Source organism: Patella vulgata, chromosome 2, assembly GCF_932274485.2.
Source record: "Patella vulgata chromosome 2, xgPatVulg1.2, whole genome shotgun sequence".
NCBI lineage: Eukaryota > Metazoa > Mollusca > Gastropoda > Patellidae > Patella > Patella vulgata.
In genome coordinates, this window is record NC_065880.2 from 54,235,102 (window position 1) to 54,379,280 (window position 144,179).

Here is a 144,179-nt window from a genome sequence, read left to right on the forward strand (position 1 = left end):
ATAATTGAATATTTCCTTTAACTATGTCATTAAATATCAATGAAACCTAGTGGGATATAACCGACATTGGGTTTAAATAAAGATTCTGATCTTTATAAATTTATTTCTAATTAACAGGGCCCGTATTCAAAGGAAATCTTAAGTCTAATAGATTTCACTTATATATACACAACTGCCTGTAAGTTAAAGGTTAGCGGTATCCATCCTCGTGGGTTTTCTCCGAGTCTTCCGGTTTCCTCCCACCGCTAAAGACCCCTACGCTCAAGTGAATTATTGAAATAAAATTGAACCATATATCCCGAAATCACCTATACTATGGCCAGTATTACTTACTGCATTTGTATTAATATTGTAGAATATTTTTGCTCTTGAAATTAATTGTGGCATTATATTTCATTAATTAATATCTTTGGCAAGTTAGTAGATTCACATATATGTAGGATGTACTTAAATCAACTTAGTGATTAAGTGACAGGTTGACACATAAAAGAGTTATAAAACCAAAACATAGCTAGTTCTGTGTGTCAATAAAATACCACGAGATTACACGTGCTTGGAAATTTACTAATTGCATCATTTGGCTAAAGTAACCAATCATAATCAGTAATTGCACAGGTTCAGGTCATGAGTAGCTTATTCTGTGCGTGATATCCACGAGTCCTATAAAAAAAATCATGGTAAACTTTTAAGATAGACTTTTATTTGAGTTCCTAGACAACAGAAGGGGAAAGATGTAACAGTTTCTCTATCAGCAGACTCGCCCAGTCTGCCTGGCTAGTGTTTGAGAATGATTTTATTATTGTAATATATACTATGCTTGTATCCATGTGTAATATAAAACGTAAAAATGAACTGTTGCAATGTTATAACTACTGAGAAGACAAACGTCCTAAGGAAAACAGTAAGAAGTAAATACACAACTTGAAGCAGAAGCAAAAACAGCTAGAGACAAATTCTAGACGATCACAAGGCTACTAAGGTATGTAGTAAGAAAAGATGCATGGGTCGTACGTAGGATGTGGCGACCAGTTTTCCCGCGTCCGCTCTTCACGTCTGATAAAAGACCCATGGTGCTACACATTTTAATAGGTAGTATTTATTCAGAAGTAAAAAATTATGCCACGTGTATCTTTCGTCGTTATTTAGTACACATAATGTACAGTCAATGCCGGCAATTGAGATTCTACAATGTAGATAGGCACTGGAAGAATTTCTATGAACTTCACAAATAATAGATTGATTTACAGTAAATGGTTCAATGATTCCCTTTTAACATTAAAACACCAGTTTCAGAGTGCCGAAACCAACTGGCAAAGGTCAGGTTAAGAAGTACACCGTCAAATACAAGTGCAAACGTAACCAGTACTCATCTCAGTTAAGATCAACTAAGATAAAATATCTCCAAGATCTCATAACCAGCCCAGTAACTCTAAAACACTGTTTCAAACATTCAATAACCTTACAAAAGACTCTTCCGGAGATAAGTACCCATCATGCTCCGACAAGGATACTCTACCAGAGGTTTTCTCTGACTTTCCTAAGTAAGATAAACAAAATCCGTGATCTGTTTCCTGATGTGGCCAAACAACCTATCTCCTCACTTGACAGTGTAGATGCTTCATACCGACATGGCCTTTAAAGATATGTTTACCACATCTGCTTCAGATATTATTCACACTAATTAATTATTGCATCTCTAGCTGCCAGTTTCTGACCGCATTCAAAACGGCCAATGTCAGACCAATACGAATGAAGCTAAACCTTGATTCAGATTGTCTTAAAAATTACCGACCAGTATCAAATTTATCGTTTGTTTCTAAAGTCATCGAGAAAGTTATTGCTAAACAACTTAAAGAGCATCTAACTCATGAGAATATTTCAGAACCATTTCAGTCCGCATATCAGACAATCATAGTTGTGAAACTGCGCTAATCAGAGTGAGTAATGACTTATTGCGTGGTATGGACATATTGTTTGTTTTGCTTGGTCTATCTGCAGCATTGGACACTATTGATCATATTCTAATTCACAGATTCAAATATAGGTTAAAATTATCTGACTCTGCTATAAAACTTATTCAATCATATTTATCTAATCGTAATCAGATTGTATGTGTAGACAATGCTAAATCAAATCCAGTCCAAGTAAAATTTGATGTTCCCCAAGGATCGGTCTTGAGACCAATTCTGTTTACTATCTATACCCCCCCCCCCTTGGTAAAATCATCTGCAAACACTGTGTAGACTACCATCTGTATGCAGACGACACTCAACTCTATCTAATAGGAAAACCATGTGATATTCCAGACAAGCAACAGCAATTGGAATGCTGCATTGAGAGTATTAGAGTATTGATGACTGCAAACTTTCTTAAACTGAATTTTGACAAAACAGAGTACATGACCATTGACTCAAAATCATGTGTTTCATCATTAGATAGGCACCCCATTCGTGTTGAAAGTGATCAAATCAACCTCGTTCAATCTGCTAGAAATTTGGGTGTTATGTTTAACATCATGGATATGTCCAAACAATTGCGGTGTACGGAAATACTTAAATAGTATATACAGATTCAGCAAAACTGTTAGTGAACTCTTTGATCACATCTAGACTGGACTATTGCATTTCGTTACTTTACGGACTTCTAGCTTCCTCCCTTCGCTCATTACAAAGATGCACGTGTAATCACCAGAACAAAACTGTGCTTAAATCCCTTCACTGGTTGCCCATAAATAGGCGTATTCAATATAAAATAACCCTCCTCACTTACAAGCTCCTGAAACCTGAGTAATCTTCTAAACATCAAACGTGGAGAAAGAACAACTCGATCAACATCAAAACACGACCTTGTCGTTCCAAGAACTTTGAAAGTGTCCTGTGGTGATAGGGCTTTTTCAGTGGCAGCACTCATCCAATGGAATAAACCCCCAGCAACATTAAACGAAGCCAGAACATTAGAGTCCTTTAAATCATCCTTGAAGACTCGCCTATTTAATTGTGAACACCAAACGTGACAGTGCAGCTCAGGGCCATCGAGTAGAACTGTTCTGGATGAGATACGCTATATAAATTCATTATTATTATTTGTTCAGTCTAACTTAAGTGCCAAAACTCTTGGTGTGTTGGTAGAAAAATGTTATTTTCTATTCGATATACATTGTTAGAATAATAAAATTTTAAAATATCCGGCATTATACAGCGCAATTCAATTGAAATCTATTAAATTTGACACAGAAGCAAAACTCTCCCAAAACAACTGTTTATAAAAAGGTTGCACAATATAATTTATAGTCATACTATACCCATGTGTTACCATATATATTTCGACAAACATTTTTCCTATTAGTGACAACTAAGAATCCAATAGAGTGGCGGGGCTCTTAAGGAGGCAAAACTTGCCTTCGAAGTTGAAAATTCGCAATTTGTGGCAGTTGCGGATATTCCAGAATTATACACAGAATAAAGTCAGGTGTATAATGAGAACTACAAGCGAATGATAATAATAATGGAATGAGGTATCAACATCATTGTAGGCACACAAAGTTCCGCAGTTATCCCTCTACTACAAAATTAACGGTATTAGATTATTATTATTAATAATATTGTTCGATTTATATAGCGCTTCATTACACATGAGTGTTTCTAAGCGCATTCACAACAAAACAGTTCAAAAAGAGATCTTGAAAGATCATTCCACACTTTAGCTGCTCTGACAGAGAAAGCCTATTCACCAGAACGTTTGTTATATTTAGGAATCCTCAATATGCTACGAAAGATGGATCACCGGGGAGAATAGAAATCAAAGAGTTCTTTTAAATAACTGGGTGCAGTGACAGAATACATTGATTTAAACACATTCACAAAAGCTTTAAATTGAACCCTCGCTCGAACGGGAAGCCAATGGAGTTTCTGTAACTTAGCTGATATATGATCAAATTTTCGTGTTCTAGTTATGAGACAGGCAGCATTGTTTTGCGCTATTTGTAGTCTGTTTAAAGTTGTTTCTGATGCTCCTAATAGAAGACAATTTACATAGTCCATATGCGATGTTACTAATGCTCTAACAACACTCTGGCAAGCATCAGTATTAAGCGTATTCTCGAAATAGCTCTCATTTGAAGATGCATTTTCCGTAAGATACTATTGATTTGGGGAACTGAGGACATAAATTCATCGGTCACATAGCCAAGATTTTTAGCCTGCTTCTTGGGAGATATATAGCAATCACCGATCTGAATGGAATCCGCTTTAAACAATTTACTAGATTGTGATTTTGATGATTCGGATTTGTCATTGTTAAGTTTTAGCCTATTTCTGGTCATCCATCCTCGAATGTCTTTAAGACAAGACTCTAGTCTACTGATAGAATCATTGGAAGCAAGATAGTTGTTGTGTTGAAAGTAGTAATATATTTGGGTGTCATCAGCAAAGTTGTGGTTTTGTACCCCATGTCTTTTTATGATTTGACCAGTTGGAAGAACGTATAGAAGAAAAAGTAGAGGCCCCAATACAGATCCTTGTGGAACACCTATCCTAACAGCACATGGTTGAGACACAGACCTGTTTATTTGCACCTGTTGTGTTCTGTCTTGAAGATATGACTTTATCCATGAGAGTACAGCACCACAGATCCCAACCAAACATCCCAGCCCTTGAAATAGAATACTATATCAAAAGCAGCACTGAGATACAAAAGAAATAGGTGCACAGCTAGATTCTTATCCAGTGCCAGGTCAATATCGTTTCTTATTTTAAGTAGAGCCGTCTCTGTGCTGTGACCTCGTTTGTAAGCAGATTGAAGCGATTCGTGTAAATCATTTTCAAGCAGATAATTTGAAATTTAAGAAGCAATCACTTTCAGAAGCCAGGTTGGAATTATATGTAGCAGATTTACTCTTAGTCTTAAGTATAATCTTCTTGACCTGCTCTTCAGAAACAGTTACAAATAAATTTAGATTGCACTCTAACGACGGAAGTGGTTCCCCATCTTCCGTATCGGAGTCAACCAGACTATCTTGTCCTTTCCTAATATCAGATGCTTTAGTTTGGAAAAAAGAACAAAATCTCTCGGCAAGCCCAAGTTTATCAGTTGATGATGGAAGCCGTCGAGTTGTATCGGATGTAAGCGACAATTTTAAATAAATCACGTGGTTGTGTAGATGATAATTTATTATTATAGTAACTATTCTTGGCAGATCTGATCATAGATATGACCTTTGCAGACTGTGCTCTGTATATCTGATTGGGATTTTATACTTAATCTTATAATCTTATACACCCACAATTCAATGTGGACGTATTATGCCACCGTCTGTCTGTCAGCCAACAATTAACATGTGATGGTCACAATTTTTAACGAATTGTTATACGTTACGGGTCTGTCGGTACATTCGTCCGTCATCAATTGTTTTTTGTTTCAGATTAGGTATGAAGCCTCGATGTCATGAGGACTCTATCGATTTATGTCACTCTGCTACCTTCCGTTCCAGAGTTACCCCCGCCCCCATCTTACCGAAAACCCTGTTAACGTGATATAGGCTAACACTGGGGTCGAACCCTGTCGATATTAAGCCCCCCCCCCCCCCGCAACTCTCGCATCCCTTGCCTAAAGCCTTCTGAACGCCACAGAAGCTACAGTTTTTAACATAATTTTGAAAAGTTTGATTTGGAGCCAAGCATATCGATGGTCAGCTCGGAAGTTACCTCCCATTTGTAGAAAACCTTGTTAAGGCGATAGAAAATACAGATTTTAACGGATTTGTTTCAAAGGACGAACTCTATTGACCATCCGTTCCGATCCGGAATTACTTTCCCTTTTTTAAAGTCATGAGATGTCGAACCCTATTGATTTTCAGAGTTACCACGCCTACCCTATTGATATTCATTGTTCCGCGAGCTACCATTGCGGAGTTACTTCCCCCTTTCCGAACAACTTGTTAACGGGATAGCTGTTACAGTATATAACATATAACATGGAGTCATAAGAGAAAGAACCCTATAGATATTCAGTATTGAGGTCATGTCTTTGAGAGAGAGAGAGAGAGATCATTTCGGGACTAACATATGGTTCAATTTTATTTCAATAATTCACTTGCGCGTAGGCGTCTTTAGCAGTGGGAGGAAACCGGGGGACCCAGTTAAAAATCCACGAGGTTTGACAGGCGACCCTATTCCTTGTCACGTACAACAGGGGAATCGAAACCCCGCCAGTTGACTCAATGACAACCCATATGATACAGCGCGCACGTGCTAACCATTCGCCCATCCAACCCCCCAGGTCGTATCTCTATAGACACGCTTTTAAATTATAAGAAACGGGCATCTTTCTAGCAAACGTTCTTATGTAGTCATATTGACCTTGCTGATATCTACAATACGTCATCGGGGGGTTGGATGGCTGAATGGTTAGCGTGCGCGCGCTGTATCATAAAGTCTGTCATTGAGTCGACTGGCGTGGTTTCGAATCCCCGGTTGTACGTGGCAAGGAGTAGGGTCGCCTGTCCAGCCTCGTGGGTTTTCTCCGGGTCCTCCGGTTTCCTCCCACTGCTAAAGACCCCTACGCGCAAGCGAATTATGTAAATAAAATTAAACCATATGTTAGTCCCGAAATGACCTAGTTTGTGTCGAGTGGACGTTAAACCCCATTTCCCCCTCCCCTCACAATACGTCATATTTATCTCATTTCGGTTTACAGAAATAATGGATAGAATTGTATTACTGAAAATTTTCTAAAATCTATATAATGTGAGTTTTACTAATTTTTTCCGCTAGAGTTATACCAAGGGGTGGGGGTGGGGTAACTACGGGTTACATCCCATTCAGTGGCTTTTGGGATGGTCGCAACAAAGGTGTGTGTGTGTGTGGTTGTGTGTGAGCGGGTGGGTGGGTGTATGGAAGGGAGGAGGGGGTAGTAGCTGACGCTGGAAGCTCCAAAGCAAGGTTTGAATATTGCGAATAAACCGGCTGTTTGATAGTTTGAACCCATGAAACTTGACGTACATAGATTTAAAACTGAACATTACACTCCAAACTAATCACCCCCTGAAAATTGTACATCCATAGACCCCGAAAATGTGATTTTTTCGCACATTTTGCTTTCAAAAATATTTATAAATCTGGCCGTTGTTAATTTTATCGTAGAAGAATCCGTACCGGTGCAGTTTTGACCGCACTTTTTTCTACACATTGCTTAAATTCTATTTCCCTTGTAAAGCTTCTTAAAGCACCAAATATTATCTATCGTAACGCATCGCACGACAGTGGGAACCTAGCAGGAAATGCCGGTTTACCCCTTGATCTATCTCTCCTAAATCATGACTATGTAGTAAACTACTTAATAGATCTAAAACTCAACAAAAATTGGTATGCAAAACGGGAGAAAAAGAGAAAGAATTGTCAATTAATAAGGGAAACTAGAGTCGTGAACAAGGGGAAATAAGTGCGGTATATTTAATGGAAGGAGACCACTGTTGTTTTGTTAACTATAACGTGAGTCAACAATTGCATTAAATTTCACTTTTGTCAGACCGTTTCTTACTGTTATGCTGCTGTTTTATCCAAATCGAAACATGGGGTAGATTGGTCTAACTTGGTATAGATGTCAATTAGGTAAACTGATTGATACTGATGAAATCTCATGTATAGGTTCAATGAACCAATACCATGACCACGTTCGATAATATCTATATACTCCGGTAAATCAGAGTGATAAGCAATTTGATTGAGCGATGTTATATAAAACGATAAATATGCAAGGAATTAAAGAGTGCTATAGGAGATCACAGAGATTGGGGGGGGGGGGGTAACATCCATTAGACACAAACTAGGTCATTTCGGGAGTAAAATATGGTTCAATTTATTTCAACAATTCGTTTGCGCGTAGGGGTATTTAGCTGTGGGAGGAACCAGAGGAGCCGGAGAAAACTCATGGGGTTTGGTAGGCAACCTTATTCTGTGTGGGCTCGACATGTTAGAATTAACAACCCCCATTATATGAGACGAAAGTGGGTGGATAGTCTGGATGGTAATGTTCAGTTTTAAAACTATGTACGTCAAGTCAGCTTTCCAAATTGTACGATAATCTTTTCATTGTAAACAGCATACAAGTGAATAAGTATTTCATTCATAATATCGTTATATACACCTTGACCTATTCCTTATTAGGAGCAAATTAACTCAATGATAGTCCAAGTATCTTAAGAAAGTTAATATCCAAGTAGACAATTATTGTTTCCTCAAAATCATATTAACCCTATATCTGCTGTACACCGACCAAATGGGCATCCGTTAATCAGTTATGAATGTATAGTTAGGTCACTTAGCCGCAGTAGCAAATTAATTCTTTAGCATACCTCTAGATTGGTGTAGAAACCTATGGAAGGGTATCGCTGCCAATATTAAATGCTCTGCGACAATGTCGTTTCCATTGATTATATGTAAAAAGTACAATGTACAAAGTCCTAATACCGATATTGATAAAGTCAAAATACCTCTAAGGCAAGAGTTAAATGTAAAACGTCAAATGTTAAGTGTTAAATGACAAATTTTTTGTGGGAAAATGCTGTTTTTGACGTGTCTACATTTTACATTTCTCTCATTACATTTTACATTTGCGCTCTGCCACATCCCATTTGTCATTCACGATTTCTACATAGCAACTTTCGCACAGCATCAACTTGCATATGCAAATGTAGGATATCACGTGACTTATTAACATATATGGAAACCCGGCACAAGCACACTATAAGGATATTCACCGCACGACAAAAGAAATCAAGCTGGCACACCATAAGAAACTATCTAGACGACCGTGCGTAATTTTGAATGTGCCAGGAAATAATTGATAAGCAGCCAAAGAAACATACTTTCCAGTAATTTACATGTATAACACAACAATTGGAATTTCGTATTAATGCCCGTATTTTTATATTTTAAACACCCCCACTCTTTCCGGTCTCTCTATAAACAGAGTTGAGTAGCCTACTTTGATCCATTAAAAAAAAACAATATATAAGCATTGTGCCAAAAAAATAAATAATATATTTAAAAAGAGGAATGACTATACATCTTTTAGTATGGACATAGTGAATTTTTGATTAAGCCCTGTATCTTTATTTTAGTTTAGTTTAGCCCCCCCCCCCCCTTCCTTCACTTCAACTTTAATCTTATTTTGTAAAGTTAAGCAAATATGAATGCGCTAGAAAATTATTTGCATATTTGAAAAAAGCAATCACTGATACTTAACATAGTATCTGGCTTTTCGTATTTAGACCAGTATTTTTACTTGAATACCCCTTTAATAGTGTGATATTTATTGGGTTTAAATTATTCAAAAAAAAGCATTTTCCCACAAAACATTTGTAATTTAACACTTAACATTTGACGTTTTACATTTAACTCTTGCCTTAGAGGTATTTTGACTTTATCATTACCGGTATTATGACTTTGTACATTGTACTTTTTACACATAATCAATAGAAAAGACATTGGAGCAGAGCATTTAATATTGGCAGCGATACCCTTCCATAGAAACCCGACCCAGCTGAAGATAATTTTTAAGTGTAACAGTTATTGAACTGATAATGTTTTTAACCCTTTCATCAGGAATATGAACCGTTTTGTTTCGTCGACCTATGGTTCAATTAAACGGTGTGCTCAAGATAAGCCACCATGTTAAAAGTAATAAAGCAGTAAATTATCCAAACGAAATATTCATACTAGTTGCAGTATGCATTTGTTATGTAACTTTATCCATTGTTTATTGATGTACCGACCTTATATTTGTATGCTGTAAATCAATGTCAATTATTACTTCGTGTCTATTTTTCTTTTTCGTTAATTGAATTGACGTGTAAAATTTCAAAATAAAATCGAAAATTAATATTTGATCAATTAGCACTTAGATTAGAAACATCAGATAACTAACAACTAAAAGAAAGAAAGAAATTTTGAAACTAGACTAAGTGCTACTTTCTATAGGAACCCATATTTAACTGACTGTCCGAGCCACGGTTTCCGTTCCGTATGAATGAACTACCTATTTATTTGAAGAAAAAAAACACAAAAAATAAAACACAAAAAAACACAAAAAACAAAGAAAGACTCCACCAACTTACCCATATGTTTGAAATCACCTCCTGTAAAATAAAATCAATATTTAACTAACTGCTCGAGTCACGTTTTAGTTCCGTATGAATGAACTACCTATTTATTTTAAGAAAAAAAAATCCAACATACCCATATGTTTGAAATCACCTCCTGTAAAATAAAATCCATTGTGAATTTAAAAACTCAAACGCATAAGTTATTTATCAAAATAATCAACTGGTTTCCTTGCAATCCACCCGTCACGTCTCGAACCAAACCAACAAAAGTTGGTGGGTGGGGTTCGGCTGGGGTAAAGTTTGATAGATTTTTACAACCACGTGTTGCAATAAAAAACAAACCACGATCATTTGGACATCTTGAAAATTCCAACATAATAGATTTATATTGAAACTACTGATCATTAGTCTACAATGACTATATCACTCGGGGGGCTGGATGGCCGAATGGTTAGCACGTGCGCGTTGCGCTGTATCATGCGGTCTGTCATTGAGTCAACTGGCGGGGTTTCGATTCCCCGGTTGTACGTGAAAAGGAGTAGGGTCGCCTGTCCAACCTCGTGGGTTTTCTCCGGGTCCTCCGGTTTCCTCCCACTGCTAAAGACTCCTACGCGCAAGCGAATTATTGAAATAAAATTGAACCATGTGTTAGTCTCGAAATGACCTAGTTTGTGTCGAGTGGACGTTAAACCCCATTTCTCTCTCTCTCTCTCTCCCTCTCTCTATCACTCGGATACTAGATCAACGCAAACTTTAAAACCAATATTACAATAAAAATAAAGTTCACGACAGTAAGGAGTGTATTTTAAACTTGCGTTCGTTGTTACACAATAGGGGATATTATGGAAACGGTCATCATTGCCAACTTTGACACATGAAAGTGGCATTTATTAAATATCCTTATCATGTCAGCAATGACATATGGAGGGGTTATCAAATCAATATATCACTCATACCCAGGTTGCCGGCCCATTACCATATGGTCTTATTTAATGTCCATTGACGTGTAAAGAAAGCTAATCTGGCATTAGGCAATAATCAGCTGTGTAATCGTTGTGACTCCCTTTAGTCAGTATTATCACACCCCAACACCTATCGGTAGCTGATTGACTAACGTTTCTAGCAAGTCGGGTCATAGTACTTTTTGGGGTTGGGCATCTACAAGTTCAAAGGGTTAAAAGCTGGGATCAAAACGGGTGTTGTAATTTAAGCTGGGACCAGGGCCCCAAGGAAGAGTTACACCGCCCTGCCATTCAACCCGACAAATCGACCGACGAAAACGACCTAAATATATATATATATATATATATATATATATATATGTACATACTATGTCTAAATGTTCGTCCAAATTTATGTCTGTTTTGTCAAATGTCCGTATTGCATGCCTGTCTGTTTATGCTTGTCTAAATGTTCGTCCATATTCATGTCTGTTTTGTCACCAATTCGTCTGTTTGTCAATCTCTACTGTCACCCCTTAATACTTTGCACCTGTTATCTCACGTCTCGTCCTGCTATCTATCTATTCTGCATATATATATAAAAACCTAATTATCCTTTTTTCCACTTATCACATTGTAAATATTTAACTATGTATATATAACATGTAATTGTCTGCGATATCACCTCGGTGGAAGCGGGCGTTAAATAAAGCTATTTCACACACACCCTGTTTCACAAAAACTTAAATCTCATTAAAATCGTCTTATTAAAAAAACAAAACTAAAATTCCACCCTAACTTAAGATAGAAGCGTTTCAAAAAACGATTTTAAGCATTTTAGATAAAATCCACTAAAATAATATTACAAGTTAAAATTGTACCTTAACTTAAAATAGTGGCGTTTCACAAAACCATTTTAGGGAAAATTTTAACTAACATCAATTTTAACTTAGGACAGCCGTCACCCTCTCCTAACTTAAAATCACATTAACAAACATTGATTTTAGCTACGTTGTGAGATCTATTGCGACATATAGATATATTTGGAATAATGATAATATTGCCAATGGCCCGGGTTATATAAGTTAAACATACTAATATATTATATCATTTACAAAAATAATTTTCATTTAATTTATTTTCATTACATGGGAAATATAGCTGCGGCCCACCCGTTTATTTTAATGTGTGGCAATATAAGCAATTAGATGACGCCCCAAATTAAAACCCCAAGAAAAAAAAACAACCTCAAAACCCCAGTAAACAAAACTCTTTGTTTTTTATTTTATATATTACCATATGATTGAAGTATAAATTATACTATTTTCACATAATTAATAGACAAAAAAAAAACCCTTAAAAAATCTAAACTCACTTCATATCTAATATCTATAAAATAAAAGTAGTTTTGTAGGCCTACAATTGTTTAAAATGAGAGAGAGAGATGAGAGATAGATAGATGGGGTTTAACGTCCACTAGACACAAACTAGGTAATTTCGGGACTAACACATGGTTCAATTTTATTTGAATAATTCGCTTGCGCGTAGGGGTCTTTAGTAGTGGGAGAAAACCGGAGGACCCAGAGAAATCCCACGAGGTTGGAGGGCGACCCTTCTCCCTGTCACGAACAACCGGGGAATATAAACCCAGTCGGTCCTATAATACTAGACACGCCATATGCAAAGTATTTATGGTTTTGGGGTTATGATGATTTATATAGGAGCCAAGGGTATTTTATATTGGGAAAAAATCATTTTTATTTAGTAAGATAGATATACATTATCCAATAAGGTGTGTGGCACTTCGGCATTTTCAAAGTATTATTCAAAGGGTCCGTGAGACTGACATTTCAAATCTAGACATCGGAACATTAGCTATTTCGTGTATTAGTTTAAAAGTTGTTAATTACTTTTAAAATTCTACAATACGTTAGTCTAGATTAATCGTTTGAGTCAGAAATATCACATGTTTGTGACAATTCTCAATAGTTTCTGTTATCCAAAATACCATAAAACTACGAAATTCAAGCGATTTAGTTTATCGATGCACATTATTTCCATTGAAGCCTGCGAGTAAATCAAATGCCAAGATCACGAAAGCGACATGCAAGTTCAAGGCCAACCAACTGATACATTTCAAAACGAATAATACGCAAAAAAAATTTGTTTATTTCATCTCTCTACGACTGTCTGACCATGTGTAGACATTGTTACAACGTATGAAACTCTCCTCATTGGTATTGTAAAGGTTAATTCCATCTGGCAACAATTTTCAGTTCCCTCGCCGGAATTGTGAACTGCGCGGGAGCAAGCAATTTTAACTAAAATCTATTGAAATTGCATTTTAAGTTACAATCGATGTTCGTGAAACGCATAAAATTTAAAATTGCATTTTGATTTTAGTTAAAATCTATTTTAGTGATTTTAGTTTAAGTTTTTGTGAAACAGGGCCCAGGTCACAAGTCAAGACCAGAACTCCGACAACATGAGTTACTTGAGACTAGGTCCTGAGTCCAGCCCAGAGCCGAAAGATAGCACCAGGGCTCCCTCAAGCCAAGCTAACTAAGAAGTTATTAAATAAGGAGTCATGTACATTATATGTTTGGAAGAATAATAAAAGTGGAGTTAAAAAGAGTTGTGTCTTGAATAAGCTGAAGAACGTATAGTGCAACATTGTTCTTCCGCGGCAAATAATCCAGCAGAAGTGCATTTTGTGGTAAAAGCATCAAATTTGGCACGGTGATCGGTTATGGTATAGTGAACAATACTAGGTGTGTACCCCTCTAAGATATATCTTACAATTCTGACTAGAGCAGATCAGATTTTTACCATCTGAATCCCAACATCAACTACCTGTACGAATATAAAGCAGTCAAACTCCTAACAAAATGTAAAGCAATGCAAATATACTAGTTGGGTTAACACAGGTCACGAGTCTGAATAAACATCATTAATTCACGCTGAATAAATGCGACTGTGAAAAATCACTTCGGAAAACAACTTACTTAAATAGTCTAGATACAGTTTTTCATAAAAGGAATAAACATCATTAATTAACGCTGAAGAAATGCGATTGTAAGAAGGTGAAAAATCACTTCGGAAAACAACTTAAAAGTAAATATTATTTAATTAAACGGCCAGAAACAAACGGGTCATTACAAAATTTTACAATGAAGGCACAAGGTTCAATGTACTGAAACGGCAAATATTGAATAGAAGCTGCTGAGGGTGTTACGTTCAGTCACCTGACAACCCATGTTTTTTTATTATCACCTTTTCCACTAGGAAAACAAACTCTTTTCTTAATAATTAAACGGCCAGAAACGGATAGGTCATTCAAAGGTCGCATCTTACCCATACCTTTTAATAGTTCTTTGAAGGACAATAACTCCTAACACAATGTTATAATATTGGATAGGATGACGATCTAAACCGTAGCCTACTTCAAAATTAAGTGTATGAATTCAATAATAAGACACGGAAATGAATATAATGAAGAGGTTTTTTTCTTTGAAGTTACTGTAGTAATTCTAGAATACATATCGACCCAGAAATTAAGGAAACTGAAGTTCCTTCCGTGTATCGATTGGAATTTTTGCTCCTATATATAAGGTATCATATCAAATTATTCGATTAAAGCACTGACTATATAAACATGTTAATAAACGGAATATTTCGCACAATAAAACTAATGTTTTATTTATGAGAAAAAAAATCAAGATTGAAAATATTATTGTGATGGGGTTTTTCTGAATTACGCTCTAATAGGGTTATTTTATTTTTCGTTGCAGTAAGTGGAATAAATAGAATCAATGCAGCATCCAGAAAGAAGATTTACTTTAAAATCGATTGTAAAATCGGTACTCAGTTACCATGTTTGTAGTTCCAGTCCAAACTATTGAGTCGTTTAAAGTTCTTCGGCAAATAGTTTATTGAGATTCCTTAACATTGTTAGGGAGCTAGACTCGAATTTTTCGTCGTGTGGTCCTTTAATGCAACTACTATTTGTAAATTTAAGTCATTGGTAAACATTGGTAACATGAACGTAACATTCACATCAGCTTCTGTTGAGAGTCGCTGTTTCCCACATTTAGCTTTGTGCCGTTCAGAGACATGACCAACGGCAAATACTACAAGCAAGGATAATTAAAACAAAAACAAAGGAATTCGTCACTTGCGGGTAGGTCTAAGCAGACACACTTTGATTGATAGCAAAAGGCACGTCTCAACATTACTGGACAACTGAATATCAGTATCTCTTCGAAAATATATCACAGAGCTTCTTGGTAAAGGAATAAGGAGTCCTAAGGACTTTACACACACAATAAACCCGTTTTCACCCACTAAATTATATATGGGACACGTCCTTGTAGTCAATATCTGGCGTTACAGTCGATTTATCACTTACTAAAATGAATATGTGTAATTTTGTTTAATTACATACCACATTCGCAATAACCATAGAGCTACCTAATATCGAAAATCCCAGACCTAAGCTACAGAAAGAGTAAGGCATTTTCAACGACATTATATCTCACCGATAAAATGACCTGTTTGTCTGAATTTTTGCTACTTGCAAAGCACATAGCTGTACCGGACTGAATATGTGGATTCGATACTACCCACATTCAGCTGAGGGAACTATGAACACACATAAATCGACTAATATTTTAAATAATTCCGAAGAATCCGATCGCATGACATCCGTAGAGCCCATCTGAACGAGCAGTGGTTGAGGTAGAAAGGGGTACGGATTCCTTACACATAAGTTGTTTTTATACCTACAGAAGATTAATTAGAAAAGGTAAGTGAAAAAGAATACCGCTTTAGCAAGACTTAAAAAGCCAAAACAAAGCCGGATATGAAATAATTAAGATAATCTCGGGTATCAGAGTTAGACCACTTTACCCCACCCCCTACTAAAACCGAGGTGGAAAGAAACGCATATTCAAGGACCCATCTCACAGATATCGAGGAATTTCCCAATATAATTCCAGGTAACGGCCCAGAATGGCTTCGAATACGTACACATTAATAATTCTACCATATGGAACAGATCACCAATAAATTCCTACTTTACGAAACAAGTCCCAATCTAAAAATAGACTAACTTTCTCTTATTTTTTTCTCCCTTTTTCAAACGTTTTTGTGTTGTTGTTTTTTAAGATGTGGAATTGTTGTGAAGGTTTTGAATTTTGAATATTTTGCCAGTTTTGGTGGGAAAAGAGGATATTTGTGCGGAAGAATAACATGGGTAAAAGGGCTTGAAAGACGTCTCACATTGAACCGGAAGTACAGAATTGACCTCAATCTACTTTAACTTTTCCTGATTTGAGATTTCCATGATGAACCTCATACATGCTTCGGAGATGACTGCCAGGTGTTATAGTTTATGCCTTATGAAGGAATTAGCTCAACGAATATTGTGGAAAGAGTTACAGCTTATGACACGAGCTTGAAATAACATTGAAGTCAATGAGGCAATCTTTGGATGATCTGTATCCATTTCAGTGAAATGTAAAATAAGACAATCGGATGGCATATAGTTTATTAGGAACGAATCCTGTGAATTCGCCTTCAGTATCTACAAGGAAATCTAATCAACTCAGCTGAATTAGCGGACAATATGAGTACCCAGCCGGGATTGAAGCGTTATCCAAATCCCGACAGACATAGAGGTAGAAATCAGCAAACTAAAAAGACACTCAAAAATCCATGGCTGCGACGATTTCACTCGAGGAAACGTTGGATTTTTTTAGCAGACATCAAGCGAAATTATGTTCGTACATATGGCGGGTCCCCTGTATCACGATATCTTTTAAATGCGTCGATACATTCTCAGGTGGACATATGTTATCTCGAGGTGAACAGATATAGCGACAAAACTAAAAAGTTAAAAAAGACCCCAGTTACTCTTAATATCGATGCAGTCGATCTTGAAGAGTTTGGTTAATTTGAAAATCGAATTAACGCGTTAAAGCTTCAATGTGTCCTGAACTCACAGCTTTACTCTTATCCTCTAAGTCTAACACACAGTTTCCCGCCAAGTGAAACAATGGCGATTCCTCTTGCTGGTTCAAATCCAATTCCAGTACACCCGAAATACTGAGCTGCTCTTTCTCATCTCCTTGTTGCTCTTGAAAATCACGTTGCATGTAATCGGCAAAAAATGTCCTGTAGTCTTCCAAGTAAGATCCGGGGTTAGGGCACTTCATATACTGAGCAACTGAAACTATTTTGAGCGCTTGTCTAAATGCTAAGGCATCGGCCGAAGGCTCACCCGTCAGGTCATTGACCAAAGCCCACACAAGTACACGCCGACGGCGCGTGAGCGTCTCAGGGAGGTTCTCCAGGAAAATTTGAAAACTGACAACCGCAAACCCATTTTCCAAACATTTCAGACCAAAGCAAACCTAATTTCAGACCTAATTGCAATAACTTTGGAAGCAAAAACTGGTGGGGCCTTGTCAACTCATTTCTGAAAAAGAACCGTGCTGGCACTAGCAATGAACTACCTCCTCTATCAGTAAACGACACTACATATCACACACCATCCGACAAATGCAACTGCCTTAATGATTTCTTTATAAACCAATCCAACATAGACAGCAACATTGCACCACTTCCTGCACTAGAAAGAATACCCAATTCTCTAACTAACATTACCCTCAGCCAGAAGGAAGTTGAAGACATTATTACTACAATTGATTCCTCGAAAGCCAGCGGACCCGATAACATCAGCGGAAAACTATTAAAACTAATATCCAACGAAATTCTGTTTTAACTAACCTCCAAAGTGGCTTTTTGCATGGGGATTCTAGTGTTTATCAACTTACCGATACCGCACACTACTTTTGTCAAGCCATTGACCAGGGATTCTACACGAGAGCAGTGTTCTGTGACATCAGTAAAGCTTTCGACAGGGTCTGGCATGCTGGACTCTGCCACAAGCTTGAAGCTGCGGGGATGCGGGGAGACATCCTTCAATGGTTTCACAACTATTTAGAGGGAAGAAAACAGTCTGTTGTTACTGGGGGTGTCTCCTCCTCCCCCAAAACCATTCCCTCGGGTGTGCCACAGGGCTCTGTTCTCGGTCCACTCCTTTTTCTCATTTATATCAATGATATTGTAAGTGATATCACATCAAATCTTCGCTGACAACACTTCCCTTTATCTGAAAATTGATGATCGTACTAGATAAAATTAACTCATGGGCTAAATCATGGCTGGTATCCTTCAACCCACTAAAGACCGAAACACTAGCACTGACAACCAAACAAAATCCTATTTTACCTACGCTTACACTAAATAGTATTCCTATCAAGGAGGTCCCACATCACAAACATTAAGGCTTTACTTTTCAACAAAATTGTAAATGGAATAAACATATTAACGATATTATCGAAAAAAACCAGCAAATCTGTCAATTGTTTAAGATCCCTTAAATACAGACTTAACCGTAAATCGTTACAAACCATCTATACCTCTTTCATCCTACCTCATTTTGGTTAGTGTGACGTCATTTGGGACAACTGCACAGACCAACTAGCTAACAAATTAGAGCACCTACAACTGGATGCACTTAGGTCCATATGTGGTGCTGTAAGGGGTACCAGCCATAGACTGTTATATAAAGAAACCGTTTTATTACGCTAAAAGAGAGACGCAGAAGACATAAACTCAAATTCATTTATAAAATTATAAACGGCCTTTCTCCATCTTATCTTCATGAGTTGATCTTGACATAAAGCGCACATTATAATCTCCGAAACACATGTTTACCTGAATATAAATGTAAAACAAATATTTTCTATAATTCTTTCATACCATCGTCAATTAGAGAATGGAACAAACTAAGTGCGGACACAAAAAAATCCACATCTCTAAATATTTTCAATTCGAAACTTATGGCTCAAGATTCAACACCACCAAATTTTTTTTCGTTTGGATCCCGCACAAACCAAATTATTCATTGTAAACTGCGTCTCTCTTGCAGCAATCTAAACCGACATAAATTTTTACGTCATATTTCTGATAATCCATGCTGCAAATGTGGTCATCACTTCGAAGATACTGCTCCTTATATTCAGATGCCCGAAATAATACAATTAATAACTTACCGACTATCGATCAAAACACTACTGTCTTACTGCACGGAATTGGCGACATAGAAACCTCACTCAATATTTTTAAAATTGTCCACTCGTTTTTCGAAATCACCAGACGCTTCAAGGGACAACTATAACGCACCTATTGTAATTACATTTTCACTTGTACATTATTCGCCTATTTCTAAAATCCAAATCCATTCCATAGACAGCTGTAACACAACCACGGTAATCATATTTTCACGTGTACATTGATTATTTATTTCTAAAATGTAAATACATGTATCTATATCTGACAGGGAGAGGGGTTTAATATAGGCTATGCCTGTTCCCCAATCCCTATTCAGATACAAATCTGAATAAAAAATATTGCTTAAAAAAAAAATAGAACATGGCAAATTTTTGATTTCCTGTTACAATTAGATAACAGAATGACCTAAGAGCACTATCATTAGATGAATTTGAGAATTCTCTTCAGTGTCAAAAACAAAAGATGAATTACACGGTTCTCGGTATAATGAGGTCAAACTCATAAAGTTCTTTCCCTGTAGTACACTTCTTTTTTTGTGTTTGTCAGTCATTTTTTTCCTATATTTTCTTTCTCCTGTCCTGTGTCCTGTCCTCTCCTTCCTTCTTTCCCCCCCCCCCCTTTCTTTCTCTTTTCCTTTTTTTTCTTTTTCTTTTTTCTTTATAGGCTTAGGCCCACTTTTTTTTAATGAGCTTAGGACAGGTGGGCATGAGGGCCCAGTCCGGCACTGATCGGGCGTGGGATTGTTATAGCGAATGCACCCAAACAAATTCTCAGGACAATCCTTTAGTGAGCATTTCCGTGAGAAGGAACGTATGACTTCTCTGCAAATAATCTGCTTGAGGATCAAAACAAAAACTGTTGTCGTTAATAAAATCACACCTGTCTGCCATGGTTTCCAGTTGTTACCAGCTTTCAATCCTTTGAAAATAGTAATAGTTTCAAACAAATGATTGATAGCACTGTTGTGTGCCTCTGGGTTATTGAAGCTGAGAGTCATAACTGGGTGACGACTTGACATTAAGTCAAACCAGTGATCCATCCATTCATCAAACCAATCTATGATTAGAAGACAGTCGCTTAAACCTGCAAATTCTACAAGGTACCGTAGACCGACCGCCACATATTTGCTAAAAAAAGTTTATTGCTAAAAAAAAGTTTAGTGCCGTAGAAACCTTCATTTTATCAAAATGAGACCCCATCAGTTTCTCCGTCTGCAGATTTCATGTGATTTTCAAGTCATCACTGAGCTGACATTCCACCAATTGCGTATGACATTAAGACTGACAATGTTAGACTTCAGTCCGTATTTTGCGACAGTTTCATCGGACAATCTGAATTCCTTGCCGTTCACCAATGTGCATTTTATATTTTTCGTTAGATGAGGAACATCAAATATAAAGTACAAATAACGGTTCGGGTCACATGGGTGGGTTATTCGATGTGTACCGCTTTTGACGCTAGTTTCAATGCCGAATGCGTTCTGCATTGCTGTGTTGAAACTGCCTATGTCACTGGTTACACAACTGACATGTAGACCAATTTCACGCGCGTTTTTAATTATTTCCAAGAAGTGAAATGAAATGAAATGGGGTTTAACGTCCTACTGTTCTGCTCCTAACCTGGGCTAATGAAGACGGGCATACGCCATACAGTGTGCTATGAGGGAAATTTTGCCCCGGCAGCGGCGCTACGGCCTACTCTTATATCGAATTCCAACTGCCAAGGGATCTTTTACGTGAACGCCAATGTGTACACGGGACCTCGGTTTTTCGTCCCATCCGAACGACTAGACAGCTGTCCTTGACAGGCCCTCCATCCTGCATCACTGACAAGGGGAAACCACGCCGGAAAATCTGAATGAACTTTCTCGGCCAATGCAGGGATCGAACACCCGACCTCCAGGCTAGCGAGCCAGCGCCTTACCCACTTAGCCACATGATCCCCCAATTATTTCCAAGACGATAAATGAACCCTATCACCAGTGAAGTGGTAAGCGATAACTTGTTTCCACCTTGTTGAAATACCGCCCAACATGAACACCAAGCCGTGTGTGGCGACAACGGAATGTCCAGGTAAGGTAACACTGCCACGAATACAACTGCCTGATTTATCGTACTGATACCCTGCCTTCAGAGCAGTTTCATCCAAAGTTAGTACACAGTTTCGGTCTTTCTCACTGGTAACACTGCCACGAATACAACTGCCTGATTTATCGTACTGATATCCTACCTTCAGAGCAGTTTCATCCAAAGTTAGTACACAGTTTCGGTCTTTCTTAGAAAATGATTCAACTGCAGTTTCAGTAGTTCAAAAGTTTCATTACACCTGGTTCCGTCTTCACATCATGTAGTTTGCGCCTTAGTGAACGCAAACATGGCAAAGGTTGAGACTGGCACAAAGGTTCTTCATACCCAGTAGTTCCGCAGGTGAATCTGAACTGAAATGTGAGTCTTTAATTCAAATTTGCTTTTTCCCGTGCCATTTTTCACTTTTCACGAAAAGATTCGCGTAATTTGTCCCGTTAAACACTGTACTGTCGGAGAAGTTTCTGCGCAAAAGTTTCTTTTCGTGATGTTCCTTTCTTTCGGCTAATATTGAGAAAAATGCTTCTGAAAATAGAAAATTAACAAAAATAAATAAAACAAATTTAAATCAATAGATAATAATAAATGATGCGTAATATTGAGCCTAGTTTTAGGTCCATTCAGTGTGCTATGAGAGAAAGTTTGCACGGCCAGTGGCGCTACGGCCTGCTGAGTACTCTTATTTTAAATTCCATCTGTCAAGGATTCTTTTATCTGCACGTCAATATGTACACGGTAACTCGGTTTATCGTACCTTTCAAAGAAATAGACACTGTTCCTTGCTCTGGTTTTAATTAATCAAAATATAAACGTTTCCACTCTACTACCCTTGTTCCGCTTCTCTGTTTCCTTGGGGTACTTATGTACGAATAAGTGTAGTGGGAAGTGTGGGTATGTTCGATGTTTTTCGAATTCGCGGAACATCTTTTTAGTCACACTATGGTCGAAAACATTAGGAACTGCGTTATGTTTTAGTGGTTTGGTTCCATCTACTCGTCCCACCTCCTTTTGGGTGTCGTCAAAATGTTTCTGTAAAACACAAGCATTAGCGAACATTAACGATCCAATGTCATATAATCCTATATTGAATGAAATTTAAAATACCAATTACCATAATAATATAGTACCGGTATGTCGAATCCGACACTTTGCCAAAACAGTAACATGCCGCATAACTGCATACCATATCGACGAAATTTGAATAGAAAAACACCTAGGCCTACACTGTGTCTCGAGCTTATAACAAACTGTTGAAAATTCACTCCTGCATGAAGTTGAAGTCATCAAATATAATCACTTATATAAAAAAGTAAAATGACCTTATCGATGAAGTTTAAATCGAAAAACATCTAGTACCTGGCTAGGCCTATACATAGGCCTACACTGTATGAAGCTCAAAAGTGTCATTCTCAAGTTCATAATAAATTTTCGAAAATTCACTCATAGATGAAGTCATTACACATTATATATGTATAAAAAATGACCAAAACCGCAAAACTTTATGTCTTACAGACGAAATTTAAATCGAAAAAAACATCTACTATTAGGCTAAGCCTATACATAGGCTGTTTAGTCTACACTGTCAAATGTGTTATTCTCAATAACTAATCTTCCAAAATTCATTTATCAAAACCAAAAACTAACCAATCACGTGAATGTCATTAGGTTAAGAACTTCTTCGAATTACAAGAACAATCAACGGTCGCCTGAAATCGTTAAAAAAAAAAGAAAGATAGGCTACTCCATCACACAAGAAAGAATGTTTACCAGGCTTCCAACCGCTTCTTTTTACCTTAACCTCCCACAAACTGCGTTTTTTGGAAAGCTGTGCATGGCAATGCCTTGCCCATCTCTTGTGTGTAAGTTTGTGTAGACGGCTTGTTTGTATTCGTCGATTGGATTGTCTGTCAGCATCATCATGATATCCAATTTTAAGTTTATGTCAGCATTAGCATCTATTATCGCCTTTATCCTTTCTAATCCCAACCAAAATTCAGCATGCCCTTCACATAATCATCATACGTTCGATTAAAATTAATTGGCAAGCAAGCAGCGTTTCGATTCTGAAAGAATGTTGACTCGTTTGTAAAATCACAGAACACTTGGAATAGTTCCATAGTTGAACTTGGCTGTATGAATGATAAACCACATTGATTTCCATGAATGCAGTCTGAATGTAAAAATATAAAAAAAACAATATTAATGCGCATTTGATTGAATAGTTTGCGAATAATGTGTAATTTAAGGAGCTAGGTAAAATGACTATAGAGTACAGTAATGGTCTTCATTAAACTATGTCGAGGTATTGATGTAGTGAAACTATACACCAACTTTAATCCCTCTCAGTCAATTAGAATCAATTAATATCTCTGTGCTTGAACTTAACCGGAAAATAATCACAGTCAAGACATTCACCTTATAATCATTTACCCTAAGTTTGAAAATTAATTAGAGGCAGTATCGAGTTTTAAAAAGGTTTATTTTAAAAAAAGTTATTCCAGAAAATAATAAAAGACAGAAAAAATTATGGTTTGTCATATGCCATAAATCTGAAAAAGTTTAATAAAAATAAAATAAACACCAGAGCTGTACTTATGAACGGTACATGTACACTTTTTGTTGGTAGGGTAGATAGCTGATTAAATTGAATGTTATATATTGGTCCAGATGTGAGCCACAAATCACTCCGATTTTTTCAAACTTGGTGGGAGGATGACCCCCTATCTCCCCACTGAACAAATATCCCGTATCCGACAATGACAACGTTGTAGGCAAAATCCAGCAGTGAGTGAGGTCTATACGGCCTACTCACACTACGACGGGTGATTGATAAGTAGTGAGCCTCGATTGGAAAACCCTGCAACACAATGATACCACGTTTTGCACGTGCACTATTATGTTCCTCGGGCTCTGTCACAAACCTTCATCTCATTCGGTTAAACTGTTTGGTTGTGACAGGTCATAACAATCAAGTAGGGTCTGTTGTTATCAGAAAATGGACCATATCGAGGCGAGAGCTGTGATTAAGTATCTGCATAAAAAGGGTCTAACGCCGAAAGCCATACATGATGATATGGTTGAGACAAATGCCACGATTAAAAGGTGGCCAGCTGAATTCAAGCGTGGCCGAGACAGCATTGAAGACGAACCACGCCCTGGTCGACCAAAAACTGTCAACACCTGAAATGGTACAAAAATCCATGATCTGATAATGAATGACCGGCGAGTTACTGAACGATTTATAGCTGGGGTAGTTGTTATTAGCCAGGAGAGAGTTCATTCTATTATCACTGAGAAGGCAAAGACTGTTTTATCGGCAGGAAAGGTGATCGCCTCAGTATTCTGGGATTCTCAGGGTGTTCTCATGGTGGATTACCTCCAAAAGGGTCAAACAATTAACGGTAGATACTATGCAGCACTTATAAGGCAGTTGAGGCAAGAAATTAAGACCAAAAGACAAGGAAAGCTGACCAAAGGTGTCATTTGTCACCAGGACAATGTGCCAGTGCACTAATCAGCTGTTGTCATGTCAGCAATCCATGACTGTGGTTTTCAACTTCTTCAGCATCCACCCTACTCTCTTGATTTAGCCCCCTCAGACTTCTATCTTGTTTCCTGCTCTGAAGAAATGTCTTTCCGGTACGCATTTCCCGTCTGACGATAACGTCATTGCCACTGTGGATGATTTTCTACACACCCAAGACAAAGACTTCTACAGAAATGGAATAAAGGCTCTGCAACACCGATGGCAGAAGTGTATTACATAGAAGGGGGACTATGTTCAAAAATAAATGCATTTGATTTGAATTTCTTGTTTCTTTCTGTGTTAGACTCACTACTTATCAATCACCCCTCGTAAGTAGTTTATGTGCTCATAAATCATATAGGACCACGTTACTGCCAAACTTTTACTCTTTTGGGATACATTTTTAGAAGATATTTGCAAATCTGTGTTTTTTTTATTATTGGATTGTATACAAAAGTTACAAATTATCCCTTCAACTTATCAATTGTACTCACTAACAACCTTGTATTTTTCATTACTTACTGTCATACATATTGAGGCATAAGCAAATTCTTAATTATTTGCTGTCAACTTCTTTTTCCGCCGTTTAATTGTAGTCTTTTGTACGTGGACACCCCTCTATGTTCCCCAAACCGCCTAAATATTTGATCAAGAAATAACAACCGCTTCCTCAGTCAAGCTGGCAGACAACAGTCAGATTGCAAGTTAGTGATACCCTGAAATTTTTATCCAGTGCTTGCCCCATGAGTGTCTTTCGGGTAACAAATTTATAATAACCAACCATAAAAGCAGAAAAAGTCAATATAAGTATAAGGAGAAGAGGATGTTGTTGTCTCGAATCATCTGAATACTTCACACAATATCGATTTTACTTCGTGAATCGATAATGATAGTTATAAAACTGTTACATTTAAATTGACATACGATTCAAATGTGCTAATGTCAAATTCCCAGAAGAATCGATCACACTGTGCAAGTTATATTTGGACATATGCAGTTTACTCACTGATCACACTGTACAAGTTGTATTTGGACATTAGCAGATCACCCACTGACTTTCAGCATCATGAGGCAATTTTGTCTTGGTCTCTGGATAATTTTATTTGTATCTCCATTTGGAAAATGTCTCGTAATCAAAAAGACATCCTCTTATCTTAAAACCAAGATAATTGAGGATAACTGTCCGAACGATGCTGGGAGTCAATCGGCTGTTTTCAACTTTAAAATGGATTGTTCTGTACGGTGTTCAGAACTCCCAGATTGTAGGAGATACATGACATGCATTGATTCTACTACTAACCGTTTCAACTGTAAATTATACAATAGTGGAGAAGATTGCTTAGTGCGTGAGGGAACTGGACAAGGGTGTGACTGTTACAGGAAGGTAAATTCTATACAAAAACTTGACGTTTGTTATCTTTTTATTGGGAAATCATAAGCATAAATCTTTTTAATTGTTTTTGCTTGAATTTGTCTTGTCTATGGAAATGTCTTGCAGCATAGAAATGATTACCTATCAACATGTGTAATCTGATAAAAGCCACAAAACCGAGCAAAAAATACAGTTTATCGACCCCCCCCCCCCCCAAAAAAAAACAAACAAAAAACACAGTCCTATGTGTTTTCGGTTGGGACTAACACGTGTCTAAATTGGTTCAGAGTAGCGGTCTTTGGAAGTGCGAGCAAAAAAGAGTAACCAAAGCAATATCAACAAGGTTAGGCAGGCAGTCTTATTCCTTCTCGGGAGCCACGGTCGCCCCTTGGAGGTCCCATGTTCGATCCCTCGGTTGGCCGCGAAAGCTCATTGGGATTTTCCGGCGCGATTCCACCTTTGTCAGTGGTGTAGGACGGCAGGCCTGGCAAGGAACAACGTATGGTCGTTCGGATGGGACGACAAACCGGGGTTCCGTGTACACATTGACGTGGACGTAGAATGACCCTTGGCATATAAGAGTAGACAGTTAGCCTCGCTGTCCGGACAGAATTACCATCATAGCACACTGCATGGCGTCACTTGACATACATGCCAATATCGGTTTCTTTCGACATTGGCATGTATCGGACGGTAACTTCATGGATTATGACCACTGGTTGTACAAAAAATCGCGTTTTTATCTTGTGGACACTCTAGAGGTCACAATGTTTTTCGATTTTCATTAAACTTAAAATATGTTTATAAGCCAATGATCAACGTTTTTGTCGATATCGGCCCATAACTTCCTGGATTATTGTCCCTGATTGTACGAAAAATCGCGCTGTGCCCCCTCTAGATGTCACACTTTTTATTTGATTTTAAAAACCGTTCAAGTATTATCACCGTTACACCATAATTACCGTTGGGTTCGAATTTCGTGAAAATCGGATGGAAACTTCCCGACAAAATGACTACGCCCTGTCCGCAAATAGTGTAAACGTATGTAATACCAAGGTTGTAGACCCCCTGGAGGCCACAATGTCGGTCCAATTTAGATGAAACATAAAACATGCCCCCTTGCCTTAAATGCAAAATGTGAAATATGTACATGTATAAAGTTTGTAGACCTTCCAAAGGCCACAATTGTTGTCTGATTCAGATGAAACTTAACAAATATGTTAAGGATCAAAAGATATTGAATGTGTTCGATTTCAGTGCGCATCAAAACTCAACGTCTTATTTAATACAGTCTAGGTTGTTAATTAACCGTGACGTATTTTAGAAATACACTTGTATTACAGGGGCCTCTTTCACGAAATTTTAACTAAGATAAAATCCAAATTTTAGTAAATTGATTGGATAATATTAGTCTGATTTAAGTGCTTACCCAATCAAGATTGAAGTATCTACTAAAATTTGGATTTTATCTTTAGTTAAGATTTCGAGAAACAGGGCCCTGAACAAACACATTTATATATATTAATAAATTAATGCATCTTAATTTCAGGAATACACATGTGAAGAGGCGGGGTCATGTAACTGTCCAATAGGTTATTATGGATCTAACTGCAGTTCTATTATTAAAGGTATGTTTTGTTTTAAAATTGAATATGATGAAATTATAATGTTGTTGAAGCCATCCCAGCCGCAAAGCGTCCTTGATAATGAATTAAAATCTAGCTCTTTCAGATTTAGTACATGAAACCAAACGACCTTTACAATATTGAATCCAAATACTAGGTAAAATGGATATAAATAAGTAGTAGCACTATATTTTGTAGTATTTTGTAACTGATAGCGATATAACTTAAATGTGTGAGCGGATGTTAAATAAAACTGTTGTACATACAACATCTTACAGATAGATTTCCCTACAAATATAAAATCGGCATTATGTGTGACATAATCACAGTATCAGAGAGATTTTTATACTATTTTTATGTTAGAAAATCGTGTCCCCCGATATTCTGCATAGTTGGTATATCCCATTCATAAGAAACTCGTACCTAATTTACAACTTAATCGTTAGATATCGGTAGAATGAGAACTATACAATGTGGCCTGGAAATAATGCTACTACAACTTGGAAGATCTCAACTATCTCGTGATCCTAGAATATTCTTGAATTCAGAGGCTGTTACAATTGTCAACTCCAGATCATTCTCGCCTCTATTAACCGATCCTGAAAACCCCATGCCCCTTCCAGCAGCGAACGTTTAAACTATTAAATAACCCATATCACTTGTTACCGTTGCTGAACCCGATTTGTATAGTCGTCAATATTTGGTTGGAGCGAATGTCTGCAGAAACAGCAACGCATGATCGATACCATCCTCTTTGATACACGACAAAGATTCTGTCGGGGGGGTCTTTGGCTAAAATTACGAGTTACTATAGGTGATTCCAGTGCTGATGGTATTGTACGTCAAGTCGGTTAGGGGTGATTATTTTTTAAACTTCAGTCTTTTGAATATAATATCTCTAAATATACTCTTCAAAAAAAGTAGGGGATATTCAGAAGCAAAACACAACTGCGGAAATGCACTGCTGTTTTTATTGGAGGTAACCAGTGTATGTTAATAAAAGGCCAATTGCCTACACATGAACATAAACAGTTCATATGGGCGGCTTATCTGACGGTCCCATTTCACTCGCAAAGAAATGCACCGTCAAAAGTGACCAGCGGCTGCCAGGTAGGATACGCCTACATTTTGCAAGAGATGGACAGAGAACAAGCTAAAAACAAACGGGATTTTTGTACAATCAGGGGCAATAATCCAGAAAGTTATGGTCTGAAATGCGCAAATATCAAAAGGGACTGAGATCTTTGGGATATAAAGATATGTTTTAAGTTTTATCAAAATCGGATACAAATTGTGACCTCTAGAGGGTCCACAACCTTCTTAGCATACTTTTACACAATTTGCGTACAACGTGCGGCCATTTTGTGGGGCGGTTTCATTTCTATTTCCCCGAAATTCGAATTCAACCTTCATTATAGTGGAATGGTGATATATTTAAACGGTTTTCTAGCGAATCCGCATGCTAAAAATGCGATTTTTCGAACAATCGGGAGCCATAATCCAAGAAGTTACGTTCGGATATACGCGATTATCAAAAGGAATCAAGATCTTAGTTTGTAATGGTGATATATTCACAAGATTTTTTTTTAAATCAGATAGAAATTGTGACCTCTACATGGACCGCAAGCTAAAAACGTGATTTTTTGTACATTCAAGGGCCATAATTCAGGAAGATACAATCCGATACGCGCGAATATCGAAAGGAACCAAGATCTTTTGGTTATAAACATGTATTTCAACTTTCATCAAATTCAGAAAACATTGTGACCTCTAGAGGGTCCACAGCCTTGATTTACAAGATGTTTACACTTTGCGTACGTGGGGCGGTCATTTTGTCCAGCAGTTTTGGCCCGATTTTCATGAAATTCGAAGTCAACATAAATTACATGGTGTAACGGTGATATATTTGAACGTTTTGTTAAATCGAATAATGATTGTGACCTCTAGAGGGACCACGAGCTCAAAACGCGATTATTTGTACATTCAAGGGCCATAATTCATGAAGATACAATCCGATAGGCGCGAATATCGAAAGTAACCAAGATGTTTGGGTTATAAACATGTATTTCAACTTTCATCAAAATCTGATCAAAATTGTGATCCCTAGAGGGTCCACAACCTTGATTTACCAGATGTTTACACTATTTGCATACGAGGAGCGGCCATTTCGTCCAGCGGTTTTGGCCCGATATTCACGAAATTCAAAGTCAACAAACATTATGGTGTAACGGTGATATATGCGAACGTTTTTTTTAAATCGAAAGATAATTGTGACGTCTAGAGGGAGCACAAGCTAAAATCGCGATTTTTCGTACAACCAGAGGTCATAATTCGGGAAGTTACGATTCGATATGCGCGAATATTGACAGGAACCAAGATCTTTGGTTTCATTAAAATCGGATCAAAATTGTGGCCTCTAGAACCGAGATCTTATGGTGATAAACCTATATTTCAAGTTGCATTGAAATGGGATAAACGTTGTGACCTGTAGAGTGTTCACAAACAATTGTCCAGACGGACAGGGGCGTTGGCAATATACGTCCACATAAAAATGAACGTTTTTGATTTTTGTCTTAATAATGAGTAATTGCTCCACCAATCCTAAGACATTCAGCAATTCGTCGTGGCATGCTCCTAATCAACCGTCCAATCACGATTTGGGGCAATCTGACCCACTCCTCTTGCAGTGCCATGTCCAATTCTTGCAGTGTCGTCGGTTGACATTGACGTCGACGAACACGTCTCCCGATCAAATTAAACGTAACACACTAAAGCAAAAATACGCTAAACAGTAAATCTTATGCAAGAACCGACAGGAAAGCAAACATGGATAGATAAACCAGCACGCGGCAGATTTCATCAACCCTTCCTTGAAGTTAGTGTCAAATTTGACAATGAACCCCTCCCACATGTATGGCGCTATTACGTGTCGCATGTGCAGCTCAGTGGTTCTGTTGGGGCGATAAGTTCTTCATCTGTGAACATACTCTAATAGCATGTCAAATGTCCATGACTATTTATCATATCGCAACCGGCATAGCTATTTGCATTTCAATATCCCCTACTTTTTTTGAAGAGTATATTTTCAATTCGAAACATATGGCTCAAGATTCAACACCACCAAAAACTTTTTCGATTGGATCCAGCGCAAACCAAATCATTCATTCTAAACCGTGCCTCTGTTGCAGCAATCTAAACTGACATAAATTTCGACGTTACATTTCTGACAATCCATGCTGTAAATGTGGTCATCACTTTGAAGATATTGGACATTTTTTTATTGAACTGTTCCTTATATTCAGATGCCCGAAATAATACAATAAATAATCTACCTACTATCCATCGAAACACTACTGTCGTATTGCACGAAACTGACGACATTGAAAACTCACTCAATATTTATAAAACTGTCCACTCGTTTTTCCAAATCACCAGAGGACAACTATAACGCACTCATTATAATTATATTTTCAATTTTATTTTCTAAAATGTAAATCCATTCCAGAGACAACTATAATAACACAATCATAATTTCATGTGTACGTTGATTATTTATTTCTAAAATGTAAATACATGTATCTATATCTTGACAGGGAGAGGGGTTTAATATAGGCTATGCCTGTTCCCCAAGCCCTATTCAGATACAAATCTAAATAAAAATATTGCTTATAAAAGAAGCCTATGTTTACCTGCATGCAGTACATGCGTTATCTGGTTGTGACAGCACAAGTTCATTATACGGAATTGGCAAATAGAATTTTTTTTACAAAAATATGTTAATAGCTTAGCCCTACTTTCGGAGAGAGCCCTGAATTAACTTATGGTATAAGAAGAAGAAGAAGAAATTTCTGGGAGGAGAGAGAACGGGGTCGTTCCTCAATCCGAAGCGGCGTTCGCCTTAGCGCCGACCAGAGTAGACAGGCGCAACCCCTCGAAAAACGCGCCCGTCGCCTGACTACAGCCGAGAAGTAGCACACCAAGCCGGCCGCGACTAGCTACACACCAGAAGATACGTCGACGGGGACGAACCCTTTCGCACGACTGAGCGCGTCCCCCGAGAAGAACAAATCATGAATGAGTCAGGCCTTGTTCTTCATCGACACCGTAAATGTTATGCCGGACATTATATCAAATGATGATATTTAAAACCTATTTGTTGGTTACATTTACTCATTTGAATATCATTGTAGTATTTAAAACATTTGGAATTTCGTAAAATAACAAAAACACTATGATTTTAAGTTCGGGAACTTAATCCGTTGCTACAGATTATTCAAACTTGAAACTATTACATCACAATTGCGTCATATATGCAAATTTAGAAGTTTTGAACAGAAATATGCACTGGTCACCCTTTACTCTTTCAGATGATAGTAAATTATGTTCAAGTTTTTTCAGCATCAAAGAACAAGAACCAAAACGATATCCCTACCCCCATCAAATATACTATTCAAAAAAAGTAGGGGATATTTATTTGGGGGGCATAATACTAAAATATGCAAATGACTACGAAAAAAGTCACTATAGAACCTAACAGAAGAAACATTGCCAGTTACATGTGACGCCCAAACGCACCAATAGCTACCGCATGGAATGCAGGTGATGCTTGGGATCATCATGGGGGTCCAACCCAAGATTTGCACGACTCTGACTTTGAATGTTACAGTCATTGTGGCATTGAATTCCAGGGTGGAAACATCAGTTTAATTGTTTTAGTGACCAGAAAACAAATTTTGATATGCGTCGGCTTACCCAAAATGAAAGGTTACGTGCCCTTGGCATGCTACAGATCGGCACAACACAGGCGGTTGTGGCGCGGACGATGAATGTTTCTCAGTCTGTCATAAGCAGGCTATGGTCCAGATACCGTGATACACAATCTGTACAGGACAGACCACGCTCAGGTCGACCAAGGGCGACAACTCAAGCCCAGGATCGATTTATCCGTACCTTGGCCTTGAGAAATCGTGTCATCACAGCAAATCAGATCAGCGCTCGTCTTCAAACAGACACTGGTGTGAGAGTGAGTGGCCAGACGATTCGGAATCGACTGCATAGGGGTCACCTTCGCGCCGGACGTCCTCGCGTGATCCCTTGTTTGAGAGATCATCACATTCAGGCAAGACGTCGTTGGTGTAGGGATCGTCAACACTGGGATAATCGACGCTGGAGCAATGTGATGTTTTCAGATGAGTCAAGGTTCACTGTTGATTTTTTGGACAGACGTAGGAGGGTGTGGCGTCGTCGAAACGACATGATCGATTTGGGGGTGGTTCTGTTATGGTGTGGGGAGGCATCACTGTTGCTGGAAGAACGGCTTTACATGTTGTTGCAGGGCGTGTTACAGGCCAGTACTACCGGGACAACATCTTGGCAGTCCATGTTGTGCCGTTCGCACGACGTCATGGCCGCCGTTTCATCTTCCAGGATGACAACGCAAGATGTCACAGGGCCAGGATCGTTACAGGTTACCTCCAACAACAGAACATCACCACATTACCTTGGCCAGCACTGAGTCCCGACCTCTCCCCCATCGAGCATGTCTGGGACACGCTTGGACAGAGGTTACGTCAACGTCAACAACGTCCTGCCAATGTCCAAGAACTTGCTGCTGTGTTGCAACAGAAATGGGACAATCTGGACCAAAATGACCTTAGACGTCTCATTAGGAGTATGCCACGTCGGATCAATGCTTGTTTGGCAAACAGAGGAGGATTTACCCGTTACTGACTTGGTTGTGATGCTGTGGTAACTTTGCTGTTTGACCCCGGGTATCATTTTACCATTATAATGGTCAGTCTGTGCCTTACTTAGTCTAACGATCATTTGGAATAAATCGATGAATGTGAACTTCATTTCATTTTGTCATTTGTTTCTTCGTCAGTTTCATTAGGTGACTTTAATAACTCTTAAAAATCAAATATCCCCTACTTTTTTTGAATAGTATATATTACCGTTAAAGAAACACTGACCATTGTTAAAGTGCAAAAAAAATAAATAAATAAAATATATTGGGCCATGTTGAAAATTTGCCCAAGAACCAGTTTTGAGTTCTGCTGATGTGACTCTATCAGAAAAAATCCAAAGTGTTTTGTTCTATCTCGGGTAGGGGTGTCTCTCAATTTAACGCCCTTTTGGGTCCTTTGCCGCTAGCCTATTAGCTTCGAGGGCCTTGTAGCGGAATTGTGTTTCTAAGCAAGATATAAATTTTGTTTGCAGGCCTATGTCCCAAACTTCCTAAGATAAATTTGTTGAGACTACCATACTCACCGGCTCATTCTCAGCCAACTTCTGTTTTGAAGACTATAATTATAATTGTGGTCTGAACCTTGTCCGACACAAAGGCATTTATTTTCAAGCGCGATTAAATTAGCTCAGGTCTACTCCCCAAAGCAGAACAGTTTACATCACTGTTCGATTAAAAGGGTTGCATTACCATCATGCCATTGGACTGTATCTTATCCGACAACCCCATGTCGCAAGACTTTTAAATTGGGTTTGTTTCGCAAGTGAGGTAAGTCGGAATCGTTTGGCTTATAAAATAGTTGTTTACGACCATGTTGGATTAAACGTTGTGCGTGCATCATGTGTATATTGATCTTATAATTAATGATGGCATTATATTGTATTAATTAATGTCTGGCTAATTGTATAGAAGCCCTGTCTCATATGCACTGAAAATATGAGTGACAAGTTGGCACATAAAAAAAGAGTTATAGAACCCAAACATAGCTGGTGCTGTGTTAACAACATATCACCAGATCACATGTGATTGTAAATTTACTAATTCCATTATTTGGCTTAAATAACCAATCATATCAGTAATTGCACAGGTTCAGGGTATGGCCTGTGCGTGATGTCCATGAGGGTCCTATAAAAGAAATCCTTGCAAACCTTTATGGCAGATTTGATTAGATTCCGGAGAGATTACCATCTGAGTTCCTAGACCATATAATGTAGCAATTTCTATCAGCATACTCTCCCGGACGAACTGTTGCATTGTTATTCCTGGTAAGACAAACGTCTTATACTACCGAGATAGATAAGAAGAAGAGAATACACAATGTGAAGTGGAAGCAAAGGTGAAAATACTAGGCGATCACAAGGCTACTGAGATATGTAGTAAGAAAAGATGTATGCGTCATACGTAGGATGTGGCGACCGGTTTGTCGGAGGTCCACTCTCCACGTCTGACAGACAACAGACGACCCATGGTGCAACACATGATACTGGTACGATCTTATGTACGGGTGCTGGTAGTTACCGCTTCTTAAGAACTAAAACTACGTTCTAGTATGTCTGAGGACTCCATCTACCAAGAATGAATTTCCTGCCAAATCAGCGATGCTTCAAGGGTAAACTGCAGAAATGAACAACTTAAGTACATACCAACAGGCTATCCAAACGTAGTTTACGCAAGTTTGAGATGAAACTATTTGAGTAATCGCCTACTTTAGGGAGCATTAATTTTAATTGGGTTGATAAATATTGAAATGTTAACAGCTTGTCAAAATACAATTACAATGTATTGTAGCACAAATTAGAAATTTCCTCGATTCTGATTGGTCGAAAAAGTGTGGTCGAATGGACAATAAACCCCCTCTAAATTTTCAAGGCGAATTACTGCGTATAAATATAACAGTGTACTTTTTTTCATTTTTGTGCCAACATAGATAATACCGTATGATTGCTGACTCATGAATTCTCGACGTTATGTTGCGAAACGCGTGAAACGGCGAGAAAGGTGGTTGATCACTTCCGGTCTTCTGTTCTCGCTGTTTGTTTACTATAGGCCCAGTAGCGATATTTTTATTTAGCGCTTTCTTGTAGTTTAAATGTGGCATCATCTGGTTAAATGGATACGAGAAATAGAAGGAATGTTCGAGGTAAGAATAAAAATGAATATCTTATAATTTTGATATTATATTGTATTATAAATAAGTATTACATTTCAATTTCATGAAAATCTCGACACGTGTGTTGCCCAGTTAAGGCAAAGTTTGACAGCTTTGACCTACTTTTAAAAATCGGCAAAATAGAGTTTTCAATTCATTAATTTGTCAAATAATACTTGCAGATCATTAATAAATCGTAAATACATAAAATACAGTTTGGTATGAATAATAACATTGGTGTGCTGGCTATATATAAGCTTTTAATTACACAATTTTTTAAAAATCTTTTGTATTTTCAGCAGAACTGTACTGCCTGGTAGCCTACCTATCTTTTGTTTGCTACCTAGGGGCCTAGGGGAGTGCCAGCTTGTGAAGCAAATATATTTCATGTTGATTTATTGTGATACTGATAAATAATTGTATGTTTTATTTATGTTATTTACTTCTTTTCATATTGTGTGTGTGTGTGTGTGGGGGGGGGGGGGGGGTATAAATATTGAGACACTAGACACTAATATATTGATAAAGTATTTTATTTTATGTATCTATTTATTTATATTTTTATTTATCTTTTTATTTCATTTTTTTTGGGGGGGAGGGGGGGGGGGGGTATTATTATTTTCATTTGTTTTATTTTAATACTCAACAAGGGATTTGGTTTAAATTGTTTGATTGTATTATATCATTATTGATTTTAATTTTGTATAGTTGAATTAAGCATAATTATTTAATTTTATGTATTTCAAACATCAGAAAATAAACCATTCAAGCTATGTGTAATGTGTTTGTGTGGTTATGTTGATGGTTAAATAGGTTGAGAATTGAGGCCAAATGACCAATTTTTGCGAAAAAGGGATCTGCCAGTTGGTGTTACAGAATTCAGTCAATTTTGCTCCGATATTGATAAGGTTGGTTTTGTTACAATGCTGAGATGTATGGCTTTTCAGGAAATAACACGGTTCTGGAGAAAAATTAATATTTAAAAATAGCTGCCGGTCGATATTTAAGGATATGGGTTTACTGTTCCATGTAATTAAATTAATCATTAAAAATAGAACCTACAATTTTTGTTTCAATTAAATAAGTTAATCTTAACAATAATATAAGGCTGTTGCATTTTTTGATTTAAATAACTTAATCTTATCAGTTGAGGAAGAAAGCGTTGGTATTTCAATCTAATAAGGTGCCTATAAATTATATAATTATTCATCCAATTATGTAACATTAACATTGTCTGATCGCTTATTTAATAATACATTTATTAATTTATCATAAAAGTATTGTTAATTAAAGATGCGTTTTTAAATGTTAAACAGGCATTATGTAAGAGCTAAATCTGCTTATTGCAGGTCTTTCTTTGGGCCTTAAATGTAATGTAAATTACCAATTAGACATTTATTAACATGAAAAGACCATAATCAACTCTCGATGCCATCTGATTGCTCAGATTTTAAATAGATTAGAACGGTAAGGTGGTAAATTTTCAATATATTCAATTTGCATTATCTATTTTTGAAATGTTATAGTTAATAGCGAGAACGACCAGCTCTTTATCTAAATCTTACATAATTCCCCTTCAAATTTATGTCTATTGTTATTGTATTATTTTAATTTAGGACATAAAGAAATATATTTTGGTTCTCGCTTGGATGACGTGTTTTAATAATTTTTTTTTTTTAAAAAAAACCCTAACAAAACAGTCTTGTTAATTACTGAATGTAAATATTTTACCCCCGGTTACACGAAGTAATTCTGTAATTTTTTTTATTTTTTTTTTGGTGGGGGGGGGGGGGGTGCTGCATTTATAAAATTAAATGACAGAGGGACTTACAATAAATAGATGGCCATTTTCTTAAATTATTAATTAGGCCTAGATTGGAAAAGAATTTTGTAGGGATATTTACATCTTTATCAACTAAAGTATACAAACAAAACTGAATTTATTTTTAAAAAAATGCACATTTGAATATAAACTAGATTTTTAAAACTGTTCTAATATACCATGCAATTGATCATAAAATGCAACATCTAATTTTATTAATCATACTAATTACTATAGTCATAGATCTAAGATAGGCCTAGGCGTGTGTGGCACAGAGGTGCGGGTTAGTTAGCTCGCAATATAACCTTTTTCCTTTTGCAAATTAAATTGTAGAACATTTTATTTGAAGTATTAGAAAAATAAAAATAAAGGTGTTTGAAGTATTATCTCTATATCAAAAATATTTCCTAATTTTAGTGTAAATTGGTACGGTACATGAATGAAGAAAGGCATTTTTTGCCCATTTGTAACCTTTTTTCAACTTAACGTCACACAGTAGCTATTTAATCTTTTGCAATAATCTAAAAATATTTTGGAAGGAGATATCTTGTTCTTTTTTTTCATATAATTTTTATATACGTGTTCATTTTATTAATTTCATAAACGTAAGTTTCAAAAACGTCAATTTCGCGTGTCACTGTGCGTACGTACTGTCGAAAGCTAGACCGGAAGTAAACAACCCCTTCCCCTGCGCAAAAAATATGCGCACGAACCAGACGCAACATCACGTAAAGGGCTAAAGACGAGTCGGCAATCATACGGTATTATCTATGGTGCCAATGATCTTCCTCAACTCAAATCTTTATTGGCAAATATCTTCAAGGAATTCTGCACACATGACTATCACACCAGTTTCAAACATCATCTTTTATGAAATCACATTTCTGAAATACATAAAACAGTAGAAAATCAGTCATAAATTAATTTAAACCGTTTTCAGGTATCCAAATATATTCGTAACTAGGCAGTGACAGTGTCAGTAGCCTATGTTTTCTTTTTTGGTAGGCTAGCTTCACTCACCAATTTGTATTAATCAGGTGGATTTTTAAAAAAAAAAATCATGCTTTCAAAATCTGACTAGCATGATCTACCTAATAAAAAGTCATTAGTCACAAGGAATCGCTTGAAAATACAATGAGGGAGTCGAATACAGCAGCTGAAATATAGGCCTAATCATTATCATTTATGCCAAAATTGTCATTTGTTGACAACACGTCAGAACAGCTACATACAGGCATAGATATTTCCGCGCACATGCGCACGGCGTGCGCAGACACAATTGCTTTAAAAAAAAAATTTGCAGGCACATTTTTAAAGATGTAGCCACCCCGGCGGCGCCTGCGCCCGGCACTATTTTTTGCCGCCCAGCACAAAGAAAAAATCGAAGAAAGCCGCCCAGTCGTATTTAAACCCCTTCGTCCTTCTCTGTACACAAACTCGGCGCTCAAAATTTACCACGGCAATTAAACGGCAAAGCCATGGTAAAAGCCGATGTACGCAAACCATGTCTGTCACGGCATAATTTATTTTTGTGTGCCGTAGTAGACCCTATCATCCCAAATTAGTTTAAAGAAAGATGTATTGGTATTTTGTTTATTTATACTTAGAAGATGTGTAGGCCTAGGTATATTCATTTTACAATTATTCTACGGTCTTTATATTTGTTTATTTGCCGTAAATAGGTCACCCAGACCAATTTACGGCACTCCAATGATACAGGTTTGAATGTCGTAATTGTCCAACACGTGCCTGCAAATTTTCATGAGGTTTCTTATTTTATTTCTTACCTGTGTTGACCGTGGATTTGCTACGGCCCGAGAGTAGGACTAGGAGGACGATGAGAGCTTTCTCAGTTTCTGCCTGACCTGATTCTCATTCCACCGTAATAATAATATTCGTGAGACACGTACAACAACTTTACAAACAAGTCAAATAATACAACGTGTTTTAATTATCAATATCTACCTGTTGTCATAATTCGTTGCAGTACTCAAATAAAACACAAACACCGTTTTAAGAATCATTTTAATTTTTAATCTCAAAGTAATAAAGTAATATTTGAAAAAAAAATCCAACAAAACAACAAATACCGAAAGGTCCTCAACTATCCAGAGAAACAGAGTAGGGTGGGACAATTTTATGCTTGGTCGGGTGGTGTCAAAAAGTTTTTAGATCCCTGTATCATTGATGAAAATTAAGTGAATTTGGTCAAATTTGAATATATAAATGGAAATTTGATTTGCACTGAACCAAATACAAAAGGCAGCAGATGCTCTGAAAATACACCAAGAAGGGTTTATTTTCATAAAAGACCACGCTCCCCTCCCAAAAAATTTTTGGACTCGCTCCGCTCGACAAATATATATTTATACCCCACTCATCAAATCATGGCTACATCCCTGTGTTTCAGTATGACCCTGCAGGCACATTTTCAAGTGTGTGCGCAGGCACACTCAACTTTTATAGAGCCCTGCATAGCAACCACTGGCATCTTAAGACTAGACATCATTGTCATGGTTTATACGGTATTTTAGAGGATGTAAGTATGAACTGCAATTGTGTAAAGAGGAACTAGCTACAACATTGTGATAACAGTCTGCAAAATAAAATAATAAATGCTGGAAACTTACATGAAACTCCCGAAGCGAAGTCATTTTTGTTGCCAAGAGTTATTCCTCTTTTAGTCTCGGATAGCAGGGCGGAATTATTTCAATCACGCTGACACTCGTCTCGAAATACCGCAATAAAAAATACTAATTTCTCGTTCTTTTAAAGATCTTCAAACGTTAAAAATATTTTGTTGTTTTCGATATCCGAATAACATTTTCTTTCATAATTCATTTACCAGCAACTCGAGACTCAAAAATTTTAGATTTGCAGGTAAGCAAGAGACCGTCTATTGAAAATATTTTGAAAAATGAACGCAAGCGCGTGACCAAATAACGACTTTTTAAAATGGGTGTAAAAATGTTTTCTAAATAGTTCCGAAGAAAATCTCCAAATATTTGTGCTACAATATCGATAAACACATTCCTGTTACGTATTTATCGGGAGTTTATTGTCCATTTAACCATGCTTGAATTATCCATTAGAACAACTCGACGCTATCGCGTCTCGTGTTCTAATGATTCAAGCATGGTTAAATGGACAATAAACCCCCTCTAAATACGTAACAGGAAGTGTTTATCTCCTAAATATAGATAAAACAAACGCTATCTGGATGGGTCGATATGCAGGTTCAAAAACAAAAATATGTAATGAATTTAAATTCAATTGGCCTGAAAACAAGTTTACTTCTCTTGGTATCAATTTTAGTACAAATTTAGAAGAAATTTCGGATCTTAACTTTAATGCAAAATTGGAGTATCTCGAGAAACTAACATATATTTGGACCAAACGGAAACTGACTTTAATTGGAAGAGTCACCATTCTTAAGAGTTTAATCCTACCGAAAATAAATCACTTGTTCTCGGCATTGCCCAACCCAGAATGTTCTGTTCTCAAAAAGCTTGAAAAAATATGTTTCAAATTTATATGGAATCATGGGAATGACCAAATTAAATGCTCAAGAGTTATTAAATCAGTTGAAAACGGAGGTCTAGATTTTACTTATGTCAACGCATTCAATAAGAGTATGAAAATATCTTGGATCAGAAGATTACATAGTCAAAACAGTAATTGGAGTCCTTTTATAGACCATTATTTGAAAATACCCCCCTTTGAAATTTCCGCAGTAGGATCTAATCTAAACTCCAAAATACTTGAAGTGATAGAAAATCCATTCTGGGGGGACACCTATAAAGCATGGGTTGAGTTTGTTGAGAATATTCTATTACAACCCATCTGGTATAATAAAATAATCAGATTTAGATTTATCAAAGACTGGTTCTAAAAGGGAGATAGAACTATTAATGACCTCCTAAATGATAGAGGCATGATAAAAACATTTGACAACATAAAGGACGAATTTGGACTGAAAGGTTCATTTCTTCACTACAACGGGTTGATAACATCTCTCCCTAAAAAGTGGAAAAATATGATATTTGACCACGTACATTCCCATTTACAAAAACCGTGCTTCTCGAGACCTATCCAGATCGTACTTAGTAAAGCTAAGGGCTGTAAACATATATATAAATTCTTAAACAATAAGGATCCAAAGGAAAAAGAATGCAAAAATGAAATAAAATGGATGAATATCCTTAACCTAAATCTGTCTCGAGGACAGTGGAGAAAACTATATGCTCTACCAAAAAAAGTGACATTGGATACAAAGTTGCTAGAGTTTCAACTCAAATTTCTACACAGAATTGTTACCACAAAAAAATATCTTTACACCATCAATTTAAGCAATGAGAAACAGTGCTCAATCTGTGGGGGAAAATATGAAACTCTTGAACACTTATATTATGAATGCTCTGAAACTCAAAATATTTGGACAAAGATGTCTAATGCTCTTGAAAAATATGGATTTCTTGATGTCCATTTCACATGTAACGATATAATGCTTGGTAAACAGGAGACACCTCCGGTTGTCAATTTTATTATCATATGTAACAAATATTACATCTTCCGAAGTAGTATAACAGGCAACTCCCTTAATTTCCAAGCTTTATTGAAGTTTATCCATTTATATTACAGAATTGAAAAATATATATATAGGAAAAATGAAAACATGCATTTTTTAATAGAAAATGGAATATGATTGCTAAGTTGTTTGATAATATGTAAGATTATTTTGAAAACTGCATACTGTAGCTTGATGAAAAGAGATATTTGTGATAAATGTACATTTGTGTGGAACAATAAAAAATATTTAACAAAAAAAATGTAGATGTATGTTATAAAACATTGGTTCAAGCGTAACACTTCTAAAACATTGGTTCAAGCATACATGTATTATTTATTAGCATATGTGTCAGAAGACTCGTATATAAAGTATTTTAACAACTGGTTAACAGAAATAAATAAATTAAAAGTAGAATAAAAAAGTTCAATGAGTGTCGGTCACAGGATGTAACAATAAGGCCCAGTGGGTTTCCTCCAGTTCAGCCATAGACTTCTTAAAACTAGTACATTCATCCACATAATGAAGTTTACAGGAATTGTTTAATTATAATATTGATGTTAATTATTTGTTGGTTTTTTTTCAGACTGTAATGAGGGAAAAACCAGAAATTCGTATCCCAGCAACATACCAATAGCATCCTTCATACAGCCATCTCCAAATATGGTACCATTTCAAGCCTTCTGTAATTTCAAGAGCGGACTTACATATATACAAAGGCGCAGTTCGGCTTGTTCAGCCATCAGTTTCAATCGAACATTTGATGAATATGTAAATGGTTTCGGTAACAGTGAAGCGGAGGTTTGGTTGGGTTTAGACAAAATTAGAGCCATCCAGGAAGCGAATGTTGGGAATATTCTAGGATTAGAAATAATGCTATTACTACAGAACAACCCCAGTGATCCTTATAAAAATGCTTTGTACAGATCTTTTACTGTTGGTAATTCTAGCACTAACTATGCGTTCCAGGCACAATATTTAAACTATGGCGACGCTGGTAATGCTCTTCTTGATTTCCCAAATATCTACAACAGCCAGTTTTCAACCTATGACAGAGATGTTACTAGTTTTGACTGTCCGGCATCGTTTGGGGGAGGATGGTGGTATGCAAATGAATCGGCTTGCTGCCAAGCTAATATGAATGGCCCGCAGGTTAAATGGCTCGATAATTTTGGAGGCAAATTCATATATTATTCCTTTTTGGGTATTCGTGTAATGTAATGTAACCGTGGTAATATAACTGATGAAATTACAACTACCTTTTTAATGTTTTGATTACTTTTAAACCGTTTTTTACATCTTAGTAAAGTGACTCTTAATATGAAGAACATATAACGTATGCATGCCATAGTATATGGATTGTATTATTATTTTTTTAGTAAAACAAAGAATAACGTTCATTGCTTATACTGTAGCACAAAATGGAAATTTCTTGGATTTATGATAGGCCGAAAAGCGGTGTCGTGGGGCGACTCACTGCTAGTCCGACAACGGTTGTATGAACAATTTAAGCCTCCTAAAGCCACTCTGACACTTGCACGATCTTCGTTCCCCCATTTCGGCGTGTCAATGATTAAAGTTTTCGGTAACGAGCGCGAGGAGTGTGTTTGGAGAGTGCAGGCGTGCGCGCCATGTCGTAGAAAGAATTTTGAGATTTTCAAAAATTCGACACGCATCACTGTTCGATGCCATGTGCGTGCCACTTGCATTAACCATGTGTGAACACTGCGAAATCGACGCGAACAGTGCGTGTCATAGGAATCCACTACAAGCGCTGACAAACAAATCTCAACACTATAAATTACGCAATGCCACTACTTGTTTATGCATAGGTTAAAGGACAATATTTGTGCCAGTCATTATCACATATGTGATAGATCTGGTTAAACACATTCCAAATATAATTTTAACACAGAGATCATTGTTACGATAGCTGAGTAATACAGGGTTCCTGAATCGGAAGTGACGAACGCCAAAGGAAAACACGAGTCATACCTCTATATAACTGACTGATGTGACGAGTGATAACAGATACACGGTCGAATTTCTGCTCACTTATAATTCCTCCGAAGACCAAAAGTTGTTGTGTGAGACTGTGAGAGGATATCTGTCAATTCATAAAAAGAATTAACTGCCACTAGATAAGAGAACACGAAAGAAAAACAGAAAAAGTCCGTGCATTACCATGTTTTTATGAGGTATAGAATGAATATAAACAAGGGAATGTACGGACTATTTCTATTTTTCTCGTGTTTTCTTATCTAATGACATTCAATTACTTTATTGAATTGTCAGATATCCTCTTACAGTCCCATATAGCAACTTTTGGTCTTGGAATGAATTATTAGTGAGCAGAAATTCGGCCGTGTATCTGTTATCACTCGTCACATCAGTCAGTTATACAGAGGGATTACTCGTATTTTCCTTTGGCGTTCGTCATTTCTGATTCAGGAAACCTGTATTACTCAGCTATCGTAGCAATGATCTGTGTTAAAATTATACATTGTATTTGGAATGTGTTTAACCAGCTCTATCACATATGTGATAATGACTGGCACCAATTTTGTCCTTTAAGTATTGTTAGCACATTGCCATGCAGTGTCACGCACACCACGCATAGTGCTTGGCGGCACGCTTATCCTTTTAATTTTCCAAAATTCGGCACGCATCAATGTTCGTGCCCATGCGTAGCACGACGTGTCAGCGCTTGTAGTGGATTCCCATGACACGCAGTGCTTGGGCAGATTTCGCACAGTTTTCACGCTATATAAGAAACCTCATCTCTCAACCCTCCGTTGAACGGGAAAACCATCGAGTTTAAAGACCAAACCAAGTTCCTTGGCGTAATCTTTGACCGAAGGCTGACCTGGAAACCGCACATCGACTGGACTGTAGATAGATGCACCAAAATCCTAAACTTAATGAGAAAAAAACCGGGCAAATCGTGGTGAGCCAATAGAGTTACATTAATGATGGTGTATCGTGCTCAATACGCTCTGTATTAGATTACGGCTCTATGGCCTTCATGAACTGTGCGCCAACATTCTTAATTAAGCTTGACACCATCCAATACAAAGCTCTGTGTATTGCGACTGGCGTAGGGCCTGGGAATAGGAGAGAGGCATTGCTACAGGAAGCCGGGGAGTTGCCTCTATCCCTAAGAAGAAAAGAACTAGCGACAAGATATTGGGCTAAGATCTCGCAACTGGGCGAAAGATTCCCAACCTTTGTCAGTCTAAAAAGACAAGATATGTGAGAGATTCTAAAAAGAAAAGCTTTGGCCAGGGTATCAAGGAAACAGCCAAGGAGCTGCGACTGGAGGAGCTCGCGATAAATGAACGCGACCCTCCAGCAATCGCCCCTTGGACACTCCCAGTACCCCCAGTCAATCTAGATCTACTACAGAAAACTGACAAGAAAAATAACCCTATTGCTGCACGAGCTTTCTCTCTAGAATACGGACGGCTCACACAATCCTGAAAGGGGCACCAGCTCGTTTGGAATATACCTGCCAAACGGGGAACAGGGAATAAGCAGGAAACTGTCCAATAACACTGCAGAGATTGTGGCCATCTGTGATGCTATATCATGGATCTCCCATCGAAAGACTAGTAAGTTCGTCATTCCGATCGACTATTTCAACCCAAAACGACAACTCGGACTCACGTCCAGAAGTCGTTTTGGAAATCAGGCAGCTGTACCAGAGGGTCCTAGACAAGGGAAGCAAATTAGAGCTCGTGTGGATTCCATCACATGTGGACATCAGAGGAAATGAGGAGGCAGATCGACTCGCCAGCGAAGGTCTCAAAGACACAGCACCACTCCGCACTATAGAATACAGCACCACGGAAATCTACAGTATGGTAAAATGACAGGCCAATTCAATCTGAGAACTAAAGCTCGTTGAACTTGACACATACAGATTCCGGCTGGAAGACAAGATCTACACGAAAACAGCGATCAATCACCCTAGAAGAGATATATGCAAACTTATATCGAAACTAAGGGTGAAAGAGCAGCTGCGAGACTTCAAACACCAAGCCATCGTCTGTGAGTGCGGAGAAGAATGTACCACCAACCATGTCCTAGTAGACTGTGAGGTATACAAGGAGGAGAGAAGGGGACTAATGGGGATGATGGAGAACAACAACATACCGCTCAACACTAAGAACCTACTCTTTCCGAGACCAGATCTGAAGCTGCAAATCTTCGAACTAATCCACGATCTAATGACCACGGTTGGATTAAGTAGAATAGTGAAGAAAGAGAGGGTCACGATTAGACGGGCTCGGCATCTAAACACTAAACTACACAGGGGAGATAAACCAAATTAGCAGGATAGTGGAGTAAGGGAGGGTCACGGTCAGACGGACTCGGCATCTAAACACTAATCCGCTAAAAAAAAAAACCCCCACCAAAACCGGCAGAGTGGGACAGTGGAGTAAGGGGGGGGGGCACGATAAGACGGGTCTGGCACCTAAACACTACGTTCTCGTAGCTAGTTTCACGCAAGTGGCACGCACATGGCACAAACATTGATGCATGCCGAATTTTGAAATTTTCAAAACTCTCTCTACGACATAGCAAGCACGCCCACACCCTTAGCACACTCCACGCGCTCGTTTTCGAAGAATTTAATCATTGACACGCCGAACGACATTGCGGAAAGAAAATCGTGCAAGTGCCAGGATGGAATAATGGTAATAATCATGAAAAATAGTCGCAAATTTGATACATAAATAACGGGGGTATCTTTAAATAAATCGTTGTTGATGGGTGTAAAAAGTTATTCATCTTTTTAATCTAGAGTGCCCCACTATTTTGGCGGATTACACTGGGGTTGGCTAAAACCATTACTCTCAAAGGAGTAAGGATGTTATAGTTTAATCATTTCTTTAATTGATAGTTTAATCATTTCTTTAATTGATAGTTAAATCATTTCTTTATTTGTCAAGTTCAGTCTGCTAGATTTGTTCTGTATAATTCTTATGGCTGTTTTAGAATTTAAAAGGTTTATTATCATGGTTTAGTTTTTAAAAGACATTCATTTCTCATTTTTGATCTACACGTGGAGAGGTAAACAAGTCTTGATCCGTGGCTAATATTGAAGAGAAATGTTGTTCCAATTCGCTACAGGAAATATTTGAATCTTCATTAGAATGGTTTATATTTCCAAATATTTTATTTACAAGCTACCAATAACCCCGTGTATTGTTGGTTTCTAATGCAGTAAATCCATACAGCTAGTGCAAAATGTTTTAGTTCCATAAATGATCATCCCATATGTTATGTTATAATTGTAAAACTTTTGCTTAAATTGTAAACTTTGTATAAATATACTGCCCATGATGGTTGTAGTGATACAATAAATCTTATATTATCTCATCAAATGAACAAGTAATCTGTTTATTTTGTCTGTAAACTCTTGTCTGTAAACCCTTATCTGTAAACTTAATCATGAAATGAAGTCCAGATATTGAGCACAATGTTTTCATGTTTATGTTGGTGTCCACGCAAACTTAAAAATGCAACAAGTAATTTATTATCTCAATAATTACTTAATTGTATTAATGTTTAAGCCTGTCCATGAAAAACTGGTAAGCGTTAAACACTCGCATCTAGGTGACATTTCTACCAAAAGTGACATTAATTTAATTGGGGTGGGGTAATAGTAACACAAGAAGTAAGACATAATTCAAGTGGTATTGGGGTTTGCATAAATAGCTTGAGCAGTTGGAACGCAATTCTTTTAATTTTTTTAGAAAGGATTTTCAGCAAATTTTGAATAAAAATTCATTGCTACAGTCACTAGTTAGACAAGAACTTGACGTTTATCTTTGAATTAAGAAATCAACGCTATAAAACTTTTAGGGAGGGCTGGGTGACCCCCCAAAAATGCCACTCATGAAAACGTCAATTACATGCAAAGTCCTTTTTGCATTTTATTCATATTTGGTACAAATAAACTTTAGTCTATGCCTGACATTTCTACCCAGTTTCAAAGATTTTGGTTTGATCATCATTTTTTTATGTCCGTTCCAAGATATGCTCTAAATGTCCACCTCTGCGCTCCAAGCAGACCTGAATCCGACGTGCAAAATTGTCAATTACTCTCACACACTCCTCCCTAGGGATTCTCCTGCTTTTGGCAGTGATGGCTGTCTTCAGTTCAGGGATAGTCTGGGGATTGTCCTGGTACACATTATCTTTGAGATAGCCCCACAGATAAAAATCTGGGGGGTTAAGGTCAGGCGAGTGTGAGGCCCATCAAGGATCACACCTTCTACTGATGAGATGGTCAGCAAAGCGCTCCCGAAGCCATTCCAGTGATTCATTTGAAGTGTGGGGCGTTGCCCCATCCTGCTGGAACCATTGTTCATCTCTCTGAAAACCTCTCCTGTTCAGGTTTGTCCAAAACTTCCTAAGGACTTGCAGATAGCGTTCGGTATTGACTGTGACTGCGCGTTCATTTTCATCCTCCAACCAGAAAGGTCCGATTATCCCATGTTTCGATATTGCACCCCATGCTGTGCATTTTATGGAGTGCAGAGGCCTTTGCAGACAGTCCTCAGGAGGTGTTGTTCCCCAGAAAATGTTGTTCTTTGAATTCACATGTCCAGACAAAAGGAAGTGAGCCTCATCAGAGAACCACAGAGGTGGACATTTAGAGCATATCTTGGAACGGACATAAAAAAAATGATGATCAAACCAAAATCTTTGAAATGGGTAGAAATGTCAGGCATAGACAAAAGTTTATTTGTACCAAATATGAATAAAATGCAAAAAGGACTTTGCATGTAATTGACGTTTTCATGAGTGGCATTTTTTTGGGTCACCCTGTATATTCAAATATGTCTAGTTTATGTAAATGTCCGGAAACCTGGAAATGAATACTTGTTACCTATCAACATGTAATCTGATAAAAGCTAAGTAAGACGTTAAACCCCATTCCATTTCATTTCTGATAAAAGCCACAAAATGGGAGAGAAATGCGGTTTATCGTCCACGTGGTCAATTTGTATCCGCCCACATTTTTATGTGGAATTGTTATGTAGTCGCCTCTGTCCGTCCGTCCGTAATTCATGGATTATGGGCCCTGATTGTACGAAATATCGTATCTTAAGCTTATGGACGCTTTAGAGATCACAATTTTTATCCGATTTTGATGAACTTAAAATATATGTTTATATGCCAAAGATCTCGGTTCCTTTCGATATTGGCTCGTAAATTCCTGGATTATGACCCCTCGGTGTATGGAAATTCGCGATTCATTTTGCGGACCCTCTGGAGATTACAATTTTTATTTGATTTTAAAAACCGTTCATATATACCACCTTTGCACCATAATTCAGGTTCATGAAATTCGGACCAACATCTCCCGTCAAAATGGTCGCTCCCCTTTGCACAAATAGTGTAAAAGCATGTAATACCAATGTTGTGGACCCTCTAGATCTCACAAATGTTATATGGTTTTGGTGAAGCTTCAAATATATGATCATATTCCAAAGATCGTGGTTCCTGTCGACATTGGCCCTTAACATCAGACATCATGATGAGACCGTAGAGATCACATAATCGGTGAGTTCCTAGGGGAACGTCATACCCAGAGCCGCCTCGGCTGAGAGGCTGGGATAGAGACCAAATGTAGTATTTAAACCGTTTGGTCTGAGCTGTGAAGGATGCTAAACTCAGACCGTAGATATTTTAATAAACCACAACAGTTTTCAAGAGTCAGTTAATTGATGATTGAAATAATTAATCCAGCAACGTGAAGTTAAAGAAAGTCCTAGACAATAGTGTCACAGCTAATTCCTTATTTAGTGCCGTGACGAAGGATAGTCACGGTCGACGTAACCCTACCTGTAGTGTCACACTCTAATATAATGCTATTATTAATAATACAGAGCAAAAATTTTACTAATCTTATTACACTGCCAAATAGGTTATTCTGGATCTAACTGCATTTATATTATTATATGTATGTTTCGTTTTACAAATTCGATCAAATTAGATTGTTATTGAAGCCATGCCGAAAAAGCGTTTTTTTTCCAGTACACAAGATTGGATCCATATGTCTGGAAATATAGGTATATTGTGTAAGAATTTAAACAATTTGGAGAGGGGTGGCTTAATGATATAACACATTGCTTCAAAAATGAACTCTGTCGGATCCACTGGCTTTATTTGCCGAAGGTGAGATTAACTGATCGCGTAACTCAGCTTTTATGTAATTAGGGAACATAACTGGTGAGTGTGTGTCAATGTTAGACATTATGGGTTAACGGTGGCTGCGGCATTTCATAATACCGAAGTCTTACTAGACGAAACATAACCACTATAAGACCAGATACTCTCTTCTTTTCTTTCTTTTCGGGTGCTGGATTCTTCTTTCGGCGAACAAATAAACAAAAGGAACGAATAACAAACTAAAGACGAAATCAACCACTATATCGGACAATAAAACCAAATGGAAGGAAGAATGGACCAGGCCATACACTCACCAACAAAACCCAAGGAAGAGTTGCACTGCCATGCCATTCAACCGGACAAATCGACGAAAACGACCCAAAGAAATATATATATATATATATATATATATATATATATATATACATACTATGTCACTATGTTTAAATGTTCGTCCACATTCATGTCTGTTTTGTCAAAATGTCCGTATGTAAATGTCTATGCTTGTCTAAATGTTCGTCCATATTCATGTCTGTTTTATCACAAATTCGTCTGTCAGTGTCTGTGATCTGATCGTCTCTACTGGCACTTCTTTATTTTTGCACCTGTTATATCACGTCCCGTTCTGTTATTTATTGTCTTCTGTAATATATACTTTTCAAAAAAGAAAGTAGGGGATATTGAAATGCAAATACCTATGCAGGTTGCGATATGATATATAGCCATGGACATTTGACATGCTTTCAGAGTATGTTCACAGATGAAGAACTTGTCGCCCCAACAGAACCACTGAGCTGCACATGCGACACGCAATAGCGCCATACACGTGGGAGAGTTTCATTGTCAAATTTGACACTACAAGAAAGGGTTGATGAAAACTGCCGCGTGCTGGTTTATCTATCCATGTTTGCTTTCCTATCGGTTCTTTCATAAGAGTTACTGTTTAGCGTATCTTTGCTTTAGTGTGTTACGTTTAATTTAATCGGGAAACGTGTTCGTCGACGCCAACGTCAACACTGTCAAGATAATAATGCGCGCTCGTGTCGTGAATGACTACCTGCAGCGTCACCATATTATTCATATGCTTTCGCCAGCCATGAGTCCTGACCTTTCCCCTATAGAGCATGTCTGCAACATGATAGAGAGACGTGTTCGTCGACGTTAACGTCAACCGACAAGACTGCAAGAATTGGCCGTGACACTGCAAGAGGAGTGGGTCAGATTGCCCCAAATCGTGATTGGAGCATGCCACGACGAATTGCTGATTGTCTGAGGATTGGTGGAGCAATTACTCATTATTAAGACAAAAATCAAAAACGTCTATTTTCACTTTTGACGGTGTATCTCTTTGCGAGTGAAATGGGACCGTCAGATAAGCCGCCCATATGAACTGTTTATGTTCATGTGTAGGCAATTGGCCTGTTATTAACATACACTGGTTACCTCTAATAAAAACAGCAGTGCATTTCCGCAGTTTTGTATTGTTTCTGAATATCCCCTACTTTTTTTGAAGAATATATAAACCTAAATATCCTTTTTTCCACTAATCACATTGTAAATATTTTCACCTTGTATATATAACATGTAACTGTCTGTGATATCACTTTGGTGGAAGCGGACGTTAAATAAAGCTATTTCACACACACACTAAATGTCATTGTGCTTGATAACGATAGGAGGATACTTGTCGAAACGTCGTGCTTTTAGAATAAAACTATTGATTGTATCCCATAAAAACTGTGTTCCGTTATATATAGTGGTATATTAAAGTGGGCCAGTGGGGTTTTCTCATGTTTAAAATTTTAAATAATTCTATGCTTGATAAAAACTAACTATTTTAATAGTTGTCCTATTTATACTAATAATAATAATCATAATAATAATATGTATTGACATACAATTAAGTAAGTACGATTTTAAAGTTCCAGTTTATGCTAATAATAATAATAATAATAATCATAATAATAATATGTATTGACATACAATTAAGTAAGTACGATTTTAAAGTTCCATCGTCAAGATATTTAAATAAGAATCTTCACCTGTCTGTGGATCTGTAGTAACATCGTCTACTTTTGTAAACCTCAATTTTATCTTTGATGCCTCACAAACTGCGATTTTTTATGAAGGTGATCTTTTCCTTTAATAGTTGACGGGCTTTGAAAGCCAAAGTAGATCTACGTTTTGTCAGATCATCATTGATAAAGATGTTATTCTTTTTCATTACAACTGGTATGAGAGACAAATCAGGGTCTTTAATGATGCCCTTGGTCGTACATCTTTTAGGCCGTGTTGAATTGATTCCTTGTTTCTCCTGCCACCACTCTGGCAATCATGTGCGGTAGTGCGGTAAACACAACACAAAGTGGGTTTCAAAACACAAAGTGGTCTGGCATAATACCTATATAGTCTGAGGGTTGTGTACCATTTTTAATAATATTATAAATAATCTAGTTATATTATTGGTTAGAATAAAAACACAGATAATATTTATTTAATTAAATAAATTTAATAACAAACTAAAATTTGGTAACAAGTGGCTTCTTTGTTTAACTTTTTAAAAAATGAAATAACCATATTTTGATATAAATTTTCCGTATTCTTGTGTTACAATACAATGGAAATAAGTAATTTATTGATGTTCAAGGAAATAATAGTGGTCCCGTTCGTTCGTTAATTTATTGATGTTCAAGGAAATAATAGTGGTCCTGTTCGTTCGTTCGTTCGTTCGTTCGTTAAACTCCAGAAACGAACGAACGAACGGGACCACTATTATTTCCTTGAACATCAATAAATTAGGCCGACCGGTGTACGCGAATTTACCTATGTCCCGGCATAGCTCACCATTTTGTAAGGCGTGCGTTATTTATTACACAAGATATGATTGGGTAATACTTGAATAATAATGACATGTGTTATAATTTTAGCCAATGAAAAAATTGATTATTCAGGTTCCCGGTTGAATATTAGCGACTGTCTTACAGTTAATAATATGCTTTCTCATTAGCCGAAATGACTGCTACACGCGCCATTTTGCGGAATTCATCCAATCATATACAGTGTAACTTATTCCATAGTATGCGGGCCCCTACATGTGTATTATCAACCGGATCCATTCACTTGATTTGATATTTGTTTATTCGGTGCAATGCCTATTTTCTGTCTTGTCCGCAGGTTTATCTTGTAGATTTTTGTTTTGCGTGTAGTGCGGCCCTCTGCACTTACTTATTTAGTTCGTAACGAGGAATAAACAACGAGAATTGACTTCTGATGTTTGGTAGAATTTTTTTTAGATGTTATTATTAACGTAATTTTTTGAATATTTTTTTTTGTGTTAAAAACGTAAGCGCACGATTTTCGGGGTCCTCGACCTAAGCGCGCGGGCGAGGAGAAACAAGGAATCAATTCAACACGGCCTTAGCCTTTTGGCGTTTTTCATGAATGCTTGTTTGGTATAGTAAGCCTTGAATCTCGCTATAATAGATCTTGGTTTCGACACAGGATAATATGTACGGAGCCCCTTAAGTGCACGATTCCACTCTTATATAATATTTTCTACGGAGCCCCTTAAGTGCACGATTCCACTTTTATATAATTATTTCTTACACGATTCCACTCTTATATAATTATTTCGTTTAAACGAAATATTAATTCGTTATAACAAAATGTTAGTTTAAACGAAATAATTATATAAGAGTGGAATCGTGTTAGAAATAATTATATAAGAGTGGAATCGTGCACTTAAGGGGCTCCGTAAATATGCTCCAAGAGGGCCTACATTAACTATCATTTTTGGTAATTCGTATATTAATGATTTTATCTACTTCGATCACTAACTGGTCTGTGTCTTCGTCTTGCTTTTCAATGATTCCTGATATAAGCACCCCTACTCTCCTACCATACTGTTCCAATGCGTCACTCTTGTTGTATATTTCTCTAATTTGGGCGTTCGTCTCTTAAACCTCTTTCTCCAATCGATTTAACTTTACCACAGCATCGGCAATCTTGTGTCACTTTAAAGTATATTATATATTACAGGGTGTAAATATAAGTCTTAAATCAAACTGACAAGACATGAGTCGAACATAATGAACTACGTCAATAATACAGTAACTAAAACAACAATTCTTTTACTCGTAGACAGTGCAAAAAATATCAAGAAGTTGATTATCGACCGAATAGACACATTTCCTGTTGCACCCAAATGAATAAATGTTTCATTTGATTTAGCGGTTCTTAATGGCAATCAATTCCGGAAAATAAATATAAAACAAACCAGCCACACTGTTTATTGTGGAAAAACCCTACAATCCAACTATTACAAGCTTGTCCAAATCGAAATTCAAATAAGAGTAGGAGACTGCATTGTGTATGCTCGTATTCATTAGTCCGGATTTTGCAGAAAAATAACTCTATGTTAATGATAAAATCAACGACATTAAGTTTATAAACGGTCCCGTTTATCCTACAGTTTGGATCCCCATTTAACAGCAAATCCATATAGAGTGTCGAGCTCTTATTTTCTGGAAAAACATGGACGTAAGAGAACCCCTTGGCAGCTGTAATTCAACGACGGGTCGGTGTTTGGGCAAAATTTCCCGGTAGCATAATGCGTGGGGGTTGCTCACCTTCATTAGCGGTATCCCGGTTGACGCGGAACAGTAAGGTATTAAACCCCATTTCATTTATTTTCTCTTCATTACAATTGTCATTTCCAACATGATAGTTTCTAGTCACTGCCATATTATCTATTTTAGATTGAAACTTTCATTTTATAGATGCTTTGTTTCAAATCCTATCTGAAATAAAAGGTTTACAGTTATGCTAGTAGAAATACTGTCCTCAATAATTGTGAACATTTGGCATAAAGGGCGATAAATCCTCTTGTACCGTTAATGGATTTCTAAAATTCCTTGTGTACGTAATGTCCTTTATGTTTTGGGTATCATCCTGGCTGATTGAGATGTCGATACTATTTTATACGAAACATTACTGAAGCTGGGAAGATAACTAGCTAGGCAAGCCAACGAATGGTATAAAAAAAATCGTAAAAGCAAAAGGAAAATGCGACTATCATACAAGTATTCTATGCGAATGACGCTCATAACGGATTAGTTCAGTAAAATCACTGAATAAATCTTATTCGAACCAATTTTGGCTCGGGAATCCGGTCACTGGTTGGAGCCTACTCAAGAATTACATACATGTAAATCGAACATGGCACTTTTAAACTCTTTATGCCGTACTACGTTAAGGTAATATTTTGTTGTCTATGTATTTGTGATTAAAGCTGAACTCCGGTTACAAAAATACCGAAATAATGAAATAAAAAAAATTAACGCCCCCAAGCTGACATACTTGTTTCCAATTTATGAAATAAATATGGCGGACATGGAGGCTTATGACCTGGAAAGGTTAGCCGATCTCACTTCCAGTTTGTTTCTTGTCAGCCAGTTGTACACATCCGGGTTTATTCTCTACACACGCTTCACCAATTCGGCAATTGCTCTATTTTTCCCAACAGTATACCAAATTATTGAAGATTGCAAAATGTCTCATCAGGTAAGCCTGTAAATAATTATATGAACTGTGTCTACTACAATATAGCCTAAGCTTTACTCTAAAACAAAAGATGCAAAAAGATGGCTTACCCCAACCAGAAATTTTTAACCAAAACAAATCACCTACACACACTATTGTCTTCTTCATATTATTATTATTATTGCCACGTCTTCTTGTGAATATCTTACACATGTAAATCACCAAAATAGTTATCGCAGCATAATGTCCAGTGTAATTATAACTAATACTATGTTGTATTATTGTTCACGAAAACACGAAAACGATCAAGGGATATAACTACATTTTTGGGGCGGCTCTCATTGGGGAGTTTTTTCGTGAACAATAATACAACATCGAACATGGCGACCTGTGAAAATCTAATCTAAACTATCTGTTTATTGCATAGTATTAATTATAATTACACTGGACATTATGCTGCGATAACTCTTTTGGTGATTTACATGTGTAAGATATTCACAAGAAGACGTGGCAATAATAATAATAATAATATTAATAATACTGTTGGGAAAAATAGAGCAATCGGTGAAGCGTGTGTAGAAGAATAAACCCGGATGTGTACAACTGGCTGACAAGAAACAAACTGGAATAGAGATCGGCTAACCTTTCCAGGTCATAAGCCTCCATGTCCGCCATATTTATTTCATAAATTGGAAACAAGTATGGCGGCTTGGGGCGTTAACTTTTTTTTATTTAATTATTTCGGTATTTTTGTAACCGGAGTTCAGCTTTAAGGAGGAAGCGTACGAGGATGATTGTCAGTGTTTATAACCATTTGGAATACAATTCCCGGATATAAATGTTACTCTTTCTAACAGAACATCGTGATGATAGCAAGCTAGCAAGATCACAAACTGATTGTATATACCAGGGAAGAAATAAAATAAACGTGATTGTAATTTATTTTTTAATTAGGTTGAAAGTTTGCAGAATTTACTTGTTCGCTATGTTAAACGATCTCTGGACAAAACCACAAAAAAAGATAGAAGTAAGCAAATATTGGCGAAAGACTTTAAACATTCAAGTTAAAAATATTAAATACGTCCACTTGGCCTATTTATACCGCATAATTGGATTATGACCTTGTAAAATCAAATGTGTTATGTATTGTTTTTTTTAATCCGCTTATTTTAGAGATACCAGTAAGACAACCCAAAGGCTTATATAAATCGGCTTCCCAAAAGCAAGATACAATGATATCTATATATATTTGTGACTGTTGTTTGGCTGTCTGTCTGTCTGTCTGTTCGGGGTTGGTGGCTACACTAGGTCTGCCCCGAGTCTGAAATTTGGGGTATTGGGGTAGCTCGGACCGGGGAGTAACATAGGCCAGGTGGCGTTAGTCCACCACTTCCGGTTTCGGAGTTATGACCCCCGAGCGAAGCCGGTCTGTTCGGGGTTGGCGGCTACACTAGGTCTGCCCCGAATCTGAAATTTGGGGTATAGGGGTAGCTCGGACCGGGGAGTAACATAGGCCAGGTGGCCTTAGTCTACCACTTCCGGTTTCAGAGTTATGACCCACGAGCGAAACCGGGTATCTGTCTGTCTGTCTGTTCGGAGTTGGCGGCTACACTAGGTCTGCCCCGAGTCTGAAATTTGGGTATAGGGGTAGCTCGGACCGGGGAGTAACATAAGCCAGGTGGCGTTAGTCCACCACTTCCGGTTTCGGAGTTATGACCCCCGAGCGAAGCCGGTCTGTTCGGGGTTGGCGGCTACACTAGGTCTGCCCCGAGTCTGAAATTTGGGGTATAGGGGTAGCTCGGACCGGAGAGTAACATAGGCCAGGTGGCGTTATGACCCCCGAGCGAAGCCGGGTATCCTGCTAGTAAACATATAATTTTCAATATATATCGAGTATTAAAGTGCACATATAACAAGATTACAGGAAGAATATAATCAAGTTTTAGCTAGCACCAGGACCAAGAAAGGGTCGATAATCGACTGCTGAGTTTTAGTTCGTTACCTCAAAATCGTGGGCGGCTATTGAAACGTGTAACCGACGTTGGTGGGCGGAAGGGGCGGGGCGGGGCGGAGATTTAATGTACAAAGGTCTTCAATAAGACTGTGTAACATCCATGTATAATGAAACTATTCGACAGGGTGCAGTTATTTGAGTTGATAATTATTAATTTAATAAAATCATGAACAGCACAATTAAAATACAAATATTTTCGTTAGTTGATTTGTCTGAACTCGAGTCACCATATAGTAAGATGCGAATATCTTGTTTATCGGGTGGGAGAGATTTTATAGTTGTTTGTCATTCATTAAGATAATTTTGGACACTGTAGAAGGAAGTGGTAACTATCTTCATTGTTATGGCCGCATCTACATGATGGATTATTTGATACATGCATTAAGTGAATAATTTGTTCTTTCCTGCTGCCATAGTAGAAATGTGGTGGTACTCTCGGGTCTGAGGATGATAATTTACTTTTGAAACTTTGAAGTGTCGGAGAGGCCTTAATGTGATCTGATAAATTATTTCAATATCTGATCACAGAAGGCAAGAACGAATTACTGTAATGAGTACTATTACATTGTATAGTGCGATACAGATTCTCATTTCTAACATGATACGGATTAATATTGAGTGTTTTAGGAGGTACAAGTATACTTAAGTATTGGGGAACGAGCTTATTGATCATTTTGTAAAGCACAACCAATTTGTGTCTGTATCGCCTAGTTTCTAAGGAGGTGCTGGTTAATTCCTGATTTATCACCGTTTCCCTATATCTTTGCGACCAAAAATGCCCTTGCCATCTGTAGTGACACTTTTGATTCGCAGGGAGGAATCATACTACCATTGATGCCCTTTTCAGTTTCTCCAGAAGAGTTTTACATCTTGCCTAAGACCCATTACGTCTTCTCAAACACGGTGAAGCGATGCCTGTTGAGTGAGGAGATTGCTTGTCGCTTGGCCCCATACATCTGCACGGTGAATGATATCGCTACATCGTGTTTGAGAAGATGCAATGGGCCAAAGGCAAAATGTAAAAATCTTCTGGGGAAACTAAAGAGCGTGGATGACGAGTGGGTAATTCGGGTCGGTTCTGTGACCAACTGTTTTAAGTTAAATCGATTTAAGATATCATGAATTTTACCCGAGTTGATGTTTAGGAGATTAAAATTAAAATCCCCAAGTATAATAATATTTTTGTTTTCATCCTAGACCAAATTCACATTCCCTTTAATTAGGCTCCAATATGAAACATGCGAATTTGGTTTTCTATAGAAGGGCCCGATTGAAAAAGTCTTGTTATTATTATCTTTTATTTCTACCCAGACACATTCAAGACCGGGTGTTGCTAAGTCCGGGCGTGGTTTGACAAAGATTGCACCTCCGCCGCCAATAACAATGTTTCTATTACATGTGCTGGGTGGATGAAAACCTATGGACGTGCTTGAATTAGAATTATCATTCAGCCACGTTTCAGAGAAGGTAAGAACTTCGATATCCGTAAATTCTGCACTTATTTGGTTGAGTTTATTTTCCAAACTTCTGACGTTCAGATGTAAGATTTTCAGTTTATCGATCTTACCTATTCTGGAGCCATAGTCAGCTGAGTTTACGATATTAGCTAGAGGTCCTGGGTTTGGATGTACATCGCCGGACAGTAATATTAGGGTTATAATAAATATGAGAAGTGCGCAGTTGTAGATATAGTTGTAGATCGAGTATCATTTTATACATAAAACATATACTAAGTATCGAAAGATAGTCCCGATGTTAGCTAAAATGTTTGTATATATTATTTGAATTTTGTTTTTATGTACATTGTTAGTACATGTATAAAATAACATAAATAAATTGATTGTTATGTACGTAATCATTGGTATTAAAAAGCAAACAGTATGTACACTTATGTAGGCAAGTTACAAAACATATAAACAGCCATTGTATATCTGTATAGTAATTGATAATGGAAGGGAAGTACATATTTACAAATAATCGCTTGGATTAGTTATCAATTTAATTGATGGTAACACGTGAAAGTTTTTGGCCCAGTTAATTAGGTTTAAGATTATGCGTGAACGTGTATCAGTCTTGGTATAAATTGTCGGATATAGTCCATCAGATTCAATACAAGGTATGCGGAAATGGTGCAAATAAATACTTCTAATTCTAAATATTTCGTAAATTTAACTTATGTTTTTGAGGAAGGTTCCCTTTAAGTCGAAGTATACACTGCACATAGTCAGATGTCGGACTGACCTGTATTTGACCTATAGTGTAGAATATTAAAAAGGGACGTTGCTCTCTTATGAACATCGATATTTAACAGTCATGATAGTTATAATTGTTAGCTTTACGGCAACGATCTTTGTCGACAATATTTCACGTGGACCTTTCTGGTCTAATCAATTCAAAGTGATTATCGTTCTGAAAAGAATCCACGTTCGATTAAATTAAAGTTACTATTATTATATACGTAAAGCATGTTGGTTTTTACGGGAAAGTTCGATGTATCATAATCGTCATATAATGTCAACATCCATTTCAAATTTAAAAGAAAAGACTAAGTTTAGGTTCGCTTGAATAAGTTTTGCATATCAGTAATAATACAAATATTAAGAGCAGAGTATAATGTTTAATTATTTGGTTTATCTCCATCAACAATCATAGATCCTTCACATTCTGTTTGTAGTGTCTGTGAGTGGATCACCATTTTTAGTCTTGTGCTATCAAGTACACTTTCTAGCTCCCTTTTAGCTTTTATAACTTTGATACTATCGTCTTTGAGTTTTAGGAAGATGTTTCCATCACGTGTCCATGTGGAGTTTATTTTCTTCTCCTTGGCCATTTTTCTTGTTTCGAACGCTAACATGGCCCTAACACGACTAAGAGCTTCGTTGATAAAAATTCTATGCTTGTTTAGATGAGGAGGGAGGTCGACCCGTTTTAAATTTTTAAGCTTTTTAGCGTTTGTAATAAAGTGACATTTTGTGGAGTATCTTTGAAACGGACTATGATAGGTCTGGGATTTTCAAATTTACCGTAGCGGCCGTGTGGCCCAACTCTGTGACTTCTATTTATATCAGATTTAGATATTTTAACGCCAAGAATTTTACCAACATCTACAATATCATCTGTTGATTCCTTGTCTACTTCATTAACCCCGCTATTCTAATACTCTCCCGTCTTCCATACTGTTCAAGATCATCCACCTTGTCATTTAACTTAATGATTTCTTCATTCTTCTCAGTAACTTTACTCTCTAGTTCTTGAAATGCATTTTGAAGTTCCGCCACTCGTTCGACAGGGTTTTGGGAAACCAGAGAAGCTACAGCATTTGCTATTTTTGAAATTATGGCATCGTTGTTGAAGACATTCATTATAACGTGTAGGTTTTTGGGAAACCAGAGAAGCTACAGTTCAGGGTCCATAAGAACCTCATCTGTACCAGATTCACTTGCATTCTTTAACCGTTTCGGGCTAGATTCTGTCGGACTAGAAGGGCTTGAAAAAAGCGCCGATCTTTTAAACAGCTTATCCATATTAAAAATAGTAACAGATAGAAATAAAAATGGAACTATCAAAAGTCAACTTACGATTAGGTCACCAAAGACTCCACATAAAAAAAATGGCATGCCTCAAACACAGAGTCAACGTTCAGATTTTGTAGGTCGGTAGGACTAAAAGTCAGAAATTACTATACATGTAAACATATACTAGTTTTACACCAACGTGGTTCGATATTTAGAATCAACACAATATGTAGACATATTTAATGATAGATACACATCTGCTTAAACTATGGCGGGCCTTTTCACAATATGTAGACATATTTAATGATGGATACACATCTGTTTAAACTATGGCGGACCTTTTCACTTGTTTTGGAGAGACAGAGCTACGTGCGTCGGACTCCTTCGTTAGCCTAGCATTGTGGGGGTTTTGTCCAGTTTCCTTTCACTGTCAATTATAATATTTATTATTTTCGAAATGAAGTAGTATGCTGACTATAAACCCATTTTCTCTTAATGGCCTGGAATTGGATTCGGCCGGTGCAATCGGATAAAACAATTGCCAAGAAAAAAAAGTCAAATATTACTACATAAATAAAATAGAGATCCACAGAATCTGAACTTGATATGGATCGATTTACACAAATGGGCGCTATGAATATATTCTAGTTATCGTCCGTGCCCAGTTGTGTAAATTCCAATTATCAATATAGTTTGTTTGTTACCAATAGAGGGGCGGTCGTCCGGGTTAATGCAGTGTACTATGAGGGAAATTTTGTCCGGGAACTCAGATTCTCATGCCATAGGAACAACTAGACGCTGTCCTTTGCTAGGCCCTCCGTCCTGAATGTCAATGAACTTTCTCGATCAACACCGAGATTGCTAGAAATAGAAGGAGGGGGGGGGGTGTATGGCGGGGGGTGTTAATGTCCAATCAACACCAACTTTGTCTTTTCGGGACCAACATGGGCAATTTTATTTCAATAACTTGCTTGACCGTCTATAGCAGGGAGGGGGCGAAGAAACCACACGAGGGTGAACAGGCGGCCCTACTTCTTGCCACGTGCACACTTGGAAGACCTTACTTTACACACACGCTGGAACGTATCACTTTTAAAATCACCATGGGGGGCGGGTGTATTCCACCATTTCCAGGCGACTGGGAAAATGAACAATTATTATTTACAAGATGGAGATTACATTGAATTAGCCAAGAGAGCTAACTCTGATTTTAAAAACAACATAGTGTTCAAGACTTTAATCCAAATTCCAAAATATCACATTTATTACCGCGGAAAAATCTAGAAATATGTTATGATCATATATTAAAGATCTGCTCATAGCGTCATTTAATCCAAAATGAAGTTTTATAAATTCCAAAATATCACATTTATTACCGCCGAAAAATCTAGCAATATGTTATGATCATATATTAAAGATCTGCTCATAGCGTCATTTAATCCAAAATGAAGTTTTATAATTTTGTTAAATCATTGATTAAGACTACTTATTTATAGGCCCCCCACCCCCAGGCCACACACTTATCCTTTTTGTATGACATTTAGTGTTGACATTTTGATCTAGAATTAAAGAAGAGTGTTTAATAAATAGCTATGATTTTGAGGCGGAAGGTAGTAAACAGAAATGGTTGAGGGAAATGACGTCACAATCTATATAGATTCCTTTGACCTAGCGTAGTAGATAATTCAGATGGTCATCTCATTCAATATTTTGGTCAGATGATTGTGATATTTTGGGTTCTTGTAGTTATAAATATTAGGATTGTGAGGACGTTAAACTAGAGCATCGCTAACGCTACAATTATACGTCCACATTTCCGCTTTCATTGATACGGTACTTTTCAAAATGAAGTGAATGAAATATGAAATAGCTGCAATGACTGTAATATGACAAGAGGCAAAGAATGCTAGGCTTGGGTTTGTTTTGCCAAAATAAGATAGTTGCTGTCTTTACGGTATAAGGAATAAATATGTAAAGTTCCAAGATGATCCATTCAGAATTGCAGCCTGTAGATGATAAATACAAAACTTGGGCGAGGCTCTGCTCCTGGGGATTGAATTTCGAACAATATAAATGGGTGCCACCCTGTTATTGAAATGATTGATATGCTGAATTTGAACAAAATCTGTTAATTATAGCAACCCGAAGAGTTTACAGACAAAAAATTAACAAAAAAGTGGGCGTGGTACCATACCCCTGGGGGTCAGAACGTGTACCAATATAAATAGTTGCTATCCTTACAGGAATAAATATGCCAAGTTCCAAGATGATCCAGTCAGAATTCCAGCCTGTAGATCAAAAACACACAAAAATGGGATGTGGCTCTGCCACTGAGGGTGATATGGACCAATATAAATAGGTACAACCCCATGATAGATTATTCCGAATTGGATCCAAATCTGTTAGTAACTGCAACCTATATGTATCATTTACAGACAAAGTATTAACAAAGGTGGGTGTGGCATCGCCAAAGGTGGGCGGGAAATCATGCATCAAAATCAATAGTTGCCGTCCTTAGGGTATAAGGAATAAGTAAAACACGTTCCAAGATAATCCATTCCGAAGTGTGAACTTCGGGCGCTGAACACATAAATTGGACGTGGCTCTCCCTTGGTGGTCGGGGCATCCACCAAAATCAAGAGTTGCCGCCCTTAGGCTATAAGGAATATATATGACAAGTTCGAAGACGATCCATTAAGAATTGCAACCTGTAGGCAACACAGGGACACACAAAGAAAAAATGGGTGTGGCTATAAGGAATATATATGACAAGTTCCAACACGATCCATTAAGAATTGTAACCTGTAGGCAACACACAGACACACAAAGAAAAATGGGTGTGGCTCTGCCCCTCGGGGACTGGAATTCACTAAAAAAACCAATAGGGATCGTCCTTCGGGTATACGGAATAGGTAAACAAAGTTTCAAAAGGATCTGTTAAGAATTGCGACCTATAGGCGAAACACAGACACACACAAATATTGGACGTGTCTCGGTTCCTTCGGGTCCAGCATGCACCAAAAATAATAGAGGTCATCCTTAGGGCATAAGGAATATGTATGAAAAGTTTTCGATTAAGAATTCTGGACTGTAGGCGACACACAAAAAGAAAATGGGCATGCACCACAAACAATAGGGATGTTCCTTAGAGTATAAGGAATACTTATGAAACGTTTCAAGATGATACCAGGGCTGTCGGTAATTTTTCACAGATGATTAGCAGCACTGCTAATCAAAAAGTCCAATTTTGCCAAATTTGATTAGCAACTTTAAAAATTGATTAGCAGTTTTTCAGTTTCAAATCAACATAAAACACCTAAATAACAAGATTATTTTAATTTTAATTGATAGCAAATGATTAGATTTCATTCTTAAGATTTTTTTAGAATGTTAGCACTTCTACAGCTAGCTGTGAACATTTCTGAATGAATGTAGACTTTTGTTAGGCCTTATGTCTGAAGCCAATTCTTGGCAGTGGCTTCTTATTTCTTCGTTAGAAAACAATTTCGTCTGCTTTTTATCGTGTGTTATTATTTTTGTTCAATCGGAAGCACGCGGTATTTTACGAATAATTTCGATTAACTAGACGCACGCGATATAAACAATAATAGTTTACGGGAATTCTTACTTTGATTTCTCACTTTACAATACGTTTACACGTATTTATTTTTTATATTTTATTTACAATACGTGGGGGATACACTGAATTTATTTTTTTTCAAATTGAATACTGATATAATTACTCGAAATTGACATGTCTCGCAACGTGAGTGGTACTACTTGATTCCCTATTTCCGGTTTAATAGTCCCGATTCATAGAGTTATGTCCCTGTATTATATAGTATCATGAATTGAGTCTGGGTAGTTCGAGAAGAAAATGTCACACGGAGAATTCCGTTTTGTTTATAAAATTTATTTGATATTTTATACGCGTTGAAAGTGTTGAGAAATGTGGATAAATCTTTGTGTCAATATCCAAAATGACAGGCATATTATTGATTCGCAGTTACTGCGAATCAAAAACGTTAGATTTTAATTTTTGATTAGCAACGGACAAAATATGTATCGCAAATTGCGCTGCGATACTGGTTGTCGGCAGCCCTGGATGATACGTTAAGAAATGCGGCCTGTGGACGACAAAAAAAAAACAAATACAAGAAATGGGCGTGGCTCTGCCCCTGGGGGTCAGGCATGCACCAAAAACAATAGATATCATCCTTACGGTAAAAGGAATAAGTATGAAACATTTCAAGACGATCAGGCGAACCACACACACACAGCGGTGAGGTCAATAACATGGTATAACCAGCGACTGCCAGGCAGGATACGCCCACATTTTGCAAGAGATGGATAGAGAACAAGCTAAAGTCAAAAAGGATTTTTTGTACTATCAGGGGCCATAATCCACAAAGTTATTGTCTTAAATGCGCAAATATCAAAAGGGACTGAGATTTTTGGAATATAAAGATATGTTTTAAGTATTATCAAAATTTGATAAAAAAAATTGTGACATCTATAGGGTCCATAACCTTTGTATTACATACTTATACACAATTTGCGTACAAAGAGCGGCATTTTGTCGGGCAGTTTCATTTCGATTTTCCCGAAATTCCAAATCAACGTTCATTATTTTGGAATGATGATATATTATCTAAACGGGATTTAAAATCGGAAAAAAAATTGTGACCTCTTAGAGAATCCATAAGCTAAATATGCGATTTTTCGATCAGTCAGGGGCCATAATCCAGGAAGTTAAGTTCGGATGTTTGTGAATATCAACAGGAAGCAAGATCTTTATGATAAAAACATATATTTAAAGTTTCATCCAAATCGGATAAAAACTGTGGCCTCTAGTGGGTCCACAACTTTGATATACCACAATTGTTTGTAGACACTCTACAGGTCACAATTCTTATCTGATTTTGACGAAACTTGAAATATAGGTTTATCTCGGTTGCTTTCGATATTGGCATGTATCGGATCGAAACTTCATTGATTATGGCCCCTGATTGTACGAAAAATCACGTTTTTAGCTTGTGGACCCTATAGAGGTCACAATTTTTATCGGATTTTGTTGAAACTTGAAATGTAAGTTTATAACCCAAAGATCTCGGTTCCTTTCGATATTCGCGCATATCGGATCGTAACTTCCTGAATTATGACCCCTGATTGTACGGAAAATCGCGTTTTTAGCTTGTGGACACTATAGAGGTTATAATTTTTATCCGATTTCAAAAACCGTTTGGATATATCACCTTTACACCCTAAGGGTGGTTGAGTTCGAAATTCGTGAAAATCGGACCAAAACTGACAGACAAAATGGCCGCCCCTCGTACTCAAATAGCGTAAAAATATGGTATATCAAGGTTGTGGAACCTCTAGAGATGACCATTTTCTTCTGATTTTGATGAAACTTGAAATGTAAGTATATAACCAAAAGACTGTAACTTCCTGAATTATGGCCCCTGATTGTACGAAAATCGCTTTTTTGTTTAGCTTGTTCTCTATCCATCTCTTGCAAAATGTGGGTGTATCCTGCCTGGCAGCCACTGGTTACACTATTTGCGTACAATTTTTGTCCGATTTTCACGAAATTCGAAAACAACCATTATTAGTGTATATATTCACGCGTTTTTTTTTAAATCGGATAAAAATTGTGAGCTCTATAGGGACAACAAGCTCAAAACGAGATTTTTCGTACAATCAGGGCCCATAATTCAGGAAGTTACAATCCGATATGCGCAAATATCGACAGGAATCAAAATCGGGTGAAAATTGTGACCTCTAGAGGGTACACAACCTTGATATACCATATTTTACACTATTTGCATACAAGGGGCGGCCATTTTGTCCGTCAGTTTTGGTCCGATTTTCACGAAATTCGAACTCAACCATCATTAGGGTGTAACGGTGATATACAAAAACGTTTTTTTTAAAAAAAAAATCGGATAAAACAAAATGTGACCTCTTGAGGGACTACAAGTTAAGAGCGCGATTTTTTGTACAATCAGGGGCCATAATTCTGTAAGTTACGATCCGATATGTGCGAATATCGAAAGGAAACAAGATATTTGGGTTATAAAAATGCTATCAAGTTTCATCAAAATCGGATAAAAATTGTGACCTCTAGAGTGTCCACAAGCTAAAAACTTGATTTTTCGTACAATCAGGGGACATAATCCATGAAGTTTTGGCCCGATACATGCGAATATCGAAAGGAACCCAGATCTTTTGACGATAGACCTATATTTCGTCAAAATCGGATAAGAATTGTGACCTGTAGAGTGTCCACAAACAAATTGTGGACGGACAGAGGTGACGACAATATACGTCCACATGAAAATGTGGGCGTAAAAAACCATGGTGTAAGGACATGGGTTTCACATTGAAGTCATCGGGAGAGAATTACTAGTCTGAGCCCTGATGCATTTACAAGAAAACGACCTTCACCCTGTCCCACAGTTCAGAGTTGGCCAGCACGGGTTATAGGGTAAGGCTTTCTATTTATTTAGTATTTACGCCTCTTTGGTAAGATATTTTACAAGTTCTAATCATTATAGATAGTTGATAGTAAAGTTGTAGCATAGTTCTTCACTTCGCCAATAGTTGTATTGTCAGTAATGCTACACCACCCATTACTCATTAGAGGGTGCTAGTTAACTCGTCCACAAGCAAATTCGTCCACAGTTAAGTCGTCCCCAGCCATTCGTTAAGTCGTCCACAAGGCATTGGTTATGTCGCCCACAACTAATGGTTAAGTCGTCCACAACTGAAACTTGACTCGCACACAACTAATGGTTAAGTCGTCCACAACTAATGGTTAATAAGTCGTCCACAACTAATACTACTTGACTTGTGCACAATCTATTGTTATGCACAGTCATCGGATAATTTTATTTTCGCCGTGAATTTCAAATGGAGTTGTGACCAAAGTTGTTGTTTGTATAGAAATGCTGATTATTATTAATATATTCCTAATAATGAATATATCGACAAGTGAATGGCATCATTCGTATTTCTATGCTCATAGAGAATAGGTTACGATATCAGTTGGTTATACAGGTCACAATTCTATGGAATACAATTACTGCTTTTTACTGAGCGACGTTTCGACTAGGCTTCTCTAGTTGGTAATGACTAGAGAAGCCTAGTCGAAACGTCGCTCAGTAAAAAGCAGTAATTTTATTCCATAGAATTGTGACCTGTATACTCTAGTTCAATTACTAAATGCCATTGAAACAGTTTATCAGTTGCTTAAGTATTTACAGGGTTATTAAAATTACCGGTAAATGCGCTAATTGTTTGGACCTTCTTCATTTGCCACGTGGCTTATTTTTACAAAGGCAACTGGATCTACTCCCTGTGAACAACCATCTAGTATATTTACGGGATCATCAAATTATCATGAATGAAATTGTTATTGATCATTTATTGAATAAAGTGACTTATTTTGTTGTTTGCTATTCATGAACAAGACTGCTATAGTTTGGCGATAGTATGCCCAATTGACGTAAAGAAAATTATACTCATATCAAACACAATGAAGACCACGTGGGTATGATGATAAAGCACCACTCAGTACAATAATAGTTACTTTATTAACGAAGTCTTAGAGACCCATAGTGTTCTCTCTTCGTTACTGGCGCGACCTAATGACAACTAATATGAAAATAAGGCTTTTCCCCCATCTCGGTTCTAAGGCTATTTTGGAATCCTTACCTCTATTTTTCACCGTGATTCTTCCTGGTTCGCCAAAAGGAATCTTTTCTTGCCACATCCAACACAAATTTATAATAATCCAACACTATTTTCATGTAAAATTGTGCGCTACAAAAACATAAACAATATTTATTTGAATCGATAGGCCATTATCAAACTGACGTCTGCGCATACCGGTTAATAGTTGCGCTCAGCCAATATTTCAAATTTAGGAATAGCTATTACAAGATAGTTTTCTTGTGATACAAAATGGTTATCTTGTAATTATAAGATTACAAGAAGAAGCCGGTTAGGGTCAAGCACATGAAAGAAAAAGTGTTCTAACTAGTTTATTTCAAGGTCGCCCTACACTGATTTATCGGATAGCTAGGCCAACGAAATACTTTTTTTATGTTACAGGATCGACCCATTCATTTCATGCTCCCATGAATATCATTAGTTATTTCGTGCCTTCATTAAAATCCATTCATTAAGTTCATACTCTGATTAACTTCATGGTCCCACCAACTTCATAACCTCATATTTCATACCTGATCCCTGACAACTGGGCGTAACACACCCGTACGTATACTAGTTATATAGGAATAATATTTTATACCTGATCCCTGACAACTGGGTGTAATCCACCCGGGAGCTTCGTATTTTTGTAATTACTCGCTTTCGCTTTGCTTCAAATCCCTCTTAAAATTATAAGTAAATTGTTGTTAGACGATATGTCAGTCAGCTCATTTCATTGAGGGAGGGTCCATTTTTCAGAATGTATTTTTCGTTACTTACTGTCCATTCTTAATTATTTTCTGTCAACTACGTATACTTTTTCCGTTGACACCCCTCAATGTTCCCAAAACCGCCTAAATATTTGATCAAGATATAACCGCTCCCCCAGTCAAGCTAGCACACAATAAGCTGGCAGACAACAGTCGGATTACCCTGACATTTTTGCCCATTCCTTGCTCCGTTGGTGTTTTTCGGGTAATCTATTTTTTTCAGTAAGAGTGGGTGTCTATACTTTCCATATATACCAAATTTGCCATACTTTTATACGGAATAATTACCCGATAAATACTTTCGGTACAATGTATCTTTAAAACCACGGAATGCCATTTACATTTTTCAGAAAATTTTGAAAAAGCCTGAATGTACACCAAAATCAAGATCACAACGATAGATAATTTGCAAACTTGGATTCAATCAAATTAAATAGAGGCACATGAAAGAGGTTCAGCGAAACGTAAAGATGGCAACGGCTTGTTTAAAGGGGATATAGACGAAACGGCGCTAATCCAAAACGACCAAAACTTATATGAGTGTGTAAAGTTAAAACGAACGAAAACAAAACGTCCAACAATGTGATAAAAATTTACCTAAATATACGTCAGTGGGTTCTTTTATTAAAGGGTGTATGGCTCTGATTTTTGGAACCTTGAAATATATAAAAATGGTTCTAAAAGCACATGTTAATGTAATATGAATATATGTAAAGTGATTTATATTCAATTTTTTAAAAAAAAATATTGTTATTATTTCTAATTAATTATGTTCGGTGAATTACGCGAACGGTTCAAATTGAACGGCAGCCGTTTACGCCTGCTTAGTGCATTCTCCACGATTTTTAAATTATTATTTTATCGTGTGATGACGACTCAACCAACGTATTTCTATATCCTGAAGTTAAACTATGTCGTGTGGACGAACTAACCGATAATTCCGTTGACGTTAAAAAGTTGTTATATGAGACCGTGGCGGGGGGGGGGGGGGATATCTGTTCGAAACGAATTATTCATAATAAAAAAAAGCTTAGCTGTCACGAGATAAGAGAAAGTGAGCAAAGTATAAAAAGTCCGTGCATTCCTTTGTTTTGTTTAAAATTGTCTACTTAAACATTTAAAGCGATAATTATTATAGTTTATTCAGAAAGCTATATAATAAATACACTCAAGTTATATATTATTATTTAATTGACACTTACTTCTGCCTCCGCCACGTGGATTACAAATCGTAATTTGACATGTGCTCTAGAACGACAAAAAAGCGATCATTATTTTATCAAATACTTCATTCATATTCATTTCTCACCCGACCTATCGAAATTTCTTGTAAATACATGTAAGGTCATTGACAAACTGGGAATTTCGCTTGTATTCGGGGAATGCAAACCAGACAATCTTTATCTATCAACAATTGTATTTAGGTATACAAAAGTAAAACAAAAACTTGTTAGGTATGTGAAGGCATAACATGGGAAGTGGTATGAGGCGTTTTGGAAAGAGTACGCGTTACTATATCGTACACAACACCGATCACTACTTAGAAAAGACGTTGCTTTCAGAAGCCGTGGCTACTACTCGACGGCATACTAATTTTAGCTTATGGACTCTCTTGAGGTCACAATTTTTATCCGATTTTAAAAGACGTTTAATGTATCATCGTTACACCATAATGACGATTGAGTTCGAATTTCGTGAAAATCGGACCGAATCTGCCTGACAAAATGACCGCTCCTTGTACGCAAATAGTGTAAAAGTATGTAATACCAAGGTTGTGGACTCTCTAGAAGTCACAATTTTTATCCGATTTTGATGAAACTTAACATGTATCTTTATATCCCAAATATCGCAGTCCATTTCGATAGTCGGGCATTTCAGACCATAATTTCCAGGATTATGGGCCCTGATTTTATGATGTTCCCTATCCATCTCTTGCAAAATTTGGGCGTAACTTGCCTGGCAACCGCTGGTTTTCCCATTCTAATAAACGTTTACATATGTCACCGTTACACGTATAATGACGGTTGAGTTCGAATTTCGTGAAAATTGGACCGAAACTGCCTGAAAAAATAGGCCGCTCCTTGTACTCAAATAGTGTAAAATAGTTAGTGCAGGAGAACTGCACCACACAAATTTACACAAAAACAAATACACGGACAAAAACATCATACCCAGAAAAACACAAACAGACAAACAATTCAAAAAATGTGAATGGATCCGGGGGCTAGTATGTAATAGTATGTAATATCAAGGTTGTGAACCCTCTAGAAGTCACAATTTTTATCAGATTTTGATGAAACTTAAAATATATGTCTATGTTCCAAAGATAACTATTCCTGTCACTATTCGCACATATCCGACCTTAACTTCCTGGATTATGGCCCGTGATTGCACAAAAATCGCGATTCTAGCTTGTCGACCCCCTAAGAGGTCACAACTTTTATCCGATTTTAAAAACTGTTAAAATGTATCACCGTTAAACCATAATGATGGTTGAGTTAGAATTCGTAAAAATGGCCGCTCCTTGTACGCAAATAGTGTAAAATTATGTAATGCCGCGGTTGTGGACCCTCTGGAGGTCATATTTTGATGAAACTTAAAATATTTATTTACATCCCGAAGATCTCGGTTCCTGTAGATATTCAGGCATGTCGTATCGTAACTTCCTGGATTATGGTCCCTGATTGTAAGAAAAATCGCTTCTCTTTTTGAGCTTGTTTTCTGTCCATGTATAGAGAACAAGCTAATAACAAAAGCAATTTTTCGTACAATCAGGGGTCATAATCCATAAAGTTATGGTCTGAAATGCACAAATATCGAAACTGGATAAAAATTGTGACCTCTAGAGGGTCCAGAACCTTCGATTACATACCTTTATACACTTTATGTACAAAGAGCGGCCATTTTGTCGGACAGTTCGTTTCGATTTTCCCCTTTATTATGGTGGAATAGTGATATATTTAAATGTTTTGTTTCTTTTTTAAATCGGATAAAAAAAATTTTGACCCCTAGGGAATCCACGAACTAAAAGGCATGATTTGTCATACAATCAGGGGCGGTAATCCAGGAAGTTAGAACCTGATATGGAGGTAAACCACCATCAATTTCCCCATTGTTAATTCTGGCCTCTTCGCCCACCTCCAACTTTTCCCCAAATTTTCGATGGGCTGATTGCTTTTCACTACAGACAGAGGAACAAATGGTCATGTCTTTGCACTAAAATTTGTATGAGGTTGACCACCAAAGTTTTGAGATACACAAACTTGAACAAGCATACTAAAAACATGTAACTAGTTGCCGTACATATCACCGTAGCCAGCCTGATAACCTGTTATCCTTCCGCCTCAAAATCATGAATATTTACCAAAACCTGACAGAAAATGTTCATTCAAACCCTCTTCGTCCATTCTAGACCAAAACATCAACACAAATGAGCATGCAAAAGGGGAGAAAAGAGATGAAGTACAATCTGTGGGTACCGAGATGGTGAAATTTAATGGTGGTCTGCCCCATATGCGCAAATAGCGAAAGGAACCAAGATCTTTGAGACATAAACATATATTTTAAGTTTCATCAAAATCGGATAACAATTGTGACTTCTAGAAGTTGGACAACCTTGGTATGACATACTTTTTCACTATTTGCGTACAGGGATCAGCCGCCATTTTGTAAGGTAGTTTTCGTCCGATTTTCACGAAATTGGAACTCAACTGTCATTAGGGTCTAACGGTGATACTTTTAAAAGTTTTTTTAAATCGGATAAAAATTATGACCTCTATAGGGTCCACAAGCTAAAAACGTGATTTTTCGTACAATCAGGGGCCATAATCCAGGAAGTTAGCCCGATATGCGCAAATATCAAAAGGAACCACGATCTTTGAATTATAAACATCATTTCAAGTTTCATCAAAATCGGATAAGTATTGTGACTTCTAGAGTGTCCACAACCTTGGTATTATATACTTTTACACTATCTGCGTAAAAGAAGCAGCCATTTTTGTCCAGCAGTTTTGGTCAGATTTTTACGAAATTCGAACTCAACCTTAATTGATGTGTAACGGTGATATATTTAAACGTTTTTTTTAAAATGAATACAAATTAGACGTCTAGCTCGTCCACAAGCTAAAAATGTGATCATTTGAACAATCAGGGGCCATAATCTAGGAAGTTACGTTTGGATATGCGCGATTATCACCAGCAACCAAGATCTTTGTGATATAAACATAAATTTAAAGTTTCAACAAAATCGGATAAAAATTGTGGCCTCTAGAGGATCGACAACGTTCATATACCATATTTTGACACTATTTGCGTTGGTGGGCGGCCATTTCGTTCGGCAGTTTTGGTCCGATTTTCACAAAATTCGAACTAAACTGTCATCAGGGTGTAACGGTAATAGATTCACACGTTTTATTAAATCGGATAAAAATTGTGACCTCTAGAAGAACCACAAGCTAAGAACGTGATTTTTCGAAAAATCAAGGGCTATAATTCAGGAAATTACTCTCCGATATGCGCGAATATCGGAAGGATCCAAGATCTTTGGGTTATAAATATGTATTTCAAGTTTCATCTAAATGGGACCAAAATTGTGACCTAGAGGGTCCACAACCTTGATATATATGTACCATATGTTTACACTATTTGTGTACAATGGGCGGCCATTTTGTCCGTCAGTTTTGGTCCGATTTTCACGAAATTCGAACTCAGCCGCCTTTAAATCCTATAATAAGTGTGACCTCTATAGGAATCACGAACTAAAAATGTGATTTTTCGTACAATCAGGGGCCATAATTCAGCAAGTTACGGTCCGATATGTGTGAATATCGACAGGAACCACGGTCGTTGAGTTATAAATATGCATTTCAAGTTTCATCAAAATCATATGAAAATTGTGACTTCTAAGAGTGTCCACAAGTTAAAAACGTGTTTTTATGGTCCGATACAATTCAATATCGAAAGGAACCGAGATCTTTGGGACCTATATTTCAAGTTTCGTCAAAATCGGATATAAATTGTGACCCGTAGAGTGTCCACAGACAAATTGTGGACGAACAGGCGGGCGGACAGGGACGACGAAAATATACTCCACATGAAATTGTTGGCGTTTAAAAATTACAAAGGAGCTAAATCGCTATTCTTTGGCACCTAGAAATGGACACAAAGGGGTCACAACGCATATAATAATGTACTATGAAAGTATATAACCAGATTTACTTTCAATCGTTTATGTTTTACTGTAATGTCTAATCGGTTATCTTCGGCCAAATACACGAAGAGTGTAAATTGAATGGCAGTCTTTGGCATATGGTTATTCCAGTCTACTCCGATAGTCTTCCCTTGTGGGATATGTTTAGCCTCGTTCATCCAGTCACTTCATTACAAATGGCGCTCGAAAGCATTCTGGCATGCGATTCGTGTGCTAAGTTTAAAATGTTCATTGTGTCTTAAATATTGGATACCGGAAGCCCATCTTTTCACGGTAAGATAACAACATCAATCTTGATTTGAATCGACAAATAAGTCGTGTTTGCAATGTTGAAGACTGTGGATGATACTGGGTTAAAGACTTGACTACTTTAAACTGTGTTAATCAAGCCTGAAAACAATCTGGATAGACTACAATAAAGATCGGGCTCATAAAGTGGGACGCAGGTTTGATATTTGTAATCGACGTGGTGTAGCCTGTAGAATTGTGATTCAAATGACTTTGTAATAACATACCGTTATGGATATACTTGTCTCTGGTTTTAGACAAATATATTGATATGTATCTATAATAGAACAAAATTCACAAGTAAGTAGACCAAGCATTGCCAAACAAGCAGTAGGCCTAAAATATTTTCTCTTTGGTCTCGTTCGCCGTAATGAAATTTGTAAGAAAAATAAAATAATAGTATGTCTATATTTACAGGGCTGTCGGAATAAACTATATAATCAACACTTAAAATGTGTAAATAGAAAACGAACACAAAACAAAACAAGGGAATGCACTGAATTTTTCAATCTTGATCCCTTCGTTTATCTCTGGTAAAACTCGCCGGCCATTTTGAATGTCACGTGATGTAGCCTCTCGTCAGTCGCTTCACAAAGATCCAAGATGGTAGCTCAAATGTTCCAAGGATCATTAATATGTAACTCATGCAACGAACCGATGCCTAATTGTCGAGACATCGGCAGCATTTCATTCTAACAATTCCTGTCAATCAGTAGCCACGGGGGTGGAGCTAAACAACCGAATTCATGCTGATTAATGGCCGGTGAGTTTTACCAGAGATAAACGAGGGGTAAAGTTATCTCTCTGATCAAGATTGTATCTTTTTCTCGCCCTCCCTTATATCGTGACTGTTAATTCTTTTTATGTACCGTCCGTTTCGAAGAGATATCCTCTCACGAACTCATATAACAATACAAGGCTAACTCATATTTTCCTTTTTTTTGCGTCACTCCCCGATTCTTCATAGTATCAACTGTGGCAAAGATTTCTGTGTTATACTTATATTTAGAATGCGTTTAACCTGGCCTATGACATATATAATGTTGACTGACACTACCATTGTCCTTAATCCCTTCCACATAAAATCATGAATGTGCATCATAACCAGGCAGAAAATGTTAACTCAGACCCTTTTATTCAATTGTAAACCAAAAAGCCAACAAAAATCGTCATGCAGTAGGCGGGGGCGGGCGAGAGAATGACAGACTATAAGCGGAAGGAATTACATTGGTGGGTAACCTGTGTCTAGATGAATGTTTATGCTCTGATGACAAGGACAGTGTGTCTAGTCATTCGGCTGGAAAGAAAAACCGAAGCGCACCCGTGTACCCATTTGCGGGCCTGTGTATATTCTTTGACACGGATATTGTGGACACGGATGGTGCATGGATATTGGGGATACATTTCAAATAAAGTATTTTAATTGCATAGACATTTTTCATAATTCAATCTGTGTCTTTTACAATATTTATCTGTAGATCTTTGAATGAATATATTGACATATTACGGGTATTATAATAGATAAAAGTGTCATCTACCATGAGAGCTATAGCGTTACAAGAGATAGTAGATGCCCAGGAAACAATTAAAGAATATGCATTTAGAACACCTTTAATACCTTTATATTGTGAATCACAATGGGGCAAGGTACGTATAATTAGGTTTTTGTGGTTTTTTTACATTTAATGTTGACAGATGTGGTATTGCCGACGATAATATGTTGAAGAATTCCAATTCTCTGACTTGAAGGGGCCGTTTATTTACTGAGATCAGTGCCGGATTTACCTAAAAATTTGGAAGGTTGTAGGGCCTCGAGATCTAGTGGTCCTCCGACCAAGTTTGATTTTGACACCGCCATAATCTTTTCTTACACACAATGTAGTCGTTAAAACCCGTCATTATCTTTGGTAAACACACTTTCATTTTCTTCTAGTCGTGGGGCTTGGGAACTATAGAGCGGAATTTCCCTCATAATTCTAATTCCTAAGCTAGTAATGCGTGTGCTAATATGCTTACTTCTAATTCTATGCATGTAATTTCTTACTAACACATGTTAAATTCGCTATTTACACATGTAAAAATGCTAATTTATATGACTTATTTTTTAAATATTGCAGTTAGAATTTGTATTTTGTTCTATTTCCATTATTACTCATAATTTATTGTGGTCAGTTTAGCTTCGTTAACATTTTGACATTTTACAAATGTTTCGCGGTAAAGACGCCATAATTCTAAAACTCATTTTGGTAACAGCCGGCGCTGTTTACAATTGTATGGTGGCTTATTGGGAACATGTAAAATCGCGCCCTTTCCACAACCCGACAGACATGACGATATTTTCCGTACAAAATCCCCTGACATTGCACACTTCATTATGCCCGTCTTCATAAGCACAGTCGGCCCATAACATCAGGACGTTAAACTTTATTTTAGTTCCAAATCACCGGTTTGTGTTAGGAAGTAGGAGGACTCTTTGGAGATTGGGCGAACGATTCATCGCCCTTATTGATCCCATTCTATAGTTTGGAGTCATAACTAAACGAATCTAAAATTGGTATAGTTCTACATTGTTTACATCCTCTCAAAGTCCCTTATTATACTCCCGTTGACTGGTTCCTGGGTAATTGTCACCACCCACCCTTCTTATATTTTAATGTTTCCGTGCCTATAAATTTTGAATCAATAAATTTATACCAATGATACTTGACAAGACTGCAAAGGTACATAACCTTAAAATTGATTAGTCAACATAGGGTAATAAAGATAATATTATGCTCTCAAGATTTTTCATCCACCCATATTTCCATGTGCACGTATTATGCCATCACCTCTGTCCGTACGTGTATCTACAGGTCACAATTTGTTAACCAACTTTATGAAACTTAAACTATATTATGTTGATATCACAAAGATCTCGGATGGGTTCGATTTTTGCACTTATCTCACGATTACATTTTGGATTTTAGCTCCTAATCGTACGAAAATCGAACACATAGCTTGTGGAACCTCTAGAGATCACAATTTTTATTCAATGTCTTTTAAAACTTAAAATGTATGAGTATATGATAAAGACCTCGAACAGCCTAAATTTTCTTTCAAAATTGTCGAGAATGATTTACTTCTGTAGTACTTATGTTTGAAAGAAAAATTGTCGTGTTTTGGGGTTATATAAAAAAGACACAATTTCAATGGGCCACCATATAATAAACAGCGTCACCTGTTGCCATAATGAGAGTTAGAATTATGACTTATCATAACGGGTTAAAAGGGAGTCATAATTGCAACGCTCATTATGGTAATAGATGGCGCTGTTTACTATATGGTGGCTCATTGGGGACATGTAAAATCTCACCCTTTTTATAATCCGTTAGACATGACGACATTTTTCTGTCAAAACTAATAAAATATCTTACGTACAAAAGCAAATTATTCTAGATATGTTTCAGATGAATAAAAAGGCTACTTTGTCGTGCATTTTCCCTAATACGGCCATATCGATTGATTTAGCCTTTTTTTTCTTTTTTTGTTGTTGAAATATTCGTTCTCGATATTTTTGAGAGAAGTAATAGGCCATTTTTTTCTCTAAAGATATATAAAATATTTTACGTACAAAAGTAAATTATTCTGATAATATTTTCGTAATATAGAAATACACTAGTTGAACAGAGTTTTTTTTGTTTTGTGTTTGTATTGGTTTATAAACAATATCTTATTTTATTTGGGATTGGGTCGAGAAACAGGAAATGATAATTAAGATATTAAATTATAGCAAAGCCCGCCCACCCCACCCCACCCCCACCCCCAACGCACACACACATACGCTGTGAATTCCTTAAGCAAGTTGGCGTCCACATCTGTGAAAATCGATAGCTACCCCCCCCCCCCCTTGTCCCAATGCTTCACATCGAAGATGAAAATTATCTTTTAAAAACTGCAGCCTCCACAGAGATTTTTCACAATTTGAGGTTGCAGAACGCTGAATATCCATAGAAAACTAAAATAATATCAAAAATACTTTACTTGTGTGCGTAAAATATTTCATAATTTTGAGGGGAAAAGATAAGCTAAACTAATCATTACCTATTTATATTTATTTATTCACTCTCATGCATGGCGTAATGAGTTCTTACTAAATATTTTATTGTTCTTTTAGAAACAAAATCAATCGATATAGCAGTATAAGGGAAAATGCACGACAAGGAAGCCTATTTATTGATTTTAAAAATATCTAGAATAGTTTGCTTTTGTACATAAAATATTTTATGATTTTTATCTGTCGGGTTATGAAAAAGGCGAGAGTTTACATGTCCCCACTCAGCCCCCATACAATTGTAAACAGCTTCATCTGTTACCAAAATGAGCTTATAATTCATGACGCCTTTATCGTATAACTTTTGTGAAATGTCAAAATGTTAACGAAACTAAACAGGCTACAGTAAATTAAAAGTAATAATGGGAATAAAACAAAATACAAATTCTAACTGCAATATTTAAAAAATAAGTCATATAAATTAACATTTTTACATGTGTAAATAGCCAATTTAACATGTGTTAGTAAGAAGTTACATGCATATAAGTAAGCATATTAGCACACGCGTTACTAGGTTAGGAGTTAGAATTATGGGGGAAATTCCGCTTCATAGGGAGCGGTCGCATAAGTGGAATAGCCCAATGACTTCCTTCATCTAAATCCTGCTCTGACTGAGATAGTCTACAATAGAAGTTAAAACACAGATGTGACATCATGCTTTGATGTTGGCGTATCACTCGTTTTGTTTCAGTATATTACTTAATGTCTCGCTCTCGACCATTAAACCACACTTGGTCACCATGATGATATTGACACGTTAAGTATATCTGTGTTTTCTATTGGGACTGTGTAGACAGAGAAAACCAGCCAAAACCAAATATAAACATAACAAACACAACAGACAATACAAGTTAAAAACACATATACACTAGAAAAATAAATATCTAAGGGAATATAACTGTAAGCCAAGAGACCGGAGGCTCTACGGAAGCCTATTGCGGCCATTTCAAAATCTCGACTTTTCGGGGCGAGAACACGACTTCTCGCCTCGACTTCTCACCTTTGAAAATCCTCGACTTCTAGCTCCCTCGCGTTCCCGCCTTTGAGTTAATCTCGTCCTCTCGTGTTCTCGCTCCCTCGCTTTGTCGCAATCTCGACTTCTCGTATTCTCGCCGCGTAAGTGCAGTTTATGCGCATGTCCACTGACTACCGTATTTATATTTGGACAGGGAATCAAACAGACTTCAGTCGAATCTTTCTTTGCTCTCTAATAGTAAGTGCAGGGGGACTGCACCACACAAAATTTACACAAAAACAAATACACGGACAGGACATCATAATCAGGAAAACACAAACATACAGACAATTCAAAAAAAGTGAATGGATCCGGGGGCTAGCCGTAAGCGTCCACTGCGCTGTACAGTCCCGGGTCTGTAGTGACACAGACTTCACTCAAATTTGAAAACAATTAGGAATACAACCCAAAGAACCCATTGTGTAATGCCAGCATGTGTCATGATCTGCTATATGCTACACGAAATACGAATGTAAGCATATGTAGTAAAATTCAACTATACAAGAAACCACATCGGTGAAATGTATAAAAAAGTAGTCTAAACTCTTAAATTCATTAAAGAAACGCTTAAGTCTAACTTCATCAACGTTCACCGGGTTTTTTATGCGTGGTCTTGCCAGTGCTGTAGGACGGGGAGCCTGACAAGGGACAACGTATAGTCGTTCGAATGGGATTTAAAAAACGAGGTCCCGTGTCCGGAATCGAAATGAAGTTGGTTCTAGCGTGGCTCAGTGAGTAGGACGTTTGCTCTTTTACTTCACCAATGTTCATCGTGATTTTTCTGGCCTTGTCCACCCTTGTCAGTGGTGTAGGACGGAGAGCCTGGCAAGAGACAAAGTATAAGCGTTCGAATGGAATAAAAATAACCGAGGTCCCGTGTCCAGAATCTAAATGAAGTAGGAGCTACGGTGGGTCAGTGAGTGGGACGTTTGCTCTCTTACTTCAGTGGTGTAGGAGGAAAGACCTGGCAAGGGACCACGTATAGTCGTTCGAATGGCATAAAAAAAACAAGGTCCCGTGTCCCGAATCGAAATGAAGTGGGATTTAGGGTGGCTCAGTGAGTAGGACGTTTGCTCTCTAACATCATTAAAGTTCGGAGACACGGTGGCTAAGTGGGTAAGACGCTGGCTCACTAAACTGGAGGTCACGTGTTCGCCCCCTGCATTGGCCGAGGAAGTTCATCAGAGTTTTCCAACGTGATTTCCCCTTGTCAGTGGTGCAGGACGGAGGGCTTGGCAAGGAGAGTTGTCTAGTTGTTCGGATAAGACGAAAAACCGAGGTTATAAATTGGCGTGCACGTAAAAGATCCCTTGGCAGTTGGAATTCGACATAAGAGGAGGCTTTGGTGCCGCTGCCCGGTCACAATTTCCCTCATAGCACACTGTATGGCGTATGCCCGTCTTAATTAATCCAGTTCGGAACAGAACAGTAGGACGTTAAACCCTATTTCATTTCATTTCATCAAAGTTCATCGTAATTATTCTGGCGGGGTTTAATCTTGTCAGTGGTGAAGGAGGAATGGGATAAAAAAAAGACCGAGGTCCTGTGTCGGGATTCGAAATGAAGTGGGAGCTGCGGTGGCTCAGTGCGTAGCCGAGACTTTTCTGGCGAGGCACCCCCTTGTAAGTGGTGTAGAACGGAAGGCCTAGGGACAGCAGGTCCCGTGTACACATTTGCGTGGTTGTGTGTGGGTGTGTGTGTGGGGGTGGGGGGTGGAGGTAGGTGCTCTGTTTCGATCCCCCGCTTATATGTGACAAGGTGTAGGGTCGATTGTCCAACCTTGTGGGTTTTCTCCAGGTCCCCCCCCCCCCAAAAAAAAAAATGTTAAAGACCCCTACGCGCAAACAAATTATTAGTCCGGAAATTACTTGATTTGTCGAGTGGACGTTCAACACCATTCATTCCCCCCCCCCCCCCACACACACACACCTGTCTCATATTTCATTTCGAACGTCAATAAAAACTGATAATAATTGTTGGCTTTGTATTACAAAATAACGTTTTAAGACACATTAATACATAATATAACCACATTATGTCATTACTGTACACACACTAAAATGTCGCACACTAAGTGAACACACAGAAATGGGTACGTGCATCAAAAAGTATTCAAACCAGCTTTGGTGGCAGCATGCTTAATATTTCACAGAATCAAGGAATGAATAAACTACTAGACTGCAAAATTTCAGAAGCCTCCTTTGCTATTTTGTTGACATTTATTACCATATACATACCAAAAATATTTGAAAATCGAGTTATTTTAGGCTCACTGCGCACATAATAACTTCTAAACTAGCTTTGGTGGCTCCAAGATGTTTATGTTTTCGAATTAACGGATGGATAAGTTATGAACATACTAATGTTCATTACCTTTCTATGATGCACGAGGGTTCAAATTCGCCCAGAGTCTAAATTAGCCCGGGGCCAAAATTTGCCAGGGGCCCATATTCGCCCAGTGCTCAAATTCGCACGGGACCAAAATTCGCTTGAGGTCCAATTCGTTCGTGGCCCAAATTCGCCTGTGGCCATAATTCGATGGCCTAAAACGTTCACGCGGCCATGCTTTAATTTGATACGAGATATGTGGGGGTGGAGCGCGGCGACGAAGGGTAATTAGCCCAGGGCCCGAATTCACTAGCCTAAAACATTCATGTTGTGATGCTGGTTAATTTAATACCACATAATAATGTGTGGGTGGAGCACGGCGAAGAAGCAAAATGGGCGAAAATACATACAAACATACATACACACACCCATACACACTTAGATTTTATTTATATAGATATCACATTGCCAGGAAGCGTGATGGGCGAACATACATACATACATACATACATACATACATACATATTTTGATTTTATTTATATACGGTAGATATCAACGTAAAGTTCTCTCATGACCTGGATTCGGGACAAACTTTTTGGGTTTATTAATCAAAGGGTACGTTCAGACTGCATCAAAACCACCTAAATAAGCCTTGGTGGCACAATGTTATTTATTTCACAGAATCAACTACTAGACTGCACACTTTCAGAAGCCTTCTTGGATGATTTTTCGAAATACATTACCATAAACATATCAATAATATCCGAAAATAGGGTTAGGGCAAGCTCATCGTACATGCATATTCCTGACGAACTTTCTATGTTGCATTATCGAGTTATCGCACCTCAAAGTTTACAGCATCCGGATTCGAGGTGAAGTTCGTGGTTTCAGTAAACAAAGGTACGTCCACGCTAAATCAACAAAAACACCTAAAGGGTCTTTAACAGTAGGAGGAACCCGGAGAAAACCCACGGGGATGGACAGGCGACCCACCCCTTGTCATGTACAAGCGGGGAATCGATACCGCGCCAGTTGATTCAATGTCTGTCCTTATGATCCAATGCGAACGCGTTAACCATTCGGCTACCAAAACCCATACTGTTCTTCTCCAACTGAGCTAATGAAAGCGAATATACGCCATGCAGTGTGCTACGAGGGTCTACTCTTATTTCGAATTCCCACGGTAAAGGGTTCTTGTACGTGGACGCCAATGTGTGTGAAAGAGAGAAAGATAGACTCGACACAAACCAGGTCATTCCGGGACTAACAATTTTATTTCAATTATTTACTTGCGTTTAGGGGTCTTTAGCAGTGGCCGACACCCGAAGAAAACACACACAGTTGGACAGACGACCCTAATCATTGTCACGTTCAGGCGGCGAATCGAAACCGAGCCACTTGAATCAATGACAGACCCCACCCCTTCCCCCACGCCAAAGTATACACGAGGCCCCTTTTTTGTCCCATCCGAACGACTACACGTTATCCGTTGCCAGGCCCTCCGTTTTCGTCCTACATAACTGACAAGGGTGGACATCTTTAGAAAAATCCCGATGCACTTTGATGAAGTTAGAGAGAAAACGTCCTACTCACTGAGCCACCGTAGCCCCCACTTCATTTCGATTTCGGACAAGGAACCTTGTTTTTTTATTTATACCATTCGAACGACTATACGTTGTCCCTTGCCAGGTCTTTCGCCCTATACCACTGACAAGCAGAAACCCCGACCGAAAAATCCCGGAGAACTTTGATGAAGTAAGAAAGCAAACGTCCTACTCACTGTGCCACCAGTGCGAGAACATGAGGATTTCCAAAGGCGAGAACACGAGGGAGCGAGAAGTCGAGGTGAAAATAATCTTTTGTTCTCGGGGCGAGATCCTCGCATTCTCGCTCAGTTGTTTTCTCTCACTCGACTTCTCGAGATTCTTAAATGGCCGCAATAAGCTTCCATTCAGGCTCAGTGCGCGGGGGTGTCCATCAAATGGGCACAAAATCAGACCCAACTTTTCTATAGTAAAATTTTGCGTAGAATACGATGCCGAGTGGTAATCAGTCCGCTGTTGGGGCGTTTTCTAGATATTCGGGGTCAAAGGTCACATGAGGTCATTTGCACTGTAAGTGAATGCGCATCCTTTCTTCTATCATGACAATATGCTGAAAATGATCGAAAGTAATCACTCTTTCATTAAAAATTTAAACTTGCTAAATTCACCTTTAGTCTTAGTGACCCCGGAGGTCAAAAGGTGAAATTTTCCATTTTTGCACTAGGAAGATTTAAAGCAATAAAATCTCAGCGTAAAATATAAAAAACTAAAGCGAAACCTGTTCTTATTTATAGTAGGAACATTTAAAACTTATCTTTATGTGGTCTTAGCACCGTACATTTACTTTGGAACGTCGAAAAAGATCTTACATAACAGAACCAACACACTTCGAAACCTGTTTCAAAAATACGTAAAAACTGTCAAATCGAAATCTCCCGGAAACGACTGTTATACATAATGTAGCACCATGAGTCTTCTGTCTGACGTGGAGAGCGGATTAAGGGAACCGGTCGCCACATCCTACGTAGACCCATGCATCTTTTCTTACTACATATTTCTGTAGCCTTGTGATCGTCTAGAATTTATCTCTAACTGACTTTACTTCTGCTTCACGTTGTGTATTTACTTCTTACAGTTTCTTAAGACGTTTGTCTTACCAGGAATAATAATGCAACAGGTTGCTTCTACATTTTATATATATATAGCTGAATACAGGTATACAAGCATAGCACAAATTACAATACTAGCTAAAACCATTTCTCTACCCTAGCCAGCCTCGCGGCTGTCTAGGAACTCAGATGGAAGCTCTCTGGAATCTAATGGAAGTCTGTCTTACAGGGTTCCACGGTTTCTTTTTAAAGGTATATGAATATCACGCACCATCAAGTGTGATCATGGCCCTGAACTTGTGTAATTAACGATATGATTGGTTACTTTAAGTCAAATGATGCAATTAGAATAATTCCACTCACGTGTAATTCTGGTGGTAAATTATTGACACGTGTTTTGATTTAAGAGCTCTTTTTATGTAACAGGAGGGTTGGATGGCTGAATGGTTAGCGTGCGCGCGCTGTATCATAAAGTCTGTCATTGAGTCGACTGTCGTGGTTTCGAATCCCCGGTTGTACGTGACAAGGAGTAGGGTCGCCTGTCCAACCTCGTGGGTTTTCCCCAGGTCCTCCGGTTTCCTCCCACTGCTAAAGACCCCTACGCGCAAACGAATTATAGAAATAAAATTAAAAACCATATGTTCGTCCCGAAATGACCTGGTTTGTGTCGAGTGGACGTTAAACTCCATTTCTCTCTCTCTCTTTTTATGTAACAATATGCATTGTACATAATAGCTTACGGGATATAAATGTCGTATTGGTAAATGTTACTGGTAAAAGTTTGGCAGGCTTTGTGACGCGGCCTCGAGTCCAGTCATGAAACTATTCAATTGTTTTTTCAGACAATTAGTATCATTATGTATAGCATTCGTTGTAAAACTAATTATCGATTCCCATTTAGTTTCACTGAACAAATAAAATGAAATGAGGTTTAACACATCAGTGAACAAACATTTGATATAGAAATTTTGCAACCAACTCAACAACGTAAATAAGTCACTCTATATAAATTTTATAAAAGAAAATATTTTATTCTTTGTATTTTGTCCTTATGTAATATTTGTTTTTATTGTAGATATATTTGAAATTAGAAAACCTTCAACCAACTGGATCATTTAAAGTTAGAGGAGCAAGCAATGCTTTAGCAGCCCTGAAATCAGAAAAGTTAACTGATGTTTACACTGCAAGTGCTGGAAACTTTGCCCAGGGTTTAGCGAGGAATAGTAGAATTCTTGGCTTGAACTGCTCGGTACTTGTACCTGATCACGCACCTGACGTTAAAACAGCTGCAATAGAAAGATACGGGGGCAAGGTTATACGGGTACCTTACGACATTTGGTGGAACATCATTATAAATCACAGTCATCCTGGAATGGAAGGAAAGCTTATACACCCAGTTGCCGAGCCAAGCGTTATAGCAGGTTAATACACTTTTAAAAGGGTTAAGGGGGTACTGGACGATATTTATAACTGTGTTAAAATATCGAAAAGCTTTATTTTATCTTTCTGAATATTCCGTTCATTGCTTTAGGATAGTTAATGCTGAAAATGTTTTAACATAATAAATTTAAGAAATTAATAGAAATATTATTACGCGTATGCTTGAGTCTGGGGACGTCGCGTTATTTTCAGATAGCAACATAGTGATTACCATTAGTAATATGGATTTAAATATATGATTTAATGACCGACATTCCCCGCTACATGCTCGTGACACTTTAGAATGAGGTAAGATAAAAGCAAACAAGCATTGTCGGCATTAATATTTAGGACACTATCTTCAGTTTATATCAAACTATTATATTTAATCGGTCAGATTAATCAATATATCCGTCCATGCTCTTTGGCAACCAAAGGGCAACACCTGTTCAATAAGCTACTTGTACCGCTTTTTCATTAGCATAATTAAAGGAGCCAGATCGCTAATATTTGGGACCTAGAAATTGACACAAATGGGTCGCAACGCATATAATAATGTAATATGAATGTATATAAACTAATTTACATTCAATCGTTTCCGTTTTTACCTTTAATTTCTAATCAGTTATGTTCAGCGAAATACGCGATAAGTCTCAATCGAATGGCAATCTCTAGCGTCTGGTTATTCCAGTCTACACCGGTAGTATTTATTGTCATTGCTCTCCAGATAAGAATATGTCGTCACCGTTTGACATGACCTGTGGGAATATGTTTAGCCTCGTTTTTCGAGTCCCTTGTTATAAATGCGCTGAAACGCATTCTTGTACACGACACAATTCGTGTGCCAATGGTAAAATGTTTTTTGTCTTAAATGTTGGATATCAGAAGCCCATCTTTTCCCGGTAAGATCACAACATCAATGTTGATTTAAATTGGCAAATAACTTGTGTTTTCAATGTCGAAGACTTGGATGATGTTGAGTTAAAGACTTATATATAGTAACTTTAAAATGGGTTCATTCACAGCTTTGGCAATACAATAACCATTTTTTTAATTGAGGTAGAATGTTCAGATTAAGCGAAAGTCATGAGTGGCATCGAGGGTAATCATTTTCTGCTGACGCCATGCCGAAACTAAGCAGTATGATTTGTAGATTTTTTTTTAACGAGTGTCATCTATTTATTTTGGGATTTGGGCGAGGCAAACATCAGCGTCACTGCTAGTTTATTAATTTTTTTTTATTACATCCTTTTTTCTTGTCAGGCAATGGGACAATAGGTCTTGAAATATTAGAAGATCTTCCGGATGTTGATGCAGTTATTGTACCGTACGGAGGCGGAGGACTGATCACTGGAATATCTTCTGCCATTAAATCGAAGAAAGCAAACGTCAAGATATTTGCGGCTGAAGTAGAAACTGCTGCCCCACTTTCAAAAGCACTTGAAGTTGGGGAACCTGTTGAGTGCGAGTACAAGCCATCTTTTGTAGACTGTATTGGCAGCCGATCTGTTCTGAATGAAATGTGGCCATCCGTTAAGAAGCTAGTTGATAGTTCACTGGTAGTAACATTAAAGCAGGTCGCCGATTCAATGAAGTTGTTAGCTGAACGCAATCATGTTATTGCTGAAGGCGGAGCTGCAGCTCCTGTATCAGCTGCCTTAAATGGGTCTGCTGGTAAAGGGAATATAGTGTGTGTTATATCCGGTGGAAATATAGACAAAGAAACTTTTTCTCAAATTTTAAATAATTCCATACCGACCTGACATAACTATACATAATGCTCAATATAAAGAAATGGGGCCTCCAACAATAATTCGAATTTTACAATAATTCAAGAATCACAGATTTGGGTCATCAGCCTTTAAAGAAAGCGGGGGACTATTTTAATTCTGTCTGTCGGTTACACGTTTTGGGACACAATAACTTACTTCTAATTGAGCTAGAACTTTCTAACTCGATGTAGGCGTCTCTCTGTCTGTTACACGTTTTGGAACGCAATTTCTGCTTAAGCTAAGCGATTTGATTGGTCGAGATTTTGGAAAACATTAACTCTGCTTCTAATTGAGGTAGAATGTTTAAACTTGGTGTAGATGTTCTTTAGATACGTGTCATGAGTTCGATGATGGCTGCTTAGGCTAAGCAATCAAACTATAAACTAAGTTTCATCACTCTCTATCAGATAGAATCAAGATTATCTTGTCCTAAAGCATCAACCAATGAAATTGATTAGCTCTGCTTAGCTTCAGCTCGAAATGTTAATCATTGAACTCAGTCAAGACATTCAACTAATGAACGTCTACATCAAGTTTAAACATTCTACCTCAATTAAAAGTAAAGTTGTTATGTTCCAAAGTTTTGACCAATCAAATTGCTTATCAATCCTTAGCCTAAGCAGAAAATTCTCACCGTCGGAGTTTCATCGCTCTCACTTCATTAAAACCAGGGGGATCACGGTGGCTAAGTGGGTAGGGCGTTCGCTAGCCTGGAGGTCGGGTGTTCGATCCCTGCTTTGCCCGAGAAAGTTCGTCCAGATTTTCCGGCGTGGTTCTCCCTTGTCAGTGATGCGGGGATCACGTGGCTAAGTGGGTAAGACGCTGGATCGCTAGCCTGGAGGTCGGGTGTTCGATCCCTGCATTGGCCGAGAAAGTTCATCCAGATTTTCGTGTTTTTAGCTTGTGGTCCCTTTAGAGGTCACAATTTTTATCCGATTGAAAAAATAAACGTTCGAATATTTCACCGTTACACCCTAATGACGGCTGAGTTAGAATTTCGTGAAAATCGGACCAAAACTGCTGGACAAAATGGCCGTCTCTCGTACGCAAATAGTGTAACTATATGGTATATCAAGGTTGTGAACTCTCTAGAAGTCACAATGTTGATCCGATTTCGATAAAACTTGAAATTATCTTTATAACCCAAAGATCATGGTTCCTGTCGATATTCGCGCATATCGGATCGTAACTTCCTAAATTATGGGCCTTGATTGTACGAAAAGTCGCCTTTTTTTTAGCTTGTTCTCTATCCATATCTTTCAAAATATGGTCGTATCCTGCCTGGCAGCGCCTGGTTTTTATTGTTTTTAAATTCATGTCCAAGGTATAAGGGCCATTTTTCCGCCGGAATCGAGGTGTATTGTTGCGCCATGTCTTGGTCGTACTGAATCCTAAATGACCATCACTAGGTCCCTTGGTATAGGTGTAGTTTATATGGTGAACGCCTTGACTGAGTTCGATGATGACACTATGATTTTAATTGATAGAGACTGATGAAACTTGGTGTTTAGTTAATCTACATCAAAACCTCGGCTTAGCTCGATCATGAGCATTTTCTGCTGACGATAAGTATCGATAAGCAGTTTGATTGTTCGATGCTTCCAAAACGATAAATGTGCAATTAATTCATGTGTCATCTTTTTATTTTTTGATTGGGGCTGGGGACATCAGCTAAACTGTTGGTTTATTATATTTATAACAAAAATAAATCAGCTAATTTCGTTTCACTTGTCTTTACTACACTAGGATCTGGAAGAGTTGTTAGCATTGACGTGTTCTGAATAGTGTGAGGTATTAGCCAATGAAACGGTCTGTTACGGCGAACTTTAGGTGTGTTTTGCACGGAACTGTGGGTAATCCACTAGTAGCACTAATGCTGATTGGTTAATCAAATGTCTGACGGCATAGGCCCACTTGCCGCTCGTATGACTTCTGAAGTGACATATCGCAACAACCGGTCAGATCTTCATGTAGTGTAGGCCATCGAAGGTATATAAAATGAAACGAAATATAGATCTGTATTTTAATCAGATTGAAAACATTATCAAATGATAAATGTAAAATGGTGCACCGGACTCGATTCAAATAAATACGCTCTGGGTAAATCGCTTTTAAAATAATAACTATGGATAAATTTGTAATACGGAACCTTTTCATATCTGAAAACAAAAATAAATTCATTCAAATCATAAAGCAGCTTTTTATACGCCCACATTTTCATGTGGACGTATGTTGTCATCGCCCTGTCCGTCCGGACGCTCGTCTGTCTGTCCGTCCACAATTTGTTTGTGGACACTCTACAGGTCACAATTTTTATCCGATTTTGACGAAACTTGAAATATAGGTCTATCTTCTCAAGATCTTGGTTCTTTTCGGTAATGGCATGTATCGGTCCATAACTTCGTGGATTATGGCCCCTGATTATACGTTTTTAGCTTGTGGCCACTCTAGAGGTCACAGTTTTCATCTAATTTTGATGAAATATGAAATACATGTTTATAACCCAAAGATCTTGATTCCTTTCGATGTTTGCGCATATCGGATCGTAACTTCCATTGGCCAATCACGCTATTTTACCGACATTTCGTCTAATAGTTTGGATGCAGCCATGGCGGGTGTGGCGCCAGGCAGGGTAAGCTTACTCTTCCGGGCACCTGTTACCACTGTTTGTCGTGTATTTTGTACACGGTGAACAGTCCATTTGCTGATTACACTATTTTGCCTATACCGTTTTTTAGGACTTCGAATTTTGTCTAATGGTTTGGATTGTTCGTACTTGGTTTTATTTTATTCCTGAATTATGGCCCTTGATTATACGAAAAATCGCGTTTTTAGCTTGTGGTCCCTCTAGAGGTCACAATTATTATCCAATTTAAAAAAAACCGTTTGAATATATCACAGTTACACTGTAATGACGCTTGAGTTCGAATTTCGTAAAAATCAGACCAAAACTGACGGACAAAATGGCCGCCCCTTGTATGCAAATAGTGTAAAATATGGTATATCAAGGTTGTGGACCCTCAAGAGGTCACAATTTTCATCCGATTTTGATGAAACTTGGAATGCATATTTATATCCCAAAGATCTCGATTCCTGTCGATATTTGCACATATCGGATTGTAACTTGTAACGTCCCTCGTACGCAAATAGTGTAACCAGTGGCTGCCAGGCAGGATACGCCCACATTTTGCTAGAGATGGATAGAGAACAAGCTAAAAACAAACAGGATTTTTTGTACAATCAGGGGCAATAATCCAGAAAGTTATGGTCTGAAATGCCCAAATATCAAAATGGACCGAGATCTTTGGGATATAAAGATATGTTTTAAGTTTCATCAAAATCGGATAAAAATTGTGACCTTTAGAGGGTCCACAACCTTCTTCGTAGCATACTTTTACACAATTTGCGTACAAAGTGCGGCCATTTTGTCCGGCAGTTTCATTTCGATTTTCCCGAAATTCGAATTCAACCTACATTATGGTGGAATGGTGATATATTTAAACGGTTTTTCAAATCGGAAAAAATATGTGACCTCTAGTGAATCCGCATATTCGAACGTCTTTTTAAATCGAATAATAATTGTTAATTCTAAGAGGGACCACAAGCTAAAAACGCGATTTTTTGTACATTCAGGGGCCAGAATTCAGGAATATACAATCCGATACGCGTGAATATCGAAAGGAGCCAAGATATTTGGATTATAAACATGTATTTCAACTTTCATCAAAATTGCGTACGAGGGGCAGCCATTTTGTCCAGCAAATTTGGCCCGATTTTCAAGAAATTCGACGTTAAAAAACATTATGGTGTAACGGTGATATATTCGAACGTTTTTTTTTAATCGGATAATAATTGTGACCTCTAGAGGGACCACAATCTAAAAACGCGATTTTTCGTACAATCAGGGGTCATAATTCAGGAAGTTACGATTCGATATGCACGAAAATAAGAAGGAACCAATATATTTGGGTTATAAACATGCATTTCAGATTTCATCAAAATCAGATGAAGATTGTACCCTCCAGAGGATCCACAACCCTGATACACAATATTTTGACACTATTTGCGAACGAGGGGCGGCCATTTTGTCCGTCAGTTTCGGTCCGATTTTTACGAAATTCGACGTTAACAAATATTCTGGTGTAACGGTGATATATTCGAAAGTGTTTTTAAATCGAATAATAATTGTGACCTCTATGGGGTCCACAAGCTAAAAACGCGATTTTTCGTACAATCAGGGGCCATAATCCATGAAGTTACGGTCCGATACATGCCAATATCGAAATGAACCGTGATCTTAGGGAGATAAACCTATATTTCAAGTTTCGTTGAAATCGGATAAAAATTGTGAACTGTAGAGTGTCTATATTATAAATTGTGGATGGACGGACAGGGAAGACGACAATATACATCCACATGAAAATGTGGGCGTATAAAAAATTGTGACCTCTAGAGTGTCCATAGCCTTTGAATTACACACTTTTATACAATTTGCATACAAAGAGCGGTCATTTTGTCTTGCAGTTTCATTTCGATTTTCCCGAAATTCCAATTCAACCTTCATTATGGTGGAATGATGATATATCTAAATGGTTTTTAAAATCAGAAAAAAAATGTGACCTTTAGAGAATCCACACAAGCTAAAAATGTGATTTTTCGACCAAAGGAATCTAGGTCTTTGGGTTATAAACATGCATTTCAAGTTTCATCAAAATTGGATCAAAATTGTGTCCTTTTGAGTGTCCACAAGCTAAAAACGCGATTTTTCGTACAATCGGGGGCCATAATTCAGGAAATTTCGTACCAATATGCGCGAATATCGAAAGGAACCAAGATATTTGGGTTATAAACATGCATTTCAAGTTTCATCAAAATCTGATAAAAATTGTGACCTCTACAGGGTCCACAAACTTGATATACCATATTCTTACACTATTCGTGTACAAGCGGTGGCCATTTTGTCCGGCAGTTTTGGTCCGATTTTCACGAAATTCGAACTCAACCTTCATTACGGTGTAACGGTGATATAATCAAAGGTTTTTTTTTTTAATCGGATAAAAAGTGTGACCCATGTAGGGACCACAGGCCAAAAAACGCGATTTTTCGTACAATCAGGGGCCATACTTCAGGAAGGTACGATCCGATATGCGCGAATATCAATCGGATGAAAATTGTGACCTCTAGAGTGTCCACAAGCTAAAGACGTGATTTTTCGTACAATCAGGGGCCATAATCCATGAAGTTACGGTCCGATATCGAAAGGAACCGAGATTTTAGGGAGATAAACCTATATTTCAAGTTTCATTGAAAATGTGGGCGTATAAAAATATGGTATATCAAGGTTGTGGACCCTCTAGAATCATAATTGAAATTCTTGGTTCCTTTCGGTATTCGCGCATATCGGATTTTAACTTCCTGAATTATGGCCCTCGATTGTACGAAAAATCGTGTTTTTAGCTTGTGGACACTCTGGAGGTCACAATTAAAAACAAAATCTTTTAATATTTCACCGTTACACCCTATGGACGGCTGAGTGAGAATTTTGTGAACATCGGACCGAAACTGCCGGACAAAATGGCCGCCCCTCGTACGCAAATAGTGTAAATATATGGTATATCAAGGTTGTGGACCCTCTAGAGGCCACAATTTTGATAAAACTTGAAATACATATTTATTACCCAAAAGATCTTGGTTTCTGTCAATATTCACGCATATCGGATTATAACATCCGGAATTATAGATCTTTTATAAAGAGCATTAATATGTACATTGTTCCTACAAATCTTTTTATTGAATTTCTCAAGTAATTTGACAAAGTTTTTGAGAACATTCGTTGTATAAAAGATTTGAATTTATTAGTCATAACATAAATAATCTAAATAGACAAGAGAAATCTTTCAATAGAAGTTTTAGAATTAGCAGATCGATAGTTCTTATGCTGTTGCTTTTAGTTTTATCGAATTTTATTTATTATTTTCAATGGTTTTTCTCCAATGACATGAAGATCTCTCTATATGCATTCGACTGGGACGTGTTTCCTATTTCCTGTTACAACAACATTGTAGCTAACAAAGACGATCCCTACTTCGGAGAGCATAACATACTACAAAGACAATTGTATATCTTGCTATTTTTTTTTTTTTAAATCACAGGGAAGGCCATAGAGTGGACGAACTTTGTACGTTGGCTCGAAATTGAAAAATCGGTCAGTTTCGTCAGTTCTTCATCCATTTTCAAACAAGTGACATTTTCGGAATCCGCGAGTCTTTTCCGAGATAACACCAGTCTCAGATTTTGCAATTTTGAAACTTCGTCGTTGACTTCTATCGATCAAAAATTAAAAACATGTTGTTTATGAGACCATTTTTGGTATTTTTCAAATATTTTAAATTTGACCTACATTTTTGGAAATCTGAGATCCATCCGATTCGAGTAGGCCTAATATAAGTTTCGTTCCGAGTTATCACCCTTTATTTTTCGAATTTTTTCGAGTTTACTGCCTCTTTTCAAAGCCTTATATTTTGGGGGGAAATGATTATTCGATGATTCTGAAACTCCTGTCTTGCCTAGTGTTTTTTGTTGTTTTCTTTTCCCCATTTTTGCATTTGCACCATTTTGATTTAAAGGTGAAAAAGGGTGTAAAAATGAGATATTTTCAATGCATTCAGGCTTTTCATATCTGGACAAACAACTTTTATGAATCTGTAGCATTAATCCATACGAAGAGAATGTATGTGAAATTTAATTTGTAATATGCGCAGTTGCCGAGAAATAGGAAATTTTGCATGCGTCACTTTTCACGTTATTTAGCCTGTGAACGAGTAAATTATTATTCGATTTTCAATATTTTTGACCATTTGATGCCTAATGGCAATTAGGACTAGGTCAAACATTTTAACATCTACACGTCATTTGGGCAAAAACTGTATTTTTAATCTTCAAAACAGATAAGTTATTCAAATGAGTCTGAATTGGAATATTTTATAAAATTATGTTATTTGATTCCTATCAACAAATAGAATGAACCCATATGATCATACAGATACCACAAAATGATTTCTAACTTGTACGGTTGCAGTGAAATAGACGATTTTCTACAAGTCATTCTTCAAGGTTCTTGGTCTATAAAAGTGGCAATTATTATTCGATTTTCATAAAATGTTCACCATGTGATCCCTTATGCCATTTACGATTTCAGGGAATGAATTCAACATTATCACCAGAAGTAATTTCATTTTGGCAAACATTTCTTTTTAAGTGAGTTATACTTATTATTCGTTTAGCATTATATTTGACTTAAATGGAAATAGAGATTGAATCAATACGATCATATAGATGTCCAAAAAATGCTTCTATCATCTTTCCTTGTCGAGAGATAACCAATTTTGTCAGGATCACTTTTTAAATTTTTTTCGCGTATTAATTCCCCAGTAGAAAGTCAGCTAACTTAGCGATAAGTCAGTAACAAATTTTGTCAGGAACACTTTTTTGACATATGTTACACATGGTAACAGATCTAAATGGAATTGGTATTGCTGGGTTTGATTGATTCTGCGTCCATTTCTTAACATGTCTGCAATGGTTATGTGGAAATCTGTTTATCGGTTCCATTGGTACCGTAAGTGATATAAGTTCAAGGGTAACGTGGCACCAGTGAAACCCGTCATCACTGCTTCACAGTTCTAATTATATTTTAATCTGAAAAGGGTGTTTTTCCCCAATAAATGAGAACAATATAATATTAACAATCTGAGAACGGACACCGCAATAGCTTATCTATTAAGAGAGCCAAGCAAGAAAAGCGTGCAAATACGGCCACACAGCAACCATGTCCCAACTGCAGCTAGCTTAACCGAAATCAAAACAGATTTGATAACCCCGGCGGGCAGTCGTAAAACGCTTAATATCAATAAGGTTCATCCTTGCATGGCCCCAATGCTTGCCATCTAATCTAGAAGTAATCCGTTTAAAACTATAGCCTCTATCGCGTTCACAAAGTTTCGGCAAATGGGGGATAACACTGAGTATCGATAGGGTTCATCCTCTCGTGACCTCCGTTGAAAGAAATCCGTTGAAAACTGTAGCCCCCATCACGTTCACAGGGTTTTCAGAAAAAGGGGGATAATTCCGTAACGGAAAGTGGCAGAACGGTGAATGTCGATTGGGTTCGTCCCCTCATGACTCAAATGCATTAAACCAAAATCGGCAAAAGGTTTTCGGCAAAGGTTGGGGGGGGGGGGGGACTCGCGGAACGATGAAAATCGATAGGCTTCATCCTATCATGATTGCAACACTACCATTCTCTTATGACCACAATGCTTCCACGAAATTTGCAAAAACATCCGTTAAAAACTACAGCCTCTATCGTGTTCACAAGATTTTCGGGAAACAAGGGGTGACTCCGGTACGAAAGGTCTCAGAACTTTGAATATTGACAGGGTTCGTCCACTCATAACGACGATGATGCACACAAACTTTAAATTTGAAAAGAATTCGTCAAAATCTATAGCGTTCACAATCCAATTGTTGTCCGACGGAACGAAGGACAGGGTGGCGACATAATACGATCACACTGATATGTTGCCGTATAAAAATGGTAATTAATTAAATTACACAGGTATTTTGAGTTATATATATCGCACATATGGAGCAAATAAGCTAGCTTAAAGCTGATCTCCAATTACAAAACTACAGAAATAATTAAATTTAAAAAAAGTTAGCGCCCATACAATCGTCATACTTGTTTTCAATTTGTAGAACAAACATGCCGATTGCTTACAGGCGTACAAAAACAGAGGCTTTAAATTCCCCCTTTCGTGAGGTAGATTTCAAAAGTTAGGAAACGGGTGAGTTCTACTTTGACTTGACTTGACGTGGGGCTTAACGGCCCTTTTCATCTAGGGTGATATCGCATGCGCTTTTTATAACCTGGATACTGCTAGCTTAGCAATTAAACTCTTACGGTTTAAAAATTTAAAAATCGCTCTAAATTTTAAGCTAGCTCATATCTTGCCGTGCGAATGACAATCTGATTAAAATATAGATCTATATTTCGTTTTTTTTTTTTTTATACTTTCGATGGCCTACACATTTAGATTTGACAAGTGGTACTTGAAGATCGTGTCAGGGGTCGTACGAACGGCTTTTGACCCTATGACGTCAGACATTGATTAATCGATCAGCTTTGGCGTTTCTAGTGGTTTACCCACAGTTCTGTGCATGGCACGCCAAGAAGTCGCCGACATAACAGACTGTTTCATTGTATTATCCCTCACTTCAACCAAAACGCCGGTAATATAACAAGTCTTTCAGATCCTAGTGTAGTAAAGACAAGTAAAACGAAATTTTGAACTATAAAAAACGAAACGAAATAATATCTCTGTTTTAATCAGATTGTGCGAATGGCATTATATTTACTAAATGCATTAACATGGGCCGAAGCAGTTAAGTATCACCGTGGGTTATTACTATGCAGATTAGATTTTTGTACAGATAAAATAGAAATGAATAAATTATCCACTGGCATGGATAATCTAGAACTGAATAAATATATTAGTATGGATAATTTGGAATCATTCAAAGAATATAATTTGGAATCGCGCTTTATTTAGAAGTCGAAAATTGATTATGACTTTTAACCGCAAAACTTTATGTGATATAGATTGGAACTAACAAAGTAAAATGGTCTGTTTCGACACCACGGTTCTTTTTGTTATTTTTGTCATATATAAGATCCATTTCTATCACGGAATTCATTCAGTGATATTATAGACAGTCAATCCATACAGTGATTTTCACTGTCAGTTAATTTGGTACAGCAGGGGGTTAATTTGGTAACGCAGGGGGTTATTGAAATGGGTTCGCCCTTCCGTTCTTTGTCTCTCTGTCTGCCTGTCGGTCACACTTTTTGGGACACAATAACTCTGTTAGAATGTGTGAACTGGGTGTAGATGAATGGTTAGGTGTAACACATGAACACTTGGTAAATCTACGGAAATAAAATTTGATTCTGCAGTAGCAGCTATTATAATTAATTTTTAACGATAGACATTTTTTGCAATTAGGGGTTCGTTCCTCACCTTTCAAGTCTGACCTTTTAATTTCATACATCACTTTTAGTATATTCTTTTCTTGATTGGAATTGACACCCCTCGTTCCATTCTGTATATGAAATCGTGTTTTCCCAGCTCCTTTGCACCATGACATATTCAAGCCATCGTCCTACATCATTTTTAGTATACTATTTTCTTGCTCGCATATTGGTATGGATAATTTAGAACCATACGGGGAAAAGAAAAAAAAAACAACATTGGTAATTTTGTGTTGAATATATAGTACTGATAACCCAGAAATAAATGGATACTATAGAATTGAAATGATTATATTTTAAAATCATGGTATTTAATTGATTGTCGACTTCACAATATTGACTAAATGAGTGGTCACAACACGGGGAGATTCAGGGTCAGACGGTTTAGACTATAATATGTTTAAAGGAGCTAAATCGCTAACATTTGGGACCTAGAAATTGACAAAAGTGGGTCGCAACGCATATAATACTGTAATATGAATGTATATAAACTGATTTACATTCAATGGTTTCCATTTTTACTCCAATTTCAAATCAGTTATGTTCGGCTATATATGCCAGCAGTCTCAATCGAGTACAAATTTCTAGCGTCTGGTTATTCTAGTCTACACACGCCGTTCGATTTGGTGCAATGTGTCTAGTCTCGTCCCTCGAATCTCTTTTTACAACTGCGGCTGGAGCGCATTATGGTACACGATTCGTGTACCAATGGTAAAATGTTTATTTTGTCTTAAATATTGGATATCAAAAGCCTATCTTATTCTGGTAAGATCACAACATTAATGTTGATTTAATTTGACAAATAAATCGTGTTTTCAATGTTAAAGATTTTGGATGATATTGAGTTAGAGACTTAGCCACTTTAAATAGACTTCCATAAAACAAAACGTGTTCTTTCTCCAAAGATAAATCTTTTAATCAACAATTATGAGTGGAAACAATATGTAAATGAATGTTATTCGAGACTAAGAATAATAGATTAAACTCTTTTGATATTAAGAATGTTTGTGCCTGGAGGTAAAGAAAATATTTATTTAATTTTCCAATCACAGAATTCTACTTTCCTGTTTCACATCATTAATTTTTCGATTAAGAAAGAAAAGCACAGATTGCCGACAATACACTTTATTTTTTCATTTCCCGGGTACTATAAATCGCTATTGACGACGTTTTCTGGCAAAGATTGAAATTCCGATTTGGCAACAGTCCGAGTCTGCACTAATTTTCAAAACCTTACTTCGTAATTCAGTAATAAAATGACACCATGATAGTGTCAGCTACCTTCATAAATAATGCTGCAATTTAAAGCTAAAATTGCATTTGTGTAAAATCATATGTTTAAAATAAGTTAAAATAAAGCCTTAAAATGCATGGAATCGATACACATTCCTACCGCGTTAAAGAATAATCCAATATAATTTACTAGTGTCAGTTGGGAAATATGTCATTTTCTATTTCAAACCAAAACATTGACGTTTGAAAGGGTCATGGTAGCATTTATGGGTGCAGGTAGGCACCATCAAAACAACGGAGGTAATTTTGCCTCGGTCAACCACTCATCTTTATCCTTATCTTTTTAATCACAGACCTTGACAATCAAGACAACTCCCTTATTCCATTATGTAAAATAAAAAAAGCTTTCAGGGAAAAATCATAAAATTTCAAAGTTGTGTGGGCGAGTAGAATATTGTTTACTATCATCAAGTATTCGTTGACACCAGTTGACAGAGTTCTCTCCCAAGTTGTAGCAACTCAAAGGAAAAGATTTAAAAACACTGAACAAGTAGGCTTGTTATTCCAAATTGTTCTTGACAGCAGCAGTTTTTTGATATGCGTATAATTTAGTGCTTATAAAGGTCACTGTTTTCGTCAAAAAAAGGTACCGCTGAGTAATACACTGTATAGTTATTGAACACGGAATTTCAATATATCTGAACAATAGAGCGTTTGTTGTAGATTTTATTGATCTTTGAATGTGCGCGACTATCGATTTTTTTTTCCTGTAGACAGAAAATAATTTCAGAATCGAACGCAGATTTTATTATTTTCATTGAAAAACAGTATTAAAAAGAATTATAACAGGAAACTTGTGTTTTCAAGAAATATAAAGTCTAGTGTAAAGAAAGTTTATCATTATTGATATTTCGGAGGTAGGCTGACTGTCAGCACTGTCTGGAACTCATCTATCTCTTACGTACGATACGACAGCGTACACGATGATGACCCAACTCTTCTCTTGCATGGCCATAATTTTTTGTCACACATTAAAAGTACTTTCAATTGATGTTGTAAGTGAATTTTTAGAAACAAAAGTTTTGGATGCTGGATGTGACACAACTTCATCTATTAAGTCTGTAACGACTAGAAGTAGATTGGAGTGTGGTAATTTTTGTTCTCAAAAAGTAGACTGCAGAAGATATCTGAGTTGTTTGAAAGCGGATGGGACGTTTTCATGCAGGTTTTATGACGCAGGACAGAACTGTGGTGGTGATCCATCGGATTGCGTCTGTTATAGAAAGGTTTGTATGACGTTATAACTTTACTATCAGAACATACTTTTCTTATTCCTCGGTCAAATCAATAATGGTGTGCCGCAAAAACATAGTAAGTGGGTTGGGGTGTGCACAATAAAACATAAAATACAACAAAGAATACAAGAAAAAGGGTTAAACTCAAGGAGACAGAAGTTTGACGTTTTGCAAAGGACATGTACACTGTGTACATCGGCGGATTATTGATGAAGTGGCATTGTAAACTTAGGCGGTATCTCGCCTGAAATAATCCTGAACGTGTTTTCCTATGAGCAGAGCTGCAGCTAACTTTGACTTGTACCTACGCTTTTAAGGAGTCCTCCCCACTCCCCAAAAAGGCGATGGGGGTCCTAAGGTTAAAATGATAGATTCTTTAGCACAAATGTTGTAAAATATATATATATATATATATCCATACATAAGTCATAATATTTAGCAACTAGGCAGTAGGCTTTGTAAAAGAGTGGCGCAGAATGGATCATTATTTTATTCCAGAGTTTCAGTTGCTTTTCTTTTCAAGGAAACTGAATATGATATTATATAAAATTAATCAATTTCATTTTATTGGTTATTTCCAGTTTAACTTGCAATTTGTTTTCAAGAAACCATGTATAATGAAAATAAATGAACATTTAAAACAAAACTTGATTTGCACTGTAGCAATAATCAAGATTCATTTTAGAATATCGGTAAATAATAAGGATATTTGTTTTAAAAAGAACTCGTATCAGCACACAAAATAGCCTATTTTCATATACGATTCTAATTTCAATGCTTAGAATTTTTTTTTTAAAATATGAAGTAACATAAAAAAAATATACAGTCGAGAATGTAAAACGCAAGCGATAGCAAATACACAATATGTCGGTAAACTGAAAATGTTCTAACCTTTTAGGGGGGTGGCTGAATGGCTGAATGGTTAGCGTGCGCGCGCTGTATCATAAAGTCTGTCATTGAGTCAACTGGCGGGGTTTCGAATCCCCGGTTGTACGTGACAAGGAGTAGGGTCGCCTGTCCAATCTCGTGGGTTTTCACCGGGTCCTCCGGTTTCCTACCACTGATAAAGACCCCTACGCGCAAGCAAATTATTGAAATAAAATTAAACCATATGTTAGTCCCGAAATGACCTAGTTTGTGTCGAGTGGACGTTAAACCCCATTTTTCTCTCTCCCTCTAACCTTTTATACCCTTCATTTTATTGTAGGCCTAGTCGTATAATTATCGTTGTCACTTCTGTCCTTTGAGTTCTGTACCTTTGTAACGAAACTCTGTTAAACCCCTACAATCATTACTCGATATTTATACGCCCACATTTTCATGTGGACTTATTATGCCGTCGCCCCTGTTTGTTCGTCCGTCCGCCCGTCCACAATTTGTTTGTGGACACTCTACAGGTCACTCAACGAAACTTGAAATATAGGTTTATCTCCATAAGATATCGGTTCCTTTCGATATTGGCATGTATCGGACCGTAACTTCATGGATTATGGCCCCTGATTGTACGAAAAATCGCGTTTTTAGCTTGTGGACCCTATAGAGGTCACAATTTTTATCCGATTTTGTTGAAACTTGAAATGTAAGTTTATAATCCATAGATCTCAATTCCTTGCGATATTCGCGCATATCGGACTGTAACTTCCTGAATTATGGCCCCTGATTGTACGAAAAATCGCGTTTTTAGCTTGTGGACCCTCGAGAGGTCACAATTATTATTCGACTTAAAAACAACGTTCAAATATATCACCGTTACACCGTAATTTTGGTTGAGTTCGAATTGCGGACGGAAATTGCGGACAAAATTAGTCTAAACATCTGGTATACCAAAATTTTGATCTGATTTTGATGAAACTGGAAATGCATGTTTATAACCTAAAGATCTTGGATCATTTCGATATTCGGGCATATCGGATGGTACCTTCCTGAATTATGGCCCCTGGTTGTATGAAAAATCATGTTTTTAGCTTGTGGTCCCTCTAGAGGTCACAATTATTATCCGATTTAAAAACACGTTCGAATATATCACCGTTACAACGTAATGTTCATTGAGATAGAATTTCGAGAAAATTGGACCAAAATTGCCGGACAAAATGGCCGCCCCTCGTACGCAAATAGTGTATAACATCTTGTATATCAAGGTTGTGGACCCTCTAGAGGTCACAATTTTGATCCGATTTTGATGAAAATTGAAATACATGTTTATAACCCAAAGATCTTGGTTCCTTTTGATATTCGCGCATATCGGATAGTAACCTACTGAATTATGGTCTCTGTAAAGGTCACAATTTCTATCCGATTTAAAAAAAAAACATGTTAATATATCACCATTACACACTAAAATCTTGGTTCCTTTTCATAATCGCGCATATCCGAACGTAACTTCCTGGATTATGGCTCCTGATTGTTCGAAAAATCGCATTTTTTAGCTTACACAATTTTTTTCCCATTTTAAAAACCATTTAAATATATCACCATTCCACCATAATGAAGGTTGAATTCGAATTTTGGGAAAATCGAAATGAAATTGCCTGACAAAATGGCCGCTCTTTGTACGCAAATTGTGTAAAAGTATGCAATATGAAGGTTGTGGGCCCTCTAGAGGTTACAATTTTTATCCGATTTTGATGAAACTTAAAACATATCTTTATATCACAAAGATCTCAGTCCCTTTTGATATTTACGCATTTCGGACCATAACTTTCTGGATTATTGCCCCTTATTGTACAAGAAATCATGTTTGTTTTGAGCTTGTTTTCTATCCATCTCTTGCAAAATGTGGGCGTATCCTGCCTGGCAGCCGCTGGTTAAAATTGTATTTAACTTGTGTAGTTGAAAGATTCGAAGTAGGCTATTGAGATCCAACTGTTACAGGTTGCCTAATTAGCAGCTATTTCAGATGCTAAATTGTGGAGTTATGATAATCGGATAAATAAATGGAGAATAGGGATATTATGATAATATTGTATATAGTTTTAATGGCACTTTTCAAATGACAATGATAACACGATGAAAACCAAATAAAGGATGGTAAACAGCGTGGTTAAGGAAATATCAAGAAGAAAAGTACTATTTAGAAGGTTATTCCTTTCCCCCCATTAAAAGATCTAGATTGTTAAGATATTTATCAGGGCGTACGATAGAAGTTGCTCTTTGTTCATTAAGTGTATCTAAAAAAAGAAGCACGGTTGGACTAGGACTTATTAAAGAGCGCATGGCTCTATTCTTTGGAACATTAAAATAAACGAAAATGGGTGTAAAAGCGCAATTTAATGTAATATGAATCTATATAAAGTGATCTATATTCAATTTTAAACTAATTTATTATGATTTTAATCGATTATGTTCCATAAAATACGAGAAGAGTCCAAATTGAACGACAATCGTTTACGCCTACCTCGTCCGATCTACACGTTTTGTGATTATTATTTTGTCGTTTGTGAATCAGCCATTACTAATTACTATGGAGCGGAATTTCCCCCATAATTCTAACTTCTAACCTAGTAATGCATATGCTAATATGCTTACTTCTATGCATGTAACTTCTTACTAACACATGTTAAATTGGCTATTTACACATTTAAAAATGCTAATTTATATGACTTATTTTTTAAATATTGCAGTTAGAATTTGTAGTTTGTTCTATTTCCATTATTACTTTTAATTTATTATAGGCAGTTTAGCTTCGTTAACATTTTGACATTTTACAAATGGTTCGCGGTAAAGGCGTCATAATTCTAAGCTCATTTTGGTAACAGATGGCGCTGTTTACAATTGTATGGTGGCTCTTTGGGAACATGTAAAATTGACCCGACAGACATGACATTTTTCTGTCAAAAATAACAAAAATATTTTACGTACAAAAGCATACTATTCTAGATATACTATTCAAAAAAAGTAGGGGATATTTGATTTTGGGGGCATAATACTAAAATATGCAAATGACTACGAAAAAAGTCACTATAGAACCTAACAGAAGAAACATTTCCAGTTACATGTGACGCCCAAACGCACCAATAGCTACCGCATGGAATGCAGGTGATGCTTGGGATCATCATGGGGGTCCAACCCAAGATTTGCACGACTCTGACTTTGAATGTTACAGTCATTGTGGCATTGAATTCCAGGGTGGAAACATCAGTTTAATTGTTTTAGTGACCAGAAAACAAATTTTGATATGCGTCGGCGTACCCAAAATGAAAGGTTACGTGCCCTTGGCATGCTACAGATCGGCACAACACAGGCGGTTGTGGCGCGGACGATGAATGTTTCTCAGTCTGTCATAAGCAGGCTATGGTCCAGATACCGTGATACACAATCTGTACAGGACAGACCACGCTCAGGTCGACCAAGGGCGACAACTCAAGCCCAGGATCGATTTATCCGTACCTTGGCCTTGAGAAATCGTGTCATCACAGCAAATCAGATCAACGCTCGTCTTCAAACAGACACTGGTGTGAGAGTGAGTGGCCAGACGATTCGGAATCGACTGCATAGGGGTCACCTTCGCGCCCGACGTCCTCGCGTGATCCCTTGTTTGAGAGATCATCACATTCAGGCAAGACGTCGTTGGTGTAGGGAGCAATGTGATGTTTTCAGATGAGTCAAGGTTCACTGTTGATTTTTTGGACAGACGTAGGAGGGTGTGGCGTCGTCGAAACGAGCGCTTCCAAGACGTTAACGTCATCAGACATGATCGATTTGGGGGTGGTTCTGTTATGGTGTGGGGAGGCATCACTGTTGCTGGAAGAACGGCTTTACATGTTGTTGCAGGGCGTGTTACAGGCCAGTACTACCGGGACAACATCTTGGCAGTCCATGTTGTGCCGTTCGCACGACGTCATGGCCGCCGTTTCATCTTCCAGGATGACAACGCAAGATGTCACAGGGCCAGGATCGTTACAGGTTACCTCCAACAACAGAACATCACCACATTACCTTGGCCAGCACTGAGTCCCGACCTCTCCCCCATCGAGCATGTCTGGGACATGCTTGGACAGAGGTTACGTCAACGTCAACAACGTCCTGCCAATGTCCAAGAACTTGCTGCTGCGTTGCAACAGGAATGGGACAATCTGGACCAAAATGACCTTAGACGTCTCATTAGGAGTATGCCACGTCGGATCAATGCTTGTTTGGCAAACAGAGGAGGATTTACCCGTTACTGACTTGGTTGTGATGCTGTGGTAACTTTGCTGTTTGACCCCGGGTATCATTTTACCCTTATAATGGTCAGTCTGTGCCTTACTTAGTCTAACGATCATTTGGAATAAATCGATGAATGTGAACTTCATTTCATTTTGTCATTTGTTTCTTCGTCAGTTTCATTAGGTGACTTTAATAACACTTAAAAATCAAATATCCCCTACTTTTTTTGAATAGTATATATATTTCTTTTTTCGATAAATAAATAGGCTATTTTATCGTGCATTTTCACAAATAATGCTCTATCGATTGTTTTGGCCTTTTTGTTTTCTAAAAGAATAATATATAGCAAGAACCCATTACGTCATGCATGAAAGTGAATACATAAATATAAATCGGTTATGCTAAGTTTAGTTTATCTCTTTCCCTCAAAATTATGAAATATTTTACGCACACAAATAAAGTATTTATGATATCATTGAAGTAATCTATATCGGGTAAGGCTTCCAAATCATCGGAAGCCGCGGTGTCTCGGTGAGTAAGTCACTGGCTCTGTAACCAGGAGGTCCCGGGTTCGCTCCCGGAGTTGGAAGAGAAAGTTCCTCAGGTTTTCCGGCGTGCTTTCCACCTGCCAGGGCCTGACCAGGAATAGTGTCTTAATGGGACGAAAACGTGATGGCGTGCACCAAGAGTGGGCCATAGCGCCCCTGTACAAAATCCCCCGAAATTGCACACTTCATGACGTATGCCCGTCTTCATTGGCACAGTCGGTGCACAACAGCACTGCGTTACACTTTATTTTATTTCCAAATCACCGGTTTTGTATTAGGAGGTAGGAGGATTTTTGGGGATTGAGCGAACGATTCATCGCCTTTATTGATCCCATTCTATAGTTTGGTGTCATAACTATTTAAAATTGGTATAGTCCTACATTGTTTACACCCTCTCAGTCTCAAAGTTCCTTATTATGCTTCTGTTGAGGGATTCCGGGGTAATTGTCACCACCCCTCCCCTCTTATATTGTAATGTTTCCAAATGAAATGAAAGGGAGTTTAACGTCCTGTTGTTCTGCTCCGAACTGGGCTATTGAAGACTGGCATACGCCATACAGTGTGCTATGAGGGAAATTTTGCTCGGACAGCGGCACTACGACCTACTCTTATATCGAATTTCAACTGTCAAGGGATCTTTTGCGTGCACGCCAATGTGTACACGAGACCTCGGTTTTTCGTTCGATCCGAACGACTAGACAACTGTCCTTGTCAGGCCCTCCGTCCTGCATCACTGACAAGGGGGGACCTCGCCGAAAAATATGGATGAACTTTCTCGGCCAATTCAGGGATCGAACACCCGATCTCCAGGCTAGCGAACCAGCGTCTTACCTACTTAGCCACCGTGACCCCCCATAACTGTTTCCATAGGGTATTATAGACAAATATTATGCTTTCAAGAGTTTGCATCCACTCATATTTTCATCTGCACGTATTATACCACCACCCTTGTCCGTGCGTGTGTCTATAGATCACAATTTGTTATGCGACTTTGATGAAATTTAAACTATATGTTGATATCCCAAAGATCTCGGATGGGTTCGATTTTGGCACTTATCTCACGATAACATTTTGGATTATAGCTCCTGATCGTACGAAAGTCGCACACATAGCTTGTGGATCACAATTTGTATTAAATTTCTTTTAAAACTAAAATTTATGTTATATCCTAAAGAACTCGAATAGGTTCAATTTTAGCACATAATGGACCGTAATTTCCTGGATTTTAGCCCCTGGTTAAACGAAAATCGCGTACATAGCTTGTGCGCCCCGAAGAGATCATAATTTTGATTAGCTATATGTTTAATTCACAACAATCCCTGATGAATTCGATTTGCGAGGAAATCGGCCCGTAACTTCCCGTTAAAATTGCTCCGCCCCTTTACGCAAATATATGCAGTGGCAAAGCATGTAATACATATACCAATTTTTAGATGACACTTAAAATATGCGTTGAAGGTCGCATGATCTTTTATGCGCATCTATATCGGACCGCAGCATCTTGGGTTTTGACCCCCTGCACGAATTTTCTGGCCCAATTTTAGATGAAACTTAAAATATGTGTTAGGGATCGAAATATCCTGGATTGGTTTGAATTTGGTGACCATCGGAGTTATCCTCCTTTTCCGAAAACATTGTGAACGCGATACAGGCTATAGTTTATAACAGATTTTTTTTTTATCGAATTAGTTTATGGCCCCTTCGCCGAAAACCCCTTCAATATTCAACCTTCTGTAAAATAAAAAATATTGTTTATAAACCAAAACAAACACAATAAAAACTTAGAATAATTTACTTTAGCACGTAAAAAACTTTAATTGTTTTTAGAGAAAAAAAATAGCCTAATTTTTCTTTCAAAATTGTCGAGAATGACTTACTTTTTTGCCTATGATTGAAAGAAAAAATGTCGTGTTTTTGGGTTATATAAAAAGGCACAATTTCACATGTCCTCAATGGGCCACCATATAGTAAGCAGCGCCAACTGTTACCATAATAAGAGTTAGAATTCAGACTTATCATAACGGGTTAAAAGAGAGTCATAATTTTAACGCGCATTATGCTAACAGATGGCGCTGTTTACTATATGGTGGTTCATTGGGGACATCTAAAATTTCGCCCTTTTCATTACCCGCCAGACATGATGACATTTTTCTATCAAAAATACTAAAATATTTTACATACAAAAGCAAATTATTCTAAATATTTTTCAGGTGAATAAATAGGCTACTTTGTCGTGCATTTGCCCTAATACGGCCTTATCGATTGATTTAGCCTCTTTTTTTTGCAATACTCTTTCTCGAATAGGCTATTTTTTCCTCTAAAGATATACTGAGCGCCATGGAAAGCGCATTACTTAGTTTTTGGTATAACAAAATGATCCTGTAAACATATCTTGTTTATTTTGCTTCTTATTATGAACAATATTCAAAGGGGAACACATCAATAACAACACATTTGTACACTTATGGATGTTTAATCTGTAATTAAGGGTACAAAGTCAGAGGGGTCAAAACCAAAAGTACCACACAGATGTCAGTAGCGCGTGTGTCCTCCACGGGCCATCATCACGGTAGGCTACAGCATTAACGCGACCCCTGCAAATGTGTAGGGCGGTCCGGTGATGAAATGTGAAGCCTCCCCACACCATTACACTTCCCCCACCCCATCGATTCGTTTCGAAGACGCAGCAGTCTGCAAGTCGTTCCCCAAGACGTCCCCACACACGTTGACGGCCATCAGCGTGATAAAGATGAAAGCGACTCTCATCACTGAAGAGCACACTTTGCCAGTATACTCTTCTCCATGTCTGGTGTCCTTGAGCCCATATCAAACGCCGCTGACGGTGATGATCCCTGAGGATAGCTCCAACAAAAGGTCGTCGTGCACGCAGTCCTACTTCTCTTAGATGACGTCTTACGGTGTTGACACTTACTGGTCCTTGTCTTCCGACGACTGCTGCACCTGTTCGAGTTGCTGGGCGGAATCTGTCACGCAGATGAGTGACCCGGATGTAGCGGTCTTGAGCCTAGGTTGTAACGCGTTGTGGACCAGGACGTTGACGGTCACGTGTTGATCCAGTAACTCGAACACGTTCCACCAACCTTACAATAGTGGACTGATGACAATTGAAGTGTCTGGCAATAGCACGTGTAGACATGAAAGCTCTGGACATTCCCATGGCTTCATTCCGTTGATTTTCAGTAAGTCTCGGCATCTCTAGCTCGATTCCTTCACACGTCCAACAACAAATTACATCAGATTGACGTTTCACAGTTCATGCTCTGCACATTAAGTTGAAAATATGCTTTTAAAGGGCTCACACACAATGCTGCACGTGAATATTGGGTTTTTCATGTGCATCTCGTGCAATTTTTTTTTGTGCACACGGGCCGATATTTTTTGGGTTTTGGAGCATTGTGTGAAAAAATATTTCATAGTATTGCATAATATTATACATACAAAACCACCTAGTAATAAAATATTTGGGGAAAAAAAGTGATGTGTTTTCCATGGCGCTCAGTATATATAAAATATGTTACGTACAGAAGTAAACTATTCTGATATTATTTAAGTAATATAGAAATACACCAGTAAAACAAAGTATTTTATGTGTTTGATTTGGTTTATAAACAATATCCTATTTTATATTAGATCGAATTGAGAAACAGGAAATGATAATTCAGATATAAAATTACAGCAGAGAGCGCCCCCCCCCCCCCCACACACCAACCCAAATTCGCTTGGCCTTTATCCAATTAATTATGACACCAAACTTTGGAATGAGATTAATAAGATCGATTCAAGCGGCGAATCGTGGCTATTTAAGGTCTTTCTTTAGGCCTGAAATGTTATCTAAATTATTAATTTAAACATTAATTAACTTATCCAGACCATAATCAACTATCGATGTCATCGCTAGCCTGCGATGTTTACTGGATTAGGACCAGATCTGCTGCTCAACGCTCATTCATGATTAAATCAAAAAATGGGTAATCGATGCTATGCCCAAAATTAAATCGCTAAATTTTCAGCAAATTTTCTTTACATTAGTCAGCATTTTGGGCCTATCTATTCTCATATAATTTATCTTTAAATTAAATAAAATCGAGTTCAACGTCCCGTCGTTCAGCATCAACTGTGCTAATCAAGACGGGAATACGACATGGCCATGAAGTGTGCAGTGTGAGGTGATTTTGCACGGACAGCAGCGCTACGGCCTACTCTTATTTCAAATTCCAACATCCAGGGTTCTTTTACGTGCACGTCATTAGAACGACTAGACAGTGTCCCTTGTCAGGAACCCGTCTTGCACCACTGAAAAGTGGAAATCACGCCGGAAAACCAGAGGGACTTTCTCTTCCAACACCATGAGCGAACTCGAGACCGAGACCGAGTCAGGGACATACTCATCGAGCCAACGCGGCTCACGATGATTTTGAAGCTTGACACGATAGAAAGCTAAAATAATATCAAAAATACTTTACTTGTGTGTGTAAAATATTTCATAAATTTGAGGGGAAAAGATACGCTAAACTAATCATTACCTATTTATATTTATTTATTCACTCCCGTGCATGACGTAATGAGTTCTTTCTATATATTCTATTGTTCTTTTAGAAACAAAATATGCCAAATCAATCGATATAGCAGTATTAGGGAAAATGCACGACAGGGAAGCCTATTTATATATTTTAAAAATATCTACAATAGTTTGCTTTTGTACATAAAATATTTTATGATTTTTATCTGTCGGGTTATGAAAAAGGTGAGATTTTACATGTCCCTAATTATGACTGCTTTATCGTGTAACATTTGTGAAATGTCAAAATGTTAACGAAACTAAACAGACTACAATAAATTAAAAGTAATAATGGAAATAGAACAAAATACAAATTCTAACTGCAATATTTAAAAAACTAATCATATAAATTAGCATTTTCACATGTGTAAATAGCCAATTTAACATTTGTTAGCAAGAACTTACATGTATAGAAGTAAGCATATTAGCATACGCATTACTGGGTTAGGAGTTAGAATTATGGGGGAAATTCCGCTCCATAAATTACTTCCGCATTGTCTTTTAGGACATGTTTTTCTTTATTAATTACAAATGGCGCCCGAAACCATAAAATACACAACCCGTGTACTGATTATGTGTTAAATATTGGATATTAGAATCACATATTTTCACGGGAAGATAACATCAATATTGATTGAAACGGACCATTTGTAGCAAGATTGTTACAAGTATTATATCGTACCTTGAAATAATTATTGGCTTAACATACGTGACTGAAGGGATGTCATATCCCATGCACTAAAATGAATGATTGATAAGTTATAATTTGGTAAACATTCAATTCTAGGTTGATAACAAGATATCACGTGTAAACTTCTGGTGTAAGTTTCCACTATCTATATAAGGGTGGTTTAATTAACCAAACGCTATAATTAATTATGCCATATTTGACCAATTAGATAATTGAAAATCCAAAAACTTATGATTGATAAGTTATAATTTGGTAAACATTCAATTCTAGGTTGATAACAAGATATCACGTGTGAACCTTCTGGTGTAAGTTTCCACTATCTATATAAGGGTGGTTTAATTAACCAAAAACTATAATCAATTATGTCATATTTGACCAATTAGATAATTGAAAATCCAAAAACAAAGTTCTAGTTCTTTATTCCCTTAGGTCAAAGACCTATCGGTTAAAACACACGTACAACAATACAAAACGAACATACAATGAAAATATAAACAAAATGTTTAAGGAGAGTATGTTTATAAGATGTACAAAAAAAGTTAAGGAGGTGATTATATTTTAATGATAAGTTCAGACCTTCTCTTATTGGCTTGAAATAGAAATCGTCCCAGATTGGCAAGAAGTTGTATTAGTTTATAGACACTTGGGTTTTTACTATAATATTGCTTTATAAATTTATTTCGCAGGTCTTCGTATCCGGGATAAATAAGGATAAATGATACTCGTCCTCGACATCTAGTTTATTGCGCAAAATACATAATCTATCTTTCCTAAAGATCTTAACATACCTGTCATTCTCGATATTTAAATTGTGGTTATTTCACGAATGTATATCTTGTTTATTGATTTAGTTAGATCAAACTGGAGTGTAAACTTATCTACAATATATTTGTATAGGCACTTGAAGGGATTAAAATAAAACTTCTTACTACTGCTTGACTATATACTAAAATATATAGTCAAGCAGTAGTAAGAAGTTTATTTTAATCCCTTCAAGTGCCTGTGTGAGACAATGTGCGTTTAGAATTATCAAAATCATTACTTTTCTAAATATTTCCTAATCCAAGCCGAAATAATTCGTTTTTGACATTATCTATCCAGTTATCGTTGTTTATGCACATATCGTTGTAACATCGTCTAAGAATTATATTGTCAGTGTTAATTAACTTTAACCAATATTTGAATATTCGAATTTTTCTTACTATAGAAAATGGATATCTACCCAATTCATGGTATATCATAACGGTACTAGTACTATTTCGTGTTTGAAGAAGTATTTTGCAAAAATTCAGATACACCTTTTCGACATGCTAAGCTTTATGAAAACCCCAAAACTTCCGACCCATAGCATAAAATACTACTCACATAGGTGTGGAAGACTGACTATTTTGTTTCGGTGCTAAAATAGTTTTCATTGCATACTTTTAAAACGGAAAATAGTGCTTTTCTGGCCTGGTCTGATACGTTGGGTTTTTTTTGTTTTGTTTGTTGTTCCTTTTTTTTGTTTTGTTTTTGCGTTTTTATAAGTTTACAATTAAAATTCAACAATACTCCTAAGTATTTAAATGAGTCAACAACTTCAAGATTTTGATTATAGAATGACCAGTTTTCTTTTTCATCAGCATACCTAATCATAAGAATATTTAACGTTTGTATATCTAAAGTTGGACAATCGTCTGCTAGTAGATGAGACTCACAATCATGCAAATACATTGAAAATAGGACAGGGGAGAGGACCTCGCCCAAAAAGAGGCCATTTTGACACTGAAATATATCTGATACGCCATTTTCGAATTTAACACAGCACTTAACTTTTTCGTATTGTGATCTAACTACCTTAAGAAAGTTACCCCCTATTCCCTGTTGTATAAGCTTATGCTATAAGTTGTATCTATTAACAATGGTACCCAGTACAGTTGTCCAGTTGGTCGTTATGGACAGAAATGTGACCTGGTTATCAAAGGTGGGTGTTTTATAAACCAATAGATCATTCTACAATAAACAGTGGTACCAAAAACGCCCTTTAAAGCCCCCCCCCCCCATCTTCTATTTTTTTTAAGACAGGATGATGCTCTCCCTATCTTTACCCTAATATTAAGGTAATACAATTGTTGCATTGACATATTCCATTCCCTACTTTATAAAAAAACCACGTTTGTTGTTAATATAGATAAAAAAAAAATTTTAAAATGAAAACGTCAATACTACCAATTATATCTATATTGAAATTTGTGAAATGTGTCGTCATTTGTTTATTGTAGATTGTAGTGACGGAAACCAGAAAGGCATGGGTGTATTTCAGCGATGGATCAGGACCTTCATTCAACCCCATTCTTCAGATGAGCCATTTGAAGTACTCTGTGAATTAAGATGGGGAGGTTCTACATTCATTATGAGGCGATTTGCAGAATGCAACCCCTTTAATTTTAATCGCACTATCACAGAGTACGTAGGTGGATTTGGCGACCCTATGGGAGAGTATTGGTTAGGTCTAGACCGTATCAAACTACTTCTGAATCAAAACGCTAGAAATAAATTAGATATCATTTTCAGTATAGTCAATAAACCGTATTGTGAAAATACGTATGAGGATTTTGAAATTGGCAATTCGTCAACAAATTATCGCTTGCAAGTGGGTGCTTATCAAACTGATAAAACAGCCAAATGCGGTGATTCCTTACTTGGATCTATCAATATTAATGGCAGACCATTTTCTACTTTGGATCAAGACTTGACAAACTTCAACTGCGCAGCAAAGGTTGGTGGTGGATGGTGGTATGCAGACACGGCCGACTGCTCTGAAAGTCAGTTGACTGGCAACCGAGAAACATTAGCATGGCCGTCCGATTTGGGTGTTGGCACCGTGCCTTATATGGCTGCTATGCGAATTTCCAAAATGTAAGACTATCGTATCAATAACTTTTGTAAAATATGAAGGATGTGTGGGGGGCGGGGGGAGGGGTATATGAAAATACAACTAATTTAAACTTTTTCATCGACTGGTCCGTGGGAGCAGAAATAGTGATCTTACAGACGAAATTTCTATACGGATTGTCATCTCAAATTTAAACACGTCAAGTACTAATCAACTAAGAACTTAAATCCGTAGAGCAATGTATAAGTTAATGTGGACGGGCTAAAATTGGAAGATTGTCACATTGCTGGAACGATTTCCTCCTTGGTATTTAAACTATTCAAACTGATTTTTTGTTGTTTTTTTTTGTTTTGCATTTTGAATGATTTAAATCGGATCCAGCTTACTTCCCAAATTAATTGGCTCAGGTTAGTAAGGCGCTAACTCGCTTGCCAACAAGCCTCGGGTTCGCTCTCGGGTGTAGGTTCCCCTTGTTAGTGTTACAGGGCGGTGTATCTGGCAAGTAACAACGTCGAGTCGTTCAGGGGCGGAAAATTGAGGCGCCTTGTACACAAGGTCCCTTTAAAACGGAAAATAGTGCTTTTCTGGCCTGGTCTGATACGTTGGGGTTTTTTTGTTTTGTTTGTTGTTCCTTTTTTTTGTTTTGTTTTTGCGTTTTTATAAGTTTACAATTAAAATTCAACAATACTCCTAAGTATTTAAATGAGTCAACAACTTCAAGATTTTGATTATAGAATGACCAGTTTTCTTTTTCATCAGCATACCTAATCATAAGAATATTTAACGTTTGTATATCTAAAGTTGGACAATCGTCTGCTAGTAGATGAGACTCACAATCATGCAAATACATTGAAAATAGGACAGGGGAGAGGACCTCGCCCAAAAAGAGGCCATTTTGACACTGAAATATATCTGATACGCCATTTTCGAATTTAACACAGCACTTAACTTTTTCGTATTGTGATCTAACTACCTTAAGAAAGTTACCCCCTATTCCCTGTTGTATAAGCTTATGCTATAAGTTGTATCTATTAACAAAATCGAAAGCCGTACTGTGATCCACGAAGCAGAAGTATAGACGGGTTTTTTTTTCTGTTTTAGGGTTCGATTAATAAGTGCTTGGAGAAAAAAATTGCATCTACCGTACTTACATTTTTTTCGGAATCAAAACTGACTCGGTGATATTATGTTATATTTTTTTGTCAAATTTTAGTAGTCTATTATTCAGGATACGAGACAATAGATATTCCCATATAGTTATTTGGATCATTAGCGTCCCCTTTCTTGTAGACTAGCACCAAGTTTCCTATAGCCCACGTTGAAGGAAAGCTCCCCGAACTGAGAACATTATTAAAAATCCCCACTAAACAGGCCATCAGAACGTCTTTACATTGCATTAGGAGTTCATTTTGGATATTATCGCAAAATGATGTTTTATTAAGCTTAAGGTTTTGCATACATTTTCGTATTTCACTCTCGTTATAATTCGATTTTACAAAATTGTGAATTTAAGTCATCTGCATTAATATAATTTATAATACTTTCTTCTACAGTAGGGCGAGTAGATGCTAAAGTAATATGTACCTGATAAGACATAAAAATTGTGCAGCAATAATATTTTCAGTTAGCTGATAGTAGTGATAGTGAAAGAACTTAAATCAGTCAGGAGGTAATTGGTAGTTGACTAGCTAACCGGATGTGGACAGTTTGCTTGACCGGCATGTACTGGACATGGCCTGGCTGTGTTTTTGTTACCCCTAAGCGATCGCCATGTTTCTTCCACAAATTGAAAACAAGTATGGCGGTCGTTTAGGGCGTTACCATTTGTTATTTATTTCTGTAGTTTTGTAATCGGAGTTTAGCTTTAACTCTCCAATTTTACAATCATGTATCAAGCAGGATTTAATTAAACTAACATCACTAATAAGATTTTCTGTTCTAACTCCTTCCCATTTAATGACCGATTTTTCTTTTACTGATATCTAAACCAGGTGTATTAACAGAACATGCGTGTATAAAACTATACATAATTGGGCTATGATCGGAGTATTTATTGAAATCACAACATTATGTAAAATCAATAATAAGATTACAGTATTTATAATTCATTAGTAGGTAATCTATTAGGCTGTAGCCTTTACTGCTGTTAAATGTAAAATTTCCATTTAGATCGTTATTTATTCTACCATTTAAAATTCTTAAACTTGTATATATCTCTAAACATTCGTCAGACAGCCGCTTGAAATCCAGAAGGAGAAGATGTATCAATTCCTATCATCAGGCTCGCCCCAGCGAGTCTGGCTGGATGGGGTTTGAGAGGATGACTTTATTATAATCTATTATGCATTGTACCATTGGTAAGCAGCTTGATATATAAAATGTAAAAACGAACTGATGTATTGTTATTCCTGGTAAGACAAGCGTCTAGTATAGATAATAAGAAGAAGAAAATACACAGCGTGAAGAGGAAGCAAAGACGACAAGTGAAAATACTAGACGATCACAAGGCTATTAAGATATGTAGAAAGAAAAAAATGCATGGGTCATACGTAGGATGTGGCGACCGGAATTGAGAGCCTGCTTTCCACATCTGACAAAAGACACATGGTGCTACATATTATTGATTTCTAATTCGTGTATTATGGAAATATTGAGTTACAGCTTCAGCTCCTTTCACCATTGTTTTGATAAAAAAAAAAGTATCTTGCGAATTGTTATGGGTGTCTGTTGTCAGGAAAATAAGTAGAATGAAACACAGACGGAATGGTGTTTTTCCGTTAAAAAAATAACATTGTTATTCCTGTGTTAGATGTATCTTTTACCAAAAACACAACACCAACTCAGTGGAGCAAAACCCACTACAGTATAAACCACTTAATTTTTTTTTTAAATAAATGTCATGTATGTATGAATTGAATACAAAAAGTTTATGTAGCAACTAACGATTTTATGGCAGAAGTAAGAGAATGTTTGTTTCATTCTATGTTTTAGCTATACAGTTTAAATGGTACCCAGTACAGTTGTCCAGTTGGTCGTTATGGACAGAAATGTGACCAGGTTATCACAGGTGGGTGTTTTATAAACCAATAGATCATTCTACAATAAACAGTGGTACCAAAAACGCCCTTTAAAGCCCCCCCCCCCCATCTTCTATTTTTTTTTAAGACAGGATGATGCTCTCCCTATCTTTACCCTAATATTAAGGTAATACAATTGTTGCATTGACATATTCCATTCCCTACTTTATAAAAAAACCACGTTTGTTGTTAATATAGATAAAAAAAAAATTTAAAATGAAAACGTCAATACTACCAATTATATCTATATTGAAATTTGTGAAATGTGTCGTCATTTGTTTATTGTAGATTGTAGTGACGGAAACCAGAAAGGCATGGGTGTATTTCAACGATGGGTCAGGACCTTCATTCAACCCCATTCTTCAGATGAGCCATTTGAAGTACTCTGTGAATTAAGATGGGGAGGTTCTACATTCATTATGAGGCGATTTGCAGAATGCAACCCCTTTAATTTTAATCGCACTATCACAGAGTACGTAGGTGGATTTGGCGACCCTATGGGAGAGTATTGGTTAGGTCTAGACCGTATCAAACTACTTCTGAATCAAAACGCTAGAAATAAATTAGATATCATTTTCAGTATAGTCAATAAACCGTATTGTGAAAATACGTATGAGGATTTTGAAATTGGCAATTCGTCAACAAATTATCGCTTGCAAGTGGGTGCTTATCAAACTGATAAAACAGCCAAATGCGGTGATTCCTTACTTGGATCTATCAATATTAATGGCAGACCATTTTCTACTTTGGATCAAGACTTGACAAACTTCAACTGCGCAGCAAAGGTTGGTGGTGGATGGTGGTATGCAGACACGGCCGACTGCTCTGAAAGTCAGTTGACTGGCAACCGAGAAACATTAGCATGGCCGTCCGATTTGGGTGTTGGCACCGTGCCTTATATGGCTGCTATGCGAATTTCCAAAATGTAAGACTATCGTATCAATAACTTTTGTAAAATATGAAGGATGTGTGGGGGGCGGGGGGAGGGGTATATGAAAATACAACTAATTTAAACTGGTCCGTGGGAGCAGAAATAGTGATCTTACAGACGAAATTTCTATACGGATTGTCATCTCAAATTTAAACACGTCAAGTACTAATCAACTAAGAACTTAAATCCGTAGAGCAATGTATAAGTTAATGTGGACGGGCTAAAATTGGAAGATTGTCACATTGCTGGAACGATTTCCTCCTTGGCATTTAAACTATTCAAACTGATTTTTTGTTGGGTTTTTTTGTTTTGCATTTTGAATGATTTAAATCGGATCCAGCTTACTTCCCAAATTAATTGGCTCAGGTTAGTAAGGCGCTAACTCGCTTGCCAACAAGCCTCGGGTTCGCTCTCGGGTGTAGGTTCCCCTTGTTAGTGTTACAGGGCGGTGTATCTGGCAAGTAACAACGTCGAGTCGTTCAGGGGCGGAAAATTTAGGCGCCTTGTACACAAGGTCCCTTGACAGTTGGAATTCCAAATAAAGACCAGGCCGTAGCGCTTCAGTCCAGGCAACATTTCCTAATTGTACACTGCATGGCGTGTAGCCGTCTTCATTACTAAATTAGCCCAGATAGTGCAGCAAGGTAGGGCGCTAAACGCCATTCCATTTTATTTCCAAAATTAATTACATTATGAAATGAAATGAAATGGGGTTTAACGTCCTACTGTTCTGCTCCGAACTGGACTAATGAAGACGGGCATACGACATACAGTGTGCTATGAGGGAAATTTTGCCCGGGAGCGGCACTATCGCCTACTCTTATATCGAATTCCAACTACCAATGTATACACGGGACCTCGGTTTTTCGTATCATCCGAAGGACTAGACAGCTGTCCTTGTCAGACCCTCCGTCCTGTATCACTGACAAGGGGGAACCACGCCGGAAAATCTGGATGAACTTTCTCGGCCAATGCAGGGATCGAACACCCGACCTCCAGGCTAGCGAGCTAACGTCTTACCCACTTAGCCACGTGATCCCCTAATTACATTATGTGTACACCCATCAACCGTTCTCATTGATTCTGGCATTAGATCTTAAGCTTATTTATTAATTACGTCTTTCGAACCTTCTGTCGAAACACGTGTAGTTTTCGTAAGAGTTTTTTTTATTAAGCTTTCTTGATATAAAAGCTTATTGTTTTTGTTAAAGTTATTAATCTTTTATATTTCATATCAAAGCTTTTATATTACAAATGAAACACGTTTTTATTAAGCTTTCATAAAATATGAAGGCTTATTGTTTTTGTTAAAGTTATCAATCTTTCATATTTCATATGAAAGCTTATTGTTTTTGTTAAGATTATTAAGCTTTGATATTACATATGAAAGTTTATTGTTTCTGTTAAGATTTTATTGGTATTATGTGTGTGGGGGGGGGGGGTTTGTTTTCTGAAAATCTGATTTCTAAGAATCTAACCCTGGGATATTTCTGAAACTTTGACCTACCCCATAAAAATGGGTGGTGAGTTTTGATTGAATATATTTTCAAAACGTTTTACGAATCCGAAATCACCGAATTATAATAATAATAATAATAAATAATAATAATAGTTTGCAAAAAACTAATCTTCCATAAGTCCCTCCTAAGCTACAAAGACATATATATTCTTCAAAAAAAGTAGGTGATATTCAGAAACAATACAAAACTGCGGAAATGTACTGAGGTTTTCATTAGAGGTAACCACTGTATGTTAATAACAGGCCAATTGCCTACACATGAACATAAACAGTTCATACTCTCAAAGCATGTCAAGTGTCCATGACTATTTATCATATCACAACCTGCATACGTATTTGCATTTCAATATCCCCTACTTTTTTTGAAGAGTATATTCAATAAACCGTATTGTGAAAATACGTATGAGGATTTTGAAATTGGCAATTCGTCGACAAATTATCGCTTGCAAGTGGGGGCTTATCAAACTGATAAAACAGCCAAATGCGGTGATTCCTTACTTGGATCTATCAATATCAATGGCAGACCATTTTCTACTTTGGATCAAGACTTGACAAACTTCAACTGCGCAGCAAAGGTTGGTGGTGGATGGTGGTATGCAGACACGACCGACTGCTCTGAAAGTCAGTTGACTGGCAACCGAGAAACATTAGCATGGCCGTCCGATTTGGGTGTTGGCACCGTGCCTTATATGGCTGCTATGCGAATTTCCAAAATGTAAGACTATCGTATCAATAACTTTTGTAAAATATGAAGGATGTGTGGGGGGCGGGGGGGAGGATATATGAAAATACAACTAATTTAAACTTTTTCATCGACTGGTCCGTGGGAGCAGAAATAGTGATCTTACAGACGAAATTTCTATACGGATTGTCATCTCAAATTTAAACACGTCAAGTACTAATCAACTAAGAACTTAAATCCGTAGAGCAATGTATAAGTTAATGTGGACGGGCTAAAATTGGAAGATTGTCACGTTGCTGGAACGATTTCCTCCTTGGCATTTAAACTATTCAAACTGATTTTTTGTTGTTTTTTTTTTTGTTTTGCATTTTGAATGATTTAAATCGGATCCAGCTTACTTCCCAAATTAATTGGCTCAGGTTAGTAAGGCGCTAACTCGCTTGCCAACAGGCCTCGGGTTCGCTCTCGGGTGTAGGTTCCCCTTGTTAGTGTTACAGGGCGGTGTATCTGGCAAGTAACAACGTCGAGTCGTTCAGGGGCGGAAAATTGAGGCGCCTTGTACACAAGGTCCCTTGACAGTTGGAATTCCAAATAAAGACCAGGCCGTAGCGCTTCAGTCCAGGCAACATTTCCTAATTGTACACTGCATGGCGTGTAGCCGTCTTCATTACTAAATTAGCCCAGAATGAAATGAAATGAAATGGGGTTTAACGTCCTACTGTTCTGCTCCGAACTGGACTAATGAAGACGGGCATACGCCAAACAGTGTGCTATGAGGGAAATTTTGCCCGGGCAGCGGCACTATCGCCTACTCTTATATCGAATTCCAACTACCAAGGGATCTTTTACGTGCATTCCAATGTATACACGGGACCTCGGTTTTTCGTATCATCCGAAGGACTAGACAGCTGTCCTTGTCAGACCCTCCGTCCTGTATCACTGACAAGGGGGAACCACGCCGGAAAATCTGGATGAACTTTCTCGGCCAATGCAGGGATCGAACACCCGACCTCCAGGCTAGCGAGCTAGCGTCTTACCCACTTAGCCACGTGATCCCCTAATTACATTATGTGTACACCCATCAACCGTTCTCATTGATTCTGGCATTAGATCTTAAGCTTATTTATTAATTACGTCTTTCGAACCTTCTGTCGAAACACGTGTAGTTTTCGTAAGAGTTTTTTTTATTAAGCTTTCTTGATATAAAAGCTTATTGTTTTTGTTAAAGTTATTAATCTTTTATATTTCATATCAAAGCTTTTATATTACAAATGAAACACGTTTTTATTAAGCTTTCATAAAATATGAAGGCTTATTGTTTTTGTTAAAGTTATCAATCTTTCATATTTCATATGAAAGCTTATTTTTTTTGTTAAGATTATTAAGCTTTGATATTACATATGAAAGTTTATTGTTTCTGTTAAGATTTTATTGGTATTATGTGTGGGTGTGGGTGTGTGTGTGTGTGTGTGTGGTGTGTGTGTGTTTTCTGAAAATCGGATTTCTAAGAATCTAACCCTGGGATATTTCTGAAAGTTTGACCTACCCCATAAAAATGGGTGGTGAGCTTTGATTGAATATATTTTCAAAACGTTTTACGAATCCGAAATCACCGAATTATAAGAATAATAATAATAAATAATAATAATAGTTTGCAAAAAACTAGTCTTCCATAAGTCCCTCCTAAGCTACAAAGACATATATACTCTTCAAAAAAAGTAGGTGATATTCAGAAACAATACAAAACTGCGGACATGTACTGAGGTTTTCATTAGAGGTAACCACTGTATGTTAATAACAGGCCAATTGCCTATACATGAACATAAACAGTTCATATGGGCGACTTATCTGACGGCCCCATTTCACTCGCAAAGAGATACACTGTCAAAAGTGAAAATGGACGTTTTTGATATCTGCACGATTTTCATGAAATTTCGAAAGACGTCATTAGAAATTTCCTAACTTATCTCCCTTTGGAGAAATTAAGGATCAAAGTTTTCAAAAAAAATCGACAAAAAGTAGGTCAGATTGCCTTAAAAATTTATTTTTGTACTAGCTAAGAAATTACTGATGCGTACACATAATATGGAGTTTGTCGATCGATCCGGAAGTGCCAACATCTTGAACCGTGAAAAATCCCTAAGGCTTTTGCCATATTTTATTTACAGACATGGGAGTTATATTTTGTGAATCCTTGAAGGAATGGTTTTAAAAAGTTACACAACAGGCCGTAGTTTGGAGAATTCGTCTCCTATTTCCGAAATGGATACATTTCTGCATAGCTTGAATAAGGGTCGAATTTGTGGTATTTAAAAATTGAAAAATTTCGAATTTCGCCTTTGACCCTTTTCGTGGCGACAAAATTGTTTACAGGACAATTTATTTCCTTAATTTTCAAAATTTAACCTAGATAAACGAACAGCTGAGGTCAATCTAATTCCAAAAATATAAGTTCCATTCAATGTTATCTCATTTAATTTTTCGATATTTTCCCGCCATTTCATTTTCCCATCTGTCCCGTTTTAAACGGCTTGATCCATATTTCTGAAACTTTTGGAATGTGTAGTCAATCCAATTACAGCAATACAAGTCTTGGGGTCTTTTTGTGTGTGTGTGTGTGTGGAGGGGGGGGGGGTGACCGATCGTAATAAAAAAAAATTCTGCTTTAAATAACCCCTGACATGTGTCAGGAAGTGACCTTAAATATGAAAGCTCTCATATCTGCCTGACAGATCTAGTTATTATTTTGTGTGTGTGTGTGTTTTCTGCAAACGGGATTTCTCAGAATCTACCCATAGGATGTTTCTGAAACTTTTCCAACTTATCTCCCCTTGGAAAAATTAAGGATCAAAATTTTCAAAAATATCGACAACATATAAGTCAGATTGCCTTGATTTTTTTTTCTGTACTATCTAAGGAAAAACTGATGCGTACACAAAATATAGAGTCTATCGATCGAACCGCAAGTGTTTGATCCAAAAAGAATATATTCAGTCTTTTCGTCGTTCAGTTTAAGGAAATTGATTCCCATCCATACACGAATTTCACTAATACACTCTTCAATTTGATATTTTGATGTATTGAAATCTCCAGGCAGAGAGGGTTTAAACGACAGATACAACTGAGTGTCATCTGCGTAAAGTTGGAACTGCAGACCATGTTTCTCAATAATTTTAGACAATGGGGTGGTGTATATGCTGAACAAAATTGGGCCTAAAACTGTGCCCTGGGGTACACCAAAGTTCTTTTTTTTTTGTCAGATTGTTTGTTGTTTATAATGACAGATTGGGACCGATTTGTTAAATAAGATTTAAGTAGTTCGAGAGCTAAACCAGTTACACCAAATTCAGTGATTGCTGTAGCGGCCTAGCGAATATTCACTGCTGATCAGTGTGCAGTTGGCTATGAGGGAAGTTTTGCCCGAGCAGCAAAGCTACACCCTACTCTTCTTTTTTTTCGTGCTGCCAATGGTATACATGGGCCTCAGTTTTATATTCCAACCGAAGGACTAGGTGTTTTTCATCGACGGGAAATCGGGCAAGAAAATCCACGAGGAACTCTCTTGCCGAACACCGGACCGCCTGGGTACGGAGTAAAAACCATACCCAATGAGCCACCGCGGCATACCTTGTTTGAAGACATGATATCCTAATCCCTATTTTGCGTATTGCGAAAATAACCAGCATGAACACGTGAATGTTTTAGGCCACTGAATTTGAGCCCGGGCAAATCACGCTTCTGCACTAACATGTATGGGGTATCAGGGAATGTTTTAGGGAATCGAACTTGAGCCCCGGGCGAATAACGATTCGTCGCGCGCTCATATAGCCAATTGTTTCTTATTATCAAATTTGTGTAGAGATACAGCTTTCGCATCTCGGCGCATTTTAAATTGTCTATGCTTGATAACGGCTATGAAATCATGTGTGTATAATATTTATAAATATTGTTTTACTACCTTTAAAATCCCTTTTTATCCATGGTGTAAAGTGGGTAAAAAATATGAATACAATTGCTGTAGAATACTATACTCAATAAAGCATGGTGTAACTTGATTGTTGACGTGACAAGGCGTGTCCTGACGTACCGAAACACGCCAGTAATGTTTCTGTAAGTGTTTTTATTTATAAAAAAAATTGTGTGTGGGGGGGGGGGGGTAGTCAGTTTGTGCAGCCAAAACTGTACATGGTGCAAACATTCTGCTAAAGTAGATGTGGTTGACCTCCGTGCGTCTATTTATTAAATATAAATTGGGTTATTTTTGACCAACAGGAACTGTTTTACGGATGGGACAAAAATTATCTCAGATTGCCCATATCTCTGTTATTTCTCAACGGATTTTCTTCGGGTTTTCATTTTTGGATTCTCTGGACGAATTTCCATATGGACTCTGACTGACGGTTTTTCGAAATTCGGAAGTTCGTTCGATTGATATAGCATCAAAGATTTACGAAAGTTTTCTTCGTCATTTTTTTCGACATTCAAGATGGCGTATCTCCGTCACTATTTGATAGGAATGAAGAAGACATCGGTGCCTTCAAAATAGCATATTAAAAAATTTTGTGACGGCTTCCGGAAACTTACGGAAATTCCCGAGGCCTTCCGATTTTTCACAAACGTGAATAATTCTCTCCATTTTATAAATAGACTAAAAATGACACATGGCCGTGTTAGCCACAGATATTATTTTTCATTTTCAGAGACCTTGTTCCATAACATTTTCAACCGTTTGGCCCGCCATATTGGAATTTACAAGAAACCTTCAAATCGATATTCAGTCGCCATTTTGATTGCGATTTTCCAAAATAACTTGTTTTTGTTTTGAACGTACTCCAAATGTCAACAATTTTTAGGCAGCCGATTTTTGAATTTCGATTTTGTTTACTTCCGGTTTCACTTTGAATTCTGTTCGACTTTTCACCCTCTAGCTGGTGACCTAGCCGTTCAATGACCCTTGACCTTGTATAGTCAAGATATGTGAGTGTAGGCAATAGCTTTTAATAAACATGCCATGTTGATATATTTTTATTTTTGAGAATGAGTGACCTATATAACAAACGGTTAAAGATAAAAGTTAATTCGTATTCATATCGATCAACATGGGTGTACTGTTATGAAAATTATCTAATGCTAATATTGCTACTTCCCATTTCTCGAATTTGCAGGTTGGTTACGATAACGCTTTGTGAGGCGTTGATATTCGTATACAACTTAGAAAACGATTATCGTCTCGTACTATAACCTCTTCATGTTATGCCATCCTCTTTGCAATTATAATTTATAAATAAATACTTAATAATATATACTATTTGCGGTATATAAGACTATATTGCCGACGTCTCCTATTCACAAAAGCATGCATTGAGTGAGGTATTGGCCCTTTATAGAGTTGGGTACTGTCTCTTTAATGTACTCATTGACCTTGTTTACCGGCATAGATTGTTTACTGATTATCCAGACTGAAATAAATGCATTGAATTTAACAAGGTGTTCTGGTTGTTAATTATAAAACCATGAGTGATGTGCATGTGTGCATATGACTGTCTGGAAATCATGCTGTGTGTGAGTTTTAGTTTGAGGTAGGATATTTAAGAAGGTATTCTGAATTTGTTAGTTGCTGTTCCCGAAGTATAGTAGGGTGTAAGCGACATGTCTAATGTCTAATGTTTGCATGTGTGCATATGACTGTCTGAAAATCATGCTGTGTGTGAGTTTTAGTTTGAGGTAGGGTATTTAAGAAGGTATTCTGAATTTGTTAGTTGCTGTTCCCGAAGTATAGAAGGGAGTAAGCGACATGTCTAATGTCTAATGTTTGTTCCGTGTAATTTTAAAAGTGGTTGTAAAAATCCTAGGTGAATATTTCTTGTCTTTACCCACATAACAAACTGATGTTAATTTTACGTAAAAATGGTCAGTTTACCATCATTTTGCTCATCTTTTTAACGATAAGTTCACGTCAGGAAATGACGTCAATCTAACGTAAAGTTTACGTCATTTTTACGTTATATTTTCGTCATTTTCTGACGCAAATCTAAGGTAAAGTTTACGTCACTTTCTGACGTAAATCTAACGTAAAATTTGCGTAAAGTTTACGTTACTTACGTTACATCAGAACTAAAAGATATACGCAAATCTAAGGTAAAGTTTACGTCACTTTCTGACGTAAATCTAACGTAAAATTTGCGTAAAGTTTACGTTACTTACGTTACATCAGAACTAAAAGATATACACATAATATAGTCTTTTCAAATCCCTTCCCACTCAACAAACTTCGGGGATAATTCGCTTGCACATAGGGGTCTTTAGCAATAGGAGTAATTCACAAGAACTGGAAAAAACACACGACTTTGGACTCCTTGTCATGTATAACCAGGGAATTGAAACCATACCACCCTTATGATATAACCCACACATGCTAAAAATTCGGGTATCAACACCCCAATCCCTTCTGAAACTTAATTACAACAAACACTGTCAATAAAGTATCTAAATTTTATTTAGAAAATAGATATAAAAATATATTTTAAAGTATAACAGCACTCATACATATACATACTGAAATGGTGATAATTGAACAATTGGTTACAACAAAAAGTCTATATAGCACTATTAAAAAATTTATTTTCTTTTACATTATGAAAATGGGGAGAGAGAGAAATGGGGTTCAAAGGTTCAGTTTTGGGACTAACATATGGTTTAATTTTATTTCAATAATTCGCTTGCGCGTACGGGTCTTTAGCAGAGGGAGAAAACCGAAGGACCCGGAGAAAACCCACGTGGTTGGACAGGCGACCCTACTCCTTGTCTCGTACAACCGGTGATTCGAAACCACGCCAATAACAAGAATACAAGCATGGTGATGAACAAACCATTACTATATACATGTACAACATAAAATAACAACATCATTACAGAGAAATTTCATTCAAACATACATCGATATCAAAAAGCAAAAAAGGGGAACAATTAGCACTATAAAGGATACCCCCCCCCCCCCCCAAACACAAACCCAAAATTAAACTACGAAAATAAAATAAAAAATGAATCCATAATATAAAAGTATATACAAAGATTTGAAAATCTAGGCTGCACCTATCCAATGTATGAAAGATCATAACAAAAATGTCTTCAGACCCTCAAACACTTCCTTGCTAATCATCACACCAATAGGAACAGTATTACTTTCAAAATATTAGATAAATTGACAGAGCTCTCAAGTGCAGCTACTAAGCGCGAGGGTGATAATCAGAGCTAGTGCATGTACATATTTCCCAAAAATAAAAATTACCAAAATTATAACTTACACATACACATACAGAAAAAAGTTATGACAAATTACATATTTACAAAATACCCTTTTTTATTCTTTCTGGAGCATAACGCAGCCAATTTTTTATACATTCATTTATTTCTAAATCTGTTGCATGCATGGTCATAGGATTTTTTCGTACAGCCCCTGAAAAAAATTTATGAAATAAATAACTCTTCCAAAAAATGGGGGGGGGGGTGGGCAAGGTTAACACGTGCATGCTGTATCATAAGGCATGTCATTGAGTCAACTGGCATGGTTTTGAATCCCTAGTTGTACGTGACAAGGAGTAGGGTCGCCTGTCCAACCTTGTGGGTATTCTCCGGTTTCCTCCCACTGCTAAAGACCCAAATGCGCAAGCGAATTATTGAAATAAAATTAAACCATGTTAGTCCCAAAATGACCCAGTTTGTGTCGAGTGGACGTTAAATCCCATTTCTCTATCCCATTTCGCACTATCTGTGTTCTGTATACATCGTTGTGAATCAGAGTACTTTCATAATTCTTTTCGTCACTTCTTTTGCATTTGTACCCCCAATGGTACTCAAATGTAAGATCTGTAAAAACAAAAGTGATATTTTTTTATAGAAATGTTCAAATTTTGCACTCGCAGCAATTGCTTGTAAATTAGAGACTGTAAAGAGGATGACAGTACGAACAAATATTCAAATGCAGGCTAATAGCACTTATGCTTTTACTATCGCATTTATTTATCACTCTCTATTATATTTTGGGTATTGCTTTCATCTAGGTGTATTGAAATTACCGGTAATGTAACTCGTGAAAATTTTAATGAACAAAATAAACTTACCAAACTCTCTTTTGTGCTCTTGTCTTTCAGCAAATCATTACACTATTACATTCTACGATTGTACTGATCTGATAGGCAATTTAAGTGATGCTGGGAGTTCTAATTCTGGTCCAGCGACACCAGCAACAATCAAAAGTTGGTTTAATTTCCCGTTTTGCTCCCGTTGGGTTTTCTCAATATCGTCCATCCTTTGGTTTATTTTTTCAAGCATCGTAATTATTTGCAACATGTAAGCTGAAAGAATAAGATAACATTGACAAATTTTCCGTTGCATCCTTACCTACATGTACTTTGCTACGGTTTGTTAATATGACTATTTGTTAAGAAATGAAATGGGATTTAACGTCTTACTTTTTTGCATCGACTGGGCGAATGATGACAGACGTGATATACATGTACAATATACCAATTTTGCCCAGTGCTATGGCCTACTATTATTCCAAATACCAACTGCCAAGGGTTTTTGGGACTTTTATGTCATCTGGACAACTTGATACTTTTTCATGCCAGGTACCACCCGTGAAAATCCCTAGGAACTCTCGGCTAACACTGAGAACAAATCCTACACCTGGTTATTGAGCAAGTACCTTACTAACTGAGCCTCTGCGAGCCATATTAACCATTTCACCTAAACAAAAATTGTCATTTCAACACTTCTCTTACCTGGTGCTACTGGTTTGGGTGCTATTGGTCGTTCAGGGGCTGCTAATGGGGTGGAGGAAATTAGGCCAGCACCTGAAATACAATAGTATTCACACCCTGAATATATAATGTATGCAAAAAAAGGAAATGGGCTAATGCTGCAGTCTACTCTTTTATATAATTGACTTATCCAAACCAAACCACAACTCGCGATGTCATCTTATGTGTCAGATTTTCACTGAAATTGAATCCAATCTGCTGCTCAACGCTCATTGATGATTAAATCCAAATATGGATAAGTTTTTGTTACCATATCAACTTTAGTAATGATGATCGAGGCTAGGCTTAAAATTCAAAAGCTAATATATCGGTTCAGAGTGGAACAATTTGACTGATATTTTCAATTATGTATCTTTCACTAAATTTGTATGTTATGGCTATTGAAGTTTGTAATAATATTAGCTTTCCGTTTCATTATTGATCAATATAGAAGTGTGATATTACCTGTTGTAAATTGTCGTCTAATTTGCTCTACTGACCGCTGAGGTGTAGATGGTGTCACTGGCGAGTTCATGCCTATACAATGCAAGAAACAATAAAACAAATATATAACTGTTTTATAAGCATTAGTTATTTCTTTTTTAAAAAATTAATAATCCATCCAAACTGCTTCATTTAGAGCATTCACTATCATTTTTACTTATTAGGCATATTAATATCTTACTTAATCTGGGAGTGTTTATTTTTGGTGGTGATGGAGGTTTTTGATGCTCATCTTCAGAATCACTGGAGGATTCAATGAACCGAATAGGTTGCCTGAAATAATAAATTTAATAAATTGTAAACAATGAAATCTTCTAGCTCAGTCCACTGCATAAACTTAAATATGTTTATCCATGAATAGTCTCAAAAATGGTTCATAATAAATGTCATAATTTTTGATAAAAAAAGCTTAAACATTTACATTCCTGAAGTAATATGCCTCAAGCATCACATAAATAATATTTTAAAATATACCTTCTTTTCCTCGCCTGGATCTCTTCCACATGTGATTCAACTTGCGAGGTTTCTTCTGTCCTTGCCACTCTTTCTCTTGCTTTGCTGTAGTCACCTACAATAAATATGTAATATATAAAATGCTATACAAATTGAACATTGTTACCAGACAAATGTTTTTAAAGAAGAATTTACTTTGATGTATTCTAAAGTTTTGCGAAGTCAAGTCAAAAATTCATACTAAATTATGACATTATCTTTGGTTTACTTTTGACATTTAACAGCACTGATCCAAGGAAAAATACATGCTTATACTGCGCCATAAAGACTTACTGGTCTCTGAGAATTTGCGAACTTTAAGTTTCGGCCAAATTTCATCTGCTTCCACACAGTTGATGACACAATTTACTGGCATTCTTAAAATGGTGGCCAAAAACAGAATCCATTTGGCAACACCCAATCAGCATTTACAACCGCAACTTCTTGATCATCAAGGAATTCAACGATTGCGTACATTTTAAACTGTAAAATAATACAAGTATAAATGTAATTGCTTAAAATTAAAGATTGTAACATCAAGTCTATAATACAGGTGATGCCATCTTTTGATGTTGGGGTACGTGCAATGTGCCAAGCGTACATTATTTATACTAATTTAAAAATTGGACCCTTGTGACGTATTTCATTGTAAATGTAATGCACGCGCTGAAGAGTTTAATGGTCTCGCGCAAGACATTGTGTAATATATGGGTATACATGTACATGTAGGGATATAGCACTCATGCGATATCAATATATTACTTAGTGCCTCACACTCGACCATTAAACCACACATATCACACAATATATTGGGAAAGAGCTGAAGGTATTTGTTGTTATGAATGATAATTAATTACAGTCATCTTTCCAAGCAACAAAAGATATATACATGTATGCTCACGGAAGTTAAATCGTCAACAAGGGTTGTCCCACATTTATTCTTTTGTGGGTAATGGGAAAATGTACATGGTTCTACAGATCAGTTGATTTAGCGTTCAGTTTCAGTAAATACTATCAATACTGTGACTTTCCATTCCCGAGTTTAGGATAACAAAAATAAGTCATTTCGGAACTACATGTAATATATGGGTCAATTTATTTAAGGGGATTTTACCCGTGGGATGAAACAGGATTACCTGGGGAGAACCCACAAGGTTGGACAGACTACCCTGTCAACCTGGAAATTGAAACCATGTTACTCAATGACAGCCCTTAATCCATGCACCCCACACACTCCCACGGAAATCATTAGGTTAAGAGGATTTGTTTCAGAGTTGCATGTACATGTATTTCCTATTCCTGAATGGGGGGTTGGATGGCTGAATGTTTAGCGTGCGCGCGCTGTATCATAAAGTCTGTCATTGAGTCGACTGGCGTGGTTTCGAATCCCCGGTTGTACGTGACAAGGAGTAGGGTCGCCTGTCCAGCCTCGTGCGTTTTCTCCGGGTCCTCCGGTTTCCTCCCACTGCTAAAGACCCCTACGCACAAGCGAATTATGTAAATAAAATTAAACCATATGTTAGTCCCGAAATGACCTAGTTTGTGTGGAGTGGACGTTAAACCCCATTTCTCTCTCTCACCCCCTTTCCTGAAATCCTTGTGACCTATAGGAATACTTTTTGATTTTCAAATTGCGCCAAATTAACAGTTAACAGATTCTTTTCATAGCAAACATAAAGTCAAAAAAACAAATCGTGTATAGTATGCTTAATATAGTTTTATATTTATTACATTCATAGTCTTACATGTATATCATGAGTTTGGACTATTTACAGTAATATACATGTATATACAGTAATATACATGTATATATCACAAGCAATTGTGGACGCCGGACTGATGGACGGGGGCGATGACAATATACGACCACATTTCAATGTGGGTGTATAAAAATTGTGACCTGTAAAGCTTCAACAGGGGCAACGACAATATATACGTCCACATGTAAATGTGGGCATATAAAAATTATACTATTTCAACACCCTATCTAAACACAAAACCTACAGTACACGTATGCATATCCTGTTCAAAACTTCTTGACAATTTTATTGGTGAAATTTCGACAATCCAGATTCAAACGATATACATGACGTACTGGATTGTTTCGGCAATTGTAATGGTACATGTAAATAAATATTGTGAAATGTGTACTGGATTGTTGCTGCATTTTTAATGGTACATGTAAATAAATATTGTCTAACGTGTACTGGATTGTTGCGGCATTTTTAATGGCAAATAAATATTGTCAAGCATGTACATGTATTACGCCTTAAAATGTGTACATGTACATGTCCATGTAGCTGCAGATAAGCATTTTAGCCTCTGTTGACAATAAAAACAAGCAAGTGGAGAGGAGCTTCATGCATTGAGTAACATGTTTTTATTGACCTTTTTTTAATGTTCTTGAAAGATCAATTATCGTTGGTGCTTTCGTTGTTTTTTCTTTAAATTTTTAAAAAAATCAACTGAGTACATTTTGATTAGCAGTGAAAAATTATATTGTCTGAAAAGTTAGTGATAATACCATATCAATTCAATCGTGTCATATTCTCTTAAACAGTGTGATACACATGCCATACCTGCATGTTTTTTTTTTCTATTTTTGGTCTATCTTGTGGCTTGTTCGTTCTTCAAGTCATTTTTCAGTCGTATGTTTAAATAAAGCCTTACATCACGGGGCTGTAATTTTTCACAGTTGATTAGCAGTATTTCAAAGTCCAATTTTGCCAAATTTGATTAGCAAATTTAAAAATTGATAAGCACTTTTTCACTTTCAACATACTGTACAACAACTAAATAACAACTAAATAGAACTGTTACAGGCTGTGTGTGACAGTTTGTGATTAGGTTGTATGCCTTAAGCCAATTCTTGGCAGCGTCTTCGGAAGCCCCACTCATTTTAATTTGTCATTTCTTCGTCAGAAAACAATTTTGTGTGTTACTATTTTTGTTTAATCGGACACACACGAATAAACTTGATGAACTAGACACATGCGATATAAACAATAATATTTTAGGGGAATTCTTACTTTGATTTCTCATTTTACAACATGTTTACTTACATGTATTTATTTTTTTTTTATATTTTATTTTTATGTACAATATGTGGGGAATACACTGGATTTATTTTTTTTTCAAACTGAATACTGATATAATTCTATAATTACTAAAAATTGACATGTCGCTCAACATTAGTGGTACTAGTACTTGCTTCCCTATTTCCGGTTTAATAGTCCCTCTTCATAGAAGTTATGTCCCTGTATCGTGTAGTATAATCAATTGTGTCTGGGTAGTGTCACAGAGAATTCAGTTTTGTTTATAAAATTTTATTTGACATTTTATACACAGCGAAAGTGTTGAGAAAGCCTTCTAGTCTTCAAAATGTGTCAATATCCAAAGTGACAGGCATATTAATGATTCAGTTACTGCGAATCAAAAATGTTAGCTTTTAATTTTTGATTATTACTTTTCTGCACATAATGCTTGTGATTTTCTTTGAATTTCGTGAAAATCGATTTTTGTAAATGTGTATTATAAACATGTACCTACATGTAGCACAAGTGATGTGTACAATTTGAGGGCATTCATGTTTGATGTGACTCAGTTTTTGTGTTTATACATAGCATCGATTTTAAGGCTTTATTTTAATACACTTTAAAAATATAACTTAAAAATATGAAATTGTAGCTTTAAACCCCAGTTCATTTCATTTCTCTAACTCAATATCACCCAAAGTCTTAAACGCCGCAAATACGAATTATTTGTCAAATCAACATGGAGGATTGGATCTTACCAGGAAAAGGTAAGCTTCCGATATCCAATATTTAAGACAAATACATTTTACCATTGGTACACGATTCGTGTACCATAGTGCGTTTCAGCGTCATTTGTAACAGTGACGCCATATCTTATCTGGAGAGCATGCGTAATAGACTGGAATAACCACACGCTAGAAACTGCTATTCGGTTGAGAATCATGCCGCATTTCGCTGTACATAAAAGGATTTGAAACTATTGAATGTAAATCAGTTTATATACAATCACACTACATTATTATATACGTGTTGACCCATATGGATCAATTCCTAGGTCCCAAATATTAGCGATTTAACTTCTTTAACATTAAAAAGGAGCTAAATCGCTAAGATTTGTCCTAGAAATGGGTCGCAGCGCATATAATATTGTAATATACATGTAAACTGATTTACAATCAATCGTTTCCATTTTTACTCAATTTCAAATCAGTAATTGCCAGACGAAATATGCCAGAAGTATCAATCGAATAACAATCTCTAGCGTCTGGTTATTCTAGTATTTATTGTGCATACTCTCCAGATAAGATATGCTGTCACCGTTTGACATGACTTGTCCCTTGTAAAACAAGAGCCTGAAACGCAGTATATTATGGTGCACATTTCTTGTACCAATGCCAATGGTAAAATGTTTATTTTGTCTTAAATATTGGATATCAGAAGCCCTTCTTTTCCCGGGAAGATCACAACATAATTCTGAATTTAAATTATCAAATAATTCGTGTTTTCATTGTCGAAGACTTTGGATGATATTGAGTTAGAGACTTAGCTACTTTGATGCGGATAAATACAAAATGTATAACTTGTTTAGGTTTACGAATCGCATTATAAATTGTGTCATTATAAATTTGTGTCAGATGTCGTGACTGAAGTGATTCCTAAGAAATTAAGAAAAATGATGAAAAAACTGAAAATAAGGACTAGAACATCGATACTAGAACGTTATTTTTTATTAGGCAGTGTATATTTTGCCGTCCGACGGTTCTTTACTTTATTTACTATTTAGCCGTCACTTCCGTTTGACATGCGCAGTTGTCTGATTCCTGGACTTTTCGCTTTGGCAATGATGCCGGCTCTTTCAACTCGTGGGCTATTTTACCGTTTGATATTAACCCATAATCCAACCCTAACCCAAAACCACCAGACAGTTCTATTCGTCCTTTGTCTAACATTGCTTCTTTCTCCTATTCTTATAAGGAAGCAAATAGCCATACTTAATTTCTGATGGTAGAACATGGAGAATTATTTTTAAAAGAAAATAAGATAATAAATGTAAATTGTAGAAAAGCATTTAGAATATTATTCTATTTTGGTCGAGAGCGCATTTCTGTGGATTTTGGTTTTTAATTTAAGTACTTAGACTGTCAGTAAAATCGTGCTTCTGCGCCGAACTTGAAAGACGAGTTGTTTTTAATGTTCCAAAATGGTGGAATATATCAGGAATCGACAACTGCGCATGTCGAACCGTCGGACGGCAAAATATACACTTTGTTTTTATTAATTTCACAATGCTGAATTTGTAGCCTATCTAGATCTATTAACCATATAAAAAAGAACTTACCTTAAAATCTAATTCGTGCAACTATAACTGGTATAATATATCTTCCTCTGTCTTTGTAATCCAAGTAATCTAAGTAATCCAAGTAGCTGTAAAATGTACATTTTTCTCGTTCGTTCGTTCGTTCTTGGTGTTTAACGTCTGCTTCCACAAAAGTGATATCGCAGACAAGACATAGGAGAGCCGAAGCTGATTCCTGTTTTTTTAGAATATGATTTTGCAATCTTTCCATTTGGCCTTAGGCCATGGTTTTGGTTTAGTGGGAAGTTCTTCCCTTTATTTAATATAAAACATATCATTTGGTAGATGATCTCGTCTGCTTCTGGATTGGTAGATGTCGTCGTTTTAGTGTTTAGGTGCCAGGCCCGTCTTATCGTGGCCTCCCTTTACTCCACTATCCCACTCTGGGTTTGGTATCAGTTTTATTTGCGGAATAGTGTTTAGGTGCCGAGTTCGTCTGACCGTAACTCCCCCTTACTCCACTATCCTGCTAGTTTGGTAGATGTCATCTTTGTGGGGTTTGTGTTTAGGTGCCAGACCCGTCTTTTCGTGACCTCCCCTTACTCCACAAATCCACTCTGTGGGTTTGGTGTCTGTTTTTGGTGGAATAGTGTTTAGATGCCGAGTCCGTCTGATCCCCCCTTACTCCACTACCCTGCCAGTTTGGTATAAATCCCCTATGTAGTTTAGTGTTTAGATGCCGGGCCCGTCTAACCGTGACCCCCTCTTACTTCACTATTCTACTTAGTCCAACTGTGTCCATTAGGGCGTGGATTTGTTCGAAGATTTGCAGTTTCAGATCTGGTCTCGGGAAGAGTAGGTTCTTAGTGTTGAATGGTATGTTGTTGGTCTCCATTGTTCTCACTAGTTCTCTTCTCTCCTCCTCGTATACCTCGCAGTCTACCAGGACATGGTTGGTGGTACATTCTTCTCCGCACTCACAGATGATGACTTGGAGTTTGTAGTCTCGCAGCCGCTCTTTCACCCTTAGCTTCGATATAAGTCTACAAATATCTCTTCCAGGGTGATTGAGTGTTGTCTTTGTGTAGATCTTGTCATCCAGCCGGAATCTGTATGTGTCAAGTTCAACGAGATTTAATTCCCAGATTGAATTGACCTGTCTTTTGACCATACTGTAGATTTCCGTGGTGCTGTAGTCTATGGTGCGGAGTGGTGCTGTGTCCTTGAGACCTTCATTGGCGAGTCGATCTGCCTCCTCGTTTCCTCTAATGTTGACATGTGATGGAATCCACACGAGTTCTACTTTGCTTCCCTTCTCTATAACCCTCTGGTACAGCTGCCTGATTTCCAAAATGACTTCTTGTCTTGAGTCCGAGTTGTCATTTTGGATTGAAATCAGACTGCTCAGAGAGTCGCTTGGAATGACGAACTTACTAGTCTTTTGATGGGAAATCCATGATATAGCGTCACGAATGGCCACAAGCTCTGCAGTGTACACCGAACAGTTATTGGGCAGTTTCCTGCTTATTCCCTGTTTCCCGTTTGGCAGGTATATTCCTCTGTCTTTGTAATCCAAGTAATCTAAGTAATCCAAGTAGCTGTAAAATGTACATTTTTCTCGCAATCCGCGAATTATATTCAACATGCGCGCCGTTTCCGGATGAAGAGTTGTGAAAGCTGAGTACAAATAAACCAATGAAAATGAGTTTAATAATGATTGAGTTCAATCAATGTCGACAATATACTCAAATAGACAATACACGCAGACTAAATCTGTCAATAGAAATAACATAATATATCGATCTAGGCGAAATCGCCAGTAATTTATTCGTATTGACTAATCTTAACCATGATCGATTATGTAGTCCCGGTTACCCTCATCACGTGGTTCATCCTACAAAATGGCGCTATAATTGTGATAATGGAATATATTCGACTATGGACTACGCGCTAGAAGATTTTATATTTAGACTGTTACTACGTTATATCATATGTATAGTAACTACTATTTCATTGCGAATAGGCCTCTACTTCGAATTTATGGGCATTTTTTAATTTTTACTTTTCGAGTCTTTATATAGGTCAAAGGACAACATTGATTACATATTCGTTCCACTGTACCCGAGTGTGATAGAAGACTGCTATAACTAATATAAGGACTAAATTAAATATATTTTAGTGGTAACAGAGCTTTTGTTGTACACATAACAAACTATACATACGTCCCAAAAAATATATCGATGTAAATTTTGACCGAATTTAAATTGGTTTGAAAGGCCACGGACATGTTTGGATTATGACCGCAAATAGTTATTGGATTTCACAAAGTATAACTGATCTTTGCTTTTAATTAAATAAAAAAAAATCAACCTTACAACATGGGTGATTTGGAGTATTAAGACTAATAAAACCAAGTTTATAAAATATAAGCTTAGACTAAATAATAATTTGTAGCATTAATCGTAATACAAAGTACACTTACAAGAATATGTAGGACATCATTAAAATACATGCTGCAGTATGATAATTTATATTTGCTTAATGTGTAAGTAGTCATTTTAATAAATTGAATAACCATCCACCATTCATGCTAGGCATAGACATAACGCTGCCTGCAAATTGAAATTCAGTAATGAGATTTCAAAAAAAACAACAATTATGTAATATTTTGTAATTATATTAACTACATGAGGACAGACCAAGAAATATTCCGGAGTATCCTAAACATAATTAGCACCAAACAACCAAATTGAGACGGAACAGTCCACTGGATCATTCGACATGTTTCTTTTCTTACGATAGTTTAAGGTCACATGATTAGTTCCAGAATTGCAAACTTATTTTCAATAAGTCAGATGATTTTAATTACCTTAGCCTCTTGGCGAAACCTTGTGTGTGGTTAGTTCGCGGTTAAAAATAACCAAACATGATGGGTTTAATAGGTGATTTTATTTCCTTGGTTGTCTCATGACTTGTCACAGAGTGAGCACATTACACAACTTATTGCTGTCGAAACAACAACTTGAGTGATCATATCGCTGCGATCGTTGTTGCCAATGAAAAAAAGCTTGCGACCGGTTGAGAACATTAGGCGATTTTTATAAGCCTACATTTTCACGTGGACGTGTATTGTCGTCGCCCCCGTCCGTCCGTCCACAATTGTTTGTGAACAGTCTACAGGTCAATTTTTATCCGATTTCAATGAAACTTGAAATATAGGTTTATCACTCTAAGATCTCGGTTCCTTTCGATATTGGCATGTATCGGACTGTAACATCATGGATTATGTCCCCTGATTGTACAAAAAATCATGTTTTTAGCTTGTGAACACTGTAGAGGTCACAATATTTATCCGATTTGGTTTAAACTTGAAATGTATGCTTATAACCCAAAGATCTCGGTTCCTTTCGATATTCGCGCATATCGGAACGTAACTTCCTGAATTATGGCCCCTGATTGTACGAAAACTCGCGTTTTTTAGCTTGTGGACCCTATAGAGGTCATAATTTTTATCCGATTTAAAAAAAACGTATCATTATATCACCGTTAAACCCTAAGAACGACCGAGTACGAATTTCGTGAAAATCGGCCCAAAACTGACAGACAAAATGGCCGCCGTTCGTTCTTAAATAGCGTCCCTTCGGTATTCGCGCACATCGGACCGTAACTTCCTGAATTATGGCCCCTGATTGTACGAAAAATCACATTTTTAGCTTGTGGACCCTATAGAGGTCATAATTTTTATCCGATTTAAAAAGCTGTATTATTATATCACCGTTACACCCTAAGGACGGCTGAGTTCGAATTTCGTGAAAATCGGCCCAAAACTGACAGATAAAATGGCCGCTTCTCGTTCTCAAATAGCCTAAACATATGGTATATCAAGGTTGTGGACCCTATAGAGGTCACAATTTGTATCCGAATTTTTTGAAACTTGAAATGTAAGTTTATAACCCAAAGATCTCGGTTCCTTTCGATATTTGCGCATATCGAATTGTAATTTCCTGAATTTTGGCCCTTGATTGTACGAAAAATCACTTTCTTTTTAGCTTGTTCTCTATCCATCTCTCGAAAATGTGGGCGTATCCTGCCTGGCAGCCACTGGTTTAAATTTTTCCTCATTGGCGACCAAAATCTGCACCTATGTCGTCACATAGTGTACCCGAGGACATTTCGATAAAATAAAACCAATGACGAACAATCCAAACCATTAGACAATATTCGAAGTCCTAAAAAACGGTATAGGCAAAATAGTGTAATCAGCAAATGGACTGTTGACCATGTACAAAAATCAGTGTAATAGTAATAAAAAGTGGTTATATAGACTCTTGATTTGTCACTTTAATTATGACACATTTCTTAATGCATAATCGCTCATCCAGATTTTGCGGCATGGATCCCCCTTGTCAGTGATGCAGGACGGAGGACCTGACAAGGACAGCTGTCTAGTCGTTCAGAGGGGATGAAAAACCAAGGTCCTGTGTATATACATATTGGCGTGCATTTAAAAGATCCCTTGACAGTTGGAATTCGATATAAGATTAGCCATAGTGCCGCTGTCCTTGCAAAATTTCCCTCATAGCACACTGTATGGCGAATTCCCATCTTCATTAGCCCAGTCCAGAGCAGAACAGTAAGACGTTAAACCTGATTTCATTTCATTTAAAGCGGAAATAGCAAATTTTTAAGTTATATTTTTAAAATTTATTAAAATAAAGCCTGAAAATAGACGGTATCCATAAACAGTCCTACCTTGTTAAAGAATAATCCTATTAATCCTATAATTCACTATTGCCAGCTGAGAAATTGGCAAAAATATCATTTTTCTCTTCATTTTCAAACGTTGAAAAAAGCTACTCCATGGTGGAGAATAGAAAACAAGGGAGGTAATTGGGAGGTAATTGTGTTATTATTTCCTGTGTAAATGACTTGTAAGTGTGAGAATGACACCTATGATCGTATAATTGTGAGTTGACAACCTATTGAGCAAAAGACATAGAAATAATTACGTTTTGACTTTCTTAGAAAATTTGCAGTTTTCGCTTTAAAATATTATTATTTGTTTTGGCTCTCGGGTTGCAAAACCACATATATAAGGCTATGTATTGGACCACTTTCAGATTGCTGTAGCACAACCTAGAATAGTAAGGAGACTGTGTTTGCGGACTGCACATTTTTTTTTTTTTTTTTGTGGCATTTCATCATGTATACCCTGCCCCCCCCCCCCCCTATCATTCGTCGGACTTGTACACAAAAAGAAAAAATCAAAATTTAATTTACCTTATTGTATCAGGCTAGTTCAGTTACTGGTTCGTCTGGGTGATTATGAATTAGCGTGTTTAAATTCAAGTTCCTTGGCCCATTGGCAAATTCAAGATCTCTTGTACTGTTTGGCGTGCACGTAAAAGAACTTTTGGCAATGACAATATGTGGAAATGCTGTCCAGGCAAAATTTCTGTTATAGCACATTGTATGCACATTTTCATTAGTAATTTCTATTTTATTTATAAAATATTTTATTGAATTGATAATCGGAACTTGGTATACATATTCCTGTATACCCTAAGGACAGCAACTATTGATTTTGGTGCATGTTCCAACCCACTTGGGGGTTGGGATAGCTGAATGGTTAGCACTTGCGTGCTATATCATAAGGCCTGTCACTGAGTCAACTGGTATGGTTTCGAATACCGGGTTGTACGTGACAAAGAGTAGGGTCGCCTGTCAAACCTCATAAGTTTTCTCCGGGTCCTCCGGTTTACTCCCACTGCTAAAGACCCTTACGCGCAAACAAATTATTGAAATAACATTAAACCATATGTAAGTCCCGAATTGACCTAGTCTGTGTCAAGTGGATTTTAAACCCCATTTCTCTCTCTCTATTAACAGATTTTGTCTACAGACTGTAGATCATCTTGGAACTTGGATCATTCTGAAGGGAGGAGGGGGTCACGGCGGCTAAGTGGGTAAGACGCTGGATCGCTAGTCTGGAGTTTGGATGTTCGATCCCTACATTGGCCGAGAAAGTTCATCCAGATTTTCCGGCGTGGTTCCCCTTCTCAGTGATACAGGACGGAGGGCCTGACAAGGACAGCTGTCTAGTCGTTTGGATGAGACAGAAAACAGAGGTCCCGCGTACACATTGGCGTGCACGTAAAAGATCCCGTGACAGTTGGAATTTGATATAAGAGTAGGCCGTAGCGCCACTGTCTGGGCAAAATTTCCCTCATGGCACACCGTATGGCGTATACCCGTCTTCATTAGCCCATTTCGGAACAGAACAGTAGGACATTAAACCCCATTTCATTTCATTCTGAATGGATCATCTTGAAACTTGGTATATATTTATTCCTTATACCTTAAGGATAGCAACTATTTGTTTTGGGGCATGCCCAGACCCCCAGGGGTAGTGCCACACCCACTGTTTTTGTATATTTATTTGTAAATACTTTACAGGTTGCATTTATAACAGATTTTGTTAAAGTTGGCTACCAAAAGGCTTAAAATTTAGAAATTTGCTAACTTTATTGGATTAATTAATCCTGACATATGTTTTAAAACTAATTTTTTAAATTATGTTTAGACAATTATATAAGGATTAAAAACTAACTAATTTAAATGTTAGTATCCTGACATTAATTTGACACTCCTTTTACGTTAGATTTTCGCTAAAAAACTAATGTTAGATTTGCGCAATTACATGTACTAACATTAGATAGCATTGGAAATCCGTACTTCAAACGGTGGGTGTGAAGCATCCAATTATCGGTGAGATTACGTTAGATTTTCGCTAAAAAACTAATGTTAGATTTGCGCAATTACATGTACTAACATTAGATAGCATTGGAAATCCGTACTTCAAACGGTGGGTGTGAAGCATCCAATTATCGGTGAGATTAAAACTCAATGGGTGTGAAGCCCGAAAAGATTAACAAGTAATCACCAATCAATTATCGGTGAGATTAAAACTGTGTTGATTACTTTGATCGGTAAAGCAGTGAACTTGAGTTGTTTTAAGGGAGTGGACAAAATCTACCTGCCAGTCAATTGGTCGGCCAATCGCAAAGCTTGAATGACAGGTGCCGTTTACTTTGATTGGCTTGAAAAACTGGACATACGACAGATTATAAATGACAATTGACTGAAGACGGGGACGATGAAGAATATACATTAACGACAGACTTGACCTATTCAAAATTCCTACGCATGCCCAACGACAATAAACACTTCGCACAGATTAAGGACGAAAAGATGATAGCAACAATTCATTTGTTAGAAGATGTTGCCCAGGACTCCGCCTTACGATATGCTTCCGGTAATCTTAAATAAGCAAAAACTTTAAACGATTACATGCATTGATATTTATAAATAAATTGTACGCATGCATTGATATTACATGTAAACGATTGTATGAATATATTGGAGAAAGCTCGGTATTCCGAAACGCTGTGTGATCCGAATTATTGTAACGATCCCGCACGATGTCGGATGTGACAGAGTCCACTGTGCTAACATTAGATTTGCATTAGAAAATTAACGGTTAAAATTCTGACATAAAACTAACGTTACATTGATGTTAGAAAACTAACGTTACATTAATGTTAGAAAACTAACGTTAGATTTACGTTAGAAAACTAACCATAAACTAACGGTTAGAATCCTGACATAAAATTTACGTTAGATTAATGTTAGAAAACTAACCATAAACTAACGGTTAGAATCCTGACGTAAAATTTACGTTAGATTAACGTTAGAATTATAACCAATAATACATATGTCATTATTATGTTTGAAT

At 37.2% G+C, this 144,179-nt stretch overlaps 2 protein-coding genes and 3 long non-coding RNA genes across 7 annotated transcripts in view; 4 read left to right on the forward strand and 1 right to left on the reverse strand.

Annotated features, from left to right (window-relative positions):
- LOC126809479 (uncharacterized) overlaps positions 1-142 on the forward strand; it is a gene marked incomplete at its 5' end in the record, with an annotated part of 1,407 nt that extends 1,265 nt beyond the window's left edge. The window contains one exon of the mRNA XM_050534086.1: positions 118-142. Coding sequence (XP_050390043.1) covers positions 118-142 — 25 coding nt within the window. The remainder of the gene's footprint in view (positions 1-117) is intronic.
- Positions 143-25,896: 25,754 nt separating this feature from the next.
- On the forward strand, positions 25,897-43,980 carry LOC126811707 (uncharacterized). The gene is made up of 3 exons (XR_007675716.2): positions 25,897-26,176; positions 27,714-27,792; positions 42,660-43,980. It is a non-coding gene; the product is annotated as an uncharacterized LOC126811707 (long non-coding RNA).
- Positions 43,981-67,752: 23,772 nt separating this feature from the next.
- Positions 67,753-90,784, forward strand: LOC126809954 (L-threonine dehydratase catabolic TdcB). Of its 3 annotated transcripts, none has more exons than XM_050534831.1 (4): positions 67,753-67,820; positions 76,792-76,960; positions 86,476-86,821; positions 88,083-90,784. In XM_050534831.1, the coding sequence occupies exons 2-4, from the start codon at positions 76,853-76,855 to the stop codon at positions 88,580-88,582; spliced, it is 954 nt and encodes a 317-aa protein (XP_050390788.1). In that variant the 5' UTR covers positions 67,753-67,820; positions 76,792-76,852; the 3' UTR covers positions 88,583-90,784. The 3 variants fall into 3 exon arrangements, with proteins under 3 accessions (XP_050390788.1, XP_050390789.1, XP_050390790.1); XM_050534832.1 differs by having other exon boundaries at positions 67,780-67,820; positions 76,835-76,960; XM_050534833.2 differs by lacking the exon at positions 67,753-67,820 and adding an exon at positions 67,836-67,858 and having other exon boundaries at positions 76,835-76,960.
- Positions 90,785-101,055: 10,271 nt separating this feature from the next.
- On the forward strand, positions 101,056-119,117 carry LOC126809956 (uncharacterized). Its single transcript, XR_007675013.2, has 3 exons — positions 101,056-101,200; positions 118,039-118,114; positions 118,413-119,117. It is a non-coding gene; the product is annotated as an uncharacterized LOC126809956 (long non-coding RNA).
- Positions 119,118-128,329: 9,212 nt separating this feature from the next.
- On the reverse strand, positions 128,330-131,530 carry LOC126811533 (uncharacterized). Its single transcript, XR_007675630.1, has 7 exons — positions 131,348-131,530; positions 131,036-131,129; positions 130,743-130,834; positions 130,523-130,594; positions 130,040-130,111; positions 129,377-129,610; positions 128,330-129,122 (listed from the first exon to the last, which is right to left on the reverse strand). It is a non-coding gene; the product is annotated as an uncharacterized LOC126811533 (long non-coding RNA).
- Positions 131,531-144,179: the final 12,649 nt, after the last annotated feature.

Bases quoted from the DNA above. Each gene is read 5' to 3' on its own strand.
- LOC126809954 (XM_050534831.1), top strand. From the start codon at position 76,853: ATGAGAGCTATAGCGTTACAAGAGATAGTAGATGCCCAGGAAACAATT. The intron at 76,961-86,475 runs GTACGTATAATT...TTTTTATTGTAG, and splicing joins GTGAATCACAATGGGGCAAG to ATATATTTGAAATTAGAAAA. The intron at 86,822-88,082 runs GTTAATACACTT...TTTTCTTGTCAG, and splicing joins CGAGCCAAGCGTTATAGCAG to GCAATGGGACAATAGGTCTT.